The 121,896-nt window shown below is 50.3% G+C and overlaps 3 protein-coding genes, 1 long non-coding RNA gene and 1 other non-coding gene across 10 annotated transcripts; 2 read left to right on the forward strand and 3 right to left on the reverse strand.

The window, feature by feature from the left end:
• Nucleotides 1-8,493: 8,493 nt before the first annotated feature.
• Nucleotides 8,494-9,942, reverse strand: LOC124079415 (uncharacterized). Its single transcript, XR_006847348.2, has 2 exons — nucleotides 9,337-9,942; nucleotides 8,494-9,201 (listed from the first exon to the last, which is right to left on the reverse strand). It is a non-coding gene; the product is annotated as an uncharacterized LOC124079415 (long non-coding RNA).
• An 11,461-nt stretch (nucleotides 9,943-21,403) lies between these two features.
• LOC124079425 (small Cajal body-specific RNA 16) lies at nucleotides 21,404-21,584 on the forward strand. Its single transcript, XR_006847372.1, has one exon. It is a non-coding gene; the product is annotated as a small Cajal body-specific RNA 16 (non-coding RNA).
• A 37,418-nt stretch (nucleotides 21,585-59,002) lies between these two features.
• On the reverse strand, nucleotides 59,003-59,542 carry LOC124079424 (uncharacterized). Its single transcript, XM_046424952.1, has one exon. The coding sequence runs from the start codon at nucleotides 59,540-59,542 to the stop codon at nucleotides 59,003-59,005; it is 540 nt and encodes a 179-aa protein (XP_046280908.1).
• Nucleotides 59,112-118,003, forward strand: Sec14l1 (SEC14 like lipid binding 1). 6 transcript variants are annotated; one of them, XR_009224992.1, is made up of 20 exons: nucleotides 59,112-59,287; nucleotides 60,210-60,309; nucleotides 61,239-61,331; nucleotides 93,178-93,327; nucleotides 93,443-93,574; nucleotides 94,626-94,754; nucleotides 95,389-95,623; nucleotides 96,935-97,044; nucleotides 98,930-99,119; nucleotides 101,378-101,466; nucleotides 102,106-102,176; nucleotides 103,264-103,435; nucleotides 103,711-103,845; nucleotides 106,197-106,331; nucleotides 107,985-108,236; nucleotides 108,972-109,150; nucleotides 109,525-109,626; nucleotides 112,283-117,141; nucleotides 117,467-117,555; nucleotides 117,652-118,003. XR_009224992.1 is itself a non-coding variant. In XM_046424924.2 (18 exons), the coding sequence occupies exons 3-18, from the start codon at nucleotides 61,269-61,271 to the stop codon at nucleotides 112,323-112,325; spliced, it is 2,187 nt and encodes a 728-aa protein (XP_046280880.2). In that variant the 5' UTR covers nucleotides 59,112-59,287; nucleotides 60,210-60,309; nucleotides 61,239-61,268; the 3' UTR covers nucleotides 112,326-118,003. The 6 variants fall into 6 exon arrangements, 4 of the variants coding, with proteins under 4 accessions (XP_046280880.2, XP_046280881.2, XP_058428763.1 ...); XR_009224991.1 differs by having other exon boundaries at nucleotides 117,467-118,003; XM_046424924.2 differs by having other exon boundaries at nucleotides 112,283-118,003.
• LOC124079405 (peptidyl-prolyl cis-trans isomerase A) lies at nucleotides 81,353-82,091 on the reverse strand. Its single transcript, XM_046424926.2, has one exon. The coding sequence runs from the start codon at nucleotides 82,050-82,052 to the stop codon at nucleotides 81,558-81,560; it is 495 nt and encodes a 164-aa protein (XP_046280882.1). The 5' UTR covers nucleotides 82,053-82,091; the 3' UTR covers nucleotides 81,353-81,557.
• Nucleotides 118,004-121,896: the final 3,893 nt, after the last annotated feature.

A 121,896-nucleotide genomic window follows, 5' to 3' on the forward strand; every position in this document is an offset into this window, starting at 1 on the left:
AGCCATGGACAAGACTAGGCCTCTTTTTTTTTTTTTTTTCTTTTTGATACCGAGGATTGAATTCAGGGGCACTCAGCCACTGAGCCACATCCCCAGCCCTTTTTTTAAATACTTTATTTAGAGAGAGGGTCTTGCTGAGTTGCTCAGGGCCTTGCTAAATTACTGAGGCTAGCTTTGAACTCACAATCCTCCTGCTTCAGCCTCCTGATCCACCTGAATTACAGGCATGCGCCATTGCACCTGGCCAACTCCATGACTGATTTGTGGCAACATGTAAGTCTCTGGGCCTCTTTGAACCTGTTTCTTTTTCAGAAAGTTATAGAACTAAATTAGGTAATACACACAAATGCTTGGCCCTTCACATGCACTTCATACATGGTGACTATTATTATAGTTCTTATTTGTTTAGTAACTACAAAGTCTTCACTAACCTTCCTCTTTGGCTGCTCCTCTCCCCTGGGTACTGAGGATTGAAGCCAAGGCTTCATGCATGTTAGGCAAATGCTCTAGCATGGAGCTATATCCGCAGCCCATTTTTAAAATTTATTTTGAGACAGGATCTTTCTAAGTTGCCCAGTCTGGCTTTGAACCTGCGATCCTCCTGCCTCAGTCTCCCGATTGGCTGGGTTGACAGGCCTGGCTACCACATCTGGCTCCTTCTGGCTTCTTGTTGCTGTGGGCGCCAGGTCCCAGGAGCCCCTGCGGCGTCTTACAGGATGGTTGTGATCTGGGCTCAGGGAAGCCGAACATGGTCAGGCTTACAAACAAATGACAAAAAGGCTTCTCCCGACATTTCAAAAACTCTAGATCAACTAAAGAACCCGAAGGGACCTGTCTGGACAAAGGACACCAAGCTCAAGTGACCAGGGCACCTTGGCTCTCTCCCGTCCTCCCTCCTTGCGTCCTCTCTCCCTCCACATTTAGGCAGGTGACCTCATCCCCACCCAGGGAGCCCCTCTGAGGTGCTGCTGTGACTTCTCTCACCTGGTGGGCACCCTCTGGCCAAGCAGCTGTTGGCGGGTGACCCGGGAAGAAGGCCTGGGCTCTGGGGGGCCACCTGCTCCGGGAGCCCTGGTGGACTCCCCTGTGAAACTCTTCCTTGGTTTCTTTCTTTCTTTTTTCTTTCTTTCTGCACTGGGGTGGCACCCAGGCCTGGGCAGGGTCTCTGCCTCTCTGCCTTCCTCTTTCTAAATTCAGCTTTCACAGCTCAGCCGGGGCTCCCCCACCCTGCCTGCACCCTGACCTTGGGGTTTCCCTGCCGGCGACCTCCCCAGCACAGCTGGGCTCGGTGGCCTCCCTCCCCGCCAGGGCCCACACCACCTCGGTGGCCGGCGGGGGGCCCTGGGGTCTCTCCCACCAGGACTGCGCCACCCTGGGGTCGGGCTCGGCCAGCTCCAGTCTCTGCTGCCATCTAGCGGCGCGAGGCCCCCGCGGGAAGAGCCACGGCGGTGGGAGCTCTGGGGGTCTGGAAGGGGTCTCCCCAGTGGAAGGGACCGATCTCCCAGAGCCTTCGACCGTCCCCCGGAGGTGGGGGCGTTTGGGAGAAGGCTGGGGCTCCACAGAGCAGGGCCCGAAGGTGGGGTCTGCAGGAGCGCGAGGACCCGGCTGGGGTCCTGCTGCAGAGGCTGCCTCCTCGGCGGGATGTCGGCAGGGGCCCAGCGGCCACCCGAACCTAGAGGCGCGACTCTGGGCCTGGGCGTGGCTAAGGACCAGCGGGCTCTCCCGCAGGGCGGTCCCCCTGGTCTGGTTCCAGGCCCACAGCGGGGCTTGTGGGTCAGACACGTGCTGGGAAAGGACGCGTCCTGAGCCGGAGAGTTGAGCAAACCAGTCCTGCACACACTCCTTCAAAATGGCCAGGGCCACCAAGATCAATAAAACAGGGCCCCGTCCTTTGACGAACTCTCAGCCAGGCGGAGATGACAGCTGGTAGCTCGGGTCTGCCATGACAAGAAGCCCAGAGGCCCATCCAAAGGGATCAGTCCCAATTCCTGGCTGGTGCAGAGGGGTCTGGCCCTGGGCTGACCCCCTGGGGAGCTGGGTGGCCAGGGCTTGGGTCCTGACCCTGCAAGCACTCAGAAAACGCTGACCACCGCAGGCTGCCTTCAAGGCCTACAGAAAATAAGTGCAAAGGCTGGCATGTGGTAGGCTCCTTAGGTTCGTCTCCTGGGCTGTCACAGGTGGCCATGACAGGGTGGCTCACAGCAACAGAACGTACTCACCCTCTCACAGTTCTGGAGGCCAGAACCCCCAAACCCAGGTGGGCTGGCTGTCTCCTCCTCCTGGAGGCTGTGAGGAGCGTGAGCCATGCCGTCGCCAGTCCAGACTTGGTGTCCTTGTCCCTCAGACGCCTCACCCCTCTCTGCCCGTCTTCTCACACGTGTCCCTGTGTGTCTGTCTCTTTTTATGGGGATACCAGGGACTTTGAATAAGGGCCTCGACTCCAGGGTGACCTCATCTTAGCTTGACCACATCCGCAAAGAACTTGTTTCCATTAAGGTCACTCAGGGGTGTTGAGAGAGAGACAACTCCCCAGGCAGCAGCCCTCAGGACAGGTCACTCTTCCTGCAGCTTCCTGTCTTCCCCGCAGGGTCTTCCCCGCAGCCCTGACCCACGCCCTCACTGTAGAGTCCCTGTCCCTCACGCTCAGTCCCAGCCGAGCAGCCCCCTGCAGGCCCTTCTCCCTGGGCTTGCCTGGTCCCACCTGGATCGCTGCAATCCCTTCCACAGGAGCCCCGCCAGTCCCCAGCTGCAGCACCGAGAGAACACCCAGATAGATATTCTAGATTCGAGAAGCAGAGAAAGCTTTCTACTGTGATGGATATAAATCCATTGGGAATATAAGAATATGTCTTTATTCTCTACAACCTAATTTGCATTTCAAGCAGGCTGTTGGGGCCTGACTCCATCAATTAGGGGTTGTATCGTAACTCCTGAGGTTTAAGCAGGACTTATGGAGGGGGTCTGGTCTGGACAACTGGGTCCCTAAGGGTCACCCTAGCCCTCCAGCTCTGGGGTTCCCTGTGAGCCCATCGGCCCCCTCAGGCACCAGCCTCTCCCCCACCTGGTCCTCTGGTACAGGACCACCCGATTTGGCAAAAGTGAATAAGTGAAGGACACGTGGTTGATTTGAATTTTTGACAAACAATGAAAAATAGGTGATAGGTTACCAGATTCCAGGTCCTAGCGACCAGACAGAGTCAGTGGAGACAAAAACTAGGACCAGAAAGAATTCAAACCCAGACGACGGCTTAACTTGGGGGAGCAGTTTCTGCTGGAGAAAGAATGGAGACAGCACAGGCCAACAGTGTCTGGCTGGCTCTGGCTTCTTGGTGCCTCCGCTGACCACAGAGTCCCAGAAGGCTGAGCTGACTGTCCAGCCTCCCCCTCCAAGAGTGCTATCTGGATTTTATGGCCCTGGAGACTGGTCCACTTTTTAACACCTAATGTCCTGGCATGTCTGCTGATCCTATAAAACTGAGAGCTAGCTCCGGTCATTTCCTGCTAGGAGATCCTACTCCCCTAATGTTAAGGGGGCCTGTTTTTTTGCGTGTCTCAAGTACATACCCGCATGATCCTACACACACACACACACACACACGCACACACTCAGATTGAATTGGGCTTTCTGTATTTTCTCTGGCATCCCTATTCCATTAGGATGGCTCCAAAACCAAGTCACAGGCTGTCACAACGCGCAGAAGTGCGACATCTGCAGCCGAGGGGAGAGATGGAGAATGTCCACCCGCTTCTGCCCTTTTCAATGCTTTCTTCACTCAGATCACTCAATACAATTTCATTCGACAGGTTCTTAATCAAAAAGTGACAATCCTTAATGCTGGGCACTGCAATAGACAGAATCAATTCAGAGCAAGCAATTCTAAGTTAATTCTGTGCACTGCAAACACACTTAATCATGACAGACTCGTGACAGACATTCCCTCTGCATGCCAGCTCAAGTGCCAGATCAAAAGTCTCAAGCCTTAGGCCAGAAGTCCAGCAGATGCGAGGTCACTCAGGCCGCAGTGATCAGGTCAGGAAGCAGTGGAGGCAGGCTTCTCCTGGGGTGGAGCTGACGGCCAGCTGAGGAGAGGGTCCTAAGGAGAAGTTGCTGTCCTCACCAGGGTCCCGATGTGGCCGTAGAGTTTGAGAGCGGTGAGGACGATGCAGAGGAGCAGGCCAACAACGAGAAGAGTTGGGGTGTCAGTCAGGTCCTCCTCTGGCTCTCCAGCATGTGGGCATCGTGTCGGCTGGCTGAGTGTGTTCATTTGCTCCACCATTTATGCTAAATTTCGGGGTTTCTACTCGCCCTTTCAATCCCTATTAGCCGTTACCAGGTTTCTCGGTGACATCTTGCATTTTAGGGTCAGGACATACGGTTTGGTGATTTCCGCCCTGATATCACACTTCTGACTCTTATCAGGGTTGTGGAAAGTGGCTTGTTTTATTGGGCTATGTCTGATTGGCATATCGGAGGGCTCTGTTGGCTGTGCCTGGTAGGACTGCAGTTTTTATTTTAAAATGGAGTTGCTTAAGCTAAGGCCATCCTTACACATGCCCCCTCAGCAGGGCCAAGGGTCAGGAGAGGACCCAACAAAGGAGCCCAGACAGGGCTTTCCCTTCCCCTAGGGAGCCAACTGCCCAGACGCCATCGAGGGCCACAGGCTCACACCTGAGCCACGGTCTCCAGGACACGACCTGCCCTGATCGGCTCAGGCCTGGGCACCTGCACCAATTGCTGGCCAGGGCTTGCTGGGACCCTGACCACCCTGAGCCAGTTCTTTAAGTGAGACCAGGAGTGGACAAGGGCTGTAACCCTGCTCTCTCTAAAGACAGCAGGAATCGGGCCTGTCCTCCTCGTGGCCTCTTCCTCACAGCATATGGGCCAGCAGCTCTCCAGGCCACTCCTGGGCCTCTCAGCTTCACTAGTCCATTCAGACTCGCCCTGCCCGCTCCTCCCCATGCTCCTGGCTGGCTTGCCCCAGTGGTTTCTCTGCCCCCCTCTACCTGGCTGGCTTCCCTCCCCTTAACTTCCCCCACAGGCTCTCTTCTCCAGCCTTTCCACCCCAGGCCCACCCGGATCATCACCCTGAGCGGACTCTTGGTGCCCTCCAGGGACTCACCAGGGAGCCTATTTACAGAGCTGAGACTGAACCCTGGAGTGGCAGAATGCTCTGACAGAGGTCCCCTCCCTCTGTCCCCTCCTCCCTGTCTTGCCTCAGGCCCGGAGAATACAGATGCTTGAGAAGAGCAGGGCTCCGAGGGGTACAGGACAGGCCTGGGCAGCCCACCCGGTCCACACTCCCAGCCCATCTGTGACCAATGCCATTCATTCCTCCCTCTAAATAAACGTCTCTTTCTCCTTTCTTATTTCTTATTTTGCACTTCCATATTATAATTTACAGTGAACATTCCTAATATTCGAAGTTCCTTGTTTCCAACAGACCCATATTTCCGTGTCCTGAAATTAATATGAATGTTATAGTAGATGTAGAAATAAACTCATCCACAGGTAGAATGTGTGCCCCAGTCCCCAATCTCACTTTCTGGGAAAGTCTCTCTGACGTCGCCCCCTTTTGAAGTCATGTGCATTATTAACAGTAAAAAGTTCACTTTCTTATGAAGAACATAGACACTCTATGAATATGTGCTTTGGGGAAAACTGGACACACACACAAAAGTGAATCTGCAAACTGAATGTCCCTGAAGTCCATTCCCTGCTCCTCATCCCAACCCCTGGCTGACAGTGCTGGCTGGTCCCTTGTTTTCCAGTGTGGAGAACAGTTGGAGCAGATTAGGAACAGAAAAGACCCTACGGCTATTGCAAAACTCCACCAGGAGAGTAAAGGGAGTTGGTAACGTGAGGTCGGCTGGGCCATCTAATCAAATCAGTGCTTTCTTCTATACTGAGCATAAGTAGTGCTACAGGCACGTTTTTGTTTGTTTGTTTTGCTTTGCTTTTGGTACCAGGGATTGAACCCAGGGGTACTTAACCACTGAGCCACATCTCCTGTTCTCTCTCTCTCTCTCAATTTTGAGACAGGCTCTTGCTAAGTTGCTTAGGCTGGCCTCAAATTTGTTATCCCCCTGCCTCAGTCTCCTGAGTTGCTGGGATTACAGGCATGTTCCAACCCACCTGGCCTGATAAGACTTGATTTCAAGATAGTTTTCTACATGTCAAAAAGTATCATTTGCACAAGAGAAAGAAGAAAATGGAAAACAAATTTGAGCTTTTTCCTGACATTTCGGGCATTGACCATGATAGAATGGGGTCCACATTCCTGACTCTGCCTGAAAGGACGGAAGTGGGTGGACACTAGGAGAAACATTTTCCCCAGAGTCTAGAAACTGGGCCCTTCACCAATCCAAAAGGCTTGGAAATGGAAATAAAGGGGGTCTTGGTCCACGTGATGAGCATCAGTTCAGGTCTAGTTCTGGGATTCCAGACGTGACCCTTGCCCTCGAGAAGCTTATCAGCTGATCACAAAGCAGTGACCCCACAATGCGCTGAAAGCCCACCAGATAAGTCCCACAGGAGCAGAGGAAAGGGAAGACAAAGAGCTGGCAGGTTGGGGCAGCACCGAGAGAGGACAGAAGCTCACACTGGGCCTGCTGCGTCTGGATCTTACTTCTTCCCCAACGGTCCATGTGGCTTGGCCCCAGGCAGGGCCACTGGAGGTGGTGGAGCTAGCAGGAGGCCTGGAGGTCACTGGGTCATGTCCTTGAAGGGGACGGGGGCACCCTGGCCCCTCCCTGCTCTCCCTCTTGCTCCCTGGCCATGTGTTCCCCCTGGTGTGCTGCCTCACTGCAGGCCCAAGGGCCACTGGGACACCCAGCACAGAACGGACCCTCCAAACCGTGAGCCCCAGCAATCCCTCTTCACCAGATGACAGACCCACGCGTCTGCTGCCGTGGGCAGGAGCTGGCTGACGCTCTGAGCTCCCGCCAGCCGGCTCCTCGGGGTCTCAGACCCCTGCAGGTCATGACTGAGACCCGAGGAACCTGAAGTAGAATTGCCCTGGAGATGGGGCCTCTGCTGTGACCCCTAACTTCTAAGCTGCCCCAGGAGTGGACAGCGCACACTGGGCCTGAGCGTGGCCTCACAGTGGCCATTACTCTGTCTTCTTTCCTCCAGCAAAAGAGGTGAAACCGACTTCCAACATTTCCCCCCTGGCAGGGCAGCCAGGGGGACAGGGAGAGGACGAGGACGTCATCAGTGGTTGGCTGGCCTGCCGCAGCCTTGATGGCTCTTGTTCTGTCTAATCAGTGCCTCCAGCTGTGCTGTCAAATCCCACTGTCCGTCTCCGGCCACGGCTCCGGCCACGGCTCCGGCCACGGCTCCGGCAGGCCCCTTGTTTCTTTTGATCATTTCCAGTTACTAGAAACCCTTCAGGACTCACGTCCAATTCAAAGCCTTCAGGGGTCCCATTTCCCACCATATTAGAGGGCTACAGGATTCGAGGGCTGGGTCCCTCCTGCCGAGGTCTGGTTGCACCTGCCCAGGAAGCAGCTCTCAAGTTGGCCTCAGGTGGGTCCATCTCCCCTGTGTTTCCTGGGGTGACGCCCAGACCCACGCTGGACACCTCCATGACTTCGGACGCCTTCAAGAGAGATGCCCAGGCTTCCCTTCCAGCCCTGCCAGGGGTCCAAGCCCTGAATGCTCTCCCTGGGCCAGGTGTCTGCCTGTGTCCATTGTCGCTGCTGAAATACAACAGCAGAGACCAAGCACTTCAAAATGAACAGTGCATGCTGACCCTCAGTCCTGGGGCTAGCAAGTCCAGGTTCCAGGGCATCTGGCATCTGGTGAGAGTCTTCTCACTGTGTCATTGCATGGTGGGAAGTGGACACACCAGAGACAGAGAGGCCCAACTCGCCCTTTTATGATGACCCCCTCCCCACCATAATACCTTTAATCTGTTCAGAATCAGGGAGCCTCATAGCTTAGTGACCTCTTAAAGGTCCTCCTTGGTACTCTGTTACAATGGCAATTAAGTTTCAACGTGAGTTTTGGAGGGGTGAACAAGCAAACCCCAACAGTGTCTCTCACCTCGGGCAGCCCGGGCAGCCCGTGACTCCTGGCTGCCCTCCACGTCATGGTCATTCACACGAGCCACAGAGGTCTGCAAGGGCCTCTACACTGCCTTATAGGTGCTGCAGAAATAGGAGGTGGAGTCCCCCTCCCTCTTTTCCTGGGCAGTTGCACCATGGTCACCACTTGCCCAGCCATCCCCAGCTGCCCCCACTGTCCTGCCCCCCAAAGGCCGTCCTGACAATAGGACAGAGGAGCCGCATGCTGCGGCCCCATGCACTGGCCAGGAAGAAGCTTCCCAGGGCTCTTGCTCACAAGCACCCCAGTCTCTAAGAGCTGTGGACTGGGAGCCCCCCGTGTGCATGTGGCCGAGTGTCGGGGGACACTGCTGGCTTGGGTTCAGAGCAGAGCTCCTCCCCCTCCTTCTGCTAGAATACCATCAAATAAAATCACAACATACGAAACAAGACATTTCCTGTATTTTATTTAGTTTATTCTGTGAGAAGAATTCTATTTGTCTCCTCCTTACGACGAGAAAGTCGAGATTTAGAAGCAATAAAGTGGTCTATCCAAGATTGCACAATCAGAAGGCTCCAGGCACCTGTTTGTTTTATAACCAAGAAATTTCATGAACCTGAGCAAGGCTGGGCAAACCATGAGCTAAGAATTCTTCATGTTTTCCTTTATTATTATTATTATTATTATTTATGTTTTTTGGCAGTGCTGGGACTCTAACCCAGGGCCTGACACGTGCTAGGTAAGCACTCTACGGTGGAGCTCTATCCTCAACACAAGGTTGATATGTTTTTAAATATTAAAAAGTGTTTAAAAAAATCTAAGGAGGGCTATTTCAGGGCTAGGCTGTACTCAGTGGAAGAGCAGGCTCAGCATGAGCAAGGCCCTGGCTTTAATCAGACACAAACACGAAAAGAGGGATACTGTGCAGCCCGGGCAACTGACATGGGAAGTTCAAGTTCCGATTCGGTGAAGAAAGCTCCACTGGATACAGGCTCATGTGTCGTGGGCAGTGTCTGAGCGAGGGGTGTGAGAGGGACTCCTGCCTTTACAGAAGTCTGCCAGCCTCCACAGGGTCCTGGGGTGGCATCTCCAGGCTGCAGGGGGGTCCGCCGGCTCCACCTTGATCCTTCTGGGACCGTGGCTTCCACCGGTATCTTCTGATGGAAAGGCAAAGGAGGTGAGCAGAAGCAGGGACCCACTGAGGCCAGATCAAGTCACTTCCTCCCGCCTCCCACGTTCTCTGCCCACTCTGCAGTCACATGTCTAAGGCCAAGAATCTATCATTCTGATACCAGGAGGGAGCCAAGGGTTGGAAGCAAGGATCTCATTGGCCGCCATTGGGGATCCAGGGTATGAACTGGGCTGTGGGCCTCGGGAGTCTGTGTGCTCCGCTGCGTCTTCCTGAGCAGGCTCAGGTGCTCGAAGAAAAGAATGGGAAGGAGGGGCTGGGGACGTGGCTCAAGCGGTAGCGCGCTCGCCTGGCATGCGTGCGGCCCGGGTTCGATCCTCAGCACCACATACAAACAAAAGATGTTGTGTCTGCCAATAACTAAAAAATATTAAAATTCTCAAAATAAATAAATAAATCTTAAAAAAAAAAAAAGAATGGGAAGGAGGAGACAGAAAGTCCTCCCATCATCTCCCCACGGGGCTGTTCCCGCAACCATAATCAAAGCCCAGACGGCCAGAGGCCCTGGGACACCGCAGCAAGGGCAGCATATTCTTCTGCAGTGTCACTGTTGACACTGGAATGCAGAGAGGGACAGGAAGTGGAAAAATTCCAAAGATCATCCTTTCAGTCACCCCGTGGCTCTCTCGGAGCCTGCTCTGTCAGCTCTGAGGAGGTGGCCCGAGTCGGAGGCCCTTGCAAATGAGCAGGAGAAATGGAGTGAGGTGGTTTTGCACTCACTGTGTTTTTCCCTCCGCTGTGTGGTTTTCCACTCACGCAGGAAGACACAGTCACAGAGCCCCCGCAGCCGGGTAACAGCAGGCTTCGCGGACGTTGGAGCCGGGATGTGTCCCTTGTGCTGACTGACAGGGCCGCAGGAAGCAGGGAGAGGGTGACGGTGATTCCCAGGCTCCCACGGCTCCTGGGCCCCCCCGCGCTGGCTCTCCCTGCCATCATGAAATTGGATGCTTGCCAAGGAAGAGGGAGGAAGGAGTCATAAGACACACTCCTCACTCGGAGCCGCTGTGCTTAAAGAAGACACAGAGAAGAAAAGAAAGGAAGCGGATAATAGAGGGCGCTGACGTGTCGACATCTTAGGAGGGGGGCTGGAGTGATGTCCTCTCAAGGTCCACTGAAACTCCAGGAAGCTAGGAATCCGTCTTGGAACAGGCACGTCAGCAGTATCACATTTGGTGACACGTCTTGTGGCTTCAAGCCCCTGCGCATAGTGTCCTTCTGAATGATGCTCCAGAGAAAATCAAATTTTTTTGTTCTGGGAAAATGTCTTTGTTTACTTAGATGGAAGGATAAAACTCCCATTGGTTGAGGACGTATTTGCCCCAGGCACCAACGTCTATAGACAGGGTTCCATTCGGCCGTCCTGTGAGGCAGGCTTAGCTGTGTCCACTCTCCCCATGGGGAAACGGAGGCCGAGATGGAAAGGTTTGTGACCTCCTAAGACACGACAGCCTCTAAGCAGAAGAGCTGGACGAAAACTGGGTTCAGTTTTCATTCATTTGATAGATTCACAAAGGAATAGGCTAAAGCACTTGATCTCCAAGGGGTCGTAACTTGGTTAATTTTGATACATTTTTTTTTATTGAGATTCAAAACCTTCCCAATTATGAGTTCCCCGCAGCCCTGACTTGCCTACTGATGGGACCCTGGTGGAGGTGGAGACCAGCCCCAGTCGAGCCCCCTTCGCCCTCCCTGCAGCTTGTTTTTGAAGCATTTCAAAGAGAATTATTCTCATCAGTATGCTTCTCCTAAATAATTCAGCATGCCCGTCATTAGCTACAGCTCTGTATTTATTCACATTTTTTTTTGAAGGTTAGAATCTGCTTGCAATGGCAGGCCCAGGTCTTAAGTGCTCTGTTACAGAGTTTCCAGACACACATGCACTGTGCATCCAGCCTCCCGTCACCCAGAAAGTTCCCCCACGCCCCAGCTGATCCCATCTCCAACTTCCAGACACAAGGGAGGTATGATATAGGCACATGGCCGCGAGACCCATTGGCCTCACCACTTGCTCCAATGTCCAGAAACTCCTGAGCTCAGAGGACAGTCCAGGGGCCCACTAGGGGCTCTTCCAAGGCGCCTGGTAAGGGTGGTGTCTTGCACTCGGGTGCGCATCCTCTAGGACTCTGGGATGCTGTGCATATGCTGATGGTCCATGCGCAGGGCCCTGTGTGCAGACATTAGAGGCCACTGCCCAGGAAGCAAGAGCAGCCCCTCTTGCCAATTCTGCAAACAGGCTCTGCTAGACTCCAGGCCTCAGTTGCTGGGGACAGGGGAGGTTCCAACTGTTCCCACGGGGACAGCGTGAGAGTTCTACTGAACTTGAAACTACACCTACTACTGGTCATTGTGGACTCCTCGTGCCAATGGACCTGTAGGCAAAGGAGTGCTGGGGCTGGGGTCCCACATCCTCTCAAGGGCACGCCCCCAGTGGCCTGCCCCCCCCCACGGGGCACCCCCTGGAACTTCCCTCCCCCTCCCAATAGTGTCATGGGATGGTGGCCAAGCCCTCAACGCAGCAGCCCTTGGGGGACATTTAAGATCCAAACCAAAGCCAAAGCCAGTTTAAAATAAGAAAAGCTGTAACCAACTAAAACACCAAAGAAGATAAAAACGACCAGGAATGAGGAGGAAGCTTGACTCCGGATCTAGTGGGAATTTTGAAATGACATATAAATACTAGGAAAAACTTTATGTTAATGCATTTCAAAATTTAGATAAAATGAATAATTTGCTAAAGGAATACTTGTCACCATATTTTAAAGACAAAAAACCTGAATAAAACAATTAGTGGTAAAAAAATCGAATCAATTCATAAGTTTCCCTACCTCCCCAAACACCCAGGAACAGATAATCCGTAACTAAAAAATGTGTTTCAGAAAATGAGGAGGAGGGCTGGGGATGTGGCTCAAGCGGTAGCGCGCTCGCCTGGCATGCGTGCGGCCTGGGTTCGATCCTCAGCACCACATACAAACAAAGATGTTGTGTCCGCCGAAAACTAAAAAATAAATATTAAAAAAAAATTTAAAGAAAGAAAATAAGGAGGAGAGGGAGAGGACAAGGCTCCTCAAAGTCGGACAGAGGCCAGGGCGAGCAAGGAGAAGCAGAGCCCCGCTTACTTCTGAAGGGAGACGCCTCACACCTCGAGGAATAGCTCAGCAGAGAGAAACCAGATTTATCCCATTCCATCCCAGGAATGCAAGAATAATGCATCACGTCATGTCTTGGTGATATTTCAATTACAGAACTGCTCTAGACTCCTTCGGTTTGGGCCAGAACGTTCCCCAAACCTCCCGTGCTGAAGGCATGGTCCCTGGGCAGCACTGTTCAGGGGGGACTCTGGGGAGGTGACTGGCAGGTGAGGGCCCTGACTCATCAGGGGGTCAGTCCACCACTGGGTTCTTACTGTGATGGCACTATTGGGGGTGGTGAGACCCGAGGAGGTGGGCCTAGTTGGAGGGGAGGGTCCTTGGGGGTGTGGCACTGGGGACGGCTTCCCCTCCCCCCGGCCTTCTCTCTACTCCCGGGGCCACCAGGAGTTGACAGCCTTCCTCTTCCCCGCCCTTCCTCCCCACAGCCCAGGAACAGGGAACCGGCCACCCACAGACTGCAACCCCTGAGACCATGAGCCAAAATAAATTTTCCCTCTTTCAAGTTGTTCTCCAAGGAGATTTTGTGACAGACAACAATGTTTAAGGAAACTCACAGTCTCCTTGACCTAAATCCTCCTGGGCTGGGGATATACCCCCCTGTTACAGCAGGAGGTGGAGGGCCAACCCCCAGCACCACGAAAAATAAATAAAGATGCAGAGAACAGGCTAGAGTTAGACAGGAACTTTCTTACCCAGCCAACAGGATTCATGAAACCTTCACTAAATCTACTCAGTGGTGAAACTTTTGAAAAGGCGGCATTAAAATCCTAAGTGAGACAAGGAAACCGTTTCTTTTCAACATTTTACTGAACCACCGACTAATACAGTGAGACCAGAAAGACACGAGATGTATGAATCTGAAGAGGCAAAGCAGTCATCTGAAGATAATATGATCACCTGCATAGGAATTCCAGAGACTCTACAGACTGTTAGAAGTAAGAAGAGCCCAGACATGAAGTGCACACCTGTGATCCAGCCATTCCGGAGGCTGAGACAGGAGCATCACAGGTTCAAAGCCAGTCTGGGTAACTGAGAGAGACCCTGTCTCAAAACAAAAATAAAAAGGTCTGTGGCCAGGCAGGTGGCACAGCCCTGTAATCCCAGCCACTTGGGAGGTGAAGACAAGAGAATCACAAGTTTGAGGCCAGCCTCCACAACTTAGAAATGTTATAAAAATTTTAAAAGCCTGGGGGTTGAGAAAGAGAGAGAGAGCACGAGAGAGCAAGTGCACATATCCCTACGTTCACTCCACCATACTGCAAAAAAAAAAAAAAATATATATATATATATATATATATATATATATATACCTCCATACTAACAATAATTACTGGAGCTAATATACAAAATACAGATGTCCCCAACAAATGATGTTTCTTTGTTGTTGTTGTTTGGTTTTTTGGTACTGGGGATGGAACTTTGGGACACTCAACCACTGAGCCACATCCCCGGCAGTTTTTTTGTATTTTATTTGGAGACAGATTCTCACTGAGTTGCTTAGGGCCTTGCTAAGTTGCTGAGGCTGGCTTTGAACTCATGATCCTCCTGCCTCAGCCTCCCAAACCACTGGGATTACAGGTGTGCACCACTGTGCCCAGCTGACTTGATAATTTTTTGACTTTACAATGATGCAAAGGCAATGTGTGTTTATTAGAAACCCTACTTCAAATTTTGAATTTAGATCTTTTCTGATTGCAAGACACTGATGTTGGGCCAGGAGTGGTGGTGCATGCCTGTAATCCCAGAAGCTTGAGAGGCTGAGACAGGAGGATCGTGAGTTCAAAGTTACCCTCAGCAATGGCGAGGTGTTAAGCAATTCAGTGAGACCCTGTCTCTAAATAAAATACAAAATAGGGCTGGGGATGTGGCTCAGTGGTCGAGTGCCCCTGAGTTCAGTCTCCCGTTAAAAAAAAAAAAAAAGGTACCGATGCTGGGCGGAGGCAGGGAGCACAGCCCCCGGTCCACTCACGAGGGCAAGCGCGGGTGCCCCATGGTGCCTGAGTTGCTGAGTTGGGACGGCACCAGGCCAGCTGCATGAAGCGCATTTTGAACTACTTTCAACTTAGGGTGTGTTATGAGGGTGTCATCCCATTGTAAGTCAAGAAGTATCTGCTCCATGTGCAATAATAACTCACAGAGCAAATGGAAACTTTAAAAAAAATAGGATTACATTTAAAATAACGAGACAAAATAGTTACCACACAATCCACAGATGATATGCCACACCCAGAGAGAGGATGAAGCGGCTTTCTGAAGGACGTAAATAGATTCCTCATATTCATGCTTGAGGGGGAAGACTCAACATCAAATATTGTCACTTTTCCCCAAACTAATGCAGAAAACTCAATGCAATTTCAATCAAAGCTCCAATATTGTTTTTCATGAAACCCGACAAGGTGGTGATAAAATTCATAAGGAAAAGCAAAAGACCAAGAATAATGGCGAGGCTCTGGAGATGAAGAATAGTGGACATGTCGGGAACAGCTGCTCAGGGTAGCAGCTGGGTGTTGGCACTGGAGGTCACAGGCCCTTGGCCCCAGGCGTGGGTGACATTCTTTAGGAGGGTTCTACCCATGGACAGGCCTTGGTCTCTAGTCCACCCTAACAAGGCACAGACCCTCCGAGACCGTCACTGTTCTCACCACCGAGGGTCCCTAAGGACAGAAGAGAGGACTCCAGGGAGAAACTGGAAATGCAGCGGAGCCAGTTCCGTGCGGGAAGAAAGTTCCAGAAGTCACAGTTAACATTCTCAGAAGGAAAGAGAAGAGTAACAGGAGGGAAGAGAGAAGAGCCACGCGGGAGGGGACAGGAGCCTCGGTGCACAGGCACTTGGGGTCATTAATGACAGGTGGCTCCAGAGCCCTGGGCTGCTAAGAAAGCCACTTAGGGGCAACCAGAAAAGGAGACTTCAGTTTACCAACAGGAAACTACCAACAGCCTGTAAGGAGACTTCACCCACCCAAACCACGGGCTAACAGGGCTGCTGTTCACTGTAATCAATCAAACGGCTTCCTGTATAAAAGTCCCCTGTCCCCTGTGCACCCCAGGAGCCCTGGGCTGTGTGCAGCTTGGTCCTGCCTGGTGCCCTAAGAGAGTCTAAATCCTTAACCTGCCTGAGTGTGTCTTTCAGCGAGTCGGTGCTGATGGCATTGAGCTGACGCCAGAGACCCTCCAGAACCTTTACTGAGAGCCTTCTCTTTACTGGGCCCTGCCCTGGGTACAGGAGGTGCAAACATCATAAGACCTGACCAGAGGGTCAAATGCAGCAGGGAAGGAAGCCCAGGGCCATGGGGGCGGGGGGGAGGTACCGCATGCAGTGCTGAGGGAGCAGGGAGGAGCCCCCAGCTCTCCCTCAGTGGGGTCAACTGATCATCCTCAAAAACTGGAAGCATGACTCCCAGATACAAAACGAGTATGTGCACATGACTTTGTGCATCTTGTGACCTGATGAGGAAGCCAAGAAGATGTTGAGACCAGCTGAAAGGAGATGTCGGAATCAGCTGTCGGTACAGGCGATCCAGAGTGTGGGGAGCCATTCTCGCACGTGATTGGGCACCTCCCGGATTGGGTGTGAGGCGCTCTGGCCAAACTGTGTTGGAGCTTTCCCCACCCTCTCCAAGTGCGAGAGCCTGTCCGTGTGGGGGTGTGACTGACCACTGACCCTGAGGCCAATCACTGACCCTGACCTTGGAGTGCCGCCCCCCTCGACCTTCATTGGAAGGAATTTTCCCCTGAATTTCTTGTTCCCAAATAAAAGGCCACTCCCTGGCGTGCTCTCTCTCTCTCTCCTGGAGCCCTGAGTAAGCCTTGCTGCCCTACCGGGTGGTTCGAGGTATGAGCCAGAGAGGTGAGAGCCGTCTCGGACCTGGTCATAGAAAAAGGTAACTGAGTCTGTGTGTTTTATTTTGATCTCACTAGTTAACTTTTAGGCCATGAACCTCTTTAATGAAACCAGTGTGCTGGTCGCCTGGTGGAAAGAAGGCTGGGACATTCCATCCCTCGTATAGTCTTCATGTGTGTATGTTGGGGATCAAGTCCAGCGTCAGATTTTATTTAGAAAATAAGAAAAGGTACATAAAAATGTATTTTAAAATCTTTTATAATTCTAACCTTAGCCATGACCACTTATGCTATTTTGGTATATTTCTTTGCAGTTTTTTTAAGTATAAACTTTGTTTTTTTTATTTGTGATTATGCTATATATATATATATATATATATATATATATATATATACAGATATGTAGTTTTATATCATCCTTTTCCTTGAGCAATATTAAAAAGAAAAGAAAGTATGCTAGAACAAAATTGTTAATAAAGTAAATCTGGTCAGTGTCCCACAGGGCAATCAAGTTGCATTTAAAGTCACTTTTTCTAGGGACTGCGGTTATAGCTCAGTGGTAGAGCACTTGTCTAGCACGTGTGAAGCCCTGGGTTCGATCCTCAGCACCATGTAAAAATAAGTAAATAAAGGTATTGTGTCCATTTACAACTAAAAATATAAATAAAAGTATTAAATCCATCTTTTTAGAGGACAGAAACCACTGTAAGCTGGATGCAGCTGTGACCTTTGCTACTCAGGAGGCTTAGGCAAGTTTGAGGGCAGCCTGGGCAACTTCAAGAGAGCCAGTTAAAAAAAGAAAAAGGAAGCCTGTTGTGTCTCTGTGGGGAGAGACCCATCCGCAGTGTCATGCACCAGAATCAGCCCCCTGGCCTACGGTTCAGCTCCTCCCCTACCTGAGCCACAAAGAGCCTCATCAATAGACTTTCAAAGGTACAAACCCTTATAAACAGGCAGCCCCTGAAACCCTGCCCTCCACTGCAAGCCTGCCCAGTCTCTCTTGCCCACTCACAAGTCTTGGACAACTTCTCCTGATGGGGACTGTTTGGCTGTTCATAGCTGCAGACCTTCCCAGGTGCCTCTAATCCTGTACCCTGGATGGCCCAGAGTGCTTCCCAACATCCTGATTCCCGAGCCACACCCCAGACCCATAAAATCAGAACTTCCCTGGGTGGTGTCTGGCTTCAGGGTCTTTTATAATCCAGGGCTCCAGAAGAGCAGCCTCAGGGAAATGGTCTGGGTGCCCTGGGACTGGCCATTACTGGAACTGTCCACTTCTCAGGCAGCCAAAACCCTGAGCACGTTGATGGGCCCCAAGGAGGAGAGAATTGAGGGAGGGGGTGGAGGGATGGGGATCGGGACAGGGAGCTACGGCTGATTTGGAGTTTGGCCTCCGTGGTGACATGGAGGACATCACTGAGTCCAGCAGACTATGGGCAGTCAGGGCGCTGGATGCTTAAAACCTTCACCTGTTTCTTGTTCTCAGGTGACCTCAGGTAAGTCACCTGGCCTTTCTGAGCCTGTGACAGACACGCACACCAACAGCTAATTCCTAAGGTTGCTTTGAGGGGAAAATGAGGCAGAGTTCGAGAAAGCAGTGACCTTGAGGCCAGGCCCTCCGTCCTCCCTTCAGGGTATCAGAATTCAGGGCTTGCTGACCCCTGCTGGACCTGGGTGTGTTCAGGCCTTTCAACCCCTGATGAGGGAGGACACTCAGAGCCACTCAGGGTGACAGGGCTTTGCCGAGCCCTCCTGGGCTCCCTGAGCCACTCAACTCACAGGGGTAGAGAGGCCTCATGACGAGGAGCAGAGCGGCCACTCGGCTGGCTGCTCTGGGGGCTCCTCCTCCTCCCTCCTTCATGACTGGTGCAAGAGAAGTCCCTGTTCCCACATGTAATCAGAGCCAACTGTCCTCTAGCCAACTGTCCTCTGATGGCACCCGGGCTGACAAGTTCCTGTTCCAGGTGTAGATGTGCCCAGTGCTCAGAGGTGACCCTTTGAAAAGAAAGGCACTTGGGACATGAGTCCAGACTCCAGCTGCCACCTGGCCCTCGCCCTCCGGCCCCACAAACACCGTCACCTCCCACAGCCACTCTCCCCTCCTTGGCAACAGGGACCGTGCATGCAGGGACCCGGTTCCCCAGCTCTGTGACTGTGTCCTGATGGAGACACAGAGGGCTTCCGCCTCCCGGCCTGGGCCTGTCCCCGCTGCAGGCTTGAGCCCAGGTGAACCTCGCTTAGGTCACTGTTCAAAACAGACCAACCACCTTGTCAACCACACAGGAACCGGCCCCGGCCCCAGCGCAACTCCCCAGACTCTTAAATAAACCCTGCGCCCCACCCCGCTGCAGACACACGAGGCGGACACCATCCACTGTCCCTCCGAGTGTGAGTTCCCCGGTGGATGCTTCGGAGGGACCACGTGGCATTTGGAGAGCCCAGGCGGAGCAGGACGTGGGAGGTAAGCACAGCAGAGAGCCGGCATCGAGGGTCAGGGAGGGCTCACCTGCTACCCGGGGGGCCTGCAAGGCCGGGCCTCTGCTGAGAGGAGCCATGGGGTGTCTGAGGCAGGGGCAGTCAGAGAGGTGTCAAAGTGGGGACAGAGACAGTGACGTGGGCAGTCGGAAGAACGGGGCAGATGGGATGGGGCTCGGGATGGGAGGTCTGCAGGAGGGCCAAGGCAGGCTGCTGGTTGTCTCCGCCCTGCTGGGCCGGGAAAGGCCCGTGAATTCCCTCTCTGCGCCTCTCCACGGGTCATTCACTCTCTGGGGTGAAATGTGATTTGCTGGGTTTCGATTTTTCCTGATGAAGCAGAAATGGGAAAGGAGGAGGAGGAGCAATGGTTTGGCCTCTGCTCAGAGGTCGCAGGGAAGGAGCAGAAGCTTCTGACCTGTGTTCAGCGTCTCCAGGAGCCACCACCAGGGGGCACAGGTGGGGACACGGTACAGCCCCCTGCCTTCTCCCGCCCAGGACTACTTTCCTGCTCCTGGAAGCTTCACCCAGCTAACCAGGGACCATCCCGCTCCAGCTCCAAGGGCAAAAACAGTAGTTCCAGGTACTCAAGAGGCTGAGGCAGGAGGATCACCTGAGCCCGGGAGTTCAAGGCCAGCCTGGGCAACAGAGAGACCTCGTCTCAAAAACACAAAAACCAAATAGTCCCGCAAAGCTCTCTCTCCTGCTGGATGAAGGCCTCATTCCTTCTGTGCAGCTCACTGGTTGGAATCTGGGGTTCAAGGAATGCACAAGTTGGGGGACTCTTCTCTAAGAGGACCCCAGCTTCTCCAACCACGTGAGCCCAATGCCAGCAGAGAGCCACTAGCACTGTTCCCAAACCTGTTTGTGCCAGTTGATTATCACTCTATAATCACATGATTCGATTAGTAAACTCGTGAAACAGGGTAAAACAAAACAGAATCATTGTCCCCCATCCCAACACCGAAAACCTAAGTTGAACTGAAAATTTAATTGTTGAATTATCTTTGCGCAGGACAATCTACAGAGGGGAGGTCATAATAATCCTGATGAATTTTCTCTCACATTATTTTACATGTCTTCAACACCTCCCCCAGAAAGGGAGACTCACGCTAAAAATAAAAGGCCTAAGGGTTGGTGGTATCGTTCAGTGGTAGAGCTGGGTTCAATCTCCAGCTCTGAAAAAAAAAAAAAAAGTATATGACATCTGTTATTATTTTTAACTGCCTGCTTTATCTAACTTTGGGGTAAAGCTGATTCCAGTCCGAGCATGTTGGCTAAGTTTCTACTGTACCATGCCTTCAGCCACAGAGGTCACATGGCCCCAGGCTGGACCATCCAGTTCTCTGTGGAATTTCACACCCTGGGGAGACACTGGGATGATGGAAGCCTGGCACTGTCTAAAGGGCTTTAATGCCACTTAACAGCCTTGGGGTTTTAGTCCAGGCTCCCCAAGTCACAAAGTCAAATGGCTCCCATGTACAGAGATACTGTACAAGTAGAAAACAGTGGGTGCATAATAGGGAGTGGTGGAGCCTGTGGCTAACAGAGACAGTCCCTGTCTCAGGCATAAAACAAACCCAAACGCTGAGGGGGTCAAACAAGCCCCTCCTGCAAGCTGAGCCAGACTGTTGGCTTGTGACTCCCGGTGCTGGGGCAGAGGCTGGTGAGGGCTCAAGCCAAGGAGGGTTGGGATCTCTGACTCCCAGGTTCTGTCATTTTCCCAGATCCAGCTCTTCCCTCGACCCTGAACCGCCTGGCACTGATCACGTGCTCATCTTTTGGTAGAACGACCTTTGCTGCGGACGTCCTAGGCAAAGGCGGCCTTCATCTTCCCGTAGCCCCTCTCCTCCCATGTCCTTCCTTTCACCTGGGGTGACGAAAAGAGCTTTGCATTGGGAGCAGAACGGCTTGGGTTTGAACCCGACTCTGCCACTTCCCAGCTGGCTGCGCTTGGGAAAGTAACTTGGTTTCTCTGGAACCCCAGATTTCTCATCTGTAAAAAAAAAATAAGATGATTGCAAGAGGAGAGGAGGGCCACTGCACGCAAGGCTCCAGACCCTTGCAGGATGTTAGGAAACAGCGGTTCCTTCTGCTTCCCTGCTACTGGGGCCCTTCCCCCCACCGCCAAGGCTCTCATCCCCTTTAACCGTATCTCGCGCCACGGCCCCTTTAAGATCTCCTTGGAGGACCCAAATTCAAAATCGAGGGCGACCCTCTAGCTGCTGTCTCGATGGTAAATCCTCACTTCCTGCCGGAAGTGCGTCTGCAGAGCTGCTTCCGTCCAGCGGCGTGGGAAGCGAGTAAAGCCACGTGCAGAGGAGACCGGCTGTCGCCTCCTACTGGCCGCGGCACCCTCTGCCACCAGCCCGGGGTCCCTGAGACCCCAGGCCTTCCTCGCGGGGCCCCTGGCACCCACGCCTTCCCGCGGAACGGAACCGAGGAGCCGCGCCCCGCTGAGCCGCTGGGGCCTGGACGATGCCCCCGGAAGTGGGCCCGGGGCGGCGCAGGCGGCCGCGGTGGGTGAGCCGCGCGCGACTGTCCTCTTAAACCCCGCTGCTTTGCTCTCTTCGCAGGGTTTCCGCGGGAAGGGAGGAACGTCCAGGCCCCGGCGGTGGGGTGAAGGCGTGCAGAGACTCCTCCCTCCAGAAAGTGACCTCCGTGTGGGTGACCAGGTATGTCCAGCGGGGGTCCAGCGTCCGCAGGGCCGTGGTCCGGGGAACGGCGCCTGTGTTGTCGCACCTGCCCAGTGGCCTGTGCAGCCCGTACCAGGCAGCCCCACCCTGACCTAGAGTAAGTCCCGGGAGCCCTCCCGGGTCGGAATTTTGCAGTAACAGGTGTGAGCACTCTGGCAGCCGCTTGGTGGTCATGTATGATACTGCAAACAGGCGGAGGAACTTAGTGGTATTGGACCAGGCGCCAAGGGAAGCGTTGGGGATACACAGGTGAAACAGCCAAGGCTTTTCCCGGGGAGTTTCCGGACAGCTGGGGAGATAAAGTTAAATTACCACACTTAGGAGGGTGTCATTGCCAGGGCACCGAGGCACACACGCATAGTCCCAGTTACTGGGAGGTTGAGACAGGAGGATTGGAAGCTCACGGCCAGCCTCGGCAATTTGGGAAGATCCTGCCTCAAAGAACAAAAAAAGACTGCATGTAGCTCAGTGGTCGGGCATCCCTGGGTTCGTTCTCCAGTACCAGGGCAGAAAAAAAAGAGGTGGTTAATTTAAGCAGAGGTGAATGTTCTGAAGGGAAGCACAGTATATCTCAGGGAGATGGAGGCTGGAAAGCTTTTCCGAGGATGAGACTTGAGCTGGACTCTGGATAAGTAGGCGTTTGCTCAGAAAGCCTGGTAATAGTGTGTGCAAAGGCCCAGTGGCCTAGGGAGGAGGAACTGGAAGAAAACCATCCTAGATCAGAAAGCATGCAAAGCCAAAAAGGTGCAGAAGAACCAGGCCACACAGGGCCTTGTGGCTTGGTGAGGGTCTTGGTCTTTGTCCTAGAAATACTGGGATACAGTTAGGTGTTTCGAACAAAAGGAAGGTGTGCATAGATCTCTGATTTCAAAAGATCACTGGATCCAGAACAGTGCTGTTAAACAGGACTTGCTACAATGATGGACATTCTCTAGGCTGTCTAGAGTGGCCACTAGCCACAGGACTGATTAAGCATTTGCTGTGTGGCTGGTGTAACTGAGGGACTGGTACAGTGTACCTATCTGATGGCCGCCATGTTGGATAGGGTAGCTCTAGCTCACTTTGGCGGGGAGCAGCGACCCCTTATTGGGGCTCAGGGCACACAGATGTTCCTATGTCTCCTGCACCCTGTTCCCTCCTGGCTAGAGTCAGAGACTGCGTCCAGCTCCAGGCAGTAACTGTTGGTGGGATTTTTAGTATTGAAGCAGCCTCTTCCTTCCCCTGGCTGCCTGCTTTGTTGTCAGCACAGATTGTGAGGTGACATTTTCGGCATGGCATTGTGTCCCATGCCTTGGACAGGACATAAAGAAAAGCGTGGTCCTGGCCGGGCACACAGCTCGGTGGAGGAGCACCTGCTCAGTATGCACGAGCCCTGGGTTGAGGGTAGACATCAGTAAGTGCATGGGACAACAGGAGGGGGCGCTTTTAAAGGGACCCATCGGTGTGAGACCCCGAGGAGGCCAAGGCTGTTTTTAGCTGAGGCAACATAACAAAGGCAGGAACTGAGAAAGGGCTCGAGGGGACATGGGGAGCAGCGGTGCTTGGGCTGGGCTTGGGAGATGCATGGCCATGGAGGGGAAGGAAAGTGAAGTGGGAATGTGTGGTGGGGGACTTTGCCTGGCAGATTCGGGCTGATTGTGGCTTAACCAGCAGGTTTCTGAGGAATGAAAGCAACAGTTAAAGCCTGATTAAGCAGGATGGGGCAGGACGTCACTGTGATCGCTTTGGTGGTATGTGACCAGTGCTGGGTCGGCCAGCGCCTGAAGCCCTGGGGGGTGGGGGGGTGGAAGCAGGGTCTTCACAGGGCAGAACCCCAAGGCATCTTCTGCGTGGCATCCAGGTGGAGGTGGACTGCCAATGTCGAGGGCACTTCGTGGTGCAACAGTTTTCAGTGCTCACACTTGGTGAAGTAGAACAGGAATAATGAGGTGTCCTTCCTTGCAGGTCAGCGTCCCTGGAGCTTGCTGTGTTGGCTGGTGCTCCTGACGGTGGTCCTGCAGGTTCTGTGCTGGCATGGGCTCTTGTGGGTTAGGGCCTCCAGGTTGGTTTGGTTCCATTCTGACCCACGTGTGTGGTGAAGACCTGCTGGAGATGGCTCCACGTGCATCCAAATAAACCAAGTGCAACCCTAGGATGTCTCTTCACCTCTTGTGGTTTCCTTGCGGCTGGGGTGCGCACTTGGCGCGCTGTTTCCAGCTGTTCCAGAGAGTGACTTACACTCGTCACCGGCACAAGTCCTTGGGACACATGGGTGGGTGCTGGGGACACTTCGTCCTGCAGGAACACAAACTGTTGAGAAGTGACGATGCATGTAGGGAGACAACCACGGTCCTTGGCATCTGTGGGAAGGGTGGCTCCTGCGCACCTGGGTAGGTCAGCATCTTGGTGATCTGCCACAGTCTGGCTGGGCACAAATGCCGCAGTCTGGCTGGGCACACAATCACGAGCCACCACACAGCTTGTAGATTCAAACAGCAACTCTTTATTCCCGAACTCACACCAGCCGTCTACAATCACGTTCTGGGGAAATCCACGTTCTCTTCCCAAATCCACCTTCTCTCCCAAATTCACCTCCACTGGGCTTCTACCTCCAAAATATACTGTCTGAATCCCGTGAGAACTCAAGGGGAACTCAGGCAGCAGGATACGCCCTATTCCCAGCAGGAATAATCTTAAACCTTAAACCTGGAACCTAAACTGGGAACGCCCTAAACAAGATTATCTTAAAACCGGGAACACCCTAATCTGCCTTGGTCCTTGAGCAAGGTTAAGTACATTCAATGTCACTGCAACATGGGGTACGCTGGCAAGGAAATTGTCATACTTACTTGGCTAATGGCTCCCAGCATCTCCCCCCTTCTGATTAATTAAACAACAAGCAATGTGGCTTAAGGACCGTGCCTGGTAGGTTGTCCAATTCAACATATGGTTCTTACCCGTCATGGGAAAAACTGACCTTTAGGCGTCAGCCTCCTGTCTTAGGTTGATACCACTGCAATTGAATCATACCCGTCACTGACTACCGGTCCAGCATACAGCCATAGTTGTGGATAGGTCTATGCACCAGTGGGGGGGTGAGGTTCTTTGCCTCACCTCTGTTGGCCCCCAAATTTGGCCTTGGTGCCAGTGGGGGAGTGAGGTTAATGTGGCTTATGGACCGTGCCTGGTAGGTTGTCCAATTCAACATATGGTTCTTACCCGTCATCGGAAAACTGACCTTTAGGCGTCAGCCTCCTGTCTTAGGTTGATACCACTGCAATTGGATCATACCCGTCACTGACTACCGGTCCAGCATAAGCCATTGGCCCCCAAATTTTAGACCATCACTAGCAGAAGGGAGGAGGATACAGAAATGCCACGACACCAAGCCAATTGACGGCTCCTTGGGAAAAATTGCATCACTGGTGACACCATCAGCAAAGATATGTCAGCACTACCACAATTAACATGGGGTGCGCTGGCAAGGAAATAAAAATTGCATCACTAGTGACACCATCAAACGATAGTTACATAGTCCAGGCAAGTTCTGCAAGCAGTTCAAAGCAGAGGAATCTATCAATATGTCCATTTCCTCCCCAAAATCTGTCTCCTCCCAAAGTAAGTTGACTCTTTGATTGAGCATTACTTGTTGAGTTCTTCACCGGCACTGGGATGGAGATAGGAATTCTGGCAATGATGCTAAAGAGACATTATCCTGAAAAGAATTATTAAATATAATGAAAAGGAAAGGTGAAAGTAAACAAACAGATCTGTTAACCTACTTTAAAAACAATCCTTAACAGCTGTTTACATAATTTAAATTAAACGATTTAAATCACGTGAATAAAAAAAAATAATAATAATTTGGATCCATTTTTTCATGAGCGCTCCTCATATAAGAAATATGGACATACGCACATACAGACATACAACACAAAACACAAGAGTGTACACAAACGTACAACACATAAGAAAATAGTAAAGGCCTTGTAGCTTTACCTAGGTGAAATCTCCATTGCAATGTTTAAAAACTCCACAGTCAAAAAATAAAACTGATCAGAAAAACATTAACCTAGGTTTGTATGAGCTCAAAAAATAAAAATAGAACCTTATGATGTGGAAAAATGCAATAATAAAATAGCTATTGAAAAAAGCATCCTGGTTAATCACTGTCGCAGATGTAAGAATGGCCAAGCTGGAGTTCTGGATATCAGCTGTTATGGATTTGAGTCAAATCATCTTCTTTTCGATCTGTAGAAACTGTTTTAGTTAATCTCTCTGGAATCCAAATGGGCTGCTGTTCTCCCTGTGGAAAAACACAAACAGACCCCCGACTCCAGACAATCACTGGGTCAGGACCTTTCCATTGTCCTGTTAGAATATCTTTCCAAAGTACTTTAGGATTATGTACATTTTTTGGATACATATGCCTTTCCGCAGCACTAAGTCCTGATGAATCCAAATTTAAAAAGTTTAGAGTAAAAAGCGTTATTTTAAGTTTATCTTTGGGGGATATATACCCCTTTCAAATTCCCTCTTTTTGCTTTAATAAGTATATGTCTGTATCTAATAGTTGTCTTAGCTTTTTGCATTTTCTATCTGTGTAATACCTTACTTGACATTTTCAACCATTTTCTATCTTATTTCTATCTTCTAGTTTTTTTTTTTTCCTAAGGTTTGTATTTTTACCCTTAGTTGCTTATTTTCCTCCTAGTTTTTTTTTTTCCTATTTTGTGGGTTTATTATTGTCTTCCTACATCTTTTCTATCTTCCTATATCTTTTTTATCTTTTTTCTTTTTAACTTTCTATACTTCTGTCTTTAAAGTTTTTCACTTCAAATTTTTAATCTTCTTTATCTAAATATCTTTTATCCTATTATCTTCCCATTTTTTTAAGTAATGCCTTTAAGATTAATTAGGCTTTGAATGATGCAATAAAGCAATCTTTTTTCCGCCATGAAGGTATCTCGACCACCTTCAATTTAACCTTTTAAAGCCTTTTAATTATCATCTATACTGTACTTTTAAATGTACTTTTTCACCACCTACAACTTCACTCTTTTAAACGAGGCTTAGATTCTGTTTAAATCACTTTAATGTTAGTTTACATGGCTGCCTTTCAACCAAAGGCTTTTTTTTTAAACTCCATTGAGAAGCTTTGTCTCAATCTGCCATGTACAAATATCTTTTTCTTCTTTCTTCCTTTCTCAAGCTTTTAAAGTAAGTCTAGTTTCCTCAGAATCTTTTTAAATGGCATTTTACAACTTTTTACTTTACCACACAGATTATCTTATCTAGAAACACTTCTTTTTCCTTTAACCTTTTATATTAAAATATATTTCCACATCTTGAATGTTTTTCTATCTCTTTTTTAACCGTTAACCCTTTTTATAAATTCACATTTTGAAACAACTCTTATAAAATTTCTGATTTAGACAAATTACTCCACTTTAATAAGATGAAAGACTTTCATGTTTTTTATGATACTATAATACTATAATTGAAACCCAACTGAAAATTTTTCTACCCTTTGTATATAAATTACACATGATAGAATCTTAACTCTTAGTAACCTTGTTTTAGCAAAGACACAGACACAAAGCAATATTAAACATTTTTCCATTTACCAATTTATGAAAACACACATAATGTTTAAATATATTACCTTATGGAACTTAATAAGTAAAGAGTACTTGATTTCATATTTAGTGGTTGATATTTTAACACTTTAGCTTTGTAAATTAATCAGATGTCTGTAAAAACCAAGATCTTAGACAAATGTAGTAAACAGAACTAGCCATCTCTTTCTTGTTGAAGAAAAATCCTTCTACAGGATACCATGATGGTCCCATTGATATACTTAATAACTCGTCTTTCAAAGGCCATGTGCTACATTTTTGTATTGTATCAACATATGCCCTAACTGTTGTTGGTCTTACTGGGGTGCCTCCTTCCTCTAACAATTTCTCTTCCTCAGAGGCGAACAACTTCAAACCTTGAGTCAACCATTTTCCCCAGTTTGCCTGAGAAAGTTCTAGGAACAGGCAACTTGAAATAAAAACAAAATAAATCAAAACAATAACACATTGTTTTTTGAAATGTTCACCCATTCTTTCTCTCTTCCTCAAGGGTGAGAAATTTCACTTACCTCTAAGCTTCAGAAGTTCCCCGTACGGGCCACCAAATGCCACAGTCTGGCTGGGCACAAATGCCGCAGTCTGGCTGGGCACACAATCACGAGCCACCACACAGCTTGTAGATTCAAACAGCAACTCTTTATTCCCGAACTCACACCAGCCGTCTACAATCACGTTCTGGGGAAATCCACGTTCTCTTCCCAAATCCACCTTCTCTCCCAAATTCACCTCCACTGGGCTTCTACCTCCAAAATATACTGTCTGAATCCCGTGAGAACTCAAGGGGAACTCAGGCAGCAGGATACGCCCTATTCCCAGCAGGAATAATCTTAAACCTTAAACCTGGAACCTAAACTGGGAACGCCCTAAACAAGATTATCTTAAAACCGGGAACACCCTAATCTGCCTTGGTCCTTGAGCAAGGTTAAGTACATTCAATGTCACTGCAACATGGGGTACGCTGGCAAGGAAATTGTCATACTTACTTGGCTAATGGCTCCCAGCAGTGATCCTCTCAGACCTGGTCACAGCGTGCCGCATCATGGCTACTGCCCCTTGTTCCTCAGGTACCTTCTACCCTGCGTGGGCCTCTTTAGCTCACTCTCCAGGACCTGGATGTCACCTAGGGCACTGCTAGCCTTCTGTAGGGATGAGCAGCTCCCTTGCTGGTCAGTGTCCCAACACTGGTGTGTTGGCTGGTGCTCCTGACATCTAGGGCTCAAGGGCAGTGGCAGTGCGTGGTCCTGCACCCTCTGTGCTGCCTCCCCTGTCCCTACAACTTCATTCCTCTCCACTCCTGTCCCCAGTCACACTCATCCGAGGAACATTGTCATAGGGATAGGGGGAATGCTTGGTTGTCTGCTATGTGAACGACGCACCTCTGCCAGCCCGTGTTCTGACTGCGTGTTTCTGGTTTTGCATGTGGGGCAGACACCTGGCCATTTGGGCTGTTCCCATGGTGGGCCGTCACAGCAACGAAGGTGGTTTGTATGGACCTCTGACCTCGCACTGTTAGGTGCAAGGTACCTGCGTGTCCCCCTGCTTACATTTCCTTTTTCTGGACATGCTTGTTGACCTGTTGATTTCATGGTCCCTCGCCTGCCCCTGTCTTGTCCACCTCAGCTCTGGAGAATCTGTCCCGGCTGGTCTCCCCCAGGGCCAGGAATAGAATTTCAATACCATGAGATAAACCTTTGGTGGATTCATGGCAGCTGACCAGTAATCTGAAGGACCTGTGGCTGCCCAGGAGAGGCAGGCCCACGTGGACAGTTCCCAAGCCCAGCAGCACTTAGTTTGGGTGACCACAAAGGGCCTTGGCACTGAGGTAGAAGCATCCACATTCCCACACTGGACTTCAGATCCCAGCTCCACACCAGCTGCTGTGTGACCTCAGCAAGTCACTTGTCTACCTTGGTTACTTAAGTGGGAACCCTGATGGTGACAATGACTCCCCAGGGGGTTCTCCCGTGGCCGGAAGTGAGCAGATCTGGGTCTGGGTGGGACGGGGGCCTGCACTGAGGCTGAGGCATGTTCTTGCCTTTGGTCTTCTTCCTGCTTTCAGCTGGGAGACCCTCGGCCTCAGGAAAGGCCTGGGGCCTTGATGGGTGCTGTGGCAGCAGGAAGGTGCCCACATTGCCACCGAGGCAGGAAGCTGAGGTCTCCAGGTGCCTGAGTTGTGTTTTGAGACGTGATACATGCTGGACACGGCGGCTCTGTGTTGGTATGTGTGCATGGACCATCTTGATGGCCAGTTAGAGACTCCTCTGCTGGGGGTGTTTCCCTGTGTGCAGAGTGTTGGTCCCTCAGTGTCCCCGGGCAGGCCTCTCTGTCCTCAGAACATGAGGTCTGCTTGCGACTCCCTGGAGCAGTGGGTTTGGCCCTTTATCTGGGGGCGCTGGGCCTGGGCCTCTTGCAGTGCAGCTGTGACAGGCCGCAGGGAGCCCGTGGCTGACCCTGGGGAGTCGCTTCCTCCAGGTGACACAAGCTCCTGAGTCCTCTGGTAGGGCTGAGACTTCCTAGGGTACAAAGTGGCAACAGAGAAGAAGGACGAGGGGAGTGACTGACCCAAGGTAGCCAGCTAGTGAGCCTCCCTGTCCTGGTCTCTCAGCTGAGGTGCCACCCCAAGATGACTTCACCTTCAGCTTCCTGCCTTTCTCTGCGACCGTCCAGCGTGGTAGTAGTCTTCATTAGTTTTCTCATAGTCAAGGGCTCCTGTGACCTGGCGTGCTGGGCACCCTGGTGGGTGGTGGGAGGGAGGCCCAGACTCCTGGAGGAGGTGCGAGACACCCCAAGCCTTGAAGGGCCTCACCCATCTTTAGCTCCTGCTGGCTAGGCACAGCTGAGGACCAGTTTACCCCAGAGAACAGATGCATGTTTAAAATGGGCAGCAGTGTGTCCTGGAGGGGCCTGAGTGTGACTGTTCTGGGTTACATAAGAGGACTGAAGTGGGCAGGAGTCCTGAGTTTTAAAAAGATAGGATGCCGGGCGCAGTGGCGCATGCCTGTAATCCCAGTGACCTGGGATCCTTGAGGTAGGAGGGTGGAAGGTTCGAGGCCAGCCTCAGCGATTTAGCAAGACCCTGTCTCAAAATTGGAAAAATGCACCTGGGTTTATTCTCCAGTGTTAAAAAGAAAAAAGTTTTTTTCAGATCTTAAAGATGACTGTGGGACACACAGGGCTTATATCAGAAAAGAATAAAACCTGAACGGAAACAGTTCTGGTCAGGATTGTGAACTCCTCTCTGCCCACTAGGGGGTGCACGTCCTATACCAGACTGCCCTTTTGAAGCCAAGTACACAAGTTGGGTTTTTTATTTAGGGTTTTTTTTAAGCCAAGACTTTTTCTTCATCGGGAAGTTATGTAGAAGATTCATATGCAGGGTGGGGCTCTTGCTTAGGAATCCATAGTTAGCCCCAGTTATACACAGTTCTCGGGAAGTGCTAGTAATGCCCTGGAGCAGCTACACTCTAGGTGTCTGTCCCTGCACAACCACTCCCTGTGCCAATTGGTGGGTTACCCACAGGGAAAGTGTCTTGGGTGAGGAATCCAGCACTGCGCATGCCAGTAGATGAAGCCCCAGACACCGTGTTAAGGATTTGCCAGGATCTCAGGAGAGAATGTTGCTTGCATTTGAAAGGCACATATGGAGACTAAGCAGGGTTTGCACAATGCTGCGCTGCGGTGGTGTAGAGGAGAGGGCTGTGGCCTGAGGGAAAGACTGACCCTTCTGGAGATGTCACTGAGTACTGGGTGCCCTCTGGGCTGGTTAGGGCTTTCTGATGGATTAACAAATGTGTCACTGAGCACTTGCTGCTGGCTGTGTTAGGGTACAGTGAGCAAATCCAACTCTCCACCCTCAGGGAGCGTCTGTCCCAGCACAGGAAGATAGGACCTAAATCAGAATATGTGGAGAAAAAGAAAGCCACTGGGCCAGGTCGGAGTCAGGCTTGTGGTGAGATCAGGCGGCTGGGACCTGTCTGGGAGATGACCTTTAGCAAGGTCCTAAGGTCAGAGTAATTCATGAGGTGGCAGGAAGAGCACCCCAGGCAGAGGATCTTGAACAGGAGACCAGAAGTTTCCCCAGGGCGTCTGGCGGGTCCTCAGGGCCTTGTGGGCAGGAAGGGGGGCTTGAGGTCTTTGAGGAGCATCAGGAGCGCAGACTTCCCTCTGTTCCCATATTGGAGGGGCCATCCTCCCCCAGTAAAGGAGTCATTTGGAAGTATCTCCTGTTCCTGTGCTAACAGGCTTGCCCACTGAGGGGACCCCAGATCCAAGCATGGGGAGCATCATCTCTCTTGGGACAACTGTAGGAGCTCACTGGGCCCAGGAGATGAGTGACATGGGAAGAGTCCTGTGGACATAACAGGTGACAGCTCCCAGGACAGCCCACCTCCATGTAAAGACCGTGTCCCTTCACCATGGCTGTGAAGCCCGGGGACAGGGGCATTGGCCCACGTTTCGTCATGTTGCCTTGGCCCTGTGTTTCCACCTCTGCCCCAGCTCCTGGAGGGTAGCAACCCTGTGTGGACTCGGTTTTTTCAACAAAGAGTAGATTTGTTTCTTCCCTTTAAATTGTTGTTTTAATTACTAACAGGACTAGAAAAAGCACATTCTGTAATCCTCACAAGTGGAAGCCTGTTTGGGCTTTTCATGGTTCACATAAAACAAATATTTGTTCTGGGCTTTTTTTTTTTCCGGATCAATTATGCAGCTACAGCAGAAAACTAGTTCTATTATTGCAAATGTAATTACAGTAAACCCGTGTAAGTCGTTGGAAGGTCGCCTTCTGCAGACCGTCAGCTGTGGGCAGTTATGTAATGGTTACGCAAGGCCGCGAGCTGCAGCCGCCAGCTCCGAAATGTTTGGGTTGTTGTGTTGAGTTAAAATAAGACTCCCGGCTCTTCCACAGCCGAGCCTCCTTTAGCCAAACCAAGGCGTGGGCTCCAGGGCAGCGTCCACTGACGGCTGTGCAGGGCTGTGCCTACCTGGGAGAGGTCTGTGGCTGCTGGCAAACTTGGTTGTCACCTGATACCAGGACAGTCGTGGGTGAAGCCCACAAATCCACCTTTGCCTGATGTACTCACCGTCTGTGTTCCAAAATCCTGAAGAAGAGGTTAAAGAGATAAGGCTTCGCTCCCCAGCCTGGCTGGCTTTTATTTTATTGTTCTGAGTAAAGGGCACGTAGGGCTCTTCTAGACTCATTTTAGTCCACTTCCTTTCTGATGGGTTTGGACAGAGCTGTCCCCAAGCACCCTCCCCCCCCCCCACCCAGGGCCATCAACCTATGGCAGCTTCCTGTTGCAGTCTGCACTGGGGCTGCAGCCCTCATCCTGCCTCCCGTGGAGTGGAGCGCCTTCCCTGCTTCTCTTGTTCTCCCTCCCAGTTTCCCTTTCTGTTCTGTTTCTCCTCCAGCTGGGTTCCTCCCGGTGGCCTCAGAGTGGCTCTGTACCAGGTCAGTCACATTAGGTAATCTTCCATCCCAGTTTTTTCTTAGAGGCATGAAAAGAGACTCGCCAGCCAATTTAATCATGAGCTTGTGTTAAAGTCTTGTTGCCGCCAGGCAGTCAGCACCTGTGATCCCAGCTGCTCTGGAGGCCAAGGCAGGAAGATCACAAGTTCAAGGCCAGCCTGGACAACGGAGGAAGACATTGTCTCAGAATAAAAAACAGAAGGCCTGAGGGTGTAGCTCGGTGGTAGAGTGCTTGCCTAGCATGTGCAAGGCCCTGGGTTTCATCCCCAGAACCAAAACATGAGTTTTGTTACCGTCTTGAATGGACCAATTCAGAAGTTTATTTTTCAGTGAGGATATTTTATAGGAAAACAAAAAGGCTGACTTATCAGGCAAAATACACAAAGAACGGCCAGCTAAGAGCCCGACAGCCAGTTGGCTGGGTCACTGGCTTCCCTGGAAACTTAAGGACCCTGCCAGTCTCTTCCCAGAAGGAAGTTATGAATTAGACCAGTAGGAAGGGCCCTGTGACAAGCCTGGCTTAGACCAATCTCATTGTCCCTCATTTCAACCAGACAAAATCGCTGTCTTGGTTACTGCGTCTCTGTTCAGAAGGCCTATCTTACTGCGTTGTTGGTCTGCTGGACAAGAGTCTCCTGGGCACCTGGGCCTGAGCGTCTGCATTTCCCACTGCTCGAGGCAGCTCAGTGAGGGCAGCCCTGACATTCAGGGGCTGTGGGACTCTTTGGGTGTAGGCCATGCACCATCCTGGCCGCTGGTCATGTTGATGGACTCGCTGGTATTTCCTGAATAAGGGAAGGGTTTCTAGCCAGGGCCACAGAGGGCATGATTCCCTGTAGTTTGATCGTCTGGGCTGTGCACTGTGCAAGGTGGAAACCCAGAAACATTGACACAGGTGCAGCAAGATGCAACGATGAGCATCGGAGACCTTGCTGATGCCTTGTTGGGGAAATGTAATTAAAGTCTCCTCCCCGCCTAGAAAGCCTCTCCAGAAAGGTCAAAGGGAAGGAAAACAGTTTATCACAGAATACACATAAACCCGCAGCATCAGGGCAGCCCCCTAAGGGGCTCTCGGAGTTAGAAGGAAATCACCTGGTGACAGGGCTGGGTGGCTTAGAGCAAGTGGTCAGGTGACAGCTGAAGTTGGGCCCATCTCCCAGGAAAGATAAGGGTTCTGAGAGGTGGCTCTGGGATCCTGTAGGAAACGGTGGTGAGCCATGAGCCTGGGAGAGGGCTTGTTCAGTCACTGAAAAAATGTACACGTGTGTGTGTGTGTGTGTGTGTGTGTGTAGGAAGTTCTGGAAGAAGAGGGAATGGGGGCTGGGTGGGGGGATCTCTTTTCTTTTGTTCAAGGGGGAGAGTCTAACATTTAAGGTTTTGTTTGTTTTACCCGAGGCTTTTCTATTTTTTTACACATGGTGCTGAGGGTCAGTTGCCTCACACCTGCCAGGAAGCTCCACTCTACCTCTGAGCCACAACCTCAGCCTCAGCTTTAAGCTTTAATCTGTTTGCCCTCACAAGATAGGATCCCTAAAGCCAGGGTGAAGTCCTGCCTCGAGCACTGGGAGACTCGGAGGCCAGCCGGTTTCTACCACACTTCACACTGGTTTTCTTGGAGACCACCAGCTGAGGACATCTGAGTCTCCCAATCACCGCCCTGCCTGGCCTGCCGGAAGGAACGTGACTACCTGGAAGGCCGGACATGGCCTCTCATGGGAAGGACGATTTTGTCCCTGGCGTGACACTTCTGACACAAACAAGATTATAGATTAGATGTGTCTAATTATATCCTGGTAGGAAGGAGGCCAGTTGTCATGGAGGTCACGCAAGCAGCGACTTTGCCAGGAAAGGTGGGGGACTTGACAAACGTCAGTCATGTCACTCTGACCACCCTTGGGAGTGGTTGGGCAGCACCCGTGCGTATGAGCTGCATTTTTACCAAATTATGGTGGACTCAGATATTCAAGTTCAAACCTCAGTTTTGTTGCAGGCCTGGGAGAGGAACCCTAGGTCACCACACCTGAGTCCCACTTCCTCATTGGTGAGGTGGGCTTCATGTTCACCTTCTGTGCTAGGAAGCTGCCACTAGATCCTGCAGATGATAAAAGATGACAATGCCTACCAAGGAGGCACGGGGCTGTGGCTCAGTGGTAGAGCACTCGCTTAGCATGTGCGGGGCCCAGGTTCCATCTCCAGCAGCACAAAAAAGCAACAGCTCAATGATGTTCCTTAACATCTACGTCCTAGAAGCTTTAGCTCAGCCCCATGTTTGACACCCCCACACACCTTTCCCCTGGAGGAGGCTCCAGTCTGCCTGGTGGACCTGGGGTGGGGCTGGAAGGGGGGTCCAGAGGGCCGAGGGTAGGAGCTGGGGGCCTGTGGTTCTGAAGAGAAGTGGGCTGGGAGCAGCTCCGGTGAAGAGAGGGCATTCGGGAAAGAGCAGCCTAAAAAAAATGTGTTTTCAGGGTAACTTGGAGATCAATGCAGGGTTGTCAGATTTAGCAGATACAAGTACAGGACATGCAGTTCAATTTGAATTTCAAATGAACAATAATTTTTGTAGTCTAAGTCTTAAATATTGCATGAGACATGTGTATACTAAAAAATAGCTGAAATTAAAAATATAACTGGTTGGTTCTGTCCTTCATTTAGCAGCCTGGGTCCTGAGGCCTCGAGGACTCCCGGGGTGGCCGAGAACCGAGCCCCTCTTGCGACTGTGCTGGAGTGGCTTGGGCTGCGGCTGTGCCCAGCTTGCCCGGCTTCTCCTCCTCAGGAGACTTAGGCTTCCTCTGAGTTGCTCGACTTCCTCCTGAATAAAAAGGGGCCCTGGTCCCAGTGGACCTTACCTGCCCCGCACCCCCTGAAGGGGGAGATGGTTGAGAATCACCACTGCACCCTCCCTCCGTGGGCTTCAGGTGCACTTTGGGTGGCTTGACTTAGAGAAGGTCACAGATGCTGCTGCACCTACTTATTAGCTTGTGACCCTCCAGATTCCCATTAGTCTCCTATGTGATTGGTGGAACTGTGGTCCCCAGTGATCAATGGACACTAGTGAAGGCAGATTTAAAGTTAGGTAGTCAGTGTAGTTAGGTAAATCGGGTGTAATATCGAGTAAGATCCAAAATGGAGGCCATGTTGAGAATGAATTCCGGGAAAAGCAGAACAACTCTTGGAATGTTAATGAAGTTCAGGAAAAGCCCATCCCAGAGCCCATCCCAAAGAAGTGTTAACCAAGATTACTTCTCTGCCCCACCTGTGCCCCACCCCTCGGGCCTTCCCACCTACATTCCATCACTGAAGGAACTATAAAAAGGGGAAACTACCGCACTTCCACGGATTCCACCTCTTGGGTCCCCTTCTTCCTCTTTTCTGCTGTCCTTTAATGAACTTCTAATTTCCACTCTGACCTTGCCTCGGCGTGCTTCTCTGCTGTTATTCTTCAACACTGGGGAAGCAAGGACTCGTCAGCGGTCGACAGCCGTAACACTAGGTGCCTGTGCGTGGAACTTCCAGGCACCTTCGAGACTTCCTGTGTCGCCTTGGTCTCCTTGCTGTGTCCAGGCCTGAGCTCAGCCCACCCTCCTGTGAGCAGCACACAGCCCCTTCCCAGAGCCCCTCATGGATGAGCCCTGGGCTAGAGCTGCCGGATCTGCCCCACCCGCCCCTTCCTGCACTCCCCAGCCTCCAGGCCTTTCACCCCTCCTGTGAGAGCTTCCTTCGGGGTGACCCCAGAGGCACTTGCAGACTTCAACCCCCATCGCAGTAGCACTTCCCCCACTTCCCTTGCAATGATCAATAGTCCTTCCCAGTAAGGTCCCTACCCTGGATTCCCCGCCCCAGTGGCACTAGGGGTGAAGCCCAACTGTTCAAGCACTGTACCTGGCCATACCCCAGGCCCTGGGCTTGTTTTCCAACATTGGGCAGCCAAAAGGCCCTGCTTTATTGGGGTCACGGGGCCTAAGGCCTCAACATCAGCACACAGATCTGGACTGGGTCATGGGCCCCGCTTCTGGCCTGCCACGTGGCCTCTACTGCTGTCCCACATCCTCTTTGAGATTCAGCTCAGCTCAGACACCACCAGCCAGGGCTTCCCTCTTGCCCCCGCCTAAAACGGAGATAAAAACTTGGGATAAAAATCAGTTTTAAAGGTTTATCTGAGCAAAGGAGGATTCATGGGTCAGGCAACCTTGGAACCAGAAGAGGTTCAGAGGACTCTGTGGGGCCACTGTGGGCTGCGGGTACTTGTAGATAGCAGGAGGCCAAGGGAAGGAGCTGGTCACAGCAAGGGACTTCCTTATCGAGCTGGCTACACTGGCCTGTCTGGGCACAGGATAGACTCCCTCTTGATTTCTGTGAAGGTCAGGTAAACAATCTAGTTTTGGCACGGTGGCCCAAACTCAGAGTGATTGATTCTGCTTTGGTCTAGTCCCATGGGACCTAGTACAGGAGATGAGGCAGATCGGTGGCCTCCTATGAATTTCATGTAACAGCAGGAACCCTGTCCTCACTTGGTCCTGTGAGGGGAATTTGGGAATAAAGGGAAAGGTACTGAGTCCCAAAGGAAGTGTCCTACACCCTGGAACAGTCGCAGCTCCTGAGTGACAGGCCCTGACCCTGCCCTCAACCCATGCCTTTGAGACAGGAGGTGATGAGTAAGTCAGGTCCAGCCGGAGTGGAGACTGCCGCTCCTCTAGTGCAGCGCCCCCACACACACAACCTCTGGACCTCAGCACCTGCCCGGGGCTGCTGTCTCTCCCTTGAACACGTAGCTACTTCCCTAAACAGACCTGTCTCCGCCTTTGGCTGGCATGCCTGGGATTCTTCTCCATCACTTCAGCCAGGAACCCTGCTGGTCTTGACTTGAGCTCCCTCTCCTCTCTGGGACCTTCCTTGGAGACACCTCTGATCCCCTGAGAGTCCCGTGACCATCAGGGAAGGGGCCTTATCCCAAGTGATCTTCTTTGTGTGTTTCTTTAATTTTTTTTTAATTCAACTAGAAAATCCACTGCAGGCCATGATGGCCATCCTGCTCAGCCTCGTGTCCCAGGTGCCCAGGAGTGTGCCCTGTGAGTGTGAGTATGAATGAGAAAGCAAACACTGGCCAGTGACCTTGGGCAATCACTGCACCTGGCTGAGCCCAGGTCCAAGGAGATAGCCTTGACTGGCTGGGGTGTGGCTCGGCGGAAGAGCTGTTGCTGTGTGTGTGGTGCCCAGGGTTCAGTCCACAACACCATAGATCACCCTTTCCATTATAGAATATTCCCCATTCTTCCATATTCAACCCCCAGAGGATTAAATGAGGGTAGATTATTCGGAAAAGATGCTGGTTCCTTTGGCAGGGATGAAGAACATTTCCTCTATACACGTAAGTTTAATGATTGGGGATCTGTGGATCATACTGATGAAAGACAGATAATTAACAGAAAAGACTCACTTTAAAAAATTCAAGGGGCTGGGGATGTGGCTCAAGCGGTAGCGCGCTCGCCTGGCATGCGTGCGGCCCAGGTTCGATCCTCAGCACCACATATAAACAAAGATGTTGTGTCCGCCAATAACTAAAAAATAAATATTAAAAAACTCTCTCTCTCTCTCTTTAAAAAAATAAAATAAAAATAAAAAATTCAAATACATAGGAATTCACAGATAAACCTGACTCAAAGAAATGGTTAGAATTTGGGATGGAGAAGTGTTGGTCTTGTGTGATGTTGTGACAATGTCTGTTTGTCTCTCTTTTGGTACTAGAGATTGAATCCAGTGGTGCTTAACCAGGGAGCTACACTCCAGCTCTTATTTATTTTGAGACAGGGTTTTGCTAAGTTGATGAGGCTGGCCTCAAACTTGTGATCCTCATGCCTCAGCCTCCCAAGCTGCTGGGATGACAGGTGTGTGCCACTGCACCCAGCTGTTGAGGTGACTTCTTATCCTGCTGAGTTCAGTGATGGGTGACAGGAGTCAATCTTTCCCTGTTGTAAGGCTGACTTTGGATTCTTCAGGGAAGTTCTGCCTTTCAAGAGATAAGGGGAATTCAGAACAGAAAGAAAAACAACCACCACCACCCTTGTTCTGGCCATACTCTCCTCTTGTTTTGCTTTGCCCGGGAGGAAAGCCAGGCCTTGCACATTCTGAACACTGGCTTCACCATGAGCTACACCCCTAGCCTTTAAAAAGAGCCTCATTTTGCTCTGAACCGAGACAGTCATCCTCTACTTCCCTGTCCCCGTAGAAGGGGAAGTCGACCTTACTTGATCCCCTTCAGAGTTAGGAGAGAAATAGGTCTCAGCCAGCCCTGAGCTCTTCCTCCCTCAAGCCCCCACACCTCCATCTCCTGGTGAGGGAGCACCTGTGTGTGGCCACCAGCGTTGGCCGTCTGGGCACAAGAGCAGTAATGTGTGCATCACCTGAAGGAGTACAGGTTCCCCGAGGCACGTGGTTTACCCCAAGGGATCGCTCACACGCTGGAGAAAAGCTTCCCATCGATACAGACTTGATGACATCAGATTCTGGGACAGGAATGAAGAATCTTAGTAACTCATCCACTGCCGCCCCAGAGGGAGGGGACAGAGCCGCACACCCAGAAGGACTGCTGCACCCAGGCCAGCTCCTCAGTCCTCCTGCCTCAGCCTCCCCAGGCACTGGGATTACAGGCGTGTTCCACTTACTCCCATTTTTTAATCTGTACTGAGGATGGAACACAGGGGTGCTCTACCGCTGAGCCACACCCCCCAGCCCTTTTTATTTTTTTATTGTGAGACAGGATCTCACTAAGTTGCTTAGGGCCTTGCTAAATTGCTGAGGCTGGCCTGGAACTTGTAGTCCTCCTGCCTCGGCCTCCCGAGTGACTGGGGTTATAGGTGGGCGCCACTGCGCTCAGCTGCTCATCTCTACTTTATACCTGGACCAGGGTGCAGGTTGGGCACTTGCCACGGTCACCCAGCTGGTGAGCTCTGGGGTCGAGCTGAGTGGCACCTGATTCTCACCACTCAAAACCAACAGCCCTCATTCATGTGGTTCCAAATAAACTAACAATGTCCAAATATTAAAGGTAGTTTAAGTACAAAATACTATGCGTCTTTCCATTCTGTGTTTTGCCCAGTTGACAAAGACGTAGGAGAGAGGAAGGCGGAGAAAGTCTAAGAGCAGGAAGGAAATCTGTAGACCAGGTCAGAGGTTGGTGGGCGTGACCTCCACCCCGGGGTCCTGGGCGATCCCCAGCCTTGACTGGTGTGCTGTTCTCCACTTTCTGATGGCAGCCAGGGCTCGTCTTACGGGGGGGGGGGGGGGGAGTAGGGGGGGGGATCCTAAGGTTTTCAGGCTTCCCTGGGAGCTCACCAGCGCCATCCTCAACACCTAAGAGTGCCTTGAGAAAGGGCTCTGTCTGCTGGTTGTATTCTGCGGTCTCCAATGTGACAATGTGGGGTTGCCATTTGGGTCACCGTTTGCTGCCGCCTGTACCACGCACCCTGCCAGATGCGGACCCACATGCAGAGGCGCGCCCTGCGCAGCAGCCTTCTCCCAGCCCTCTGCTGAGTGCATAGGGACAGCGAAGTCCACTCAGCAGGATCTCCTGGCGATGGGGAGCTCGGCCCCGGGCAGGGTGAGGCCCCACTGCCCTGTTGGTGGTAACAAGACAGCGGAGTCCTGCAGGGGAAGCCCTTGTTCCAGGGCTGGGACAAGGTGGGAGGCTGGCTTGGCCAGCCTTCCCCAAAGCCAGTAAGATGCACAGGGATGGGATGGGATCTGGTTTTGTAAGATGACTGTCACTTCCCTATTCTGAATGATTGTTCCTCTTGATCCTGTTCAAACCACTTGTCCTGAGAAAAAGATCCCGTTGGCCAGTAGCACAGGGGGTTCTAGCTGCCTCCTCTGAAGGAGCGGACAGACGGACGGACGCCAACCTCTGAGGGTTGGTTTTCTCTGCCTTGCATGTCTATGTCTGGCCTTGGCAGCAGCCACACTCCCCCACGTTCTGACAGCGTCCACAAGTTCTTGGTGTCAACTGACTTCTAGCATCAGAGACTTGCAGACTGGCAGCGGGCGGCGCTAACTAAATGCATGAGGTGCCACCCTCCTCTCCCTGTGCCTGGATTTGAAAAGTGGTGCCCTAGCGCCTCACATTGTGTAGACACGCAAACATTTTTCTTGGAATCCGGTGGGTCCCCCAGGCTTCCTGATCCTGTTTTTTTTTTTTCAAACAACACAATAGTGGGAACCAACTGCAGCCAACTGCTCTGCTTTTCACGGTTGCCGTGTTACTCAGAACAGAGACGGGCCCTTGTGGACTTGGTTTTCATTCAGGAACATTCTTTGTCTTCCAAGGAACACACAAGAGTTCCTGTCTCAGAACTCCAAGCCCTGAGTAGGGACTTCCACCAGGGTAATTGACGGGTTGACCAGGCTCTGGGGAGGAAGTAGGTTCCCGGTCTCCAGGTTGCAGGGAGAGGAAGGACCGGCGCTGAGGGGCTTCCCTGCACAGGGCGTGAGCCCTCGGGGGCTGCAGAGAGCCTCCTTTCAAGCAATGAGTGGGGAATGGGCACTCACCCCAGACAGTGACGGAGCGGCCAGCAGGGTTTTACTGGCCGATCTACCACTGTGAAGGAAAGAGCCTGACGCATCTCAGATATTCAGTTCCCAAAATAGCCCCAAATTGGAAGCAACAGGAGATGATCAATTAAAGGAATTGTGGGGCAGCTGAACAGCGGAAGGGATGCTGCAGACGTGGTGAGGCCAGCACACTGTGATGCCACTTACACGAAGTCCAAGATCAGGCAAAGGGGTCCCTGGGTTGGAGGTCAGGAAAGTGGTGATTTGGGAGGGGGTCAAGGTTAGGGAAGAGAACAGGGAGCTTTTGGACAGCTCCCTATGTCCATCCACAGGGCTGTTAATCAGGCGTGTGCCTGGGTAGAAACACCCCAAATCTGCACTCTTCACTACATGTAAGTTACAAAGACGTATGCATAGGTTTTGTGTGATTTCATTTACAAAGTTGAAGAACAGGAAAGCTAGGTGGACCATGACTTTAGAAATCACCACAAAGGAACTGAGGGTGCAGCTCAGTGGTAGAGTATCTGCTTGGCCGACACGAGGGGCTTCCTGGGGGGCCGGGCCAGGAGATGCTCGGGTTCTTTTTTTTTTTTTTTTTTTGGTACTAGAAGTAGAATCCAGGAGAGCTCAACCACTGAGCTGCATCCCTAGCCCATTTTTTATATTTTATTCTGAGGCTGAGTCTTGCTAAGTTGCTTAGCCTCTCACAAAGTTGCCTCAGCCTCCCCAAGGCCTGGATTACAGGTGTGCAGCACCACACCAGGCCCAAACTAAGTGTTATCTGACCCGAGAATCCAGGGAATGAGAGAGAACCACATTTCCCTAACAGGCCCTTCTGCATGGTATTAAAAATCCTGTTTCCCCGTGGGGCGGTGGCGAATGCCTGTAATCCCAGCACCTCTGGAGGCTGAGACAGGAGGATCCTGAGTTCAAAGCCAGCCTCAGCAATAGCAAGTCACTAAGCAACTCAGTAAGACCCTGTCTGTAAGTAAAATACAAAATAGGGCTGGGGATGTGGCTCAGTGGTCAAGTGCCCCTGAGTTCAATCCCCAGTGCCAAAAAACAAACAAACAAAAAAAAAACAACCAGAAAACCCTGTTCCAACCCTCACATCCTGATTTAATCCTAAGAAAAAGTAACCTGAAGTATCCTGACGCTAACCCATCGGGTTATTTTTCTATTGTTCTGTCTCATTGTTTCTGTCTTACCAGGAAAGTAACCTTGAAAAGAACAACCCTCCCCCCCCCCCCGGACTTTTTATCTTTTTGCAGTCCCCAGCACGAACCCGGAGCTGTGTGCATGCAGGACAGGCGCCCACCCCGTCCCACCAGCCCCATCCCCAGCCCCTGCCAGCCTTCTGTTCTTCCTCTGTGCTCAGCCTTTCTCTGCTTAGGAGCCCAACTTCTCTGCTCTGCCGGCAGGGTGCTTGTTGTGTTTTATGGAATGAAGTGCTGCCAGATTCTAGAACTGCAAATCAAGGAGGGTTGAGCTCTGGGAACCCAGTTGTTGTTTTCGTCCTTGGACAGAGTCGATATTTTGCAGACACAGACAGGTACACAATAAGAAGTTAGGAATGATCATTTCTAAGTGGGAGCGTTTTCCTCTATCCCTCTTTGCTAACTGTATTTTCAGAAGTTTTCCTGGAAATGCATACACTGCTTTTGAGATAAGTTAAATCTCAGTTATCTGAATTCATGGTATCTCTATAGTGTGCTCACTACCTCCCAGAGCAGCCCTGAGCAGCTAATAGTGAACCTAAAAATACTGAATGTTTAAAACGCCCTTTGGGGGCCCGGGGTACGGCTCGGTGGTGGAGCACTTGCCTGGCCTACGCCAGGCCCTGATGCCATCCCCAGCATTGCAGAAAAACAAAAATAAATAAAAAATGAAAACCCCCTTAGCCTTGAGCAGATCCTCAACTGTTGTCCCTGCCCTTGGCCAACTGCTCTTTCCAGGAAGGCAGGACCAGTTTCTAATGCATAAAACAGGTTTCTCTGCTTCAAAGTTTACAGTTAAATTTTTGAAATCAAAGAACGTTTTACTGTAGATGGTTTAAAATCTGTGCAACAAATGAATTCTACCTTGTGAGCGGAGTAGGGGCAATTTGCCACTGTTATGTAAAAGTCCCTTTGTACCAGCAAAGAAGGCCACCTTTCCCAGGACTCCTCCCTGTGGCGGCAGAGCCTGGGGCTTGGCCCTCCCAGTGCGGCCTCCCTTCCTGGGTACTTTCTGGTCACAGGCCAAAGCCTCCTAGAACACATCTGCAGCAACAGATTCTGTGAAAGTGAGAAGTGCGCCTCCCTCTAGCCTAGCCCAGGGACCCCTGAGGCAAGGTTGTCAAATCCGCGGAGCCTCTGTGGAGGGCGTTGGGCGGTAAACACGACACAGTAGTTGTTACTCCCCCCTCCTGTGTGGGGTTGCTTCTGACGGTGCTGAGAGCACAGGCTCTTCTTCTCCCACTCACGGGCCTAAAATACTCCTCAGGCACCCGCCTCCCCGTCCCAGGAGGCGCTCTGGTTGCTAAATGCAGGTGCAAATAAAATCAGCAAAGGACGCGCCCTCTGTCAGCCTGCAGCTTTTGCCTGAAGCGAGGTCTTTTATGCAACTTTATGGTGTGGCCACCTGGATATCACAAGGCCAGGTGGCTGCCTGTCCCTTCTGTCCAAGCACAGCCTTCCAACACAGCGTCTGCCCCCATGGCCGGCCTGGCCCCAGGTGCACAGCCACAGGCCCCTCTCAGTTCCTAACTGCAGAGCTGCGTTCTTGTTTTGCCTTCCGTCCTTCAATCCTTCCAGAAAGCTGCCTGCTTCCTGCTCCCTCCTGCCACCCGCGGCAGGTTGCCGATCAGCCTTCGGATGCAGATGTGGGTTGACTTCACAAACTTCAGGCAGTGAAGCCGCAGCTGGGAGTGGTTTTTAAACCTCGGGCTCTTGGTTTGCCTTTGGCAATGAATCTGGGCAAGAGAGCTTCGTCAGGGACTCCACTTGAGGTTCTTCTGGGGGCCTTCATTCTGGCTGTGTCGGAGTCGGGGTGTCTCTGCCACCCTTCACTGATGCTGCCCTTTTCTAAGACAAGGGACATCTTCAACCCCCAGCACCACTAAAGAAAGAAAGAAGAGAGAAAAAGAAGGAAAGGAAAGGGATCTTTTCAGCCCTGCTGACCCTGGGAGTTGTTGGAACCAAAGCAGCGGTTCTCTTGCTTTCAAAACACAGGAAACAAATCACCGTTTCCTAAATGGAAAGGGACAAAACCAGCCCTGAGAGGTGGTGGGAGGTGTTTTCCAAGTACCTCGGAGCACTTGGCAGGATGAAGTGAGAACACTCAGATTTAAAATACTCCTTGTCAAGGCTGTTTGGAAGTCAGTTCATTGTGTGGTAAAGAAAAGAGAAAGGAACCAAGAAGTTGACTTTCTTATTGTTAAACTCTATAAAAATCCCGCACCAGGGACCTAGCTCAGCGGTGGAGTGCTTGCCTAGCATGCAAAGCCGCGGTGGGAGACGTCCCCTGCACGCGGGAGGAATTCCTAGGTGAGGCAGAACTTTAGGAAGGCTGCTTCACTGTTAGGAGCCAAAGGTGGCCAGACCCTGGGGTCTGGGTGGTGCAGGGAGGAGCTGACCCTTGAAGGAGGCCTGAGGCTCTGGAGGGTGGAGCTTGGGAGGAAAGACCTCCAGGTGGAGAGGCTAAAAGCAGAGGGGGGGTCTGAATGGGTGGCAGCACCAGGTCGTGGGGCAGGGTACACTGAGACTGCATCTTGTCATCATTGATTCCATGTTGCGCTTCACAAGCCTGAGGACTAAATTTGCTAAAAACAGGCCTTTGGGTTTAGAATTTGAAGGGACTTTTCTTTCTTTTTGTGGTGCTGGGGATTGAACCTGGGAACAGCCTGGTGCTGGCTGGACAAGCGCTCTACCCCTGGCCGCACCCCTCCAGCCCGCTGAAGGGATGTTTTTATCAGTAACAGGATGTTCGCAGTCTTGGAATTTCATAGGCTTCCTGCAGCTTCCTTCCCTGTCTCCCAGGATGTGCCTCCTGGGACACTCTGCATCCTGCAGGAGACTCCGCATCAGCACCACCCCCTGCAGTCGATGCCAGTGGGGGTGGGGCTGTGGGCCGGGGACCTTGGGGAGTCCACCAACACCCCATCCTTTCTGACGCATCCTTTCTGGGACTGGCTGTCCCTGTGTGCTGAGTGGACCTGCGGTTCCTCTTCCCTCTTCTTCCCAGTGAAGGCTGCTCAGGTCCTCTGCGGGGAGAGGCACCTCTGGGTACATGCAGAAGCCCCACCGAAGTCTTCACCCAAGACTGGTATTTTTTAAAGCCCTACTAAGCCATTCTCATGGCTGAACGAATGTTTTGACCGTGGAATGGTGATGATGTGCTCCACAGCTGTTAGCCAGAACTGATGAGTTACAGAGCAACTGCCCAGATCAAGGCTGAGAGGAGACTTTTCCCCCTGGAGCTGGCCTGTCACCAGAGAATTGCTCAAGAAAACCCAGCCCCCACGGGCCCTGGCCAACTCCTGCAGGAAGAGACCCCCACCCCACCCGGGAGGGCTGAGGATAAGAAAGTCTGTGGCTACCATGGAATTGGGAAAAAGTTGGGGGACTTTTAGGTCTTTGGGATGACCCCCCAGGCCTTCCTCTTCATTCCTTCCCCTTAGGGGAGAATCTGTGTGGAGTGACTTGGCCTCTTACAGTGGGCCTTGGCAGGACCCAGCGTGGCAGCCTAAGAACAGGACGGCCTGGGGCTCTCCAGTCCTCCTGGGGCTGGCCCTGAAGTTCCCTTGAACCCAGGGCCTGACACCAAAGGCTCAGAGGTCAGCAGCAAGGCTGCATTCCACCGGGTCAGCTTCAGGGCCACTGGAGGGCAGGAGTCATTTGGATTTTCCAATCTGGGCACTGAGCAGGCCCACAGGTCCCTGGCTTCTGCTGATCATGCTAGTGCCCCAGCAGTGGGGGGCTACGTGGCCACCCAGAGCCGTTGAGGGGGAGCGCGGCAGCAGCTCCTGAGAAGGGTTTGGAAATGCCACTGTCCCCTGCTCCTTCCTCATCCTAAAGTCCTCTGACCCAGGTGGTCTCAGTGGGGTCCATAGCTCCCTGGATCTGTCTCTCTCCCCTCCTCTGGGATTGTAAAGCAGCTTAGAATTTGCACCCAACCAAGTCCCTGTGGAGTGAAAAGGGACATTATTAACAGTCAACAGGCGTAAATGAGACCATCCCAGGCCATCCGGGATGTGTCACCCTAATTATAAGGGATGGAGAAGGGAAGGAATGTGACTCATTAATGAGGCCTCTAATCTCCACCCAACCTAGGATAGTCCCCTGTGCCACCCACATTCCCAGTGACAATGGACACTTTTCTGTTATGTAATACATCCTGGCACCACCAAGTCCCCAGGTAGCAACAGTACAGAGTAATTCCAGCTGCTGGGGCAGGAATGCCACTTGGCAGGAGGAGGGCCTTGGCCCAGCCAGAGAAGCTCATGCTTTCCCCGGTCAAGGTTAGAATCACGCCTGCTTCTGGTGCCCCTGCTCCCGTGCACTCCAAGCTGCTGCGTGCTGAGCTGCCCTGGACATGCTGGCCTGCCAGCCGGCCTGGCTCATTGCGCAGAGGGTCAAAATGGCAACTAGATAACCAACCAGTCCCTTCCAGTAACCATCCACCATCCTCACAGAAGGCAGCTGTGGCTCTGCTGACTTCCCGAGCACGGTCTAAGGACCAGCTTAACATCAGAGAGACAGCTCTGCACGCAGTGACCAGGAGGGAAAGCAGCCTAGCAGACCCTGGGGCCGCCTATCCCTAGGGTGGTGGGTGGAGGCCTGCAGCGCTGAACTGAAGGAGGAGGCTAGCCAGAGGAAGACGAGGAAGGAGCTGGTGTCCCCAGGAGAGAGAAGACTGGCCGTGGTGGAGGAGGAGCTCCCTGGAAGGACGAGAAGCAACCTTTCTTTGATCTACCCACAGGAGAGAAGAGTGTGTATTTGATGAGATAATTTATACTGTGCGAATGCAAAACATCACCTCCAGCATAATTGCAGATAATTGATAATGTCTTCATCCATCAGAAGGGCGCAGTCTGGCTTGGCTCCAAAGGCCCTTGGGCCCCAGAAGGTGCTTCTGTCCCATATGTCATCCCTGGGTTACATAAACCAACCTGTGCTTGCAGGCTCCACCCACTCTTGCAAAGTGGGTGACAATCAGAAAGCATAGACCCTTTGCAGGCACATTCTGATCCCATGCCAGCAGAGAGACAGCTGCTTAGAGCAACTTCAGAGTCTGACTTGGGACTGACCCTCTCCCTGGACTCACCCTTAGGAGAAGCTCTGCACTGAGCTCCACCTCAGCCCATTCACTCCCCTGCCTGGAGGTCCTCTGTGGAAGATGAGGCTGGGCAAACTTAAAACACGGAAGGGGAGGGTCACAGACAGCACCCCTGCTGTTCCCATCTTGCTCAGCTGGGCTTCACCTGGGCCCTGTCGGCTGTCTGAACCTAGGCAGGCGTCCGTGACCTTGGGCTGCACCAGAGTTCTGTTCTCCCCAGCCCCCCCCCCCATGGTGGCATTGGGCAAGTGCTCCATCCCCAAGCTATCTCCTCAGTCCCTGCCCCAGAGTTCTTGAATCTTCTCTCCACGTTCTGATTGTGAGTATCCCCTTACCTGTGGAAATACGAAGCCTTGGGGGTTCAGATGTGCGACTTGGAGTCAACTGATCCCGTGTTCCTGGCAGACGTGGAGGAGATAAGGAACAGGGCTTCCTTTCGTGGGTCTGGATTCTGGCACAGCCAGCTTGGTCCTGCTCAGACCTGCGGCAGCGGCATCCCGACGGGGCGGCTCCCTGCGTGATCAGCTGGTGGTCCCTGGATCCTGCCGACCCTCTGGACCTTGGCTTCCCCAATCTTATGAGCTTCACAACCCCTTTCAGCTTGAGTTCACGGGAGTGGGTCCTGCTGTCTGCAGCTGGGAACCCCCTGCTCCAACAGGCAGGGCCAGGACAGCAGGGGGCAGAAATGGAGGTGCAGGAAGTGGTAGAAGAGTCCAGAGAGAGAGGAGGGAGGTTGGCAAATATCCTGGATAATGGCCACCACTTACTGAGGCCGTGCGTGTGCACTACCTCTGACCCTGGCCACGGAGGCACATCATTCCCACTTTACAGATGAGGAAACAGGCTCAGAATGATGAAGAGCCCTGCCCAAGGCCACACAGCCTTTCATGGTGAGCCAGGGAAGCAGAGCCAGATCCTTGTGCTCAGAGCCTCGACGCTCCCCAATGTGCCCTCTCAGGGCCAAGGTGATGAGATGACCTTGGAAGCCACTCAGTGTTGAAGCCTCTACCGAAGTAAGAGAGTGGAGGAGCTGCGGCCCCTGGAGGCAGCAGGGCTTCCCAGCGTGGGTTTGGAGGAGCCCGTGGAGCTCTTCCACCTCCTCTTGGCAGGCGGGAGCCAGCTGCAGAGACCCGTCTGTCCTTCCAGCTTGTCGCTCAGTTGTTCAACTGTTCAAAGCTGAGAGAAATCAAGATAGCAGATTCAATGATTCCTTTTTTTTTTTCCTTTTCTGCTCCTGGGGATTGCACCCAGGGACCCTTAACCACCAAGCCAAATCCCCAGCCCGTTTTATTTTTTTTATTTTGAGACAGTGTCTCGCTCAGTTGCTGAGGGCCTTGCTAAATTGATGAGGCTGGCCTCAAGTTTGTGATCCTCCCGAGTCTCTGGGATTACAGGAATCACATTGCACCCAACCAAGCTTTACTTTTTATTGACCTGGCAGCCTTTGGTGCTGGGACATAAAAAAATTAATTTAAACAAGAGAAAGAAAAGAAAGAGGCAGAGAGAGGAGGAAGGAAGAGAGAAAAAAAAAACTTATTGTTTTCACCAAGTTAAGGGCACCTTGAATTTCATTCAATATTCTACAACTTGAACTTCCTCCCTAGACTCCCCTTCTCTCCCCTGTTGTGTCATGTTGTCAGGGGCCGGACACCAGGGAGCTTTGTTGTAAACACCAGGACAGTGAGCGGATGGGAGACAATGGGAGTCATGCAGGTTATTACCACTTGCTATTTAAAGAATTCATGAGTCAGGCCACTTCGGCTGCTGTACAGGGACCATATGGGAATCTTGTTGATTCACCTGCTCACCAGAGCGTGCGAGGATACATGGGTACTGACACTTCCTCCAGGCCTGGTTGAGCTGCATGCCACCTGGTCCTGCCACATGCCTGGTGTACCAATGGGGGATGGGCTTCCCACTGGGACCCCAGGACACGAGCTGGCAGGAGGAACATAAAGCAGGAAAACTGAGATAGAAAGACGTGAGTGCTCTTGAAGTACCCCTGGGGGTGCTGGCGTCCAAGTGGTAGGCCTGGGTCCTCTGTCCTGAGGGTTGCTACCCTCTCTGTGTCCCTGTGTCCCATCTGTGAAGTGAGCCGTTGGGAGGACAGTGCGCTGGGCCTGACTCAGTGGCGCACAGCAGAAGGAGCTTTTCGCTCTTGGAGGGAGCTGGTATTCTGTAACTACATTAAATTGGGTGCTTCATTAGATGTCACTTGGGGAAGAGAGGACCTTCTGACTCCAAGTTCTGAATGACCTAGGAATGGAACAACCAGACCTCCCTGTGTCTCCTGTCCCCGTGTGGAACAGGCTCAGGTTGTCAGCGTCTCGGGGACTCCCCCTGCACTGCTAAGAGGCTGGTTTCCTCAGAGCCTCTGTGGCCCAAGTGTGTCACGTGACTCGAGGCCCAGGCTCCTCTTCAGGTGCAGGGGAACCTTTGAACAGAGGCTGGCCCTCTGGGGACAACAGTGTCTTTGTTCTTGGCTCCTCTTCACTTCCCTCCGGGGGAGGCCCTTCCTCACTGCGCTCCTGCAGGAGCCTGGGGCCAGCACAGCAAGCCAACCCAGCAGGTCCCCTCCCTCCCGAGTTCCTTTTTTTAAAATTTGTAGTTGTAGATGGAAACAATACCTTGATTTTATTTATTTATTTAATGCGGTGCTGAGGATGGAACCCAGGGCCTCGAATGCGCTAGGCGAGCGCTCTACCGCTGAGCCCCAGCCCAGCCCAGCCCATAGGGAGTTCCTTTTCTTAGAGGATTGAGTGCAGACTCCCAAAAGATGTGTCCAACTCCTACACCCTGACCTGTGAAGGTGCCTAAATTGGATATATTGTCCCTGCACATATAAGCTAAGGATCTTGAAATGAGATCATAGTGGGTTTAGGGTGGGTCCTGAATCCAGCCCTGGCCTGTGGCCTTATAAGAGAAAGGAGAGGTTTCACCCAGGGAGAAAGCAGAAGGCAGCCTGGAGTGATGTGGCCACAAGCCAAGGAGTGCCTGGGGCTAAGGAAGCGCTGGGCTTCTCCTCCCAGGAGCTCTGGAGGGAGCTGGCTTGGCTTCCTCTGGTGAGAAAATGCATTCTGCTCCCTCAAGCCCCCTGTCTGCAGAGAACTGCCGCAATGTGGATGCCTCCGAGCCTTGTGGGGTGAAGGCGTCTGTCCCTGCTGCGTGAGGTTGAGGGCTGTCCCCTGCAATCCCAGGGTCTGGGGGGAGCTCTCACGGGCTCTTGGTTTTGCGTCATTGTGGTTATGTATTTCTGGGGTGTGGTGGAGCCTCCAGCTAATCTCCTACAGGAACCTGAGGTCATAAGCTGGTGTTAGCACGGCACCTGACCAGGAGGCCCCAGGGAGGCCGAGTGGGCATGCACAGGCCTCTTAGGGTGAGTTACACATTCACAGTTCGGCATTTTAAAGTTGACTGAGTTTGTTCAGCTGGACATGATAATGGTCCCTTTGTGTGCCCCCAGCCCCTTGGAGTCCATGCGGCTCACGATTAATAGAAGGTGGTTTACCAAGAAAGACCCCTGTATTTTTTTCAGCTTGTTCTGTATCAAAAAGCCATATGTGTGGAGATTAGCCTTTTAATCATGTTTTCTTTTGGGTCTGTTACACAATTTTCATATTATTTTTCTGTCTGGGGAAAATTTAAGATGGAAAAAGATTTATCCGAAAATAGAGGATGATGCTAGCAACCAGCTACATTGGTGGGCAGGTGGTAATAATAATCTATGTGTCCAGAACCTTCCGGAGGCAGAGCTGTAGAATGCTTGGCTGTGGGCAGTATTTACAAAGTGTTTTCATCAACATTTTCTTATCCGAGCTTAACAACCTAGAGAGATATGTTTTCTGACACCAAATTCCATCAACATCCAATTAAATTTTTTTTCCCTTTGGGGGAGAAAAGCCCTGGACGCTGCCCTGGGCTACTGAGCTGCCGCTGCATCAGCACACAGCCGCTGCCATGCCGCGGGGTGCGAAGTGAGCAGGCGAGGGTCTCAGCCAGGAGTCACACCGCGTAGGAACCTTCCGGGCCAGAGCTGTGGGACTGCGGGTTGTGGGATGCACCCAAATAAAAATGGAACTGAAGCTCTGGGAGGACCTGGGGTGGGAATGGTGCTCTCTTTACCATGTCAAGAGCGTGACTCTGGCTCTGATGACCCTTTCCTGTGTGTCTTGTGCCGTCCAGTCCCTGACCACAGAACTGAAGCTGGCCTTGGGAAAATCCTTACCTAACTGGATTTTGGATGGTCTGCTTTTTAGTCCTTCCCCAGTCCCCCGGGGGATCCCTTTCGAGAACTTCATTCTTTCCTCCAGGACAATTAGAAGCAGCAAGTCCAGCCCAGCTCCAGCTGTGTGACCAACAGCAGCACAGCCCTGGGCCTCGAGCTGGACTTGCAACCCCAAGTTCTGATGTGGCACATGAAAGAAAGGGCCACACAGAGGCCTTGGAGGGCGGAGTGAGGACTGCAGCAGGCAAAATAAGCAAGCCAGAGGCAACATGGCGGTTGACTGCGTTCTGAGCCAGAAGCTCCTTGTGACATCCTTTGTCAGCTCAAATGTCATCAAATGCAAACTGTCCTTCCCACTGCAGAAACCCTGGGCCTAAGCCCAGCCACTGCCCCAGGCTCATGTCCTTGCACGGTGATGTAAGGATGGAGTGTCCACTCAGAACAAAGGCCTAACTGAAGGCTCGTTCAGTTCAACCCAGCTGATTCTTTTTTTTTTTTTTTTGAGAGAGAGAGAGAATTTTTTTTTTAATATTTATTTTTTAGTTTTCAGCGGACACAACATCTTTGTTTGTATGTGGTGCTGAGGATCGAACCCGGGCCACACGCATGCCAGGCGAGCGCGCTACCACTTGAGCCACATCCCCAGCCCCCCAGCTGATTCTTAACAGGGTCAGGAGGATGCCAGGGGCTATGAAAAGCAGGAGAAAACAGGTGGCCATGGTCTCAGGTCCTTGGAGGAGACAGAGCCACTTCTCTCACATGCAGACCTACAGGCAGGGGCATAGGAGGAGGCTGCAGGGAGGAGCAAGAGCGGCTATGTACAATGTGGCAGGCTGGTCTCAACTGTCTGTCTGTCCTCCAGCACAGGCCGAGCACCTTCAAGGAAAATCTGCCTGTACAGGTGTGTCTTCTAGACTGAGGTGCTTCAGGGGTGTCTGAGTTGATGAGGGTGCCGTGCCAATGCTTGCTGCATGGAGATGAGAGTCAGGCCATCCTGCACAGGCGACAGCAGGACAAGATTTAGAGAGACCTTGAATTGCAGGCTTTGAAGCTTAAATTTCAGCCTGTAGTCAATGTCATTTTGAGCAGGGGAGTGAGTTCATTTGTGTTTTTGAAAGAAAATTCTGCCAGCTGTGTGGAGAGTGCCCTGAAAGAGGGAAGACTGGGCAGAGAAGAGAGTCAAGTTCCAGGAACTTTGCCCTTCCCAACTGAAATGAGGGTTTTAGAAACAGATGAGGCTGGTGATCACTTTTGCAGGTCTCACTTCTTGGCCAGAAGTTTTCCCAGCCTGGGAATGATGCAGTGTATTAGCTCAAGGCCACTGGATTAATGCCAGGGCTCAATTAAGAAATTGTGCCTGTAGGGCAACCTACATTTCCCGTACTTTTCCAGGCCGGAAGCCTTGCCAGCTGGCCCTCTCAGGAGACTCTGCAAGTCTGTCTTAACTCTTAGCTCCAAGTGGGAAAGTGGTCACTTCCAGAAGTGGGTTTGGACGTGCCTGGAAACAAATGCCAGTGTGTAGGGCCACCAGGGCCACCAGGCCAGGCCTGGGCCTCTCAGCACGTCTCCACATCTAGTTGGCCTTGACTCTCAGCATCATGGCTCAGGCTCATCTCTTCTTTAGCCCCGTGGTGAAGAGGGTGAGCCCTGGAGGCTAAACTCCTAGTAGGACTCGCCTCCTCAGTCTTCCTGCAGCGGAGCCTCGCCTGACCTCTACCCCAGGCCTTTTGTGCCCCCAGTTCAGGCTTTCCTTGATGTGTCTCCTAGCACTGTGATGAGTGATGGAGAAGACGTGATGGAGGAGCCCGTAGTAGGTCCCCCCTCTGGTTTGTCCCATTGGGGAAGGTGCCATCTGCCACAATGCTTCCTGCCCACTGACGATGGTGCCCATGCAGGTGTGAGCAGGCTGTTGATCTTGCATCTATCATCCAGAGGGACCAAAGGCCATGACAGTGCAGTGCCACCCGGGCAACACCTGCGAACAATCCTTCCGGTTCTTCCCCCCCCCTTCCCCAGCCTTTGTCCTTCTTTCGTAAAGATACTATGTGGTGTAACATTGGCTTGAGTTTCCCCCCACTCACTTGCTGGCTCCATTCTTTCCTCTGAAGTCTGTCTTCTGTCCCTGAAACCTGGTAAATTTGTGTCCACTGGGACACCCGTGACCCTCTGACTACCAAAGCCTGGGATCTCTTCTTTCCTATTCTGTTCAGTATCTTTGGCTTTTGGCTCTGTTGACTCCACACAGCTTTAAGCTTTCTGTTAGTGACCAGGATGTCACCAGTCTCTCCTGTTCTCCTTCCACCTCTCCAACTGCTTATCAGCGTCTTTTCATGGTTCTTGACCATGTCTCAGCTCTTTTTTTTTTTATTATCATTAGTATGTTTTGATCCTGGGGTACTTTACCACTGATTCACATTCCCAGTCCTTCTCATTTTTTTATTTTGAGACAGGGTCTTGCTAAGTTACCAAGGCTGGCCTCAAACTTGAGATTCTCCTGCCTCAGCCTCTCAAATTGCTGGAATTAACGCATGTAACACTGTGCCCCACCCCAACTCTTATTACTTGGAGTTCTTGAGAATTTTGCCCTTGATTTTCTCTGCACCTGTGAGTACACGTGCACACACACTCCTGGGGATACTGCGCACCCACCGTGACTTCATTTTGTCCTCGGGTAGATCCCTGTTCCACTGTTTCTCCTCTCCGAGGCCTTCCTCAGCTCCCAGGCGCTGGCCCTTGGCGGTTTCTGCAGTTCCCATTTACAGCACTGATTATGATGGCACATCTGTCCCTCCTTCTATATTGAAAAATTTCAAACACACACGCACACTGCACCGTGGGTGTGTGTGTTCCTGGGGTTGAACCCAGGGTCTCACATACGCTAGGCAGACACAGTGCCATGGAGCTGTGTCCCAGCATCCACAATAGTTTGACTACACTCTTGATAAGAGAGCCTGCTGCCACCAGAGGCCATCCTCTGCTTTTTTCTTGGTGATGGAACTCATCACTTAGCTGGGTATATAAAGCAGGTTCCATTTCTCAGCCTTTCTTGCAATTAGGTGTGCCTGTGTGTCATGTTCTGGCCAATGGGATGCAAAGGGGGGGCGAAGAGGTTTGATCCTCACTCTTCTCCTGCGGGCTATCTGAAGGTAGACCACACTGTGTAGTGAAGGCTAAGCTGGGAGACGGAGGAACCCCACATGGCTTAACTATCAGGACTGAGATCCAAAACCTCTTGAGTCAACACAACTTACTATTTGATCCCTAAAAATTATTGTTCAGGAAGATTTTATTAGCTTTTGACTAACCAATAACTAGCTTCAATGTTTGCATCAGGAAATTTATGAGAAAGAATTTATTCTAACAAAAGATTGCTCATCTTGGCAAATAACCCCACCTCAGCAGGACAAATTATTCTCCTGGGTAAACAACTCACTTATCAAACAACTAAAGTTTATTCTTCAAGACTCCAATTTTCAAGACGCGGTGTGTCCATCAGGCCTAAACAGTATATCCAACTCAGCCCATCCTGTTAGATCCCAGCACTGAGAGATCTGCCTCGGACACCGAGGCCAAGCCCCCCACGCCTGCAGACACGGCCTGAGCCCAGCACCCTTCACACCAATGGTGTCCCCAGGGGATGCTGAGGTGGTTCCCCCTCCCTATTGCAGCCAGTTCCAGGACCTAGCTTTGCTCCATCAGCCGGTTACTCTGGTGGTTTGTAGGGGAGGTGGCAGTTGATAGTGATCCTGGGGGCCACTTAACAGCCCTGGACTTCATTCACATGAGAGGGACCTAAAGTTCTATCTCATCAGGACAGTTACTTTGGGTTCTTGGTCCCTGGTGGCTGCTAGCACACGTCCCCCTGCCTCCTCCATATCATGGTCATCTTTATGATTCACACCGCGGCCACCATGTAAGAGCACTGCCCACGTGTGAAAAGCACAGGACTAGATCTCTTTGCTTAACTCTGGGGCATGTTGATCTGTGGAATTTCTTGTACATTTAGATATGAGCCTGATAAAACCAGTTTTAAAACAATCAAGTGGGCCAGGAGTGTAGCTCAGTGCACCTACTTAGCATGTAGGTTCCAGTCCCTAGGCTCTGTCCCCAGCTGCCCCAACACAAACACACACAATACCATAAAGTATACATCTAAGCAAGCATTGTTTCCTTCAACTTATTTACCTTAGGAATTTGTTCATCTATCTTAAAATGACTTTTGTAATTACATCTTGATTTGGATCCTGGTGGTTGACAGACTATCTTTTGTTTAAAACCCCTTTGTGGTCTGGGGCTGTGGCTCAGTGGCAGAGTGTTTTCACCTGGCACATTCGAGGCCCTGGGTTCGGTCCTCAGCACCACATAAAAATAAATAAAATAAACGTATTGTGTCCAACTACAGCTAAAAAATAAATATTAAAAAAACTCTTTGTATGAATAATTTCAAGCATATTCAAAAGCGGAGAGAATAGCCTAATGAACAATTATCACTTCAGGACCATTACCCCAAATATTTCAGTGTGTATTTCCAAAAGATAAGGATGTTGGGGCTGGAGCTGTCACTCAGCGGTAGAGTGCTTGCCTCCTACGTGTCAGGCACTGGGTTTGATTCCTAGCACCACATATAAATAAGCAAATAACATAAAGGTCCATCAACAACTAAAAAATATATATTAAAAAAAAGATAAGGACGTTGATGATGGTGGTGGTGGTGGTGTTGGGGACAGAACGCAGGGGAGCTCTACCACTGAGCCATATCCCCAGCCATTTCTGAGACATGATGTTGCTAATTTGCTGAGACTGGCCTTGAACTTGTGATTCTCCTTCCTCACCCTCCTGAGTTGCTGGGATTACAAATGCATACTACCATGCCTGAGGATAAGGATTATTTACTTATTTTTTTAATATTTATTTTTTAGTTTTAGGTGGACAAACATCATTTTATTTTTATGTGGTGCTGAGAATCGAACCCAGTGTCTCATGCATGCTAGGCGAGCGGGCTACCACTTGAGCCACATTCCCAGCCTGGATTATTTACTTATTTATTTTGGGAGTGGGGAGATCAAACCCAGAGTCTTGCATATACTAGGGAAGCACTTTACCACTGAGCTATACCTCCAGCCCAAGGCTTCTTTAAAGACTTTAGGCATAATTCCATTATCTCACCTCAAAATTTGTAATAATTTCCTAATCTAATGTATTCAAATGGCGTTTACATTTTCTTGTTTAATTTTTTTTTTTTACTATTTGTTCAAAACAAGATGGAAATAAAGTTCATACGTAGCAACTGGAGGATGATTCAAGTCTGTTTTCTTTAAAATTTTTAATTGAAGGATAGTATACACAAAAAAAGAGAATACAAATCTAAGTGTACGGCTTGATGGTCTCCCCAATCTCTTATACACACACACACATACACACACACACACATTTTAGTTGTAGGTGAACACAATACCTTTATTTAATTTTACATGGTGCTGAGGATTGTACCCAATGCCTCACATGTGCTAGGTGAGCGCTCTACCACTGAGCCACAATCCCAGCCCTCCCCAATCTTTTTTAATATACAGATTGGACTTTCTCCTCATTTATTCTTTAGAATTTATTGAAGAAGGGGGCTGGGGTTGTGGCTCAGTGGTAAAGCACTTGGCCTCGCATGTGTGACACACTGGGTTTAATTCTCAGCAACACATACAGATAAAAAGAATAAAATAAAGGTCCATCAACAACTGAAAAAGAAATTTAAAAAAATAATTTATTGATGATGGATGTCTGCTTTGAATTCCCAAGGTCTCCATTTATTGGATTTGCAATAGTTTGGATCTCGAATGTCCCCCCTCCCTCCAAGGGTTCATGGGCTAAAGGCCTGGTCACCAACTTCTGGCAATACAGAAGGTGGCAGAACCTTTAAGAGGTGGCACCTAGTGGAAGGAAGTCAGGTGACTGGGGCTGTGCCTTTGGAGGGTATATAGGGACCCTAACCCTTTCTTCTCTTTTTTGCTTCCTGGTCACTTTGAGATGAGCAACTTTGCTCCACCACATGCTCCAGTCGATTGTAATATTCTGCCTTGTTGCAGTCCCCAAAATAACAGAGCCAACTGACCACGGACTGAATCCTCTGATACCCTGAACCAAAATAAACTTTTCTTCTTAAGTTGATTTTCTCAGCTATTTTGTTACAGTGACAGCTAACTAATAGGATCATTTCTCATGGTGTCATTTAGCATGTTTTTCTGTTCTCTAGGTCTTATAAATTGATTATTACATCTAGAGGTTCAGCAGACCAGGTTGGCATTTTGGTAAGATTGTTTCAATAGATGCTGCTGGGTACTATAACCAGGAGATTCATTGTACCTGAGCAGTCTTTTTCAGCAATGTTTTTCTTTCTTTTTCTTTTTCTGCTTTTGCAGTGCTGGGATCTACACCAGGGCCTCACCACATGCCAGGCAAGCACTCTGTCACTGAACTACGTCGCTAGTGAGCTGCTTCTTTCAAAGCATCTTTTGATCGTTGGATGTCATTTCTACACACAAGCAAAATCCATTCAGAATGAATCTAGCAAGTAACGTGGGTGATCGAACAGAAAAACGATGGTATGAGCTGAAAAATAAGGTTGATCACGTAATGACTGATTTACTTGTGTAGCTGGTAAACAGGCCCTGACGGAAATTCCAAAACTGTTCCGAGCAAAGGCAGCCTCAAGTGCAGCCACCCAGGTGACTAATGTGATCGGAACAACAGTGACATTGATGGAGAAATTGTCTGGTGCTTATAAAGCCACTTTTCTATGTGGGTGGACGTTCCAGGCATCCCTTTGTAGTCATTAGCTCCCTTTTAAGGACCCCTGCTTATCTCAGTGTGTTGCGCTTCAGTTTTGGAACCTGAGCTGGGGCGGCTGTGCTCTTGCTGCCACGCGAGACCTACCTAGCAGCCCACTGAGGACGCTCGTCGCCTGTCTTAGCTCCAGCCCACGGCCTGCCACTAGAGTCGAATGCTGCTCCTGGGTTCCACCCAACCCCTCCCCGGGCCTGGTGTTGGCCTCTTGTCCATTACCCGCCAGAATGTGGTCGGGGCACTGTCGGGTGCCTCCTGCTCTGGCCAGTCAACAAAAAATGAGGAAGGCCAGGAGGAGCGCCGGAGGCAGGCGCCAGCCCGGGGAGCAGCAATGCGGGAGGCCCGGCCTATTCTCACGGTTCACAGACCGCCCGCCACAGCTCCGCGGAGCTCCCCGCGCCGCACGAAGCCCCTCCGGCCCCACGCCACGCTGCCGGCTATAGGCGGAGCCCCGCCCCTCTCCCGGTCCCGCCCCGAGAAGCAAATTAGGCGGGGCCACAGGGCTTCTGGCGAGACCCGCCGTGCGTCAGGACCGACGTCTTCCCGAGCTCCTCCCACGCTCGCTGGCCCCGAGCGTGCGCCTGCGCGGTTCGGGCCCGGCCCGGGTTGTCACCCCACCCCCTCCCTAGCAACCGCCGCCCGCCCCCGCCCCGCCCCCGCCCCGGCCGCGTCCGCGCACGCGCGCCGCTTTCGGCACCCGGCCCCGCCCTCGCCGTCGCCGTAACAACCGCTCGAGCCCTCGCCGCGCCCCTCGCAGCTCCCGCCCAGCCCCCTCCCCGGAACCGGCGGTCGAGCGGCAGCCGCCGAGCAGTGGAACTGCGAAGGCACCGCGGAGCCGCCGGCATGAGCTCCTCCCGCCGCCCCGCGCCCCGGGCTCGGCCTTTCTGACAAGAGGTAGGTGCGCGTCCCCGCGGCGGGCTCCGAGCGCGCCCCCGGGCGGCCCCGGGACGCTCCGGCCGCCTCCCGCCCGCCCGCTCCGAGCCCGCGCCGGAGCGCAGCCCGGCCCCCTCCCCGAGCCCGTCCTGCGGGAGCCGAGCTGCGGCCGCGCTCCTGCCGGCCCCGGAGTCCGCGGCGCTGGCCCGGCCCGGCCCGGCCACGCCGATTGTCATGCAATAGAGGCAGCCGGGTCCCGGACCCCGCGCCGCGCATCCGAGCTGGCGCCCGGCGGGTTCAGGGAAGCGGCGAGTTGGCGGGTCCTCGGCTGGAGTCACTCCCGGCTCCGACAGGCCGGGTCCCAGCGGACGGGCCGACGGTTTCCTCAGCGAGCACCACCGTGTCTTGCATCCTCTCCCTCCCCCGACCTCCCCCGGCAGTCGTCCTCCTCTGTCTGGGAGATACCGTAAAATTAATTTTCCCAATTAAAAATTTAAAAGCTTATTAGAGCCCCACCGTGCACCGGCACTGAACGGTGTGCAAAGTGAATAGAACGTGGTCCCAGCGCCCGGGACGCGTCAGCTCCAGGATCCAGATGAACGCAGACTCGGAGTCGAGTTTGCAGAACTCAGAGTTTGGCTCCGGTTATCATGATTTTAGAGCTGTGAGTGTTTCAAGATCATCTTTCCCAAACCTGGTTTTATAGAGATGGAATTAGGGAGGGCAAATGGCTTGCTGGAGGTCACCCAGAATTATTCCCTCGCAGTTTTCCGACTGTCAGATGGCTTGTTTTCCAGCATAACCTGCTCCTCTGAGAGATATGCCAAATAAGCATACCAGAGGAAGTTCCAGGCCTGTTTAAAGTAATGTAAACATGGTAGAAATGCGGTAATATAGAGAGCAGTTTTCTGAAATAAAATCCTCATAATGTCTTTTTTTACAGCTAGACTTTGGGATCCTTGAGGCTATTCAGCTATGCACTTTTGAATATCCTCTCACCATATTCAACATAACATTCTTAATGATTATCCTCAGCAGGACAGGTAGGCTTATTTGATTTATTTTTTCCTCCTCACTTTTCTCTTCCCACTTTTAGTTAGGTGAGTAGAGTCCCAGGTGTGTTTTCAGAAACCTCCAGTGAGGCTGGCACCAGAATGATTTTGTGCTGGAGGGGGGGGTTCCTTGGTGTGTGGGTGAAGCTTGAGCAGGGCTCGAAGCCTCAGAGCCATCACAGCTCTTCCAGGCTGGAGTGTTCAGGGAGCCCCTAGAACCGCAGTGCTCAGCCTCCCTGTCGCTTGAAGACTGATCTCTGAAATTGTAGTATACACAGAAGACAGGACATGATGAAAGTGCTGTTTGGGAACCAGCATTTTGAGGGGTACTCCATGATTTGAGATACATAGTATTTTTCCCCTGCTTTTTTGTGTTTTCCCCAGAGTTGAGTAAGACGTTAACCATTTTTTTAAAAAAGTTTTCCTAGTTATACATGGACACATTATCTTTATTTTGCTTATTTGGTTTTACATGGTGCTGAAGATCGAACCCAGTGCCTCACATGTGCAAGGCAAGCGCTCTGCCACTGAGCCCCAGCCCGATGATGACCATTTTTATTTGGCTTTCAGTTGAAGTTGTTCAAAAGAAAATAATTGGACTAATTGAATCCTAGCATTTTCTTCCTAGGAAGGACTAGATCATGGAACCCAGGGCAGGGCCCAGCTACACAGATGAGGGCAGTGGAGGCCTCCACCCTCAGACCAGTGTGGTTCCCTTGTTCCCTTGGGCGTACTTTGCCTTTTTTATTGTCTCACTACCTCCCCTGCCATTGTGTATTTCAGTGTCTTTCGATTTATGTGTGCATAGAAGTATGACTTATTGTGGTCCCTTTTTAGCCTTAGAATGTGGGATGATGTGTTGATGCAGACTTATTTTTTCTGTATAGTGGTGGTTTATCACATATGGGTATGTTTTGCAGGTGTGAGAGGATTGCTATTGTACTACAATCATGGTGCAAAAATACCAGTCACCAGTGAGGGTGTATAAACACCCCTTTGAATTAATTATGGCTGTAAGTACTGTACATTTCCATTTACTCTTTGGCTTCTTATTTTTTAAGTCTTAGAATCTGATGCTCTGTAAAACTTAACGTGCATTGTTTGTCCCCATTGCTTCACTTAGTCTGTTTACATGCTCATGAACTGTATTGTGTGTAAGATGTTTTTAAAACATAAGCCTCTGAAATTCTGCATATTTGTTTTATTTTATTTTATTTTATTTTATTATTTTTTTTTTAATATTTATTTTTAGTTTTCGGTGGACACAACATCTTTGTTTGTATGTGGTGCTGAGGATCGAACCCGGGCCACACGCATGCCAGGCGAGCGCGCTACCACTTGAGCCACATCCCCAGCCCCTGCATATTTGTTTTATAAAAACACCCCTCAGGATCATGTGTGAATTCGCGTTAATTCCCCCTTTAAAAATGCAGAAGTGGGATTCTGACTAAACACTTCCTATGAATTTTGTTCTGTTTTTCCTTTTTGGTTAAAGTAGCAGAGGGACGTGGCGTGTGGGTTCTTACCTGTGGGAGCGAGCTCTGGTTGTGGGTGACTGCAGATAGTCTCCGAGGAGCACTGGAAGGGGGCCTGCCTCGGCTCTCTGCTGCCTGGGCTTCCCACCTGACAGCAAATCTGTGACTCAGATTCCACAAATGAGATAACTGAAGTCTCATTTCTTGTTGTTATTTGCCTGAAAATTTGGCTAAAAATAAACATTTGATTGGACAGAAAAACTGTTCCAGGTACTTTTACGTTATGTGTAGTAATGCTCCTTGCCTTCTCTTTTGTGTTATTATAAGGGTATGATATACCTTCAGGAACACGTGATAGCTCCAGGAAAAGGCTCTCACTGTCACGCACATGCATCCCTAAGGAAGTGTCACACTGAACACACCAGGGTTCTGAAACCAGGGTCAGTGAGCCAAGTTGCACTTGTCTCCTTTGGGTCCCCCACACCTTCTCAAAGTGCTCCAGTACCCTGACTTCTAACACTGAAGGTGACTGGGCTGGGGATTTGCTCCAGTGACATGGCTCCTGCCTGTTATTCGCAAGGTCCTGAGTTCTATTGCCAGTTAGCACCCCCACCCTCAAAGTAGAAAGAAAAGTTCCAGTCTAAGGGATTAAGGGGAAGTTTTGTGGGTGTTTTATTGAGGTATAACTTACATATAGCAGATGGCTACATGTTAGCCACATAGTTTGATCAGTTTTTTTTTTTTTTAATTTTTTTGGGTTGTAGATGGACACAATACCTTGATTTTGTTTGTTTATTTTTATGTGGTGCTGAGGATCAAACCTGGTGCCTCACACATGCCAGGCAAGCGCTCTACCTCTGAGCCACAGCCGAGCCCCAGTTTGCTCGGTTTTTTTTTTAGATTGAAAGCATGCCTTTGTTTTATTTGTTTATTTTGATGTGGTGCTGAGAATCAAATCCAGTGCCTCACACATGCTAGGCAAATGCTCTGCCACTGGGCTACAGCCTCCGTCCTGGTCAGTTTTAAGATGGGCTGGGGATATAGCTCAGTTGGTAGGGTGCTTGCCTCGCAGGCACAAGGCCCTGGGTTCAATCCCCCGCACCACCACAAAAAAGAAAAAAGGAAGAAGACGAGTCACCCCCACCTCTGTCAAGACAGAGTATTTGCATCTGCTACCCCAACAAGTTCCTTGTGCTCCCTCTGTCAGGTGTGAGACTTCTGTGTGTATGGCTGTTTCTGAAAAACAGTTCTGTATTTCCCTTAAATATATCTGAGTGGCGCTGCCTAGTATCTGATGAATGACAGGACGTGTCTGAGAGGCTTTGCTGTCCGTCCGCGTCTCTCTTGCTGGTCTGGCTTTGGCTGTGTGGAGCAGAGGCCGCTCCAGCCAGCCTGAAAGGGAGTTCTGTTAGCAGCCACACTTGTGGGCTGTAGGAATCTCACAGACATTGAGGGTTTCCAGCTGGGACAGGCTGGAGCCTGGTGGTGGAGGGGGCTCTTGGCAGCTCTAGGGCCTAGGAGCAGTTGTCCCTGGAACTTCACCCCATGGGACCCCACCTTGCTCTATCTGCCAGAACTTTTTTGTCTCCCCACCAACTGGCTTCTTGCTCACTCTTTGCCCTTCCCTGTGGCTTCAGCTCAAGTGCTTTTCCAGTTGGCCAAAACCCTCTGGCTCCAGTTCCACTTTGTGGCATTTCTTGTTGAGTTCTTTTAGTTTCTAAGTGACCAGTTCTTGTCACATTTCCTAGTTCACGTTTTTGAAAGAAACTTTGATCTGGTCCACTTCTCTCCCTGCCCCCCCTCCCCCACCTGAACTACAAGCGATTGGCCAGCTCGCCTAGTGTCAGCCTTGGGTGGGATGCCTGACCCTGGCCAGTTCCTGAGCTGGTGGGGTGGGGGGAGGAGGTGTGGGGATAGTAGGGACCGAAAGGCCATGAGGAATGAAGCCGCATGTCTGCCCCACCAGGGAGGGGCTGTGGACAGGGCGTGTTGTTTTTTGGAGCCCGAAGTGTGATTTAAAAAGCGGTCTGCTGATCTCTTCTCCAAACACTAGATTTAATAAAGAGACTTTTTGTCTAATTTTCAAACTTCCTTATTTCCCTTACTTTACTATTTTCAAAATTGAGAAGTTTGCTTTGCAAATTTCATGCATGAATTTACAGAAGAATTCAAAAATCAAATTTGAATTTCTTAAAAATTAAGCCTTTGTAGATTGCTTTTGTTTTGAGTAGTTGTTAATTTCCTTTTGAGTTGTTAAAAAATATATATTGCTTTTCTCCTTCCTAAACCAGGATATTCGTTAAGTCATTAGGATTTTTGGTGCACTTGCCCCTTTTCTGACTGTAGTTGTGTGGCTTAACATCCTCAATATTCACTCATTTCGCTTTTTTTTCTCATTGAGGAAAAACAACTGTGATAAGAGGAAGCATTTGGGGTGAGGAAGAAGGGCTGCAGTCAAGGCAGGGACAGCACTGTAGCTCTCAGTGAAATATTTGTGAGAATCTCAAAAAGACGGTGCTTCAAAAATCACAGTGCACAGCAGAGTTCAAGGAGTGACAAGTGGGGTGGCATTCAGCAATAGGTGATTTTATTAGGGGTCCTAATTTATATGTGTCCCCATGGAGAGAAGGATTGGGAGAAAACAAACTTGCCCAACTTGAGCATGCGTTGGTTTGCTTTAACCAAGAGTTGAATTGTAGCTTAGGATTCATTGATAGAAAATGGTTCAGGTGGAAAGTTCCTATTGCAGATAGGTAACCAGCGGGGCCAGACATGTCCTTTGCATTTCAGTCAATTTAATGAAGACTTATCATTGTTTTGGGGTCAGCAGCATTGAAAAAAATCACATTAATGGTCTCATTAACTTTTTTTTTTTTGCAGTGCTGGGGATTGAACCTTGCATGGGCCACGCCAGCACTGTACCACTGAGCCATGTCTGTTCCCAGCCCTCCCTTAACACATTGGAATTAAAGTGTGGTGAGGAGGAGGTTCCTAGTAGGCATTTGCAGCACTTTGAAGTACTTTGTTAGATGTTAGCCCAGAAATGGACACTGGAGCCGAGATAGTGCTGCCCCTCCAGCTCTGGGGGAGGAATCCGAGATGCCACAGTGCAACCTGCAGTCAGTGGCAGAGATCTGATTCTTGAGTTTAGTGTTCTTTTTGTCACACTGTGCTTTTCCCTGCCCCCCAGTAATGTGTATCTGGAAACATCTTATGAAAGGTCTTGTCCATGAAGATGGCCTCAAATCTAGTGTCACCCAAACACATTTCCCAGGGCTACTCTCCTGGCACAGGGGAGGAGAAATGATCCGTGCAGATGCCCCAGCTGAGTGTGCCTGCAAGGATGTGGGGTCTCCCCCGGCACAGGATATGCCCCACAGATAGGAGCTTGGAAGGGGAAGCAGCAGGCTGAGGTGCTTGGGTTGGAGGTTTCCTGTGAACTGCCTAATGAGGCCTTTTCAAGTGCAGCCCCTCCCCAGGCTGGGGCCCCCTGGCTGACAAGTGGGAGGAGAGCAGGCCTGAGGGGCCACATTGGGTGGATCTGTTTTCCACCCAGGGCGCTGCACGTGACAAAAGGGGTGACAAAAGGGGCCCCCCCCCCGCTAGCTCCTGTGTGTCTAGGCACTCTTCTCCGCTGTCCCTGCCCTCCTGGGCCTTCCCTGTTGCCCAGGCAGCCTCGCCCCTCCCCTTCTCTCTCCCTCCCCATCTCAGTTCCCTCTTTTTTGGCAGTGCTGCTTTTCTCCCCAAACCCTTTTCTCCTCAGTGTACCCTCACAGGCACACTGTGTTAGTTGTGCCTTCAGGTCACACGGGTCTCTGTCCCTTTCTCTCCCAGCCACCAGCCTGCCTTCTAGTGGTCTGGGAGAGGTGAACAGACATGACTTGCTGGTTTTCCTCCTCCCATCTTTTAGCCCTTCGAGTCATCCTGCGTTCTCTTCCTCACACCTCCTGTTCTGTCAGTCCTCTACTGCAGGATCCCGCTGCCTGTCCCCTGCTTCAGAACCCCGTGGCTCTGTCTTTAAGGCTCTTTCTGCCTGTGTCCAGCCCTTCCTGTTTTGCCTATTTCACAAATTGTGCACACTTCCCAATTTGAACTTTTATTTTATTTGTTTATTTATTTTGGTCCTGGGGATCTAACTTGCATACAAGGCAAGCTCTCTACCAATGGAGCCCCAGCCCTAACTTACATTCTTTAATGTTCTGGTCTGCTTGAGAGCAGTGTCCTTCCTGCCCCTGCCCCTGCCCTGCCCTGCCCCTTTTCTTTGGCTCAGATGTTTGCCTTTCTCATCTGTCTTTGTAAATCTTTTTCATCTTGTCTTGCCTCTCCCCTGATGCCTCTCCAGGCCTGCCTCCTGTCTCTCCTCCCTCTCTTACATCTCCTCCCCTTTCCCCTTTTCTCCCACCTTCCCCTTTGCTGGGGATGGAACCCAGGGCCTCCTAGTGCTGAGCAAGCCCTCTACCACTGGGCTCCACCCCCAGCCCTGCTCCGTTGCCATATTACTTACTGTATTTGCTGTTCTTCTCAAAGGTCCTGAGTGTCACACTTCAGCTATTTTGCACGTTCCTCCAGGGCACTAGGTTTTTGTTGTCTCCCAGTGTTAAGTGGTCAAGTGCGTAGATATACTGATGTGTGTGGTCAGGGGGTTTCTCTTTGTTCATGTGAACTTTGAATGTGAGGACTTTTTAAAAGTGGCCTTGGTGGAAACAGATCTAAAATGTAACTCCAGGGCTGGGGATGTGGCTCAAGCAGTAGCGTGCTAGCCTGGCATGCATGCAGCCCAGGTTCGATCCTCAGCACCACATACAAACAAAGATGTCGTGTCCTCCAAAAACTAAAAAATAAATATTAAAAAATTCTAAAAAAAAAAAAAAATAAAACGTAACTCCAGTCCCTTTTTCAAGCAAGGGTTTTGTGTTTCTCCATAGAGTAACTCGCTGTGATCCTTCAATTAACAAGCACCTCTCCAAAGGGCAAGGACCTTTTGTGATGAAGTTGGCTAATTTTTTAAATGTCTGCATAAATTATGCAAAACATTGCTGGCTAAGGATGTAGTAACAATTTAAGTGGTTTGCTTTTCCAGGTCGAATTACCAAACTCCTCTTTGCTGGTGCAGCACTGTGGATTAAATGGCCCACTAACCAAGTTTGCTTTTGCTTTCCTCCTCCTCTTTCATTTTGTGTGTGTCTCTGGCTCTTTAGGCTTTTTCAAGGGTGACTCTTTTCTTCCCACTAAGATTAGAAGATGAAAGGAGAGGAAAGAGACTTGTTTGGAGACCAGGTGCAATTCTAGCACACCACCAGCTAGCTCTATGCTCTAATGACTAGGCCGGTACCCAGCCGTGCTGGGAGGAGGTGGAATGAAGTAGGCTGCAGGTGGAGCAGGGACTGGTGATGGCCATGTCCTCCCTGTCCCCTTTCCGACACCCTTCCCTCTTCCATCTGCAAATACCAGGGAATTGACTGACTTATAGGTTATAAGTAAATGACCCTGCTTGAATGTGTGTCTCTTTCAGATCAGATAGATGTCTTGGAGCAGAAGCCTCCGCTTAGGTGTGCAGATGTGTGCAGGTCATTGGTCTGGTTGGCTGGGCAGAGGCGCACAGGTGCTCTGGGTACCGCTTTACCCTCTCCTCTGTGTGGCAGCCATCCTCCTCTGAAGCGCCACCCGTTCATCCAGCCCTTCTGGCCTCCAGCTATTTCGAGCTGCCTGTTCGTTTTTCTCAGACTTTCCTCTTTCTGACTCAGGTCCCGTGTATATCATGTTTTCAGCATGATTTTATTATTTTGAAATGTTTTCACTCCACCATTCATCTTCTCAAAGCACATCTTTCCTCGTCCTAGATTTCATCCCGGGACCTTCTTATATTTCTAATTCTGGTTTCCAAGTTCCTGGTGATCAAGTATGACACTGAGACACTGAAATACACCTTATTCATTCATTCATCAAGGTGTGGTAGGTCTTCAAACAGCCTGGTGTAGTGCAGAGAGTGCTTTTTTTTTTTTTTTGAGATGGAGTCTCACTGTATCACCCAGGCCGGCCTGGAACTCATGATCCTTCTGAGTAGCTGGGGTAATGGGTTGGTGCCCTGCTAGAGTTTTTTTTTTTTTTTTTGGTGGTACGGGGGTTGAACCTAGGGATGTTCTTCTACTGAGCTACACCCCCAGCCCTTTTAATTTTATTTTTGAAACCTGATCTTGTTAATTTGCCTGACTGGCCTTCCTCAGCCTCCCCAGTAGCTGGGTTACAGGCTTGTACATTGACACCCAGCTAGAGTTCATTTTGACTCCAGTGAATAAGCACGCTACTCTTCAAAGAAGGCTGAATTAGTAAAACCCAGCTTTGCTCAAGTCTGGGTGGAAGAAAGTGTTCTAGTTTCTCTGAGGTGAACTCGGGTTCCCGCCAGTGTTCAGTGGAGGATTGAGCACTTCTCATCTGTAAAGGTTTTGAATGTGAGTTCTGTTGTATTTGGTGAGGGCTGGGGTGTCATCAGTCAGGTTTATTTGGTGTTAGAAGTGGACAGTGAGCGTCTGCTCCCATCCCCTGCTGTCTTGAGGCACGCTGGGCCTTCCCTTTCTCCATGCCCACTCTCCTGGAACCACTGTGCTCCAGGTTATTTTCATGGTGCCGGCGAACAGGGGTAGTTGTGGTGCAGTAGGGAATATTTCAAGAAGAAATGCGACAGGATCAGTTATAGCTCCTTGCCCCTCTCATTGTTTTTTTTTTTTTTTAATTTTTTTTTTGATGTAGATGGACACAATATTTATTTATTTTAAAATATTTACTTTTTAGTTGTAGTTGGACACAATATTTTTATTTTATTTATTGTTTTATGTGGTGCTGAGGATCGAACCCAGGGCCTCGAACGTGCTAGGTGAACACTCCAGGCTGAGCCGCTACCCCAGCCCTCTTTATTTATTTTAATGTGGTGGTGAGGACTGAACCCAGTACCTCACATGTGTGAGGCAAGTGCTCTCCAAGTGAGCTACAGCCCCAGCCCATCTTTCATTGTTTTTGTTAAACAAAACAAAAAACCAAAAAATAGGCGAAAAAATTTCACAAAAACTTAGAAATTTGTTTTATGAAAAATTTCAAGCATGCACAAGGGGAATCACACGACCCTGGACTGCCATGATTGTCCATCTGTTCTCTTCTCCTTATTTTCTGGTGTACTTGAAGCAGATTTTGGATATCTGAATTCATTGAGAAATATTTCAGCATGCATTTCTATCATTGAAGACTTTTCTTTTTAAAACATAACCATTGCATTATCATTATACCTGATGAAAATACAAAGAATTCCCTGGTATCATCTAATACCATGTCCTTATTCAGATTTTCTCGATTGTCTAAAAAGTCTGTAAATGTTTGACTCCTGATTTGAGTAAACTGCTCACGTTCTGTCAGCATGTTTCTTAAGTCTCTGTGCTCCCTACCACTTCCCCTCCCACTTTGTTCCCGTTCATGCAACTGGTTTGGTAGAGAAACTGGGTCATTTTGTCCTGTGCCTTTACCTTAGCCTTTGGCTGATTTAACTGTTCATGGTGCTGACAGGCAGAGAAGGCCAGGCCTTGGTGCAGTCAGTCCAGCCACCTTCCAGCAGCTGTTCTAACACAAGCCGAGAGACGGACACTAGTGGTTATGACTGGCTGCTCACAACCCTCTCATTCCAGTGATGATTCTAGGTAATTTTGAGTTGCAAATAAGGTGTAAAATATCTTTTCCCAAATTAAATGAGGGTCATTCTACTTATACTTTCTTTAACCCACTGACTTGGGCCATATGTCATCAAGAGGAATGAGTAGCCTTCTGTGTCCTGTAGGGCTGGAGTGTGGCTCTGTCTAATGAGTGGAGTGGCTGCTGTAGTGGTCCGAGGGGTCCCCTTGTGCTGTTATCATCCACCCATCTTTCTTGATTTTTAACCTGTATTAACAGTTTCTTGTATTTCTAGTGGAATTGTTTTAAAAGTCCTAATAGAAAGCATATATTGCGTCATAATCCTCTTGAAAGATGCAATTTGATATTAGGAGTACTAGCTTTTTTTTTTTTTTTTAAAGAAAACTCTTAAGCCAGGTATGGTGGCATGTGCCTATTTTTCTACTTGGGAGGCTGAGGCAGGAGGATTGCTTGAACCCAGGAGTTCAAGGCCAAGCCTTAACAGCATAGTGAGATCATGTCTCAGAAAGAAGGAAAGGAAATCAGTCTGTGCAGCTCATAGATCTGTACTGCCCTGCTTTTGTGCTAGAGGACTTGAGTTATTGCTGCTTTCGTTTGTAAATGCCTTGCATATTTGATGAGATAGCTGTGTGCCTAGCTCTCTTCCTCTTGGGTTCCTGGCTCTCCTCTTTAGATCTTTCTGGCTTTTCTTTTTCTGTTCCACTTTCTTGCCTTCTTGGGTACAGACTCACTCTTCCTTTTTATCTATTTGGGCTGTCTGGGACACCTACTTGTATATTTTGTGGTTCTTGGCCATATGGACACTGTATTTAGTAGTTGATGCTGTTTTAGAAATAGTTGTCCAGCTTTCTCACCTGGTTTTTCTTCTGGGCAGCTTTATGTAAACCTGTGGCTTCAACTGTCACTTGATAAACCAAAGATCTCAAGGCTTTACCTGTAGCCTGGGTGCCTCTCAGATTCCCCCAGACTCTTGGCTGGCTAGAAATCTGTTTGACTCTTCCAGGGCAGATTTAGTACACCTGAAATAGAATTCACCTGTGCAAGAACACAGATACCACCCGTGCACACACACAGACCAAACCATCTTGCTTTTGATCCTGAGCATGTACTAAACTCTCAAATAGATTAGTCTAAAGAATAAGTGAGGCTTGGAACTTATGCTTAAGCTTAAGCTTCCTGTATTACTTCTACTTCTGGTTAGGACAGTTTTAACAAAAGGTCATGTTGGAACCTATTCTTTTGGTTGGATGTATGTACTACTTAGATCGTGTTTCAAAAGATTCTGATGTGAATGGTGTTTTTTTGTGAGTAAAATAGAATTTATATTCTGTGAACTAAAACGTACAATTTCTATAGTCACCTGAAAATGTGTCCTCTTGTGTGTATCACTTACGTTTGTCAGGTGACTTGGTCCCATAGTGTAAACACAGAGCATGCAGAGGCACTATTTCTGTGATTCTCCTGCAGAACCTAAAATTCATTTTAAGTAAAATTCTTTACTCTGATAGAATTACCATTCTATCAGAGTAAAGAATTAACTTTTCTTTTTAATTTTCTTTTCAGGATTTTTCCAAGTTTAAACCTGAGAAGTTGGTTAAATAATTCTTTTTTTTCCCCCTTAATTATTATTCTCTGACTTTAAATAGTCCTAATCATAAAATGTGTTTCTTTTCTTTTTCCTAGTTTAACTAACACCTGTGTATTTATTAAAAACCAAAGGTTAATAGGTATGTATGTATGTATGTGTGTGTGTGTGTATATATTTAAGTGGTTGTTGGGGAGTTGTAGGATTTATGCTACAAATATTTAGAAAGTGCATTTCCTAAACACCTATTATCTTCATTTATACTTTTGCTTGCTTGCCTTCCGCACCCCTCCATTTTCCCTCCCATCTCCCTCCCTCCCTTGCTGGGGATGCAACCAGGGCCTAATGCTACGCAGCCTCTACTGTAGAGCTGTATCTTCATCCTGACTTAAGTTTTCTTAACACATAGTTGGTTTAGAATGTGAGTTCTAACCATTCTAAATTCTGATTCTTTACCAGGAGAGAAAGAAAGAAAGGCAGGCAGGCAGAGGGAAGAAATCAGGAGGACTTGGTCATTCAACAACAGGCAGGGTCATCTGTAGAACGGTTGTGCTGTAGTGCTCTACCACTGAGCCACACCCCACCCTCTTTGTTCTCCTGAGTAGGATTTAAATTGTTAGTGTTTCAAGATATCTGATGTGCAACTTGTAAAATAGTCATTTAATAAACACTACAGGATAGATATTTTCCCGATGTATTAAACTAACTCCTCTATTAGCTTGCTGACTCCATGAGCATTTATTCTGGTTCATGAACCAGATAATATTTCCATAGCTCATTGCATTCTTTTATGTGGGCAAACACATGGCATCTTTAAAAGCTGACAGCTGCAGTTCCCTGGAACACCAAATGCTTTTCTCAAGTCCACAAATTTATCTTTTACACTCTGAAAAGTAAAACAGAACTCTGCCAAGTCCATCTTGATTTGAAGGAATGTGCAAAACTGCTGTTTTGTTGTCAGAGATATATTTATATATCTCAGTTCATTCTTTATTAGACCAAAAATTTTATGGATTGGGAATGGTTTTTGAAAGTCATGACATATTTTAGATTCCATTGGACCCATTTAGCATCATGTGATTGCTTTAAATACAAGTTAAACACATCAAAAACAGAAGTAAAGCCTTTCATAACACTGTGGACAGTCTTGTTTGCCCAAGACTTAAGTCATTGTGGCATGTGACGCATTTGACATTTGAGATTTATTGACGGAGACAGGTATTTTAAATTTAAAGATCTTTTATTAAAATGTGTACAATTCTTTTTCTAACTAGTATCCTTTAATCCTCTAACAGGGATTGGTTAATATACTTTTTAAAAACATTAAAAAAATTTTTTTTTAGTTGTAGATGGATTTATTTATTTCTATGTGTGCTGAGGATTGAACCCAGTGCCTCACACGTACCAATCAAGTGCTCTACCACTGAGCCACAGTCTCAGTTCTTAATGTACTTTTTTTTTTTTTTTTTTTAAATTTTTTTTTTAATATTTATTTTTTAGTTATCGGCGGATACAACATCTTTGTTTTGTATGTGGTGCTGAGGATCGAACCCGGGCCGCACGCATGCCAGGCAAGTGCACTACCACTTGAGCCACATCCTCAGCCCCTTAATGTACTTTTTTAAAAAATATTTTTCTTTTAGTGTAGATGGACTCAATACCTTTATTTTATTTGTTTATATTTTTGTGTGGTGCCGGGGATCAAACCCAGTGCTTCACGCATGCTTAGGTGAGTGCTCTACCACTGAGCCACAACCCTGGCCCCTTACTTTTGATAGTGAAAACACAGCATAAATATGTTGAGATCCTCTAGAAGAACATCAGTGTTTATGACTGAGCATGAGCAGATAGTGATTTGCTTTTATATTTTGTGGGCACAGATAATGCTATTTTAATGATTGAAGCAAGTATAAAAAATAGAGATGAAATTAAAATGCATATGATGTGTCTGAGTCAAGTATAGCCAAAGCCAGGATTTAAATGGAGAGACTGTGGGGGCAGTGGGTCAGCCCCGTGTTGCTGTGAGGGTAAGTTTGTCTTCAGCCTCTGGATTCTTCCCCGTTAAATGTGTGTTGTTAGTTGGCATTTTGTTATCACACAAGGGGTCTCTTCAGTTTGTTTGTATTCTTCTGAGACAAGGTCTGCTTCTGTTGCCTGACTGGCCCTATATTCTTGGGCTCAAGTGACCTTCCTGCCTTAGCCTCCCGAGCTGGAATCACAGGTTATATTAAAAATAACCAGTCAACACTGATTATTTTCAAGGGTTCAGGGAAACTCTTCTCTTTTAAAAGGGGTTTATGGATTGCTTCTTTAAGTGGTGGCTCTGAGTCACAGGGGTTTTGCTTTACTTTCGTGAATCCAAGTCAGCCCAGTCTCCTAAAATTGGGTTCTGTTCAAAACCTGACCATTGAAATCAGAGAGGCTGGGGGTGGGGGGTGTTCTTGAATTGTCCTGCCTGTGTTTGACATGACTAGTTTGTTGGCTCAAGTATTTTAACATGGACAGGCATCCTTCTGTGCAGGGGATCAGGAAAGGTAGTTCTCGGATCCTAGTTCTAATTGAGGTGATGCTGGCCGGGGAAGCAGAGGACAGTAGTGATGATAGTGTTTTCAGCCTCTGCTGGATGTAACTTAGATCTGTGGAAATTATCACACATGTACGTTTTGACTGCTGTTGCCATACAGTGAAAAAGATGATTTTAAAAGTCTGTACATCAGTGGATTCTTACTGTCACATTTCTTTTCCATGAAGGCCATTTTAGAATGCTTTGTAAGTGATGTTAAGATCCTTAAATACAACCATATCATGTTTTTAACATTAAAACTTGAAACTTGTGAAGCAGTGTAGTTTGAGAACGTTGGTCAGGTACCAAGGAGACAGGAGGGCCATGTGGCATTGGGGTGGCTGCCTTCTGGGTCTCATTTTCTGCAGGATTGACACGTGCATTCCATCGTGCTAGCCCTGGAGCGGAGCACAGAGCTGTTTCCAAGGGCTGCATGAGGAGGTGACGTTGCCTGGCCTAGAGCCAGCCTGAGACCCCCACTGGCCCACCCTTTACAGAGGCCTACCAAGGCCTAAGGATGACAGCTGGCATGCTGGGTGCTCACGTGCCAGTAGCTCACTCACTGCTCATGCTTGCTCTGTGGGTAGGCTCTTCTTTTATCTCACTTTACAAATGAGGAGACTGAGGCTTAAGCTGCTTGGCTGCAGTGCCATTCCTGAGATGGCACGGGCAGAACCGGAGCAGGCCACATGCAGCTGCAGACACCTGGTTTTCCTGATTGCCCAGGGAGCCACACTGCCGTCTTGGCTTTAAAAGACCCTTCCCTTGGGGCTGGGGATGTGGCTCAAGTGGTAGCACGCTCGCCTGGCATGCGTGCGGCCCGGGTTCGATCCTCAGCACCACATACAAACAAAGATGTTGTGTCCGCCGAAAACTAAAAAATAAATATTAAAATTCTCTCTCTTTAAAAAAAAAAAAAAAAGGACCCTTCCCTTTCCTTTCCCTGACCTTGCTCCTCTGGATCTGCTGGCCTGATCTGGCTCTCTGCTGGGCAGTTAAAGGTCTCTCTTCTCTTGAGCAGGCGGCTCTGCCCTACAGGTCACGCCGCTGGATTTTCCGGCCCTTCATTGTGCTGTGCAGCCTCACAACTTTGTCCTCTTGAAATGCAGTGCTGGGAGAGGCCAGCTGGGTGGTGGGCATGATAATTGTGTTTGTGTGGAGAGGGAGTGGATGGAGTCTCTGGGAGCAGAAGTAGCACATCAGTCGCGTGAGGCCGTGGTGCTGGCATGGTGTCTCTGGTCTGGACCTGTGCAAGATTGCCCCAGAAAGCTTTGTCCTGAGAACAGTAGGTGACTCTCCTGGGACTGTTGGAACAGCAGGCTCATGTGGACATTTATTCAGGCCACTGTGGTGCTTCACCATTGGTTCCCTACCTGAGTTCCTTCTCCTCCCCTAAACTGTGGAAGGTGTTGATGCCATCCTGCTACAGTGCCACCCATGAGGCCTGATTCAGGGCCAGCTGGGTGGACACCTCTGCATAGAGCAGCAGGTTCCGCACTCCCCCTCACTTATTTTATGAAGATTCTCTTCCCAGCTTGAGTCATGTGTTCAGGGCCATCTTTTCTGCCTCCAGCAACTGAATGTAGTGTACTTAATTAATCAGGTGACTCACGCTCTCCATGTATTTCCTGTGCTCAACTATAACGGGAATATTTTGGTCTTAGTGCCTAGATTGAAATACGATAATTTTCCTATCTTTATGGCTTTTTCTCTTCTTTAACAGAAGAGAGACCTGTGTACTGTTATTTATACCTAGATTTGTTTTTTGTAGTTGGCTAATTATAAACTTAACTGGTTTCCAACAAAGCCTCATGAGATTTACATCTTATACTTTTAGGGTCTTGGGGGGAGATAATTATTTTAGTTTGATGAATACATGGATTTTATGCGGTGCATTTTCAAAGCATAGTAAAAAGATAAAATGCTAGAGGAGAAGCTTATTTAGTGTTTTAATCTGTTTGTGTTGGAAAGGCTCTGGCTTATTCTGTGGGGCGCCCAGCCGGTTCCTGGATGTTGGACTAGCTGCACTTGGTCTGTATTTCCTGCTCAGCAGCTGGTGTGCAGCATGGGACGGTGGCCACATTTATCGAGTCTTGTCTTTATTCTGTGTCGGGGCCTGTTGAACACCTGACAGCGCTGCGGGCTGGAACCTGCCGTGGGCTGGCCTGGGGTGCGCAGCAGGGGATTCTCTCTGGCTCAGAGCTTGTGCCCTGAAATGCCCGCTGCCCATCCAGAGCAGCTGCCTCAGCCTGTTTTCTCATTTTAAAATGGGGGAGACGCTCACTTTGTAGAAAGACCAGGCCTGCTCAGCACTTCATCTTTGCTGTGTGCTGTGCGCACGGTGGCCCTGGGTGGAGCTGCAGGGGCTGGGGCCTGCTCCCCACTTGTCCCTTAGGTGGCCGGGCACTTCGTGGGCGGGGCCTGTCCTGCTTGCCCTTCAGCCTGCCCCCTGCCTGCTGTGTGGAGGGAGGGAGTGTTTGTGGAATAAATGATGTTACGGATTTCACTGAGCTTTTCTTAGAACCTGAGAGAACGTCTCAAAGCAGTTTGTATTTCTCTTTTCTTTACACATGGACAGTTGATTGGATTTTACTCTGGCTGAGGTGGTTCATGATGCCTTTTTTTTGTCATAGTCTTTAAATAGTCTTCATTTTATTTTTCAGAGCAGTTTTAGGTTCATAGGAAAGTGATCAGATAGTGTAGTTCCCCGACTTCCCCCGACGGTTTCCCATCATCAGCATTTTGCGGTGTGTTTGTTAACAATTGATGAGCCACTATTGGTGAAGTCCAGTCTGGGCTCACTCTTCCTGTGTGTGGTGCCTGCTCCTGTCCGGCAGCAGTGGCAGTGCTCCACGTCATTCTCCATCACCTCACTTTCTCATCAATAGTAGGGTGGACTGAATTCAAGAATTGAAGGAAATCATTGTTCCCCTTTAGCTTAATGTATCTCCCCCTCTCAGATTTGCTGTTATTAAGAGTCAGCTGCTTTACAAATTGTTTGGACCAGATATCTTAATAAATGTCTTTACTTTGGCTTTGTGGCATGTCGGAAAGCTGCTGTGAACACCAGGGGTGCTATGAACCCTCTGAGGCAGGGTGTGCCCGGACGTACCAACCAGAAGGGTCTTGAGAGTGTCCTCAGGGTGAGAGAGAGATTAGTGCAACAGAGCCCTAGGCTGTGGTGAGGAGGTTAGTCCTGAGATTGTTCAGAAATAAGACGCTGGCCAGGCATGGGCCTTATATTTCTAACTTAAAATGGAGGATTTATAGTTAACAAGCATACTTGAATTTTATTTGGAAGCTCAGTAACTGTCAGTCTGTTAGTGTTAACAGAAGTTTTCTGAAGATCTTTCCTGGAAACTCTTGAAGAAGAATTCTTTACAGGTAATTCAAGATTAAAAAACAAAACAAAATAAACTCATAAAAAGGATAAAATATTCAAAAATTTAAAAAGATAAAATATTCTAGAAGATCTTGTTAAACCAAGGCTTAAGCTGCGTGGTTGGTAAATTTGGGTCAGCAAGGAGAGAGAGAATACAGTGTGTGTTCTTAATCAGGAATCACCTGGAACCATCCTCCTCTTCTGCCTTACATCTGAGGCCAGATCTGAGTGGCAGTCTTACTTAAGCCCAGTGGAAGCATGCTGATCTTTTAGTAGATTATGTGATTGTTTTTCTTTTGAGCATAATTTTGTTTTCATGCTCATTTTGTGTTTATGGTAAGGGGTTCAGTTACTCAGAAGCCATGATACTTGTTAGGGTTGGATCTGAGGTGTCCCCTAAAGCTCCTGTTCCTGCAGGAGTCCTCAGAGGGGGAGTGAATGGACTGTGAGGCTGCAGCCTAGTCGGTCCACCCTAGTTTGAATGGACTGGCTGGTGGTAACTGGGCAGCTGGGATGTGGCTGGGGGAGGCAGGTCCCCTGCAAGGGAGCATCTGCCCTGGGCCCTTCCCCTCTCCCTGCTTCCTGACCCCACCATGAGCTGAGCAGCTTTCCTCTGCCCCTCCCCTTACATCAGGCCCGGAGCAGTGGAGTGGCCGTCCATGGACCGAGCCCCAGATAAACCTTCCTTCCTCCAAGTTGTTCTTGTGAGGTATTTTGGTCAATGCAAAACAACAGTCCTTTATGGACACTTGACATTACTGATTCTTAGCTCTCTCCTGTGAACCAGGAAGGACAGGTCACATGACTGTCATGTGCAGCATGAAAGCACCAGGTCCACTGTCTTTTGGGAGTGTGTGGGGAGCTGGGAGCTGTCAGACTGTGCCTGTGGGCGGTGTCCCAGTCCTCCAGTCCTTGCCTGCTGCTCCCGTGCTGGGGTGGCTCGTGGAGGAGGAAGTCATGGGCTAGTACTTGTTTCTAGGACCCCAGGGTGGAAATGTCTGGTAGAAAATCCTAAAATGTCCAGGGCTGTGGATTTGGTCCTGTAGCAGGAGACCCTTGTTGGTAATTTTGCATCAGGGCTTCCGTCCGACTGTGGTCCCAGCTGGGAGCGCACTGTGAGGCTGAGCAGAGGAGCCTGGTTTGGCGCCACTCACCTGAATGTCTCAGGAGCCAGGAAAACTGTCCTCCTGTGTGGAGGGTGGTTCTTTTTTTTTTTTTTTGGCAGGGGGTGGGTTGCTGTTCTTGTTGTTTTGTCTTGATACGATTTTAAAATATAACCAAAAATCTGATTCATGACTTCTCTGTGGAATGAAAACTTTCTGCATGTGAAGTCTGTTCATTCTGTGGGTGTTTTCCCAGGTCCCTTAGGTCTGTGCCACTGTTGCCTGCTAGGAAGGTCACATGAAGGTCTGTCAGGAGGTGGGGAGGGTGGCGTTCTGCTCAGGCTAGAGCATTTGCCTTGGTGCAGGCCACACACCCTGGTGGGACAGACACCTTGAGTCAGTGTGCTGTTTCCTAAGATGAAAACATGGATTTTGGAAGAAATTTAGAAGTTCTTTCTCTTGTGCTCTGACAGAAATTGATCATGTTTAGAATCAGAGTGGGTGGGGGTGAGGCTCAAGGGCCCAGGTTCCATCCCCAGGGCTACAAAACAGACGGCAGGCCTCTGGAGCACATGGGCTGTGTGCAGAGCTCCTGCTGTCGCCAGCACCCCGTTCCTTCCCTTGACCACTGTGGAAAGTAAGCATAGAGGGCTGCGTTGGGGCTCAGGGGTAGAGCATCACCTGGCATGCATGAGGCACTGGGTGTGTGCTGGGAGCCATTAGCCAAGTAGGTATGACAATTTCCTTGCCAGCGTACCCCATGTTGCTGACATGTTGCAGTGACATTATATGTAGGTGACCTTGCTCAAGGACCAAGGTAGATTAGGGTGTTCCCGGTTTTAAGATAATCGTGTTTAGGGCGTTCCCAGTTTAGTTTCCATTGGTATACTTAATAACTCGTCTTTAAAAGGCCATGTGCTACATTTTTGTATTGTATCAACATATGCCCTAACTGTTGTTGGTCTTACTGGGGTGCCTCCTTCCTCTAACAATTTCTCTTCCTCGGAGGTGAACAACTTCAAATCTTGAGTCAACCATTTTCCCCAGTTTGCCTGAGAAAGTTCTAAGAACAGGCAGCTCGAAACAAAAACAAAATAAATCAAAACAATAACACATTGTTTTTTGAATTGGTCACCCATTCTTTCGCTCTTCCTCAGGGGCGAGCAATTTCACTTACCTCCAGGCTTCAGAAGTTCCCCGTACGGGCCACCAAATGCCGCACAGGAGCTGACCTTAGCATCATATCTCGTCAAGAATGGCCAAAACATTGGCCATTACAACAAGCCACTCAAACGCTTCGAGGCCTAGGAGTGGCGACTAATCCCCATAGAAGTTCTATGATATTAGATTGGAAGGATCCTGAAGGATGTGAAGGAACTATACAGCCATATGTATTGGATCATCTTCCTATAAATTTATGGGGACGAGATGTCCTAGATCAATTAGGTTTGACGTTAACAAATAACATCAATCCTAATGCGCCCACTACTAGGGCTAGACAAGGCTTTAGGAAAGAAAAAAGATTAGGAAAACAAGGGCAAGTTATAGCAGCACCAGTACAAATAGATCAAGGAACAGACAGACATGGGTTGGATTTTCAGAAAGGGCCACTGAGACAATCAAAATTACTTGGAAATCAGAAAGACCAGTGTGGGTTCCTCAGTGGCCCCTGACTAAAGAAAAGACACAAATAGCCCATGATCTGGTCAAACAACAATTAGCGGAAGGACATATACAACCTTCCATATCTCCCCATAATACTCCCATTTTTGTCATCAAAAAGAAATCTGGTAAATGGAGATTATTGCAAGATTTAAGAGCCATTAATAATGAGATGGTTATTATGGGACCTGCTCAATCAGGGATTCCTCAATTGTCTGCTTTGCCAAAAACTTGGCATGTTTTAGCTATAGATATTAAAGATTGTTTTTTTTCAATTCCAATTCATCCCAAGGATAGTCCACGTTTTGCATTTACTATCCCTGCATTAAATCATGAAGGTCCTGATCAGAGATATGAATGGAAAGTACTCCCTCAAGGGATGGCTAACAGTCCAACTATGTGTCAAATATATGTTAACAAAGCAATCCAGCCACTTAGAAGTCAAAATCCTGAACTACAAATATTTCACTATATGGATGATGTATTATTGGCACATAAAGATAAAAACATATTGCTGGAATGTTATGCCACACTTACAAACTTATTAAAAAATTATAATCTAGAGATAGCAATAGATAAAGTACAATTAAATTTTCCAATTAATTATTTAGGAGTTCTACTATCCTCAACCATGGTCCGTCCACCAAAAATTCAAATACGAGTAGATCAACTGAAATCACTTAACGACTTTCAAAAGTTATTGGGAGACATAAATTGGATAAGGCCTTATCTAGGTATACCAACAGGAGAATTGGGACCTTTATTTGATATTCTAAAAGGTCCATCAGATCCAAATTCACCCCGCATGTTAACTCCTAAAGCAAGAAAGGCATTAAAAATTATTGAAACATATATGGAAAACATACATTTGGATAGAATTGATATAAGTTTGCCTTTATTATTTATTGTACTACCAACAAAAAAATATTCCTACAGGAGTATTTTGGCAAGAAGGTCCATTATTGTGGATACATTTATCTTATTCTCCTAACACTATTTTTACTAGGTATCCTGAGGCTGTAGGACAATTAATACTCAAAGGAATAAAAGCAGCGAAGGGAGTGTTTGGAATTTCTCCCAATAAAATTATTACTCCATATACTATGGATCAAATTGATGAGTTAGCTAATGAGTTAAATACTTGGGCAATAATCATGTGTAAATCTAATGTTTCATTTGATAATCATTTACCATCTAATCCTTTGTTGTCTTTTTGGTCTAAGCATCCTGTAGTTTTTCCTAAAATGACAAGAAAAACACCTATCATGAATGCTCCAAATATATTCACTGATGGGTCAAATAATGGTACAGCAGCAGTAGTTACCCCTGATCAAACTTTTACATTTTTAGTACCCAAACAATCAGCTCAAAAGGTAGAGCTTAATGCAGTTTTACAAGCTTTTTTGATGTTTAAAGATTCTGTATTTAATTTATTTTCTGATAGTCAGTATGTAGTTAATGCTATAGTATCTCTTGAAGATGCTGGTAGGATTTCCCCTTCTTCTACTGTTTTCTCTTTGTTTTCCACTATACAAAGTCTAATCTGGGACAGAAAAAATCCATTCTTTTTTTTTTTTTTTTTTAAACAAATGTCATTTAGTTTTTATTCATAATCATAAACTTAACTCTGCAATCCAGCTAGACTTGGGAGGGGAATAAGGAAAATATGGAACCCAAAGAACTGCAGCGAGAGCACAAAGATTATGGGATATTGCGAGCAGATGGGATGGAGGGGTGCTCTCGTGAGCTACAGAAGGAATGGTTTGGTGGTTAAGATAAACACAAGTCAAATGTATTAGAGTTGTCCACAGTCGGAAATGGTGATCTTCTTGCTGGTCTTGCCATTCCTGGACCCAAAGCGTTCCATGGCTTCCACAATGTTCATGCCCTCTTTCACCTTCCCAAAGACCACATGCTTGCCATCCAACCACTCAGTCTTGGCAGTGCAGATGAAAAACTGGGAACCGTTTGTGTTTGGCCCAGCATTTGCCATAGACAAAATGCCAGGGCCTGTATGCTTTAGGATGAAGTTCTCATCATCAAACTTCTCCCCGTAGATGGACTTGCCGCCAGTGCCATTATGGCGTGTGAAGTCACCACCCTGGCACATAAATCCTGGAATAATTCTGTGAAAGCAGGAACCCTTATAACCAAATCCTTTCTCTCCAGTACTCAGAGCACGAAAATTTTCTGCTGTTTTTGGAACTTTGTCTGCAAACAACTCGAAGGAGACGCGGCCCAAGGGCTCGCCGTCGACGGCGATATCGAAGAACACGGTGGGGTTGACCATGGCTGACAGAGAACGACCACAGGCGACAGCAGCGTCTTGAAAGCGCAAAAATCCATTCTTTATAGGACATATTAGGGCACATACAGGATTGCCTGGAGCCCTTAGTTTAGGCAATGATTTAGCAGATAAAACTACACATGACATACATATTTTCTCTACATTTGAAGAAGCTACAAATTTTCATAAAAGGTTTCATGTTAATGCTAATACTTTACAAAAGCGTTTTAAAATAACTAAAGAACAAGCCAGACATATAATAAAACAATGTCAAAATTGTGTGACATTTTTACCACAAGTTAATCTTGGAGTCAATCCTAGAGGACTGATACCTAACCATATTTGGCAGATGGACGTCACACACTTGCCAGAATTTGGAAAATTAAAATATTTACACGTTACAGTTGATACTTCTTCTGGATTTTTGATGGGCTCCCTTCATGCCGGAGAAAAAACTAAAGATGTTATAGCTCATTGCTTACAAAATTTTGCCACTGTGGGCGTTCCTAAACAGTTAAAAACCGATAATGGTCCTGGCTATACCTCTACCTCTTTTAAACAATTTTGCTCATCATTTGGTATTACTCATATAACAGGAATCCCTTACAATCCACAGGGACAAGGCATAGTTGAAAGAGCTCATCAAACTATTAAAACATACTTATTAAAGCAAAAAGAGGGAATTGGAAGGGGGTATATATCCCCCAAAGATAAACTTAAAATAACGCTTTTTACTCTAAACTTTTTAAATTTGGATTCATCAGGACTTAGTGCTGCGGAAAGGCATATGTATCCAAAAAATGTACATAAGCCTAAAGTACTTTGGAAAGATATTCTAACAGGACAATGGAAAGGTCCTGACCCAGTGATTGTCTGGAGTTGGGGGTCTGTTTGTGTTTTTCCACAGGGAGAACAGCAGCCCATTTGGATTCCAGAGAGATTAACTAAAACAGTTTCTACAGATCGAAAAGAAGATGATTTGACTCAAATCCATAACAGCTGATATCCAGAACTCCAGCTTGGCCATTCTTACATCTGCGACAGTGATTAACCAGGATGCTTTTTTCAATAGCTATTTTATTATTGCATTTTTCCACATCATAAGGTTCTATTTTTATTTTTTGAGCTCATACAAACCTAGGTTAATGTTTTTCTGATCAGTTTTATTTTTTGACTGTGGAGTTTTTAAACATTGCAATAGAGATTTCACCCAGGTAAAGCTACAAGGCCTTTACTATTTTCTTATGTGTTGTACGTTTGTGTACACTCTTGTGTTTTGTGTTGTATGTCTGTATGTGCGTATGTCCATATTTCTTATATGAGGAGCGCTCATGAAAAAATGGATCCGAATTATTATTATTTTTTTATTCACGTGATTTAAATGGTTTAATTTAAATTAGGTAAACAGCTGTTAAGGATTGTTTTTAAAGTAGGTTAACAGATCTGTTTGTTTACTTTCACCTTTCCTTTTCATTATATTTAATAATTCTTTTCAGGATAATGTCTTTTTAGCATCATTGCCAGAATTCCTATCTTCATCCCAGTGCCGGTGAAGACAAAGATAAAACCAAACTACAGCTTCTATGATAGCTATCACAGTAAACTGTATAAACTGATGCATCAATGAATATAACTCAACAAGTAATGCTCAATCAAGGAGTTAACTTACTTTGGGAGGAAACGGATTTTGGGAGGAAATGGACATATTGATAGATTCCTCCGCTTTGAACTGCTTGCAGAACTTGCCTGGACTATGTAACTATCATTTGGTGCAGCGAATTGTGGTAATGCTGGCATATCTTTGCTGATGGTGTCACCAGTGATGCAATTTTTCCCAAGGAGCCGTCAATTGGCTTGGTGTCGTGGCATTTCTGTATCCTCCTCCCTTCTGCTAGTGATGGTCTAAAATTTGGGGGCCAATGGCTTATGCTGGACCGGTAGTCAGTGACGGGTATGATCCAATTGCAGTGGTATCAACCTAAGACAGGAGGCTGACGCCTAAAGGTCAGTTTTCCAATGACGGGTAAGAACCATATGTTGAATTGGACAACCTACCAGGCACGGTCCATAAGCCACATTAACCTCACTCCCCCACTGGCACCAAGGCCAAATTTGGGGGCCAACAGAGGTGAGGCAAAGAACCTCACCCCCCCACTGGTGCATAGACCTATCCACAAGTATGGCTGTATGCTGGACCGGTAGTCAGTGACAGGTATGATTCAGTTGCAGTGGTATCAACCTAAGACAGGAGGCTGACGCCTAAAGGTCAGTTTTCCGATGACGGGTAAGAACCATATGTTGAATTGGACAACCTACCAGGCACGGTCCTTAAGCCACATTGCTTGTTGTTTAATTAATCAGAAGGGGGGAGATGCTGGGAGCCATTAGCCAAGTAGGTATGACAATTTCCTTGCCAGCGTACCCCATGTTGCTGACATGTTGCAGTGACATTATATGTAGGTGACCTTGCTCAAGGACCAAGGCAGATTAGGGTGTTCCCGGTTTTAAGATAATCGTGTTTAGGGCGTTCCCAGTTTAGGTTCCAGGTTTAAGGTTTAAGATTATTCCTGCTGGGAATAGGGCGTATCCTGCTGCCTGAGTTCCCCTTGAGTTCTCACGGGATTTAGACAGTATATTTTGGAGATAGAAGCCCAGTGGAGGTGGATTTGGGCAGAGAACGTGGATTTGGGCAGAGAACGTGGATTTCCCCAGAACGTGATTGTAGACGGCTGGTGTGAGTTCGGGAATAAAGAGTTGCTGTTTGAATCTACAAGCTGTGTGGTGGCTCGTGATTGTGTGCCCAGCCAGACTGCGGCATTTGTGCCCAGCCAGACTGCGGCAGGTGTGCTCCTCAGCATCACACAGAAACAAAATAAAGATATTGTGTCCACCCAAAACTAAAATATAAATATTAAAAAGAAAAATAAGCATAGAGCTGGGCACAGTGGCTCAGGCCTGCAATCAGGGAGGCTGAGGCAGGAGGATCGTGAGTTTGAGGCCATTCTGGGCAACTAGGCAATACCCCATCTAATAAAACAACATATTAAAAAGAAAAAGTAAACATAGCCAGTTTGTGCCACTGTGGCCAACAGAGTGGCCGAGAGCAGCCCCTTCCCTCTGTTCTGCAGCTGCGCCCGTGGCCTGCTTTCTGCAGCACTTGTCTCCGTCCTGCCATACTCAGCACCTCCCACAGAGTCCTGCCTCATTGTGGGGTGCCTTGGCCCCCCAGAAGGCCCTTGATGCCCTTTCCTGAGCCCTCCTCACCCTGGTGGTTGAGCTTTGGGCTTTTCCAGGCTGTCTTACTGGAGAAGGTGCAGTGTCAGCATCGTGGAGTCTTCCCCAGTGCAGTTCAGGATTTAACCTTGAGAGGAGTTTGATCCTGGAGGGTGGCCTTGGGGTCTGCCAGAGATTCCCAGACTGTTTTGTTTCAGAGCAGAGCCCGTGTTTTCTGGTCCCATCTTCCCAGGGGGTATTCCCCAATGCCGTTAGGACTTGGTCAGGACTTGCCATTGTCGCGCTGAGGCCTGGCCTGGATGCAGCACTGCTGGTAGCACTGTGGTGCTGCTTGTTACTGGTGGAGTGGAGCGCCAGGAGCTGCTTCTGCGATGGGGCTGTTCCCAGGCAGTTGGGTGCCTAAGTGAAGTGTGCCATAACTAACTGGTTGAGGGCTCTCTTTAAAAGGGGTCAAGTTTTTGTGAATTTGAGTTTCTGTTAATGCCTCATAAACACATGTTTCCCTAACAGCATTGGAGCTGGACACCTCAGTTACCAGTGGACTGAACAGAAGTTTCTCCTAGTGACCTGCTAAGGAAACAGGAGTGGGCCACAAGGCCCACGAAGGGCTGTGCAGTGGCCAGATGGGTCCTAGAGAGTGGCCACCTGCTATTTAGCCTTGACCTGGCTGTTCATGTGCTCCAGCTGCTCCCTGCGCCCTTTGCCTCCAGCCTCCTGCTGACTAGGGGGCGTCTAGCAGTGGGGCGGAAAGGCCTCTCTGGAGTTGTGCTGGTGCTCCTCCTTCCTTGGGTCACTTCTCCCAGCTGTTGCCAGCCCGGCCTGAAGTGGTTCCCCACCAGCTTTGGTGGCCCGCCCTCAGTCCTCTTTTCTGCTCTTGTGTGCAGTTACAGGTTTTCATGTCCCCTCTCCACTGAGGCCAGGCGGGGTCCCTAGTCTGCCCTTGTTAGACTCTCTGGAAGCCCCAGGGTCCCCAGCGTCAGCCTGTGCGTGCCGCCTTCTGTAGGTAGTTGCTGTTGATAGTGAACCACGGGACGGAGCGCAAGGGACTTAGCCACGCTTCCTCAGTAGGTCACACGGTTGCTTCTTTGCGCGCTGGTAGCTTCTGAGAGAGACGAAGGGCGGCCTTTTCACCTGCTGATTCTTTCCAGGTGAAGCCAGACCTGTTTATAACTGAGTCTGCTGGTCACACCTAGTGCCATAGAACACCCCACTTGTTCTGTAGAATGCAGAGCTCCTTGGTTTGTTGACAAATTTGGTATGAAGAGAATCCAGCTTGAAGGTAGGTTCTTTAAATGGAATTTCTTGGAGAAAGCACCATTCAGCTCATTAATTCTCAAGTTGAAATGCCTTCACTAAAATATGGTTTTCTTTAGCACAGTTCTACCTTTTAATATGTCAAGATTGCATTCAGAGGTTGGTTAAAAGCTGAAAGTATGTTGCCAAGCTTCCAAATTGCAGGCTCAGAAATCCTTTGAAAGGGAAAGAGTGGGTGTGGGAAAGTGGGAGGAAGCGGTTACCCAGAAGGCAGCTTTCCTCTGGGCCAAGTTGATAAGGTCTTAGTTTTGTTTTTATTATTGAAACAATTGCTCTGTTAAACAAAGAGAGTGAGAAAATGATTATAGTAGTCTTCTCTTAAAAAAGTATTTCTTTAAAAGGGAGCTATCAAGGGACAGTTCTTCCTCTCTGAGGAAATTACTTCTGGGAGGCTGTTTTGTTCAACCTTTCTTGACTGTGTTTTGGGAAGTGCTGGGTGGTGTGATCAGGGGATGGCAGAGAGTTTGTGAGGAATAAGTCGAAGTTTGGGAATTGCTTCTGCTCATCTGACACAGTGACTCGACCCTGGTGACAGTTGATAAGTGGGTTCTCCCGGGTATGGATCCAAATTGAAGGCCTGCTGGTGTGGCTCTTGGGTCCAAACAGGGTGTTAAAAGTAGGGGGACTTCCTGTGAAAACCCAGAGGGCTGGTTCTGCTTCATCTTGCTTCTGCTGAGCCTGGGGCTGGAAGAGGGCAGGGTGCCAAGGGAGAGCAGCGCCTGTTGTCCTGTACACCTGGGCAGAGCTTTGGGCAGACCATCGTTCACAGACATTTTCAAATCAGATGCAAAAGACAGCAAGAGCGGTATACTGGTTTCCTGGTTTGTACCAGTCTCTGTATAGTCTGACTTTATGTGTAATAAAAGCATTTATTATTTCTTTTTTTTTTAATATTTATTTTTTAGTTGTATACAATACCTTTATTTTTTAATTTTTTTTTTTTTAATGTGGTGCTGAGGATCGAACCCAGGGCCTCACACGTGCTAGGCAAGCGTTCTACCACTGACCACAACCCCAGCCCTATTATTTCTTTTTGTGGGGGACACTGGGGATTGAACCCGGGGCACTTTTTAACACCAAGTTTTATTTTTTATTTTGAAACAGGGACTCACCACGTTACCTAGGACCTTGCTAAGTTGCTGAGGCCCCTGGGCTTTCAATCCTGCCTCAGCCTCTGGCGTGCTGGGATTACAGGAGATGTGCCACTGGGCCTGGCACACCTTTTATTTCACGTGAACTTTTTCCCTTGAAGCTAACGATTGTCCACCCTCTACCCCCACAGCCACACCCACCCCTAGATTTTTTGGTAGAAATATTTCAAAGCAGGTTGTGTATATCCTGACACTTTACTCTTTTTTTTTTTTTTTTAATATATTTTTTTAGTTGTTGATGGATCTTATTCATATACTTATATGCGGTGCTGAGACTTGAGCCCAGTGCCTCACACATGTGAGGTAAGCACTCTACCACTGAGCCACAGTTCCAGCCCAACACTTTATTCCAAAGTAGTAAAGTGTGTATCACTTAAGAATAGCTATTTTCCCATATAAGAATGATCAATATCCCACCTAAGGAATTTAACATTGATAGAGTAAAATTTATTTTCTGTCTGTTTTGTGGTACTGGAGATCAACCCAGGGATGCTCTACCACTGAACTACATCTACCACTGAACTACATTTTTATTTTTTTATTTTGAGACAGGGTCTTACTAGGTTGCTTAGGGCTTCACTAAGTTGCAGAGGCTGGCCCTGAACTTGTGATCCTCCTGCTTTAGCCTCCTGAGTCACTGGGACTACCCACACCAAGCATTTATGATTTCCCGATCACAACATTCCTCTGTATTTATTAGATAACATTTTTTTCTGTAAAATTTCTTACCCTGACCATTTTTCTTAGTTGCATTCCATGGTTTATACTGCCCTGCCTTCTTTTTGCTTTCTGGTGCTCACATTAACCCAGAGTTGGAGGGTGAAACCCCTGCAGGCTGGTTCCCGTGTCCTTCAGACGTACATAGTCCTGCCAGTTATTCCTCTTGGGTGGGAAGTGCTTCACAGTCACCTAGCCTTGTCCTTGCTCCAGAGTCGTAATCCTACCACTTCTCCAAAAGCATAGGTTCCTTCTCAGTGGGGAATGTATTTACAAATTAAGATCTAGATGCCAGGTTAGCTCAGTGCTACTGAGGGCATTGCTTTCAGGCCTTTGCAGTGGACAGAGCTGGGACATGGTGGTGGTGGTGTTGTAGTTTTGGAACTGGGGATTGAACTCGGGGGCACCTGACCACTGAGCCACATCCCCAGCCCTCACTAGGAGTAGCTTAGTGCCTTACTTTTGCTGAGGCTGGCTTTGAACTCATGATCCTCCTGCCTCAGCCTCCAGAGCTCTGGGATTACAGGCTTGTGTCACCGTGCCCTGCAGTCCCCCCCACCCCTTTTGACACAGGGTCTTGCTAAGTTTCTTAAGGCCTCACTAAGTCACTGAGGCTAGCCTTGAGCTTTCGATCCTCCCAATCCTCCCGCCTCAGCTTCCTGATTTGCTAGGATTACAGTTATGTGCCACCATGACTGGCTTAGGATGTCATTTTTTAAATAAAACTAGACTGCTTCTGTTTTTTTGTTTGTTTTTCAGGAGTTTCTTATATACTTTGTAGAGGTAGGTGAAAACTAGGGGTTGGAGTTTGAAAAATTCCAGAGACTAAAGTTATATCGACTTTTCTCAGCTTTGCTTTCCCATAATCCTCTAGGAAGCTAGGTTTTCTTGGCTCACATTATGTAGAATCCTTTGGCCTTAGATATCTCTAAACACAGGCCAGGGAGAGCGAGACTCCTTAGGCTACTTAGCTAACATTTTTATTCCATGATTCAAAAATATTGAACAAAGAACGTTGAGGTGTTTTCTTTCTCAGGGCCAAAAGAAAAGTGGGACTTGGTCTTTGCCTGTGGCCAGCAAGGAAGGCATTTGGTGGCAGAGTGCTGGGACTTGGAGAAGGGAAGGTACTGTCTACCCTGAGGCAGCTCTAGAGAGAGGCTGGGAGGTGCAGGCCTTGAACCTTGTCTGGTTCATCCCTAGGGGATGGGCCCTCTCTGCCAATGGGATCCTGGAGGCCACGGTGCCATAGGGAGGGGAGGGTTTTTTTAAGTTCCGGCTTGGTCCTGTGGGTAATGTCTCATGTTGACTCCATTTCAAGAACTTAAATATACTGAGGGTATTTAGAAAATCTTCTAATTCAGGTCCTCTACTAAGAGAGAATGAGTACCTTTTTTTTGTTTGAAGACTTGTGCACTTAAATTCTTGGTGTTATAGTGCTGTAATGTACAAAGCTAGGGGTTTTTGTTTTTGATTTTAAGTGTATAATTTAAAAATCGGTTTAGGTGGTTTTCAGTGTTAATATGGAACAAATGAAGTCAGTGATTTCAGGTTTTCTTACTAGAATTGCTCATTTGTTCAGTACTTAATGCTCACACATTCCCAGGGCCTCCTGGGGCTTATCCAAGGTGTGATCAGCAGTGAGACACCTCTCAGGTGTTTATGGAAAGAGGCACGAGAGCCCGACACTTTATCAGGGTCCTGGCCCTAGTGGAGCTGAGGAGACGTTGTTGAGTGGAGGAGGAGGTCAGGGCGTTAACATGAAGAGTGTGTTTTCCACTCTCAAAGGAAGGACATCCAACAGGCAAATGTGCTCAGTCACCCACGTGGGTCTTGCCTCCCTTCCAGGCTGTCCCGCTGTGACTCTTATCACTCCAGTCTTCCTTCCTCCCTGTCCCCTGAAGAGGAGGAGAGGCCCAGGAGGCCTTGTGTGTCAGTGTCCCTGTTGGTGACCCGGGCTTTCCCTCCTGCCTTTGGGGTGTGGTCCCTGCCTGCCGGGAGCTTCTTTGTGCTTCTGTGTTCTCTTTCTTGGACATGCTGTCATTGCTGATGTGACAGCTCTGGGGGCTCGAGGCCTGAGCTGCTGCTTCCCCCACCAACCTCTGTCCGCCGAGTTCTGTTCTCCCCTCCTTCCACCTCAGTGGAACCTGTGCATCTTCAGGACACTCCCGCCTTCCGCCCCCGAGTTCTTGGTGTCAGCTGCCTCCCTCGCTCCTCTCTGCTGCCTAGTCTGGTGGACCTTATAAGCCAGTTACTTGGTCACATAAGGCGAACAAGTGGGACTCATCTGGAAGTGAGGGCGACTCTGCAAGGAACTGCAGTGGGGGCTCCTGGGAGTTCCTGTGCTCCCCCCTGCCCTCTGGAGCCTCGTGAAAGTGCCGTGGTCTGCATTTTGCTTGCTGCTCAGGTGAGCAGGCCTGCTGTGGGTGAGCAGGAGCTCGTGCACAGAAGGCCATGGCTCCTTGCTGGACAGAGCTTTGGACTACTTGCACCTGTCAGAGATAGAATCGGGCCATTTGTGCCATTTTCTCATGAACTCACTCCATAGATGTCTTCCTAAAGTTTGGTTTAGGTTGTGATGAATTTAAGATGGGAAGTCACAGAACCTTTCCTCCCATTTTTAGTCCAGTCCCACAGAGGAATGGCATCTGTCACCTGGGCACCATCATTACCCTGCTTTTCCTCCTTTATGGGTGGGGACAGCAGAGGAGATCCTGGGCCGCCTATGGCTAGACTGCTCCCTGCATCCTGTGGCATCTGTGCCATGTACCTGGGCTGGGACACCTGGGTTAGCTGTGCTTCCAGCAGTGTCTCTAGCTCAGTGATCTTTGTAGATTGCTGCGGAGTAAACTAAATCGGCTGCTTCAGTGCATTTTCCAAATGTCGTCCCAAATTATATAGCAAGTCTTACATTTTATTTTGAGATACTCGTAGATCACAGTATATTAATAGTATATTGTCACAAAAAATGACATGGAAGAATCCTGCCCAGTCTTCACCCATGTCCCCTGTGGTGACATCTTGGGAATATAGGAATACAGCATTGTGGTCAGGGTGCTGGCGTCCTGCAGCCACACCTACATCTCTTCTGAACCCTGGCAACTGAAAGTCTGTTCGCGGTCTCTTTAATTTTGTCTTTCCAGGAGTGTTAGTGAATAGGACCGCAGCATGGAACTGTTGGAACTGTCTTGCCCAGCGTAGTTTCCTGGGGATCGTCCAGGTCATTGCGTGGACAGTGGCTCAGCCCTTTCCATGGCCAGCAGTGGGCTGTGGCTGTAGGCTGCCCAGTATTCACTCGGTGGAGGACCCTGGGTGATTGTAGTTGGGTTGTTGGGAGTCCAGCTGCATGGAGGGTCTGTGCACGTGGCCTTTGTTCCTCTGGGACAGATGCCCAGGAGGGTGGTGCTGGCCCCGGCTGTGTGGCAGCTGCCTGTTTGGTGCTAAGAAAGTACCCAGCTGTTTCCTGGTGACACCATTTTTCATTCTTGCCGGCAGTGTCTGGGGGCTGCTCTCCACATCTTACCAGCACGTGGTGGGCTGTGTTTTGTCATTCTGGTAGATCTGTGGCGAGACCTCCTTGTGGCTTCAGTATGAGTTTCTGTGGTAGCTCATTGCTCAATTGACCGTCTAGTTACCTGTATGTGTGCTCTTTGGTGAGATGTCTGTGGCTTATTTTCTAACTGTTGAGTTTTTAAAAATTACCATCTTAACCCCCTGCCCGCCTCTGAGCGGGACCTTGCAGGTTGCCCCAGCCATTCTCGGGTGAGCGGTGCTGACCGTGCGCGTTGCTGTGCAGCTCACTGCGTTAGTTGGGTTCTGTGTGTTCTCAGTGTGTTCTCTTTCCCAGAGAACGTGGTCTGTGAGTAGTTTCTGTCTGTGACTTGTTTTGTCTTCCTCTTAACAGGGACTGTAGGAAAGCAAAAGTCTTTGGTTTTGATGAAGTAAATTTTTCCTTTTACAGATTGATTTTGGGTGCATAGTTTTATGTTTTGCTTAAGTCTATGGTTTATCTTGGTTTCTGTTCATTTGTCTTCTGTTTTTGCAGTGCTGGGATCATAACCAGGGCTTTTAGCATGCTAGGTGAGCAGTCCTATTTTGAGTTAATTTGTATATAAGATGTGAGGTTTAGGTCAAGGTTTAAGTCAAGGTTTTGTGCATGATTAGCATGTGCAGGGCCGTGGGTTCCATCCCCAGCACCAAAAAAGAGAAAAAGAAAAAGGGAAACATCATTTGGGTATATTTGTTTGAGTCTAGTTCTGGGTTCTGTCCCATGGAGCTGTGTGTCTGTCCATCAATACTATGTAACTGCTGTGTAACCATAGCTACATGAAAGCCTAAAGACCTGGGGCGGGAGTCCCTCCAGTTTATTCATTTTCAGTAATCATTTTAGCTTACTAGGCATTTACTCTAGTTCCTTCGCTTTTCCATGTAAGTTGTAAAATAATCTTGCCTGAGGCTCCAAAGTATATTTGCTAGAATTTTGGTAGAAATTATGTTTAGCCTGTATCTATGTGGACAGAATCGACAATTCACCAGACTGTCGTGAATGCGGACATCTTTTCCAGGTTAGTGAAAGCTGCAGGTGACCAGCCCAGCTGTGGCGCCTCCTGTGGGCACGGGCTAAGATTGAGCACTCCTTCCCTTTCGGGCAAGGAGAGACTGAGGTTGGGACTTCATTCACTTCCTCTCTCTTTTTGGTTTGTTTTTATCCATAGGCCTATGAAAGGAGGTTCCCTACATGTCCGCTGATTCCCATGTTTGTGGACAGTGACACTGTGAATGAATTCAAGAGTGAAGACGGGGCCATTCACGTCATTGAAAGGCGCTGCAAGCTGGACATAGACGCACCCCGGCTGTTGAAGAAGGTAATTGCCCAGGCCTGCCGGAAGGCGTTGGTCCCAGAGATAGAGAATTTATGTTTCCGCTTCTGTCACAGTGGTGTTGATAATAAACCCTTTTCTCTTTACTTCTTTTTTAAAGATTGCAGGAGTTGATTATGTTTATTTTGTCCAGAAAAACTCTCTCAATTCTCGGGAGCGCACTCTGCACATTGAGGCCCATAATGAAACGTTTTCCAATCGGGTCATCATTAACGAGCACTGCTGCTACACCGTGAGTGCACAGCCCTGGGCAGAGCCCGCCAGCCGGGTGGCACGGGGGCACGGCTTCCAAAGGTGGTCAGCCATCACTGGAACGGCGTGCCTCTTTGTCCTGGGGTAGTTCTTTGCCATATATTTCCTGTTAGCAGTTCTGAAGGGGATCAGCAGTGGCAGGTGTGGCTTCCTGCAGGCAGGATTGCACTGTGGTGGCAGTCATAGCCAAGTCATTCCACTGCCATGCTCTGCTACTTGAGAAATGCATTCTGAAGAGCAGGATGGTGTGTGTGTTTGAGATTAGAGCTGGGAGCACACGTCGGCTGTCACCTTCACTGCCGACCACCCTGCTTTGAGAGCTGCTCTCACTAGGTCATTAGAGTGGCCTCCTGCGTGGTGTGTCTGCTGCCGCCTTAGCCACCTCCAGTGTATCCTTAATGCTGAACCCACAGTGAACTGTTTTAGGATTGTCAAGTTTTATCACTGAGCTCACAACCCAGTGCTTCCACATGACCTTCAGAGAAAAGCACGAGTGCTTGCCGTGGCCTAGGAGGGCCGGTTCCCCCTCAGTCCTTGTACATGGCTGCCAGCACGCTTGCCAGCACGCCAGCCTCCCGAGGACTTCCCCAGCCCTCCTTCAGGTTTGCCCAGATCCCTGTTCCCAGTGGCCAGTCGACAGCGCGGCCTGCAGCCCTACCCGGTCCCCTTAACCCGCTCTACGCTTTCCCCATGGCCCTGATCTTCCAGCAGCTGGAAGTTCCTCACCTTTCTGTCCAAGGCTCGTGGCCGTCTGTCTCCTCGTGAGGCTGTCAGTGACACGGAAGGGTCTTTCCTTCATTCCTAATGGGAGAGCGGCTCTGTGTGTAGGGAGGTGAGGGACTGGGCAGGGGAGGACGAGCGCTCCTCTCAGGCCACGCTGGTGTCTTGGAGTTCGAGCCCTCTGTAACCCTCCTTGTGCTGTTTCCATGGGAGTAGCTCTGTTGTAAGAGAACTGCTCCTTCTGGTCGCTGGCCGAGGGGAGCAGAGCAGGCCTCGCTGCCGCACACAGCAGGCCTTCTCTTCACCCACAGGTTCACCCTGAGAACGAAGACTGGACCTGTTTTGAACAGTCTGCAAGTCTAGACATCAAATCTTTCTTTGGTTTTGAAAGTACAGTGGAAAAAATTGCCATGAAACAGTACACCAGCAACATTAAAAAAGTGAGTCTCTGGGACTTCATGGGAAAGGGAGGGCAGCAGTCTCCTGAGGTGTCCGAGCTAGTCCTCTGGAAGGCCGGGAGCGGGTCACTCGGGGGTAGAAATGTGCTTCCACCCTGCCCTGGGCCTTCTGTTTAGCCCTGCGGGGCTGGTGGTGCTGGCTGCAGGTGGAGTGAAGGAGGCACAGGCGGGTCACTCCTGGCCACCACATTCTCTGCTTGGAATTGTGGGAACATGGGAAGTTGGGGTGAGGTGGCCGCACCCCTGGGTTCTACTTGTGGGTCTGCTGATGGAAAGTTCTGTGTGTTGAGGAGATTCTTGGCAGGTGGCCAGGCAGGGCTCCCTGGATCTTCTCAGGTGCAGCCGCTCGCTCTCTGGGAGCTGTGGGTCGTGGTTTTAAAGCTGTGGTGTGGGGTGGTGGGGGGCTCTCGAAGGTGGTTGTATTTTCAGGTACAAGGTTAGAATTGTGTTCAGTACAAGTGTGTCTGATAGATCAGTGTTCTAGATTAGTTTGGGGCATGCTACCTCCAAGCTATATCTCAGCCCTTAGTTTTTGGTAGTTACCTCACAAATTGGTAAGGGACAAATGATTGAAGTATTGACTCTACACTCACCTTAACCTTGGTCTCCTCCTAAGGGGAAGGAAATCATTGAGTACTACCTTCGTCAGCTTGAAGAAGAGGGCATCACCTTCGTGCCGCGCTGGACCCCACCTTCCATCGGGCCCTCTTCAGAGACGTCCTCGTCCAGCAAGACTCAGGTGGCATCCACGGCTGTTGTGGTCCCAGAGGCTGCCCTCAAGGAGGGGCTGAATGGAGAGGCCCTCAGCAACCCTGGAGGGACCCCTGAGCCCACGGTGGGAACCCCTGATGGTGGGTCTGAAGAAGGCTCCATTCTTCCGGCTAGACTAGGAGTCGTGTGGGGCCTTTCCTCTCTACTGCTCTGCCTGTTCCTGTTTCCTTAGGACACACAGCACCACGTGGAGAAGGAAAGCCATTTGTTGTTTCTGGTCTCGTTTCCTTGTCTTATAGCTTATGTGATACATTCATGTGATTTTTTTCTTAGTTTTTGTTTTTAATGGGCAGAAAAAGATGTTTCATGTTAGTTGTAGGTGCCTGAGGTGAGCACAAGCCATCCGTGCTTTCTCCTAGAACTCCCACCGCTGGACACCTCACTCGCTCAGGTGCCAGGGACTGTCCAGGCACTGAGTGGAGGGTGCTCACGCCATTGTCGCTCCTTCTGGGTGGGGGAAGCTGAAGATGCTCCCTGTGTTTACATTGACTGAGGCAGAGACCTGACCTGCCTGGGGCACAGGGAGTCGGTCCAGGGCTGAGACTGTGCCCAGGTGGACGGGCTCAGGGACTGCTTTAGCCGCTGCTCCACTTGGCATGTGCTGAGAGTAATGCCCATTGTTAAGAGTTCAGAAAACACAGGAAAGTAAGAAAAGACAAGAGTGTTCTGCCATTCAGAACGTTCATTAAAATATCAGTATCTCTTCATACTTTTGTTTTGTACCAGGCACTTTATCACTGAGCCACACCCCCAGTCCTTGTGATCCTCCTACCTCAGCCTCTTGAGCTGTTGGGATTACAGGCGAGTGCCGCCATACCCGGCCTTGCATACATTCTTTTGGCAGCTAACTGTGCCATTTGATGACTTTCAACAGTTTGCTGGGAGTGGGGATGATTTGGGGATATGTTTTATTTTTCACCTTGTGAATATTTTTTTGTTGTACTTATTTTGTTGTACTCATCTGTCCAGTGGTACCTTATCTGGAGAAACTGTGTTCTTGAACACGGTAGCTGGATCCTTAACGAAGATTTAGATCTGCTTGGTTGTTTCATTTCATAATTTTATATCATGGAAGGGCTTTGTCACTTTGAATTAAACCAGTCGTTGAATGTCTTCTCTAGTCATGGTGATATCATGAGGGGCATTGTGGCTAATTGAATTGAGGTAGTTCAGTGTGGTAATCAGGGAAAGGTAGCTGAGTCAGAAGGCTCACCTCTGGTTCTGTGGTGTCTTAAAGATGTCACTAAATTCTCCAGGGTGGTTGCTTTAAATGTGTCCTCTCTGTAGTCTCCTTCACCCCAAGACTCTAGCCCCACCTGGCACTACCAGGCAACGAGAGCCTCAGGACAGAGTTCATCTTTGCAAATGGTGCCATGTGGTTCCCATTGCAGACAAACTCGATGCCGATTACATCAAGAGGTATCTGGGTGACCTGACCCCACTCCAGGAGAGCTGCCTTATCAGGCTTCGCCAGTGGCTCCAGGAAACCCACAAGGGCAAGGTGAGTGTTGGCCCCCAGGCTGTGCATGTGCAGTCTGCCATCTCTGGTCCTGCTGCAGCTGGAGAGGTCATCCCCACGGGAGTGTCGCCAGCTGGAGCCCACGTGCCTGGCAACAGGTTGGGCTGCCCTTCCTCGTGTGCATGGCTGCTGCTCTGTGCGCTGTTGCTGAGATGGTCTGCTCAGAAGCAGTCGGTCATCAAGTGGCAGAGTAGCATGATGTTCCAGGTAGCCATGCATTTTAAATTTTGAAAAGATTCGGAAGGAGGTCAGAGTTTTATCCAAGATTAGAAATGTTTGAGCTTTAATTCTGAAGTTTTATGTGAAATTGTAGCCACATAAGAAATTTGGTTTTAATAACAAGTTTATGTAGCAAGCATAAAGGTTACTTAATGGCCCAGTGCAGGAAGCAGGCACCTGCACACAGTTTTTCCGGTCTCTAATTTTCTCAGTCCTGGTTGCATGAGAGCTTTTTTTTTTTTTTTTTAATAATTGTAGATGGACAGAATGCCTTTATTTTATTTATTAATTTTGATGTAGTGCTGAGGATTGAACTCAGTGCCTTACGCATGCTAGGCAAGCGCTTTGCCACTGAGCTACAGCCCCAGCCCCCGAGAGCTTTTTAACACCAGTCATTAGGAAAACAGCTACTGTTGGTGTCTGCGACCGTGTGTTAGACATGCTTTTAGCTCTTCGTGTAGTCTTCCCAACAGGCCTAGAGGTGGGTGCTGTTCCATCATCTCCTTCTTTCAAAGGTCCAGAAACCAAGGCATGGAGAAGTTAAGCAGCTTGCTCAAGGTCTTAAGCTAGGAAACAGTGGGGCCAAGATTTGAACCAAGACCATGTGGTTTCAGCACCATATTCCTGTTTATTTATTAGATACAGGATATTCAACCTAGGGGTGCTCTTCCACTGAGCCACATCCCCAGCCCCCTTTTTTATTTTGAGGCAGGGTCTTCATAAGTTGCTGAGGCTGGCCTCCAACTTGTGCTCCTCCTGCCTCAGCCCCCCGAGGTGCTGGGATTATAGGTGTGTTCCCACGTTCTTAACCGCTTCCATGTGCCTGTGCTGCTTTCCAAGTGAAGATGATGCCAAATCACTGCACCCTATGCTTTGATTATGTGCCAAGGTGGGATACCACGCAGACTCTTGCTCCCACTCTCTTCATGGTCTCTGGATGGTCTGGCTACCTGCATTAGCGAACAGGTGACCACAGAGGGAAGAGACTTGGTCCAAATGAGACCCAGATCCTGGACTCAGCCTTCTTCTTTATTCAGGGTGACCAGGCTGATTGACAGGGTCTTGAGAAGGTTCCTGCATGTCAGCAGCACCCCCACACTGCCAATCCCAGCATGGTTTCATTCCAACTTTTAGTAGAATCTCCATGCAGAAGTGCACAGGGCACAATGGTATGCCGTTGCATAGCTTGGAACTGTTGCCTGTGTTTCAGACATTGTGCCTTCACATTGCCCAGACTGAAAGGGTGCTTTAGGAAGATCACTAGAAAAATCAGATACTGATTTTTTTTTTTTTTTTTTTTTAATTAAACATCAGGCCAAGATTTTTCTGGGAATAGCTAATTTTATTTTTTTCCGGTGGTGGAGAGCAAACCCAGGGCCTCACACGCCGGGCAGTGCTGTACCACTGAGCTGCTCCCTGCCCCAGCAGCAGCTCGTTCTAAACAGCATGAAGGTGCAGGTTACTGTTGAGAAGAGATGGAGTTTGAGTCTTGGTCTCTTAGCAACAACAAACCTTCCCCCGGACCCCCAGTCCTGGGGTTGGACCCAGGAGTGTTGTACCACTGCATCACACCCCAGTCGTTTTAAAAACTGACATTTTGAGGCTGGGCAACTCTTAACAGTCCTAAAAGCATCTTTTCTTCTCCTAGATCCCAAAGGATGAGCATATTCTTCGGTTCCTACGCGCTCGGGATTTTAACATCGACAAGGCCAGAGAGATCATGTGTCAATCTTTAACATGGCGGAAGCAGCACCAGGTGGACTACATCCTGGACACCTGGACCCCACCCCAGGTGCTTCAGGATTACTACGCGGGAGGATGGCACCATCACGACAAAGGTGGGTGGCACTGAGCCTCCCCGTCTGTTGCCATCTTGTCTCCCCGTGGGGTATCCGGGAGCTCCACAGAGAGCCAGGGGCCTGCAAGGCATCGCCCTCCTCTCCCGGGACCTGGAAGCGCTCTCCAGTGTGAGCCAGCTGGTGAGACCCTCCAGCACACTCCTGTCCCACCTGGGCAGCTGAGGGAGGGCAGTGGCTTTGGCTCCTTCCTGGAGTTGCCCTGGGACAGCGACTTTACTTCCTTTCTCAGCTCTGTGGAGTCTGTTTTGACATATTAAAAACTCAAACGTTGGGCTCAGGCTGTGGCTCAGTGGTGGAGTGCCTGCCTCACACGTGTGAGGCACTGGGTTGATCCTCAGCCCCATGTAAAAATAAGAAAAAATAAAAAGATATCGTGACCATCTACAAGAAAAATATTTTTAAAAGCCCCAAAACTTAAATGTTGGTGACAGAGTGACTTCCCCAGCACTGTGCTAATAAAAGGGATTTAATGACTTACGCCTTCCAGTGGCTGTGACATGCCCAGCCAGGCCTCCATATCAGATAGCAGAGAACTGCGGTTTCTCTCAGGAGCAAGTAGACCAGGGACACAACACTCAAAGTGGGGGTGGCCATCCCTTTGCATACTGGCCCCCGCGGGAGTGCCGGCCTTGTCTTACGATGCTCTTTCCTCCTGGGCTGCAGGTTGGTGGTTGGACAGAATTGAATCACAGTCATTGGAGGGGGGCTGCAGGGATTGCTGTGGAACTGGCTTCCTCTTCTGTCTCTGAACAAGTCCTTTCAGAACTATAATACTCCAGTCTGTCTTGTTTTTCTAATTGGCTATTTATTTACTAGTATTAGGGATTGAACCCAGTGGCTTTTCCACTGAGCCACATCTTCAGCCCTTTTTATTTTATCCCTCACTAGCCTGCTAAGGCCAGCCTCAAACTTGTGATCTTCCTGCCTCAACCTCCCAAGTCACTGGTGTGCCACTGCACCCAAATTGTTTTCCTTCAAAGTAACTGTAGCTTTATTGGTTGTAACTGGAAACATTTGTATTTATTTCACTACGTGACTGGAACCTTAAAAGGTTAAAAAGTTTTGTAGTAAGACATGGACAGATGTGTCCCATATAAATGTTGGAAGAGGGACCCAGGTATGATGGGACGCACCTGTGATCCCAGCTGCTCTGCAGACTGAGGCAGAAGGATTGCAAGTTCAAGGCCAGACTCACTAACTTAGCAAGATTGCTGCAAAAGAAAAGAAAAAAGAAAGGGCTGTGGCTGCAACTCAGCGACAGAACACTGGCTTCAGTCCTCCAGCACCACCTGAAAAAATGTTGGTACAAACTTTTTGTAAACTTGCTTTTCTACAAGATTTGGGGTCACAGAAAACTTCTTGGCTTAGAAAACAGATGTGGAACCAGCTGTTCCCTAAAGGCGAGATCAGCCCCGGGAGGACCCATGGCAGACGCTGCCTCCCTGCAGGACGATCCTGCTGCTCTCCTTTCAACCACAGGGCGGCAATCTGAGAGGTGCCGGCCGCTGCATACACTCTGGCCCTGGGATCATCTTCCCCTGTGTGGCTGGCTGGCGATGACAGGGTTGTGGGATGAGTTAGGTTCCTCTCAGGCTCCCTCCGTTAGATCTGTAGGTTACGGAGACAGAGCCAGCATGTACTGATTGGTGTCCAGAATGTTCCCATTTTTCTTGGACTTCAGTGGAAATTGAGGAAGACTGACTTATAAAAATCTTACTAATTTATTGGTAACGTATGAAATTAAAAAGGCTTATTTTTCTGAGAAAGGAAACTTGAACTGAATTCATAGAAAAATCCTAGGCATTCGGAAGTCTCCTCTGGGCTCTTGCTAAGCCCTGTGTGCGAGCAAAGCAACCCAGCCTGACGGCTATCGCGCAGGACAGGCTGGGCTTGGGCTCGGCTCTCCTCCCGGCAGCACCATCTCCAGACTCTGCTAAGCTGCACCATTATTTGGTTTTTTTCTTTTGTGACTTTTGGGGGAAATGTTGGATGCCAACCCCACCCCTGTCCCCACACTGAAGCCAACTGCTGCTTAGCAGAGGGGAGAACTTGGGCCTGTCAGAACACTCCAGAGCACTCCTGCTTCCCAGGAGTCCTGTTTGCGGTGCTGGGGTGCAGCCCACAGCCTTGCTCCCAGTGGGTGCTCTTCAACTGCACCACCTCCAGCCTGGAGCCAGGGGTCCCGGGGGTGTCCTATGCCCCACACAGGGACCCTCTGATTGCTTCCTCCCCTGCAGACGGACGGCCTCTCTACGTGCTCAGGCTGGGGCAGATGGACACCAAGGGCTTGGTACGAGCCCTGGGCGAGGAAGCCCTGCTGCGATACGTAAGTCCTGGCTGCTGCTGGCCTTGCCCTGTGTCCCATGCCGCGCCCCCTGCCCTTGCAGTTAGACAGGAGAGCCTGATGTATGCAGAGACCTCAGAGGAGGACACAATCGTCCTGCAGATGTTTTAATTGCGGGGTCCTCCGCGGAGTAGCCAGGTGTCTAGAGCAGACAGACCCACCCCCACACCCTGCTGCTGCCCTTCTGTGGGTTCCTGTCTGTGCCCCTGGCCATGGTCATCTGTGCGGTGCACAAATGCAGATACAGAGGGACTTCTTCCGAGGGAGCACTTGTCACCCCAACTTGAAGGGCTGTCCTGGGCTGCCTGGGGCTGTTCTGAGACCTCCTGTGGCACGGCGCACTGGACATGCCCAACTGCCTCTTTCCTGCTGTCCAATTCACCTGTTCTGAAGACCCATCCCAGAGTGGTGGCTCCCTGAGCCCAACCTGCGGTGACACGACTCTCCCTTCACCACGGAGGATGGCATCTGCTTTCTCCTGAGAGCCAGATGGTTGTCCTTGTCGGACCGTGCTCAGCCAGTACCACTGCCAGGATGCTCTGTGGGCACCCTGCCTGCTCCCCTGTGGTGTGCCCGGTGGGCGAGTCTTGACCTGCCCCGTCTCCATGCCCTCCATGACAGGTTCTCTCCATAAACGAAGAGGGCCTGAGGCGCTGTGAAGAGAACACGAAGGTCTTCGGCCGGCCCATCAGGTGGGTGAGAGGTGTGCGCTCTTCTTTGGGCTTACTGACAATGTGGATTCCATATTTCTAGTTGGTATTTAGGACCGAAGTCTGGGAGTTCACTGTTTTCCAAGGAGTTTCAAAACTAGAAAGTAATGAGAGGGACAGCTGCAGGCTTGGTGCTCCTTGCCCCCTAGGCCCGGCTGTCAGGGCATCCCAGCAGGCCCCATGGGTTGGCCTGGGCAGTGGGCCTTGAGGTCCTTGGGAGCCCAGGAGCATAGCTCCTTTGCTTCTTTGTTTCAACCCCCATTCTCCCAAACTCTCCTGTGTTCCTGAGCTGGCTTCCAGGCTTTGTCAAGTGGGGTGAAAGTGTGCAGGGACGCCAAGGTGGCCACGTGGACCGGTGGGGGTGGCTCTTCTAGAGTGTCTGTTCCCCGGGGCAGGGCTTGCAAGGATGCGTGTTCACTGCTGCCTCTCAGCCCCTCAGAAGGCGCTGGACTCAGTGAACATTTGTTGTGGAATAGCTTATTGCAGTGCAAATGCCAAGTGTGGGTTACAGTGTCAGATGTGTGCCCTGGGGAAGAGGCACAGGGTGTCGGGATGGAGCTTTATGTCTTGCTAGTCACTGAGCATGTCTGAGAGAGGCTTTTATATGCTGTCAGCCATTCATTGATGGCTTTGATAGTTCAGGGTGGGTCCTACCACATTGAGCCTATGCGTTTTATGTAAGTAGATGTGAATAGAGTTCATAACACCATAATTCTTAAAACTGGTGTATAAGCCAGGCATGGTGGTGTGTGCCTGTAATCCCAGTGATGTGGGAGGCTGAGGTAGGAGGATTACAAGTTTGAGGCCAGCCTGGCAACTCAGTGAGGCCCTGTCTCTAAATTTTTAAAAATTTTAAAGGGCTAGGGGTGTAGCTTAGCAGTAAAGCACCCCTGTAGTCAATGCCCGTGTTGCCTAAAAATGGAAAAACAAAACAAAAAAACCTGATGTATGTTTGGAAACGACTATAAAAAGACTGTTTTATAATATGGAAAGAAAAACATTGAATATAGGACCCAGTTTGCCAAGTATGCTGTCTATTGAATAAAACACATCTCTGCACCATCTGCAGTTCCTGGACCTGCCTGGTGGACCTGGAAGGGCTGAACATGCGCCACTTGTGGAGACCTGGCGTCAAAGCCCTGCTGCGAATCATCGAAGTGGTGGAGGCCAATTACCCAGAGACACTGGGCCGCCTTCTCATCCTCCGGGCACCCAGGGTCTTCCCTGTTCTCTGGACGCTGGTGGGTTTGTGTGATGTTCTGCAGTGACCGTTAGCCTTCTAGAAGGCAGATATTTGTGCACTCGCTGCATGTCTGTGTCCTGGAGTCTCAACTAGGTGGGAAAAAGCAAAGTAAGATGCAGAGTGAAACTCAGATGTTGTTAAAGGGGAGAAAAAGCAAAATGTTTCTGACTGTCCTAATGCTGTGCAGACGGACCTGACAGAGCCCCCTGTCAGACTTTTGCTCTTTGAAAACCAGACAGCAAATCAAACAGCCCGGCCTCTGGCTCCTCACAGGTCAGTCCATTCATTGATGACAACACCAGAAGGAAGTTCCTCATTTACGCAGGAAATGACTACCAGGGCCCCGGCGGCCTGCTGGACTACATCGACAGAGAGATCATTCCAGATTTCCTGAGCGGGGAGTGCATGGTACGTATGAGGAAAGAGGCACACATTTGTACTGAGGACGTTAGAAGAGTGGTATTGGTTTGCACAGATGACTTCAGAACCTTTAGTTTGGATTTCTTGATTTTTGCCTGTCACCTTTGACCTGAGGTTGAACTGAGGAGAGCCATTCAGATAATTGTTGGTAACACATTTCTTGATGTGAAATTCTAATGGGAATCTTTTAGAATCTATTGTAAGAATAGCTTGCTTTATTAACACAGCCGTGAGAGAATCAGATCTAGTAACTGTTTTAGTTTTTTAAAAAATACTATTACAGCATTGATTCGGCCGGGCACAGCAGCTGAGCAGCTCAGGAGGCTGAGGCAGGAGGATCACAAAGTCAAAGCCAGCCCCATCAACTTTGTGAGACCCTGTCTCAAAATAAAAAACTAAGCAAAATAAAAATTTTAAAAAGTGTCTGGAGGTGTAGTTCAGTGGTTAAGTATCCCTGGGTTTAATCCCCAGTATCAGAAAAGCAAACAGGGACTTGGGGCTGACAGCGTGGCTCAGGGCTGGAGCACTTGCCTAGCGTGCAGAAGAGCCTGGGTTTCATCCTCAGCACCACCAACAAAACAAGAGCAGTCAAAGCAACACTGAATCAGCTTTCAAGAGCGGTTCCTTGACAATTACGTAACCCAGGATAATACTTTCAAAGTGGAAAATTAAAGGAAGTGGTTCTCCTTTATGTAAGTTTGGGGTTTTAAGAAAATAAGGTGCTGGATAATCAGGAGCCAAAGGAGCAGGAATCTGGAGGCCTGGAGGCCTGGAAGCTGCAGTTGCCCAGGGGAGGCCTAAGAAGGCTGGGGCTGGAGGAACTCCGTGGGATTGGATCTGTGGGCTCCGTGGCTGCTGAAGTGAGCAAGGGATCGAGGCTGTCATCAGAGCAAGGATCTCTGGGCACCTTCACACTAAAGCTACCCCTTGAGATGTGCACACTCTGGGTTTGACTCCTTTAGCTAAGGAATTGAGCTGTTGAGGGATCCTTCTCAATGGTTAGAGGACTTTAGGAAACCCAAGAGTTTAGCTCTCAGCTCCTCAGTTCCATTTTAAGGAAGCTGCAGGCACCATCACACCACAGTGCACAGAGCAAGTAAGTTGCAGGATGTGACTTAGCAGGTGCCCCTGAGATCAAACCATGGGGTCAGGTTTGTGGAAACCTACAAACTGCTTTCATCATGAAAAGCTAACCATCTTGTAGCCAGGCATAGTGGTGTGCCCCTGTAATCCCAGAGACTTGGGAGGCTGAGGCAGGAGGATCTCAAGTTTGAGGCCAGCCTAAAATAAAAAACAAAAAGGGCACCATGCTGAAGCACCCTTGGGTTCAGTACCTGGTGCCCAAACCAAACAAAAACAGGTGGAGTCGGGTATCAGACTCTTGGCAGGTAGCACCTGCCTTTGTAGCCTGTCCATGCCTGACGCACTCACAGTGCTGAGAGTCCATCTTATTGAGATGTCCATCTTTTGAGCCTTGTGGGACCCCACATGCCTCCTGGGCAGCCACTCAGCCTGGTGGTCGGAGGGGAGCGCTCCTGGGCCTAGAAGGTTTCTCACCACCGGTCACCTGGTGTTTTCTAACATGCCATCCTTGCGGGGACAGTTCCACTTCGCACTGCAGGCCGAGGGTGTGAGCGTTTGCTCTGTGTGGTTGCCTCCTGGGCTGCTGTCGGGGAGTACTTGGATTTTATGAACTCTCAGGTGAAGCTGCTGTTCAAGGACTCATCAGTTGTCATTGTCAAATAGGACACTGTTGTTTCTTGCAAATTCAGGTTCTCCTTTAATAATAGCGGGTGATGGTATAGACTGATCGTTTGACTTTGATTATACAGGAAGCTTTATTGGTTGGTAGTAATTGACTATAAATTTGATCATTTTGTTTTTTTCTTTTCTGTGGTGTTGGGGATTGAAGCGAGTCCTCATACGTGCTAGGCAGGTGCTCTATCAGTGACCTGCATAACCAGCTCCAGTTAAGACTTTATGTAAAAATAATGCCTGTAGTTCTTGGGAATAAAACTTTCTTAACATAATGTGTTTCCTTTGTAGTGCAATAGAAAGTCTTTTAAATCCTATAAAAACCAGCTGTAGTAATTGAGTCCAGTACCTCCTGCATATTAGCGTGAATTCTGTGGTAAACCGTCTTTAACTTGTTCGTGTTTACTCAGAGTAGAACACAGGACTGCAGTGGTTTTCCACAGTAGCTCACAGGCTGCACGGCCTGCCTCGGCCTTGCCAGGGCTCTGTCTAGATTCTTAGGAGGTCAGTGGGCGCGGACGGGGGCTCGGGCTGTGGGCTGTGGGCTGTGGGCACAGCTCTCATGGCTGTGTTTACATTTCCAGTGTGAAGTGCCAGAGGGTGGACTGGTCCCCAAATCTCTGTATAGGACTGCGGAGGAGCTGGAAAATGAAGACCTGAAGCTCTGGACCGAGACCATCTACCAGTCTGCAAGTGTGTTCAAAGGAGCCCCTCACGAGGTACGCCTTCCCGGCCACCCCAGGGGCCGCCCCAGGCCTGCTGCCCGCTGCCCATCAGAAGAGCCGCTGGTCTTTCTGCTCTTGGGTCTTCAGGTCCCTGATGGTCTATCTTGGTAAATGACCACGTGGAAGAGCGGGTCTCTCACATGGAAAATCACTGTGTGGCCAAAGCCTTAAAGGGAGCCTGGTTTCTTGCCCTGTTTCGCTGGAGAGCCTTGACACGGACATGGGGAACAAGTTGGTCCTGTCGGAAGCCTGCTTTCACCCCTGAGCTGGCTACTCAGTGGTCACCTTGACCAGGCTTCCCTTGAGTGGTCAAGGGAAGAAACTCCACTTCGGTGCCGGTTCCGTCAGTGCAGGGGGCTGAGGAGGGAGCAGTGGGCCTCTGTTTCCTCTTCTTGCTGTCACACTGGTGCAAAGGCCAGAGTGTCCCTGCATGAAGCCCCCACGTGTCTGTAACAGTGCAGGTGACCTGAGTGTGAGGGCCACTGGGCAAGGTCCTGGGTCCTGGGTCCTGGCTGGGTGGCAGCACTTCACACGAGGGGTGCTGGATCAAGCTGACTGCTGTCTCTGCCCAGGGTGGTGGCCAGGAGCTGACCCCTTACTGCTTTTGCCATGGCAGCTCCCTGCTCAGCCACCTGCTGATCATTGTTGCTGATGTCTTCCCAGCAGCTGACCGGACGGACCCTGGTGGGTGGAGGATAAGGGAGGCTGTAGCCGTGATTTGAATGGCAGAGGAAGCCTGATGCGCCCCCTTTCACACTGTCCTGAGATGATTTGTATGGATCCCTATCTGAGGGTGCATGGCGCTGTGCTTATCCCTGTTAGAAGTGGCCTCTGTTACCACACCTGCGCTCTGCTTTAGGAATGAGTGAGGCATAAGTCCAAGGCAGGACCACCCGGGGCGAAGCGGTGCGTCCTGTGCAGCAGGGAGGAGAGCGTGCTCCACAGGCCTGCTCCTTAGCCTCCAGAGGGGCCGTGCTCAGGGGCACAGCTGGCCTCCAGAGGGAGCCGCAGAGGCCAGTCCACGCAGAGCTCTGCCCAGCTGCTTTGGGTTCTCATGCCCCTCCCCCACTAGTCTTTGAAACTGACGCTGACCTCTTTCTGCGGGGGAACTGTCACTGCAGGTTGAAGTCCGGGTTTTGGATGGCACTCGGATGGCACTGGGCACCCAAGGCCACCCCCACCCCTCACAGCTCATCTCTTCCTTCCAGCTTGTCTGGTGTAGCTGCACTCCTGTATGTGGCCTGTGCCCTCCAGGCCTCCCCTGCTCTTCTCCAGGGCTTGCTGCTCCCCAGCCCAAAGCAGCCCCGGCCCCCTGTGTCCAGTTCCCCGTCTTAGGTTGGAAAACTGACTTTCAGAAAGCTGTCTGCAGATGCTGTTGGGCGTCTTTGGAGGGTACACGCAGGTCACAGAGGCACAGTGGCTCACACCTCCACGATGTGTAGCAGGAGCCTTTGGGGAAAGAAGAACGAGAGGGAACGGGCCTTGGAGGGCTGAGTGACCTGGGTGAAGGCACCACCCCTGCCTGTCAGTCCTGCCCGTCCCTCCTGCCCCTTCCTGGCTCACACCTCTGGGCCGGAAGGCCCCTGCAGGGCTTGTAAGCGCAGGCCTCACACGTGCGATTGAGTCACTCCCCCTCTTGTTTTCCAGATTCTCATTCAGATTGTGGATGCTGCTTCTGTGATCACTTGGGATTTTGACGTGTGCAAAGGCGACATTGTCTTTAATATCTATCACTCCAAGAGGTCTCCGCAGCCCCCCAAGAAGGACTCCCTAGGGGCCCACAGCATCACCTCTCCAGGCGGGAACAACGTGCAGCTCATCGACAAGGTCTGGCAGCTGGGCCGCGACTACAGCATGGTGGAGTCGCCCCTAATTTGCAAAGAAGGAGAAAGCGTGCAGGTAAAGTCACGTGTTCGTGACGCTCCATGGGGGCCTCCTCTTGACAGTGGGTGTTCCTGCTTTGCCCCAGCCCAGGTGGCTCATGGAGGCTCTGCTGTTGGTGGAGGGCAGGGTGTGCCTAGCTGCCAGGCCAGAAAGATCCGGGTCTTGGGTCCTGAGCGGGAGCTCCCACCCAAGCAGCGTGCAGGCAGCCCAGGACTCCCCTGCACAGAAGGGCCATCTGGCAGGAGAAAGTGTGTACACACACAGCTGGCCTTCAGATGACATGTGCTGGATGGAACTTGAGGGGTTGCCCTTGTCTTCGTCAGAGGAGAACCATAGAGAGGAGCAGAACTTAGGGAGCCACTTGCTGGTGGCCAGGCTGGTTTACATCGAGATGCTCTGTGGTTCACCTCAGCCTCTTGCCGCTTTCCCGTCTAGGCAGCCCTCCGGGTGCCTCTGGCCTTCCATAGTAGAGGTGTGATTTTGCAAGGTGACAGTTGGGAGGGGCATTCCTGTGGCCTTCCCAGCTCTTGTTGGAGGCCTTGGGACAGGCCTGATCGTGGATGGAAGGATGTTGTCAAAGCCCTTCCTGATGGTGATCCAGATAGCAGGTCTCCAGTCCTGTCCAGATGGCCACTGACTGCTGTCGCGTCCCCATGAGGCTGGGAGACAGCGCCCCGGCACCCGGCAGCCCCACTGTGGGACCAGGCTTGTCAGGGAGTCCTCCTCATCCTGCTTCCCCCGCTGCTCCAGGGCTCTCATGTGACCAGGTGGCCAGGCTTCTACATCCTGCAGTGGAAGTTCCACAGCATGCCGGCGTGTGCGGCTACCAACCTGCCCCGGGTGGACGACGTGCTGGCCTCCCTGCAGGTGTCCTCACACAAGTGCAAAGTGATGTACTACACAGAAGTGATCGGCTCCGAGGACTTCAGGTCTGGGCTCCCTCCCCACACAGGCGTCCTTGAGGGTGAGGGTGCTCAGCAGAGGCCCCAGAGCCAGCTGTGTGCAGCAGGGATGGTGGGTCCGGGCTTCCCAGGCAGCGCTGGGCCCCTTCCTTGGCTCTGACTGCACAGCTGTGGCGAGGGGTGTCAGAGCAGCAGCACAGCCTTTGCCTGTGCGTTGTGTCAGCTGTGTGTAGGCTGGGGGAAGCTGTCCCTGGATGGGACACTTGTGGCCCATTCCCCCTGACTGGGCGGGGGCGGCATAGAGGGGGCAGAGAGCAGGATGGGTGGGAAGCCCGTAGCAGTGTGGACAGCGGGCGCCTGTGGCTGGGTCCTCACACCTCTTCTCCTCCCTGCATCTGCAGAGGCTCGATGACCAGCCTGGAGTCCAGCCACAGTGGCTTTTCCCAGCTGAGCGCCGCCACCACCACCTCCAGCCAGTCTCACTCCAGCTCCATGATTTCCAGGTAGTGCCGCGAAGCCTGTGTCCACTGTGTGGAGGGGATGGCCGCGCCTCGACAGCCAACTGTGCCGGCCGCCCACCGACGTTGAGCAGCCTCCTCTCGCCCTCTAGGTAGCTCTAGCCATCCAGATGGTAAACTAGCCACGCCGTCCCAGAACTGTCGACAGGTAGTCTTAACTCTGACCCTGACCTTAACTCGATAGCCATAGATTTTATACACAGCGTGCACAAAATCAAACCAGAGCGCAAGGGCTCTCTCGAAAGAAAAATGGTTTATATTGCCAGTTAAGAGATTGACTTCGTCTCAAATATTGATGCAAAAAATTTTTCCAACAAGCTCCACCTTGTCCATTAGTGAATGACTTCCCATGACGTCTTCAGAGCCAAGCCCACCTTCTCCCAGGGAACAGAAGCCCCCAGCTGCTTGCCCTAAGCTGCACCGCGGTCCTTGTGGCTCCCTGTTAGTCGAGATGGTCGGTGGATCCGGTGGAAGCCCCCGAGTCCTTTCCTCTGGAAGACTCGGGCAGTCTGTAGCAGCACCTAGTCCTAGGGCCGAACTGCTGCTGTTCCTGAGTGGGGCTGGTGGCTCAGGAAGGGTTCTTGGGGGCGCCCGCAACTCCGGGAAAATGCCACCATCATTAAACATTGCTTTCTCTCTCCTCCTTTTCAAATCTTTCGATATTTTTCAGAGTAGAATTTTTCTGTGAACTTGGGTGGAGGTGTTCTCCCTTTTCCCTCTGGGTGCCTCTCTTCCCACTGCAGGGGGGGTGCTCTGGGCTCAGTGCCACCCCTCCCGCGTACTCTAGCAGCTCGCTGTGCTCGGCCACTTCTGCTCCGGCCATTCTTTAGAGGGTGTTCTGGAAACAGCCATGTTTGCTGTTTGGAAGCTGTGGCAGTGAGTGTTAGCTCCCAGCAGGGTCACTTAAGGAGGGCATGGGGCTGTAGGAGCCCTTTGCGTTTGTAAGTGGAAACTGGATGCATGTGCAGGTGCTTGTGGGTGCACGCAGCAGCCGGGTGATGGTGCAGGTGGACAGCTGGAAGCTCAGTTTGAGTCGCAAAGGAGTCCTCGGGAGCAAATCCGAGTATGAGATCTTTTTGCTTTTTACATTTTCTTTTTGATTTCCAACTACCAAGCCTCTTTGCCCTCTTCCCCCCCTTCACCAATTTTTAATGAGAAAGGCACGTTATTTATGAATCTGTCCAGGAGTCACATAGGGTTGGTTGTGTGATAAAGACGTGCAATGTGTGTTTTGTGTGGCAGGGGTTTTTAAATTGTGCACCACGCCACACAGCCTTCACAGTCCTAGATCACGGTGCTCTGACTCAGCCTGGGCATTGGGTGAGCGGCCATGTGACCAGAGAGCTGTGTGGAGGCCAAGTGTGCACCCCATGAGTAGGTCGGGTGAGCCTGGGAGAAACTGACTGCCCCACTCCTGGCCAGAGGAGGCCTCTGGCTCCTGTGCCTGTGCACCTTGAGGCACACGCGGACCCCCCGGGTCCCGCCTGCCCTTGCCCTATAAGGCAGCTCGCTGACACCAAAACCTCGTTCCCAGAGCATGGCAGGGCTGGCCAGCACATCTGCGCTGTCAGAGCTTCCCATCTCCAGTTACAAGGACCTGAGGATGGTCCCTCTTCTCTCTCTTCCTGTCTCTCTCTCCCTGTCTCTCCTGTCTCTGTCTGTCTCTCTGTCTCAGATGGCGATTTTGCTGACAGCTGCCAAGAAAATGCTTCACTCACCCGTCCACACGTGCCCAGAGGTGTTTCTAGAGCATTTGACTTGCAGCCATGCCCCACCCCAGGCTGAAGACGCGTTCCTTTTAGTTGGTTCAGAAGTGGCACTCTTTTATCCCCAGAGAGCTGACTGTGTCTCTGAGACTTGAGAGCAGCATAGGACTGCACAGTGCCCGTGGCCCCCGGGAGTGTGGTGGCCCTCGGGAGCGTGGGGCCCCTCTTCTTGTGAGGGATTGGGCACAGGGTTCCCTGTGCAGCTGCGCATCTCTTGACGTCTCGTGCCCTGCCGCTCTTGAAATGCTGCTGTCGTCTCCCTTTTACGCTCCAATGATTCTGTTGGTTCTCCCTTCTATTACTAGTGTCTTAACTCACTTTCCTAGATTCATTATTTGCATATCAGAATTCCCTAAATGTTTTGTAAACATATTACCTCACTCTTGGTAATACAATACTGATAGTCTTTAAAAGATTTTTTTATTGTTACCAATAATAAATGTGAACTGTTTAAGAAAAGAATGTCTTTCTTATTGTCAAAGAGTCTCCGTGTCTCTCTCTCTCTCTCTCTCTCTATTTTGGTACTGGGGATTGAACACAGGCCAGCCCTTTATATTTTTCACTTTGAGACAAAAGACAGTCTCACTAAGTTGTTCAGGTGCTTAGGACCTTACTGAGTTGCTGAGACTGGCCCCTAACCTGCAGTCCTCCTGCCTTAGCCTCCCGAGTCACTGGGATTGCAGGTTGGCCCCACCACACCTGGCTTCAGAGTCCCTCCTGAGTGTGAAATTCACTGGAGACTGCAGAGCTGAGGGAAGGTGCAGAGCTGAGGGAAGGTGCAGAGCCGGGGGAAGGTGCAGAGCCAAGGGAAGGAGAGGCTTTCCAAGGCCAGAGGACCAGTGCTCCGAAGTTCAAGGAAATGCTTACCTTGGCAGGACTGTGTCAGGGGAGAGCGGAGCTGAGCCAGTGCCCCTGTGAGTCGTGAAGAGAGACCCAGTGGTGGCGATCCCGTGTCTGGAAGAAGTCATGCTGTGTCTCTTCTGTGGCCGTCATGGTGTGCTTGATGGGGTGTTTCCTTATGAAGCAGGTGCCTCGGGAAATGGAGCAGGCAGGCATGGCCTGCCGAAGGCTGGGTTGCCTCATCCCAGCTCCCCTGCCATCAGTGGATCTGTAGGGACAGCGGAGCCCAGGCTGCGGAGTGGGCTCTTACCCTGTGCAGTACAGGGCAGGCTGGGAAGACCATGGCTGGCTTGCTAGGGCCCAGAATCCAGGGGTTATTCCTTCTCCTCGCTAGGGTCGGTCCTGGGGATCCGCCAAGGTGTCCGGCCATCAGGTGGGGTGGGAAGCCTGGGCATGTGCTGCAGCCTGGATGACAAGTGTGTCCACAGGCAGCCGGACTAGGTAATTTCCTAGCCCGAGTGGCACCCACACCACTCGCTGGTGTGGATGGAAGGCTTTTATGGAATTCTGCGTGTTCCTATGATGATGAGTCAGACCAGCTTCCCGATGGCCTTTGGCTTGCTGGTCTGGTACTCGATGAGAGCCAGAAGCGGTATGGAAACCAGCCAGTCGGGGTTATCTCAGCCATCCCTTGACTGTCTTCAGAAAGTGCCCCTGGAAGGGAGTGTCCTGCACAGTGCTCCTCGCCATCCACCTTGGAGGACGGAACCGCGGCGTGCCAGATCCCTGTAGGAGCACAGGCTGGCCTTAGGCTGTGGCAAACCAGCCAGCATTGCCTTTGAAGTTAGGGCTAGGGAAGCCGGATTCTGGGAAGATAGTGGTGGCATCCCCGCAGCCACACAACTAGGCTACAGAACCTAAAACCACGGGTAAGCTGAACTGTATGCTTTAAAGTCGCAAGAACAGCCACGCTTGTTGTATGAACAAGAAGGACATCCAGTGGACATCGTTTATGATAAAGCCAGGTGATAAGTGCCTCTTGGGAGACAAGCATAGGTCAAACCACCAAGAGCCATAAGATGCATGTGACCCGCAGGTTCTCAGTGTTGGAAGGGAGGCAGGGGTTGAGAGCAGCAAAACAGGCTGGGCTGGCCACTCTCCTGTAACCCCCATGGCTGACCAGCGCAGAGCTCTATGGACAGGTCTAGGAGAAGCAGAATGGGCCCTTAGAACCCTAAACTGACTGCCAGGACTCCCTCCTAGAAAGGTCCCTGCCGCAGTCTGGCTGGGCACACAATCACGAGCCACCACACAGCTTGTAGATTCAAACAGCAACTCTTTATTCCCGAACTCACACCAGCACTCTACAATCACGTTCTGGGGAAATCCACGTTCTCTGCCCAAATCCACCCCCACTGGGCTTCTGTCTCCCAAAAAATACTGTCTGAATCCCTTGAGAACTCAAGGGGAACTCAGGCAGCAGGATATGCCCTATTCCCAGCAGGAATAACCTTAAACCTGGAACCACCCTAAACCCAGATTGTCCTAAACCGGGAACACCCTAAACCCGGATCCGCCCTGGTCCTTGAGCAAGGTCACCTTACATGCAATGTCACTGCAAAATGTCCTATTTCCACGAGTCCTTCCACTAAGCAACATGGGGTACGCTGGCAAGGAAATTGTCATACCTACTTGGCTAATGGCTCCCAGCAGGTCCCCTGCTGAGGAATATAGATTCAGAGGAGGGGCGAGCCCAGGTGGGTGCAGGACCCTTGAGAGCAGGTGCACATGTGTCTCAGACCCCACCAAAGATACAGAAGAGGGAGCTCTGAGCTAGAGACCACCTTCTTCTGAAAGCTGGAAACATTTTCACAGGAAAATGAGCATCCAAAGGTCTGGACATCGAGGCCAGGCGAAGCCAAGAGGCACCGCAGGACACCTCAGTGGGGGACGTGCGCCTGCCAATGGGTGATGGCCCAGCATTAAGACTCGAATTTTAAAATGTGAACTAACTGACATGAAGGAGATGACAGGAGACGCAGAAAACACATGAGAATTAGAAAAACTCGGAAATGAGCTGGCACAATAAAGTATCATGAATGAAAAAAATTCAGAAATGTGAGACAGCAAAACCCAGCAGAGTATGGTTTTACCATCGGGAGGAAAGGAGCAGATGGAAAGACTTAGAAAGTGGCACGTGGAAGATAAGCCAAGATCAAACCTGGGTGACACGGGAAGAGTGAGACCCAAGAAGGACCAAAATCAGGAAATATTTTCGTAGACAGGCTGAGTATTTTTTGGTACTGGATCCACACCCCTGGCCTTGCCCCTGCCTTTCCAAGTTCCTGAGGTTGGCTTAGAGCCCGCCATTCTCCTGCCGCTGGCTCCCTAGTGCTGGGATTACATGTGTGCACCATGGTGCCCGCTGGATGTTTTTAAAGACTCACCCTTGGGGCATTTAGGGAGGGAGATCAGGTTTTTTGAGGACTGAGCTTTAGGCCAGAAGCAAAAGGAATAATTATGACTCTTCAAGGGAAGAGTGAGCCGAGGGATTTTTGTCCAGTAAACGGACTGAAGTTAGGAGCCTTGGTGCATCTGCCAGGTTGTGTGGGAGAGCGTGTCCTCAGTACGCCTTCCTTGGGGCTCTAGAGAAGAGGCTACAGACAGCCTGTGTGAGTGCACGGGGCTGGTGTCAGGCTGGGAAGGAGGACAGGGTGCCAGGCGGCAGGTGTCCTACTATTGCTTTTTAGAGTAGAGGGAGCATAGGCAAACATTGTTAAGTTTTTAGTGTTTTTTTTTTTTTTTTTTTTTCTCTTTTGGACCAGGGGTTGAACCCAAGACAATCATTAACCATTGAGCCACATGCCCAGCCCTTTTTATATTTTATTTAGGGACAGGGTCTCACTACGCTGCTCAGGGCCTCACCAAGGTGCTGAGGCTGGCTTTGAACTCCTGATTCTCCTACCCCAGCCTCCTGAGCTGCTGGGGTCACAGACATGAGCCACTGTGAGGTTTTTAATGATTATATCAGCAGCTTTATTAATACTGCCATTGGGCCAGGCCTTATGGCACCCATCTGTCATCCCAGGGACTGGAATCTCAGCAACTTAGCCAGACCCCATCTCAAAATAGAAATTTTTAAAAGAGTTGGAGATGTAGCTCAGAGGTAGAACCCTCCTGGCCACCCCTAGTACTGCAGTGATAATGTTGTCATTGGGGGAGTGTTGATGTGACCATTATGGACGTTCTGGCTCCAGGGTCGTCCTTTCCCATATCCAGGCCTCTCTGTGGAAGACCCCCTGGGACAGAGGCTGCCAGCTCTGTCCCCACCCTGAACTGGAAGGTTCCTGGGCGGTCCTGGGCTGCCCCAGGAACCACCAGGCTAACTGCCCTTTTCTAGAGGAGCACGTTCGGGTGATAATAGCTTTAACACAAGGAGGTGACAGTAGCCGGGACAGCAGTTCCATCTTCCATCTGGGGATTGAGCTGTGGTGTGGCAAGGGGCATGTGGCAGTCCTAACTAATGCAGCATCTTTTTTGGCTTGTGGGGTTTCTTTATTTTAGGATAAAAAGGTTTATTGTTTTTTTGTGTGTTTAGTCAGGACTTTACGTCGGTCAGTTCACCTGGAAGGAAAGTCAACAGTAGTTCTTTAACTGGAGACTCAGGTTTTCTTCTGATCAAGTCCTGGGACAGGGACAGCTGTGACCTGTGTGCAGGCACCGAGTTCTAGGGCTGCGTCTGCAGGAGCTCAAGTCTGACCCACATCCTATGGCCTTGCAGGGACAGCAAAGCAGGACACTCAACGGCAGAGAGGGCAGCAGAGGCCCAAGCCGGCCCTGGTCCTGCTCATGCCCTGGCGCTCTGGCTGCCTCAGTTCAGCCTGGCTTCTGCAGTGGCTCTGCCCTTACCTTTGGGCTTAAGACCCAGTCCCCAGGACCTAGTTTTGACAGGGACATGGAAACTCTCGGGAGCCCTTCCTGGGTCCCTATGCTAGCCCCTGCTACTCGCTGTCCATGAGAGACACGAAGGACAGGAAAAGCTGTTGCTGGGCACCCTGGGCTCTTCTGGAGAAGCAGCCAGGGAGAGTCCTAGCTCAGCCCTGATGGACAGAGCAGCTGCCGAGAAGGCCCTGGCTCCATCCACTCCCCTGAGGGCACGTTGCGCCCAGAGCTGGAAGCGAGGCCCTGCTGGGGCTGCTGAGCTCTTCCCCTTCCCCTTCCACGGCCAGCCTACACCATAATCGGAGGGACCCCGTGCTGCAGTTGGGGGAGACAAGCCAGAGTCCAGAGGGGGCCTAGGAAGGGGGACCTGGCTCTGCCAGGGTGCTCCTCCCCTGGCACCAGCTTGGCCTCATGTCACCTGGCCAAAGCCCGGGGGTGGGACGACGGGGGCTTTGCTCCCTGGGCTCTGCCTGGGCCAGGGCCGTGGAGGAGCATCAGCTGCCGTGCCTGCAGAAATCCCCCCGAGTTTCATGCCTTGGCCTGGCTCGGCAACAGGGTTTCCAGGCGTTTGGTCAGACATGATTCTCCGTGTGCCATAGTTTTGGATCCAGAATATCCCCCAAAGGCCATGTGTTGAAGGCTTGTTTTTGGGGTGGCACTGTTGGGAGATGGTGGAACCTTTAGGAGCTGGGCCCTCGTGGGAGGTCTTCAGGTCATTGGGGTGCCCTTGGGGGGACAGTGGCCCCGCACTCTCTTCACTGTTTTGCTTCCTGCCAGGAGGAGAGAGGTTGTGCACCGTGGCCCTCCGCATGAAGGGGCCTCGGCACAGGCCCAAAAGCAGAGGGGTCAGCTGATCGTGGCCCCTCCAAAGCCATGAGCCAGAATGTGGCCTCTAGTTGGCTCTCGGATCTGTCACTTTGGTGCCCAGCGCTGTCAAGGCAGATGTCTCCGGGTGAGTTCAGCCTCTGGTTGGTAGGTGGCGTGAAGCAGGCTCCTGATGGGGGTGGACCTCATCCACCAAGGGCCTGACAAGCAGAAAGGCTGACCCTCCCCAGAGGAAGAGGCTTCTCCCACCTGCCCCCTTAGAACAGGGCACAAATAGGACAGCAAAGGCACAACTGCCCCGCAGGGCACTTGAGCACAGCCCTGGGCCCTGGACCAGCAGGGCCATGCCCGCCCCTGTGCCAAGCCGGCTGGGAGACTGGCACCAGGGGGCGCCTAAACCAGGGGGGGTTTGGCGCCTCAAGGCAAAGCTCATGCATTTCTTCCCTCTTCAGGAGAGGACACGAGATGACCGCAGGGCATGAGACTAACATGTCCTGCAGCTCAGGAGCCCTGGAAATGACCGGGCAGAATGCTGGTTGGGGTGAGCGCCAGATCGGGAGCCAGGGGGTGTGGCGGGAGACAGAGGGCCGGCAGGGCAGCACCAGGCTTTCCCGCGCCTTTCTATTCTCTCCCCCAGGCTGGCCTTCTGTGACCGTCACCCACCACCCCCTGTGGAGGGCAGGCCTCACCAGGCTGGGACATCTGCCTTGTGTGGGGATTCGCCTCTGTCTAGGGCCCACCCAGGAAGGACGCACAGAGACCTAGGAAGTGGCAGGCTCTGGCCCAAGGGCTCGACCAGGATCTGACCTCGTGCTTTCTGGGGCTCTTGGCCTTGCCAGACCCCTTCTTCCATCAAAGCTCCTTGGAAAGCGCGTTACACGACTGTGCAACGGACACATGCAGTGTACCCTCAACCCACAAGGCGCTCACACCAGCAGGACTCATCTCCCCTGATTTTACAGGAAATTAAAACAAGAGTTTTAACAGAATCCGAGCCCGATGAGGAGGCAGCGCTGCTGGGAAGGCTGGGAAGGAAGACCCAGCACCCACAGCTGTCCCCAGAGGGGAGGGAGGGGCTGGCTGGCTTTGCAGTGGCAGGTGTCCTGGAGCCTGTGGAGCCCCTGGTGCGAGACTAACCAGGCCTCCCTGCACCCACCCCAGACTCCAGTCTTGGGGAAAGACGAGGCGAAGGGCCTCTCCATGAGGGAAGGCCCTGCCCCTCGGGCCTCTCCTGCTTGAGCACTGGTGTGTGGGCGCTGGATCTGTGCCCATTCTGCCCACCAGGACGGGCATGGAGCTCAGGGCCTGCGTGGTCCTATAGAGGGTCTGCACCCAAACTGCCTTTGGAAACTGGGTATACAGGGGAGGCTGTAGGAGAGGAGGGGGTTCCTGACGTCAGGGTGGGCAGCTAGCCAGCAGCTCAGGTTCCTGGGGACTCCTACCTTCTGATGAGTCCTCATCCCAAAGCCCTCATGCTGCTTGCTCCCTCTTGGGACATGCAGCCCCCAGCCCAACCAAAGCATTGAGGGACACCAGGACTGACTGCTTCTAGAAGGCTCTCGGCTGAATGGGAGGAGCCTCTGAAGACCTGTACGGGTTGGCCTAGCCCTTGACATGGCACCATGGTGTGTTTGGAAGGGGCTGGTGGCTGCAGGGCATCAGGCCACAGTCCCATCCTGAACACCCATATTCTCTGTCCTGGAGTTGGGGCTGGCAAAGGGGTCACTACAATCTGAGGTGCCTGGGAATAGGCTCAGGCCACACAGGTCCTAGCCACCTGTTGCCCCGTGGCTCTCCCCAGCCCCTTGTGCCTCTCCTTGGTGACCCCTTCCTGAGGCGGGCTGGGGGCAGAACGTGGGGAGAAACCTGCCTGGAAGGCCAGGCCGCCGGGGTTAAAATGGATGGGCAGGGTCTGCCCTTGCAGGCCACCCTGAAGGCCAGGGCAAGAGGGTGCCAAGGGCAGGCTGTCAGGCCTCCCCCCTGGGCTGGATGCACCCACAACCTCCCCTGGGCTGTCCTAGGTGCACACTAGATGCTCAGCTGCCCCATTTTATATGCAGCCTCAAGATGAGCCAGGCCAGGTGGTGGTGGTGGTCTCTGAAGGAGTGAAGGTCTAGGGGTCCCAGTGGGCCTGGGCTCGCCTGTTTCCTGGAGGTGCCTTGTTTGTGCAAAGGTCTGCTGCAGGGGCAGTGGCTCGAGGTCAGGCCCTGGGCTGTGCTGCCATCTTTTCAGCCTGCCCAGCCCCCACCAGGCTGCCGGGCCTTGCCTCTGCTGTGCCCTGAGGCTCTTGCACATGACTCCGTGGTGTGGTGGCCCCGACTGTCTTGGTGCCCCTGACAGGCTTTTGTGCAGACGGGATGATTATGAGACTAGCTCATCCAAGTGTCAGTTCTGCTCTGAAAGCTCCTTCCCACTCCATCCAGCCTGGCACTCCGGGGCCCGGCTGCGGCAAGGGTGCCTGGGCACTGCCAGCCGCAAGCTCCTCAGAGCCCTCCTCCGGCTGTGTCCTGCTCTCACCCAGCCCAGCCCCATTACAGAGCTGGGGAAACTGAGGCCCCAGGACCGCTGACCACCAGGTATTTCCCCACCGTGGGCACAGCAGACCAGACACTCCTGAAGGGATGCTGCAGAGCTGGCAGGGGGACAGGCCAGGTGGGGAAGGCATCCTCAGCTGGAAGGCCTGGGTCCACCTCCCTGGAGCCCCAGCCCCATCCCAATCCACACTGGGGCCTCGTGTTCTGAGTTCATCTTCCCTCAGGCTCTAGACAAAAACCTTGCTTTTCATTCTGTTGGTATTTATTGAGCTACTACTCTGAGCACCAGGAACACGATCGTGAAAGAACAGCCCAATCCCTACCCTGGAGCGGAATGGAGGAGCGGAAGGTGTATCTGATGGAACTTCCTGGCCCAGGGAGAGGCACACCAGGGAGGGGGGAGGCCCCCCACCTCTCCCAGAGCTGTCTGAGCCTAGATAAGGTCTGAGCCTTTCTTCCCTTCCTGGGATTCAGTGAGCAATCCTTTGCCTGCTGACCTAAGCAGGAACCAAGGGTCCACCTGCACTGGCCCGGGAGATGGCACCTGCCTTTCCTGAGCTGGGGAGGGTGTAGGGGCTGCAGGTGCCAGCCAGGACGGTGAAAGATGAGACAGGTCTCCACGGCAGCTCAGCCCTGCAGGTGGGGCTTCAGTGGATCGAATCCCTTCCTCAGTGGGCTGCAGATCAGAGGGGAGGTTTGGAGAGCAGGGTGGGAGCCCCAGTCGAGGGACCTGTGGAGGAGGTGGCAGTTAGAGGGAAGTGTGGATAAAGCTGTGAGCTCTCGGGGTGAGGAAAGGCCTGGACTGCAGGGTGCATTGCAAGCAGGGTGGAGGCCTCGTGAGGACCAGCCCGGGAACCCAAAAGGCCGTGCAGATGTGGCCACTGGTGGAGAGCCCTGGGGCCCAGCCTGGTGGGGTTTAGTGAGGGGTGGGGGGCAGGGAGCTGCTGAGAGCCATAGACGTGGTGAATGCCTGTGTATAGAAGAAATCGGGCCATCCAGGCCCAAGGCCAGGGCAAGGCAGGCAACCCAGGAGCAGGGAGCAAGAATGGTCAGGAGCATCACCAGCTGACCAGCTGCAGAGCCATGTCACCATCTGTGGACAGATGGGTTATGGTCCGAGCTGGTGAATGGGTTTGCTGATCCTCAGGGGTTTCTGTAGGGGCAGCCCAGATGCCTGCTATGCATGGGGGTGTTTGGCCCCTAGGGTCCTGTGCCCAACTTCAGGGTTCTGCTGAGACTCGCCAAGGAAGCAGCAGATAGGCTGTTGGCTTCCTGCTGGTGACCTTTTCAAGAAACCTTCCAGGATGTGGGGAGCAGAGGGCCCAGGAGCTGCAGTCTGAGGGGTTTGCAGCACCCCTCTCCACTGCACCCCCCAGAGGGTGCAGAGAGTATAAGGCTCTTAGGGGTTTGCAGCACCCCTAAGAGCACCACTCTCCACTGACCCCCCAGAGGGTACAGAGAGTAGAAGGCTCTTGGGCTGGGGAAGCAAAATAGAGCAAGCCTGAATTTTGCAGAAATGATCAAGGACAGGACCTGTTGTAATCTGGGTGCGACACCTGCTGATATCCCTCCATCATGGCAGAATTCAATTTTGCAAACACAGGACTTAGCCAATGTAGTGCTGGCTGGAGAGATGACCTTCATGGCAATGTGCTCCCGTGGGGGTGGTGACGAACAGCAAGGCCCAGATCCAACCAAGACCAGGGCTCCAGAGTCTTCCCACAGCGGGTTTCCAGCCAAAGTGGGGAGCGAGTACCAGTGTGTTTATTTACCAATGATGTCATGCTGGTCTGTTCATCTTTTTTTTTTTTTTGGAACAGCAAAACCAAAATGAAGTAACTGAAATCAGGTTGCAGAATAAAGAATTGTTGGACCTATTTTGAGTTGAATTTAAAAGTTTTTTAATTTTAGTTTTTTTGCAGTACTGGGGATTGAACCCCGGGGCATCACACGTGCTAGGCGAGAGCTCTCTACCACTGAGCCACATCCCCAGCCCTTCTACATTTTATTTTGAGATTGGGATCTCACTAGGTTGCCAAGGCTGGCCTGGAACTTTCCACCCTCCTGCCTCGGCCTCTCTAGTAGCATGTACCACCACATCCAGCTTAATTGAAAATTTTATTGGATAACTGTAGATCCATATGCAGCATGAGAAATAATACAGAGAAATCCCTGGTACCCTTGACTCAGTGTCCCCCATGGTAACATTCTACAAGATTACAGCTCTCTCTGCCAGGCCTGACATCAACGCGCTCTGCCAACCTTGCTCTGATTCGCCAGTTTACTCGTACCCATTCAGTGGGCATGCATGCAGTACCATAGAACTGTATCCCCTGCCCAGGTCCAGT

This window comes from Marmota monax, unplaced genomic scaffold, assembly GCF_021218885.2.
Source record: "Marmota monax isolate L192 unplaced genomic scaffold, Marmota_monax_Labrador192_F-V1.1 WCK01_AAM20220418_F8-fsc00362, whole genome shotgun sequence".
Taxonomy (NCBI): Eukaryota; Metazoa; Chordata; class Mammalia; order Rodentia; family Sciuridae; genus Marmota; species Marmota monax.

Bases quoted from the DNA above. Each gene is read 5' to 3' on its own strand.
- LOC124079405 (XM_046424926.2), bottom strand. From the start codon at position 82,052: ATGGTCAACCCCACCGTGTTCTTCGATATCGCCGTCGACGGCGAGCCC.
- Sec14l1 (XM_046424924.2), top strand. From the start codon at position 61,269: ATGGTGCAAAAATACCAGTCACCAGTGAGGGTGTATAAACACCCCTTT. The intron at 97,045-98,929 runs GTGAGTGTTGGC...TTCTTCTCCTAG, and splicing joins AGGAAACCCACAAGGGCAAG to ATCCCAAAGGATGAGCATAT. The intron at 99,120-101,377 runs GTGGGTGGCACT...CCTCCCCTGCAG, and splicing joins ATGGCACCATCACGACAAAG to ACGGACGGCCTCTCTACGTG.
- LOC124079424 (XM_046424952.1), bottom strand. From the start codon at position 59,542: ATGCGCGGCGCGGGGTCCGGGACCCGGCTGCCTCTATTGCATGACAAT.